Genomic DNA, 138,665 nt, shown 5'->3' with positions numbered 1-138,665 from the left:
CAAATAATTTATCAGCAGGTTGAATCCAACAATGTACTCAGCATATCATGATTTAAGCCAGAAAATCAAGGATGTTTCCACATTAGAAAATATATATTTGTTAACAGATTAAGGGAGGAACACCCATATAAGCACTGTTAATTGATTTTAAAATAAGTATTGCAAAAACATCATATCCCATTCATGAGGCAAATTCTTTACACATCAGGAGGGTCATTCAACAAAAGCTGGCTTTGCTGCATTCACAAACAACCCTAAAGTCTCAGTGGCTCAAAACATCAAAGATTTATTTCTTGTATGTGAGAAGTCTCCTTTGCAGGTTGGCAGGAGTGTCTGCGCCTCATGGTCACTCAAGGATGCAACAGCCACCACCCACGAGGTTGCTGGTCACCATGTCAGAGGGGAAACATGGACATCCAGAGGGTTGAACCGTCCACCCAGTGCCCTATCCTGGAAGGTACACATGCCACCTCCCTTCTCAACCTGTCAGCCAGAGTTGTCACTCAACTACGATGGAGCCAGAAAGTACAATCCTGCCTAGAAATAGAAGGGAATGTCCTTAAATTGGTAATTTTAAAAAAAAGGTTTTTAACCAGCTAACATCATACTTAATGGTGAGAAACTGAATGCCTTCCCCTAAAATTGAGAGCAAGGCAAGGTTGCCTCTCCCAGCATTTCTACTCAGCATCATACTGAAAGTCTTAGTGCAGTAAGACAAAAAACAAACAAACAAACAAACAATAAAAAGGGTGGGGGGGACTTCCTTGGTGGTCCAGTGGTTAAGACTCCACTCTTCCACTGCAGGGGGTGTAGGTTCAATCCCTAGTCAGGGAAACTAAGATCCCACAAGTGGCGTGGCATGGCCAAGGAAGGAAGGAAGGAAGAGAGAGAGAGAGAAAGGAAGAAAGGAAGGAAGGAAGGAAGGAAGGAAGGAAGGAAGGAAGGAAGGAAGGAAGGAAGAGAGAAAGAAAGAAAGAAAGAAAGAAAGAAAGAAAGAAAGAAAGAAAGAAAGAAAGAAAGGAAGGAAGGAAGGAAGGAAGGAAGGAAGGAAGGAAGGAAAGAAAGAAAAAGAAAGAAAGAAAGAAAGAAAGAAAGAAAGAAAGAAAGACAGACAGACAGACGGGCATAAACATTGGAAAGGAAACCTCTAACATGACTGACAAAGCAAAAAAGAGAGAAGACACAAAATCCTAATATCAGGAATGAAAGAGGGGCTGTCACTACAGACCCTACAGACATCAAAAAGATAATAAGGGAATTCTATAAATGACTCTATGCAGTAATTTGACAACTTAGATGAAATGGACCAACTCCTTTTAAAAGTACATACTACCGAGACTCATCCAATATGAGCTAGATAATTTGAATAGCCCTACAAATATTTAAAAAAATTGAATTCCCAGTTTTAGAACTCCCCAAAAGACATTTCCAGGCCTAGATTATTTCACAGAAGAATTGTACCAAATGTTTAAAGAATTACCATGAATGCTACACAATCTCTTGCAGAAAATAGAAGAGTAGGAAGTACTTCCCTTCATTTTATGAAGCTAATATTACAAAATATTATTGGAATTTGGTATACCAAATATTGGTATATTGGCAAAATGGATACCAAAACCATACAACGACTTTAAAAAAAAAAAAGAAAAACTACAGATTAATGTTTTTCATCAATATAGAATCAACAATCCTTAACAAAATATTAGCAAATAGATTTCAGCAATATACAAAAAGAATTATACACTATAACCAAGTAGGTTTTATGCCAGTGATGCAAGAAAAACATTTGACAAAATTTAACAACCACTCATGATTTTTCAAAGACAGAAAAATAGGAATAGAGGGATTTTTTTCAACTTGACAATGGCATGTACTAAAATTTAGAATTAACGTTGCACTTGAGGGAGAATGGTGACCCTTTCATCAGTGATGAATGACAAATGATCGAGAACATGGGAATAGTGTTCCTCTCACCCCTCTTACTCATCTTAGTGCAAGAAGTTCTAGCCATTGCAGTAAGGCAAGAAAAAGCAATAAAAGCCATTCAGACGTGAAAGGAAGAAATAAAAGTACCTCTATCTACAGATGACATGATTGTTTACATAGAAAATCTCAAGGAATCTAAGAACAAAAACAAAAACCTCCTAGAACCAATAAGTGAGTTCACAAGGTGGCAGGATACGAGATAAACATACAAAAATCAATTGCATCTCTACCTACTAGCAATGGACATGTGGACACCAAAATTAAAAATACAGTACCATTTATAATCACTCCAAAAAAAGTGGAGTAGTTGCAGATGTAAATCTAATGAAACGTACAGGATCTGAAGGCTGAAAATGATGCAGTGCTGATAAAAAGAAGTTAAGGAAGGTCTAAATCAATGGAGACACCCTGTTCACGGACTGAAAGATTGAACAAAGATGTCAATTCTCCTCAAACTGGTATGCAGGTTTAATGCAATTCCTATCCAAATCCCAGCAAGCTTTTTTGTAGACACAGACACGATTATGCCAAGATTTACAGGGAAAGGCAAAGGAAATAGAATGCAGAATAGCTAAAATTAAAAGGATAAATGGGAAGAACCAGTCTATTAAATTTCAAATCTCTTATAGCTACAGTAATCAAGACTTTGTGGTATTTGCAGAAGAACCATAAATCATTTGAACAGAGTAGAGAACCCAGAAATAGACCCACACAAATACACCCATTGACCTGCAGTCATCTGGACCAGGGCATCCCTAAAACTATGCTGAAGCCTCCTAATTTGTGTGCAATATATGGCTCACTCAGACCCTGGCATCCTCCCAAGCGCAGTGCCACCTTGGCCGGCCCCTCTGTGTTCAGGCAGGGCTCCCAGCAAACAGTGGCCCCTCCTTGTCTCTCTCCATGGGTCCCTCATAGGAAGGAGCCCTGTTTCTCCAAATCACGGCCCAGCATGTAGCACTTTGGAGATTCTGGACTTTGTTACTGTCCTCTTGCTGCCTAGTTACCAAAACTGCTCCCATAGAAATCTCACAACTTAGCTTCCCGGCCTGCAGGGGATGGGGGGGTGGGCTGTGATGGAGGAACACCCCTCCCACTCCAGAATGCCCATGCCCCGTGAGCCATACTCCTACAGACAACCCTGTAGTACTACTTTTCATGACTCACTGTCTTAAGAACATTGAGGTCTCTTGTGCCTTAAACGCTGCAGCTTCTGAACCCCCCTACACGGGGGGCTGCCTCCTCCCCAAGCTTCAGGGGCTGCAGGGCACTGGGCTCACCAGCGAGTCACTCACCAGGATGGATCCATCCCCAAGGTTTTCGCAATCTCCCTGTCATCCCTATCAAAGAGAACGAGATCAGTGACGTCCTAGAAGCAAGCGGACACCCACAGGACACTGAGATTCACGAGACCGCACTGATGCCTTTGAACCTAAAGACACGTGGCTCCTGAGGGTTTTCTTACTTTGAATCCGGAAGAATTTAAGTCCTATAAACATCTGCCTCAGGAAGGAGGACTCAGGGCTTCCCTGGGGGCGCAGTGGTTAAGCATCCACCTACCAATGCAGGGGACACGGGTTCGAGCCCTGGTCCAGGAAGATCCCACATGCCGCGCAGCAACTGAGCCCTTGTGCCACAACTACTGAGCCTGTGCACCTAGAGCCTGTGCTCTGCAACAAGAGAAGCCACCACACTGAGAAGCCAGTGCACTGCAATGAAGAGTAGCCCCTCACTCGTTGCAGCTAGAGAGAAAGCCCGCGCACAGCAACGAAGACCCAACCCAGCCAAAAATAAATAAATAAATAAATTTATAAAAAAATTTTTTAAAAAGGAGGACTCTCCTGCTTGTCCCCAGGACAGCCGCTCGGTGGCATCCGAGGTCCCTTATTACCTGACTGCACCCTGGGATTAATTGGCCCAAACTGGACAAAAACCTTGGTGGGAATTTCACCCCAGGGATCAATCATCCTGCTATTACCTGTTTTTACCTGAAGACTCAGAGCCCCTCCACCTTTTACAGGTGAATCTGGTTGCATCCTGTGTCAGTCACCTGCCGTGCGGACATGCTCGCTCTCCAGCCCCACATGCACTAGACGTGTCAACCAGCACTTTCTGACCTACTCTCTGACATGTTAGCCTCGTGACGGCCCCAGGTCCGCTGAGGCCAGACGAGCACGGTGACCACCACATGTGAGCGATGCGGGAAGAGCCCAGCTCAGAATCAAGCAGCCGTGCCCGGGCGCCACACCAGCGCCCTCTCCAGGGCCCACACCCAAGACACTCAGCCTCTGGACCCCTCCCAGTGCTGGGGAAGGCCCCGAGGTGGGGAGGGGGCTGTCATCTGAGATCCCAGAGCCCTCCCTGGCTGCCAGGGGGGACACTCCCTCGGCGAGGGGCTCTAGTGACCTCTCTGCGGGCAGGCTGCCGGGAGCTGGTCTCCCTTGGTCCATGGGTGATGGTGGATCTCAGAAAGGCAAGGCTGATGGCACCTGGCCCTCAGACACAGGTGGGCGTGATGATGGTGACAGCCAGCATGCCTGCCCCGTGGGCGTGGCCACCCATCCCAGGGGCTCCCGGGCAAAAGAGGTGGTGGCCGCAGGAAAGGGCGCCCTCAGGATGGACGCCAAGCAGGCCCAGAGCTCAGAGAAGACACACTGGGGCCACTGACTTGTGTGATCAGGGACAGATGGGGCGGGGATGGGGAGGGAGGGAGAGGGAGGGGGTCTGGGGAGCACCCCTGCCCATCCGCACTGGGATGAAAGCCCTTATTCCTCCTGCTTTCCAGATCTAGCTGGTTCCAGCCCGGAGGCCCCCCACCCCTGTGTCCTTCAGAGAGGCCCTTCTGCTTGCGCTGTTTCAGCAGAATTCTTTAAATTTTCAGCTTGTAGATATTTTTCAACTGTTTTTGAAAAGGATTTAAGTCTTGGCTGCCGCTTCCTGTTTAGAGGCCAGCAGAGCACGTCAGAGGCTGAGCCAGATCCCGCAGGCCGGGCACGCACAGGACCAGGCCAACGGCACATGGCCTGACGCCACAAGGGGGCTGAGGAGGGGTGGGTGAGAGGTGCTGGCAGAAAACAGGGACCAACAGGAGCCGGTGTGCTGAGTGCACCCGGGGCATCCACGCCCACCACAGCCCCCAGGGCAGCAGGAGGGGAGGGGGAGGGTGTCCTTGCCTCTCTGGCTGTGGAGGATGGATGGACAGATGCCCCCAGGAGGTGCGCAGGCCCGGAGGGGGCAGCTGGGCCCCAGGGATGAGCGGACACCCCTCCCACAGGCTCCCAGGATGGAGCAATGTGGTCAAACTGCCCCAACAGCCTCAGCGCCAGGCCAAATGACATCCTTTACTCCTATAAACACAGGCTTGTAGCACAGCAGCCGTCATCCCTGTGGGGATGATTCTGGAATTTTCTGGGAGTCTGGCTGGGACAGCTGGGAAGGCAGCAAGTGGTCCCTGGAGGACGGACAAAAAGAAAGGACACTGGCTGCCCTGCCTCTCCTCCCTCTGGGGCCCTGCGGTCATGGCCCTGGAGAGAGGGCCCCTCCTTCAGCTGACCCTCGGCCTGGGCCTGGCTGGGGCCCAGAAGACTCCAGGAGAAGTGCCGGTGTAGCCAGGTTTGACGCCCGGAAGGTAACCTTGCAGCTCAGCCCTGGGACGAGGACGTGGATACAAGTGTCATGTGGAGGTGGCGCTCGGGGCAGTTGGGCAGGAGAGGGGCAGGATAGGAAGGGAGCGGTGTGTCCATCCCCCAGGCGGGAGCAGAGTCCACACTCTCCTGTGCCTCCAGGCAAAGCTGCGGTCCAGCCGCAGAGGCCGGCGCTCAGGCGCCGAGGAGAGGGGCCCCGGGGGCCTGGCCGAGCACTGGCGGTGTCACTGCTGGGACAACAGGAGGGGTCGGCCCTGGGGGTGAGGAGGGGCTCAGAGTTGCTCCTGCCCATCTGACCCCGCCTGCCCCCCACCCATCGCCGTGCTGGGCTGGCGCAGTTCCAAGGCGTCCCTCTCCCTCCCTGGACTCAGCCAGTGCGTGTGGAGCCCATGGTGGACGGTGCCTGGACCAGATACAGGAGAAGCTGAAGGAAGTCTAGGAGAGGGTGAGACGGCGGCGAGGAGGTAGACCACTCCTCCCCAGGCTGGGGCCCACGGGCAGGCACCACTGGGGGTCCGTGACCTTCCCGACAGCACTCGGCGCTGATGCTGGGCCCCAAGAGCCATGTCTGGGGGCTCTGGGGGCTACGTGGCCCCGGACCCTCACCCGCCCCTGTGCCTGCACCCCTGCAGGTGGGGGGATGCTGGCTGACCGTCCAGCTGGCCGCCAGCCACACACACCTGGTTTCCCTGGAAGACCCCCTGAGGCTCGCTCTCCACTCCCTGTGGACCCGGGACAAGGACATGGAGTGCGTCTTGTTCTGGACGTAAGGGTGCTCCCTGCAGCTCTCAGGGCCTCCCAAGGGACGGACCAGTGGTCAGAACCAGAGGAACACGTGGCATGAGCTGGGGGCCCAAGGCCCTGCCCTGTGAGGTCGAAGGCTGAACTTCAGAGCCTCTGAAGCTTTACGAGGAGGGGCCAGCAGGAAGGACACACACAGCTGCCCCCTCCTGGGCTGCCCACACCCTTCCTGCCCCAGAGGCTGGCGAGCCCTGGGTGGGGCTGCACTTCCAGCTCTGGCCGGTCAGTCGGGACGATCACAGGGGCCATGAGCTGTGCCAGTTGCAATGACACACCCACGGCCTGGTCGACAGTCGCGGCACAGGTGCCATGCTGCGGCCCTGGCAGTCCCCGCGTCCGTCGGCACACAGCCCACCCTCTCCCCAGCTGAGAAACTGAAGCCCCCAGGGCAGGGGCACGAGGTGGGGCGCCTAAGGCTTGCTGTATGCTTGGAGCCCAGGTGACTGGGGACAGCCAGGCCCGGGTCCCCCACCCTGAGACCTGAAGCTGCCAGCCAAGAACAGACTGGGTCCAACCCTCTCTGGGAGGCTGGGGGCCCCCAGTTCCTCACTCCGGCCCTCCAGCCCCTCCAGCCCCATCCCGGACCCCGTGAGCCAGCCCCCTCCCCTGGCTGCGTGACCCTCCCAAGCCCAGGGGGCCGAGAGCCTGGGAGGAGGTGGGGACCCCAGTTAGGGGCGCCCCCAATGTCCCCCTGCAGCAGAGCCTGAGCCGGCAGCAGGCTGGGGGCCGGGAGACGGACAGTTAGGAGGATGACCACAGGTAAGGAAGGCCCTTTGTCTGTCCCCAGAGGAGACGGGGTGTGCAAAGGACTAAATGTCAGCGTCCATCCAGCGGGGCTCCGAGGCAGTACCGAGGCTCCTGTGAGTAGCCCAGCCCCTCCGGCCTGGGTCCTGCTGGGGGGCGGGGGAGGGGGGGACGCCCTTGCCCTGGGCTGGCCCTGGGGATGCGGGTGCAGGAAGAGACGTCCTCCCCCGGGGGGCGGGGCGGGGCGGGGGCGGAGGAAGGAGCCGGCCAATCACCTGCCGGGTCCGCACTCCAGGGAGGCCGCTCTGCGCTCCTGCTCTGCGTCAGCACCGAGGACAGCAGCCTTATCCTCCGCGTCCGCTTCCAGGAAGGCAGGGAGGCCACCAGCCTGGGGGCACTGCTGGCTAGGTGCTAGCTGCCCGGTGCGGGTGGGGGCTGTGGGCGCGACATCTTCCACACCCGCTGTCCTGAGCAGGACAGAGCAGCCACGAATGTGGAGGTCACAGAGTCAGGTCGGGCTTAGAAAGTGGAAGTGCCTTGGGGAAAAGATGGGGTCCCGGGGGACAGAGTGGAGGGGGGGAGGCTGTGCCGGGCAGGGGGAACGTGGTCCTGAAGACTGGCCGGGCTTCGGGACTGGGGGACCCTCTGGGGGCCTTGCCCAAGGGGACAGGCCTGACGCACCCTTTCAAGGAGGGCTGCCAGGAGGAGGGGCCACATCTGAGACGAGCCCTGGGTTCCCGGCCCCTGAGCACCAGCCCCTCTCGTTTCAACCAGAAGAATGCCAGGGGACCCCCGGTGCCTGGGGCAGTATCTTGAGTCTGTTTCCAGCTTCCAGCTGCAGGAAGGCCCTGTCTTCCACCTCGATGGTGAGGGCTGCCCTCCAGCCATCTCCCCTGCAACCCCGAGAGCAGGGCCGGGAGGAGCTGGGGAGCCGTCCCCTGCCCCCCCGCAACTAGCAACAGCCACCTTAAAACAAGAGCAACTAAAAACCTGGCCAGCCTCCGCCGGGCGCTCAATACGGTCAGGTTGGTGCCGGATGCCTCACCTGCCAGAGCTCACGAAGCCCCTGTAACACGATGGAGATCGCCGTCTCCATCCTGCGGATGTGGACACCGAGGCTCAGAGTGGTTCATAAACAAGGCCGAGGTCACACATCCAGGAGGAGACAGCGGGATGCGCCGGCCTCTCCCCTGCGCCCTGAGGGCCAGGCCCTGTCCTGGGAGTCCAGAATGCACGTAAAGTGAGTCAGACGTTCTCCGCTCCTGCACGGTTACCCGGAGCCACTGCAGTCCATCCAGTAATTTATTAGAGACAAGGCTGCAGGGAAGAGGGGAGCCTAGAGCAGGGGAGTGCAGCCAGGGAGGCTGCCTGGAGGAGGTTACGGGGAGGCGTGTGGCAGGAGCAGAGGGAGGGGAGGGACAGCCAAGGGGCGGTTGGGGTCTTGGGCTGGGTCATAGCAAGCAGGAGGCCTGGCAGGATGTGCACTGGACGGCAGGAGGCAAGGGGGTGCCCGTGGCCGTGCACCACGTGTGCGATGACGGGTCTTCTTCAGAATGAATGGACAGAGGCCCTAGAACCTGACCTTGTTCTCTTCCCTCCACAGGCCAGCACCCCCCATCCGGATCCCAGGTTGGGACCACCCCCTGAGCTTTTCCTGCCAGACCCCTCCTACCCCACGGTCCTCCCCTCCCTCCCCTCGCCTTGCACCACGGCTCACCCAGTGCCCTCCGAACCCCTCGGCCACCCCAGGAAGCCCGTCCGAGGAGGAGGGTCCGGCCCCTCCCTCGCTGTGGGTCACCAGGTCCTGCCAACCAACAACTACGAGCCCGCAGCCTCTCCCAGCCTGGCCCACGGGCCTGAAACACTCTGGGTGTTGGGAGGGGTGGATGGCCCCCGAGCTCCCACCGTAGCATCACACTCGCACGGATGGAGCCACCGTCGGGGTCCTTCCAGGACGGCGACCCTGGGAGGGGCTGGGCTGGTGCTGCCCTTACTTGCCTGCACCACAGTCCTGCTCTGGGCTCCATGAGCCAATGCAGCCGTCCCTGCCCAGGCCAGAGGGGCTCTGAGTGACCACAGTGCCAGCCCACGCTCCCTAGAAGAGCCAGGTGAACCCAGGCCAGGGCACCTGCATGACAGGTGAGCTGAGACCTGACTCCGCCCCCTCCTCTCCAGGTGCCTACAAGGTGGCACCTGATAGAAGGCCCCCACCTCCCCCAGGGCGAGCCAGGGGCCACCCACCAGCAGGGCTGGCTCTTAGGAAACTGGGTCAGGGCCTCAATGCTTACCATCTGCAAATGCCAGAGACAGGAGTGACCAGATTCTGCCCCGGAAAAGCCCTCAGCAAGAACAAGTCCTCCCAGGAGGTCACACAGACAGCAGTGCAGCTCCCACCATGGCCACCGCATGAGGCCAGCATGATGGCAGTAACTCCACCAGCCACTTGTGCAGACTCTACCTGCCGTTCATGCAAAAGCTGGGGGTGAACACGTGCTCAAAAGCACAGTAGCTTTCCTATGAACCAGCAACCCAATGAGAAAAATAGAAGGAACATGTTAAAGTCACATTTTAAAAAAAAATCCTGACTCTGGGACATTGAAAAAAATGACTTGAATAAATAGATGTGTGATATTCCTGCAAAGTTTTCAACATCATAAATATTTAATAATCTTAAGTTAACCTAAGAGTTCAAGCTATTTAATCAACTTTCCAATGGAATATTTCCCCCAAATTGCAAACCTGAATCTAAAATCCATGTAAAGGAATAAAAGTTTTGAAATATTTTAGAGAGAAGAGTAATGCAAATTGATCTACCATTCTACCATAAATAATATGAAACTACAGTGATTAAAACTGTGTGGCGGACTTCCTAGGTGGCGCAGTGGGTAAGAATCCGCCTGCCAATGCAGGGGACACGGGTTCGATCCCTGCCCCAGGAAGATCCCACATGCCGTGGAGCAACAAAGCCCATGTACCACAACTGTAGAGCCTGTGCTCTAGAGCCCGTGAGCCACAACTATTGAGCCCATGTGCTGCAACTACTAAAGCCCACAGGCCTAGGGCCCGTGCTCCACAACAAGAGAGGCCACTGCAATGAGAAGCCCATGCACCACAATGAAGAGTAGCCCCCACTCTTCGCAACTAGAGAAAGCCCATGTGCAGCAACGAAGACCCAACATAGCCAATAAAATAAATAAATAAATAAATAAATAAACAAGTAAATAAATAAATAAATTTATTTAAAAAAAAACTGTGTGGCAAGAAATCTCTTTCATTTCTATACACTAACAATGAAAGATCAGAAAGAGAAATTAAGGAAACAATCCCATTCACCATTGCAACAAAAAGAATAAAATACCTAGGAATAAACCTAACCAAGGAGGTAAAAAACCTGTACTCAGAAAACTATAAGACACTAATGAAAGAAATCAAAGACGACACAAACAGATGGAGGGACATACCATGTTCCTGGATTGGAAGAATCAACATTGTGAAAATGACCGTACCACCCAAAGCAATTTACAGATTCAACGCAATCCCTACCAAATTACCAATGGCATTTTTCACAGAACTAGAACAAGAAATTTTACAATTTATATGGAAATGCAAAAAATCCCGAATAGCCAAAGCAATCTTGAGAAGGAAAGACGGAATTGGTGGAATCAGGCTTCCTGACTTCAGGCTATGCTACAAGGCTACAGTGATCAAGACAGTATGGTACTGGCACAAAAACAGAAATATAGATCAATGAAACAGGATAGAAAGCCCAGAGATAAACTACAGTCAATTAATCTATGACAAAGGAGCCAAGGATATACATTGGAGAAAAGACGGCCTCTTCAGTAAGTGGTGCTGAGAAAACTGGACAGCTACATGTGAAAGAATGAAATTAGAACACTCCCTAACACCAGACACAAAAATAAACTCCAAATGGATTAAAGACCTAAATGTAAGGCCAGACACTATAAAACTCCTGGAGGAAAACATAGGAAGAACACTCTTCGACGCAAATCACAGCAAGATCTTTTTTGATCCACCCCCTAGAGTAATGGAAATAAAAACAAAAATAAATAAGTGGGACCTAATGAAATTTCAAAGCTTCTGCACAGCAAAGGAAACTATAAGCAAGACAAAAAGAAAACCCTCAGAATGGGAGAAAATATTTGCAAACGAATCAACAAAGGATTAATCTCCAAAATATAGAAACAGTTCATCCAGCTCAATATCAAAAAAACGAGCAACCCAATCCAAAAATGGGCAGAAGACCTAAATAGGCATTTCTCCAAAGAAGACATACAGATGGCCAAGGGGAACATGAAAAGCTGCTCAACATCACTAATTATTAGAGAAATGCAAATCAAAACGACAATAAGGTATCACCTCACACCAGTTAGAATGGGCATCATCAGAAAATCTACCAACAGTAAATGCTGGAGAGGGTGTGGAGAAAAGGGAACCCTCTTGCACTGTTGGTGGGAATGTAAATTGACACAGCCACTATGGAGAACAGTATGGAGGTTCCTTGCAAAACTAAAAATAGAGTTCCCATATGACCCAGCAATCCCACTGCTGGGCATATACCCAGAGAACACGATAATTCAAAAAGACACATGCACTCCAATGTTCATTGCAGCACTGTTTACAATAGCCAGGACATGGAAGCAACCTAAATGTCCATCAACAGATGAATGGATAAAGAAGATGTGGTACATACATACAATGGAATATTACTCAGCTGTAAAAAGGAACGAAACTGGGACATTTGTAGAGACATGGATGGACCTAGAGACTGTCATCCAGAGTGAAGTGAGTCAGAAAGAGAAAAACAAATACCGTATATTAACACATATATGCAGACTATAGAAAAATGGTACAAATCAACCGGTTTGCAAGGCGGAAATAGAGACACAGATGTAGAGAACAAGCACATGGACACCAAGTGGGGAAAGTGGGGAGGGTTGGGGGGGAATGAATTGGGAGATTGGGATACCAAACTGTACACTCTAAATATATGCTATTTATTGTCTGTTAACTGTATCTCAATAAAAGTTCTTAAAAAAAAAAAAACTGTGTGGCATTAGTTCACGGACAGAAAGAAGGATCAGTAAAACTGGATATAAATTCGAGAAATGAACACAGGTAAGTATAATAACTTAATATATTATACAAATGGCCCATCTAAAAAGCATTATTTATTCAACATGTAGTGTGAGAGAAATGGCCAAGATATTTTGAGGAAAAAACGGTTAGATATCTAACTCTGCACATTATCTTAAAATTAATTCCTGATTACTTCTGAATGAAAAGAAACCTTGAAAGTTCTATAATATCTATGACGAGGGCTGAGATGTTCACACTGTGGATACAAACATCAGTAGAATTATGACAGCAAACTTTGGTACTAAGATCACCGTCAACAAAATTGGAATACGAATGACAACTTGAAATTAACATTTTTGGCAAACTTGACAAAAGGTTTACAACAAGTCTATGAATATATATCTCAAAACTCATGGAAAGATGAAAAGAAACACAATGTTAGAAAAACAAGGAGAAGACAGAGATCTATCATTCATACACACACGAATCAAACGGCTGATAGAACTATAGTTTAAAAGAGGGTTCAGGACTTCCCTGGTGGCGCAGTGGTTAAGAATCTGCCCGCCAATGCAGGGGACACGGGTTCAATCCCTGGTCGGGGAAGATCCCACATGCCATGGAGTAACTAAGCCTGTGTGCCACAACTACTGAGCCCGAGTGCCGCAATTACTGAAGCCTGCGCACCTAGAGCCTGTACTCCGCAGCAAGAGAAGCCACAGCAATGAGAGGCCTGCACCCCTCTCACTGCAGTTAGAGAAAGCCCGTGTGCAGCAATAAAGACCCAAAGCAGCCAATAAATAAATAAATTGTAAAAAATAATAATAATAATTAATTAATTAAGAGGGTTCAAAGTCCTAAGAGTTTCAAGAAAAAGATGCTATTTTTGCCTATCAAATTGGCAAAATTAAAACAAAAATTTAACTCAATCAGCACCCACTGTGTAGGGAAGCACAGTTTTGCTAGAAAGGATGGAAATTGGAAAGGCCATTCAGGGGTGACCTCTTTGCTCACGTCTTTTAAACAAAGTTTGTTCTTGGACCTGGAAATTCTAGATATTAACAACTTTACGTTATTAAGGAATTTACAGTGTTTTCATACTCATCCCATGGTATTTTTCAAGGTAGAAGTTTAGAACCATTCTCAGTAAGTCCCCTAGCCGTGTCCATAAATTGTCAGGAAAAAAAATTGGTTTCTGTCTGTTCGTTTGTTTCAGCGCAGTATCTAAATCACACCCTCCTCTCTCCAGGTCTGACCTGGGACGCCTGATACTGATAGTTGTAGAGGTACAGATTGTCACTAATGGAATATCTGTTTCCTCTGTTTTGAAACTTTCATAGTTTTTTAAATCAGGGGCTACTCTGTGACATGTGAAAACAAATGAGTCACTAAAAGTAGCATCATGACTTAGCCAAAGGCTATGACTGAGAAAGGAAATGTAGAGTGAGCTACACCTTGACAAGCGTGTGTTCTTCAGGGAAATCTGTAGGATGAGGGGCGTCACAGGAGGGGGTGGCGGACGTAACACAACGGACGGACACTGGTTCTCGCTCCAGGTCTGATCATCACCTCGTGGGACCCTCAGGCCACCTCAGTTGCCTTGAAGTGACCATCACTGTCCTTACAATTTTAGTGCTCCAATTGCCACGACTTTTGGAACGCTTACTGTATTAGTTTGCCAGGGCCACCACAGCAAAGTGCCACAGACTGGGCGGCCTAAACAACAGAAGCGGACTCCTCCCAGCTCTGTGGGCTGGGAGTCCAAGATCAAGGAGTTGGTACCTCCGGAGGCCTCTCTCATCTGCGTGTAGACGGCCATCTTCTTTGTGTCCTCACTTCATCTTCCCTCCATGTGTGTCTGTGTCCTAATCGCCTCTCTTGCAGGGTTGCTGGTCCTACTGGATGAGGGCCCACCCTGGTGACCTCGTTTGACCTTAATCACCTCATTAAAGCCTTATCTCCAAATGCAGTCACAGTCTGAGGTCCTGGGGGTTAGGACTCCACCTATGAATTTGGGGAGGGGGACAAAATTTACACCATAACACTTAAACTTCTCATGAAAGAAGGTTAAGAAGAGTGCCTTCTTGTGACTTGGGACCCTCCAGCCCTCACATGCACTCTGCAGTCCCTCACTGCCTAGAACAAACCGCTGCTAGCCACATAAGCCCCCATGGGGGACGGCTCCCCATCCCAGCCGCACGGCGCTCGGAGCTGCCCACTTCAAGCCCTTTCAAACTTGCAAAAGAAACGCCACGAAGGGTCGAATCTCCTCCCTGCACTGCAGCTGCCCGAGGACACAGCCCTGCTCTCCACCCCTCACTGCGCCTGGCAGACGTCTGCCTCCACTTCCATGCTCGACCCACGTCTTCTCAAAAAATAAAATAAAATAAAATAAAATAAAATAAAATAAAATAATAAAATAAAATAAAATAAAATAATAAAATAAAATAAAATAAAATAAAATGCCTATAGATTTTTAAAGATGAGCTTGACATCTCTCTTTGTAACAATAAAAAACATGTATTTGATGGCAAATCTTTAGTTCACATACATCCAATCATGTGCTGGACAGGGTGAGACAGGTGAAGTGTTCAAATGCAGCAACGTACACCCCCAGCCTGAGAGGCACAAGAAGCACCCCCATGGACTTGTGAGTGATGAACGTTTCTTTTTTCCTCATATGATCCTTTGCCCTTTGGTGTATATGTGTGTGTGTGTGTGTGTGTGTGTGTGTGTATTTTTTTTTCCTGAACTAAAGTCTTTTTCCATTAAAAAAATTCACTTTATGCCTCCAAAATTATTTCTGGGTTATCTACCAGAAATAATTAGCGTATAGTTATTAACATGTTAGTATATAGATATTAACATCACTGTGTATTAAGCACTAAATAATCATCCTTTTATTCTCTATCCTGCACTGGCCAAGTTGGATGGTCCAGCATTGCAGGGAGAAAACTCTCTTGTTGATGAGCGAGAATGTCTATGTCTCTGAAACCTGGAACCTGCCAAGACATCCCGCGTTCTAAGGAACTGCTGCCAGCGGAGCCTGCTGTCCTGCGAGTCAAAATCTTCTTTTGGCCTGCTGGGCCACCTTGACATACTGAACCTGGGGCGGCGGGTAAAACTCTGCATCCCAGTTGTATTCCGGGGATAAGAGCTTGGCGGGCTTCCGGAGGAAAAAGTATTTGTTGAGGTATTTTTCGTAGGTGCTGTTCAGGCCAAGTCTGAGGTCATGAACGACACCTTTCAGGTACTCCTCCACAAGGCTGAGGAGCTCCAGGGGCGTGCCGCCCACAAACGCACCATCATAATAGAAGTCGCCCTGTCCGAACGGGATGCAAGCTGCTGACTTGGGCCTCCTCTCGTAGGGGAAACTCTCGGGGTTCTTAAAGTACCACCAGCCATGGAGCTGAGCCACAGATGTGCCCAGGACCTCCACCCCGACATGGTTCTGGAAGATCTGGGTGACGGTCATACTGAAGAGGAAGTCGACCTCGCCCTGGATGTCCTGGACAATGTGACTGCCCAAGCTCTTCATGTGCGTGAGGTGGACATCATCCGGCTGGCTGTCCTCCATGACAGTAAACACTTTGAATTGTCGGAGGGGCCCCCACTTGAGCTGGGGCAGCCTGCTGAAGGTGTCCACCATGATGTAGAAGACCACTCTGTAGCCAGTCATAAAGTACTTGTTCGCCGAGCGCAAGAACAGCTCCAGGTACTGATCTGCAAGCCTGAAACACACACATGCAGAGGAAGACGCTCGCTTTCCTAAACGTCATCTGGAGAGCATCACCAAACGCCATCCGCGTGGGAGGCGTCAACCCTGCAGAATTCCCAGGGGGTGAGGGCAGTGGGGTCAGGTCTGCAGTTCAGCTGCAGTGGTCACAGAAGGAGGAGGTCGTGGGCCAGGGAGTCTGAAAGAAGCCTCTAAAGTTTTGGAACAAACTTTGGAAAGAGAGAGGGTGAGAGCTAACCGGACGTTAGTGAAAAGACAGCCAAGTGGTGTTAATGACCCTGCTGAGGAAGGAGAAAATGACCACAGCCCATTTAGCAGAGAACATCCAGAAACAATGGTTACAGGGAATGAGGAGAGGCCCTTTGGAGGAGGGAGGTCCATGGACATTCGTGTGCATTTTTCCAAAATAAAAAACAGCACAGGCTGTCGGCCCCTACCTGCCAGTAGCAAAGACAGCCAAGCCCAGGGTGAGGTTCTTCTTTCTGTAGTGGTTTTCCAGCACCTCTCTACTGAAAGTGCCTTCCCAGACAATAGGAGCCAGCCAGTTTGTGGCTGTTATCACATCAGGGCGTTTTCTGTTGAACAAACAAGAAGCAGGTGAAGCAGGTGCCTTTACAATAACAGCAGCAGAGGTGAAAGACTAGATGATTTCTTGCTAAGATTGGGAACAGGGCAAGAATGTCCACTCTCAGCAACTCTTATCCAACAGAGTAATAGAAGTTGTAGCCACTGCAATAAAGCAAAAAAAGGAAATAAAGGCATCAGACTGGAAGGAAAAAATAATTCTGTCCCTATTTGCAAATGACTTGATTGTCTACATAGAAAATGCTAAGGAATCTACAAATAATCTCCTAGAACTAATAAATGAAGTCAGCAAGGTTCCAGGATACAAGATCAGCACACGTTAAAAAAAAAAGTCTCATTTCTATATACTAACAATGAACATAAAGAAACTGAAATTTAAAACACAATGCTGTTTACAGTTGATCCCAAGAAAATAAAATACTTTGCTGTACCACGGTACCTACTACCATCACTCTCCTGTCCCCTCTCCCTGCAAACTCTGGCAACAACTAATCTACTTTCTGCCTTTGTAGATCTGCCTATCCTGGACATTTCATATAAAGGAATCTTACCAAAGAAGTCAGTTTGTGTCTGACTTCTTTCATTTAGCATGTTTTCAAGGGTTATCTATTTTGTAGCGTGAATCAGTACTTCATTCCTTTTATGGCTGAATAGTATTCCTTGCATAGATTTTGTTTATCCATTAATTGATGGACATTTTAGCTGTTTACACTTTTCAGCATTACAAATAATACTGCTATGGACATTTGTACACAAATGTTTCTGTGAACATGTGTTTTTAATTCTCTTGGGTATATACCTAGAGGTGGAATCTCTGGGTCATGTTATAATTCTCTGGCTACCTTTTGAAGGAACTGCCTTAAAAAGATTTGCACAGCAGCTGCACACATTTACATTCCCACCAGCAGTTTATAAGAGTTCAAATTTCCCCACAGCCTCACAAATATTTTTTGTGATCTAGCTTCCTGATTCTAGTCACCCTAAAATCTTTACACATTATAGAGTAAGACGTGTATTCCACCCCAGTCCCAATGTGCACTTCCCTGACAACTAATGATGTTGAGCCTTTTTTCATGTGCTTATAAGCTATTTGTATACATTCTTTGGAGAAATGTCTATTCAGATCCTTTGCCTGTTTTTTCCCCTGCTATTTGTCTTTGTGTTGCTTAATTGTATGAGTTCTTTATATATTCTGGATACTAGATCCTTATCAGAAACTTAATTTTCAAATATCTCCCCATTCTGTGGGTTGTCTTTTTACCTTCTCGACAGTGTCTTTTGATTCATAAAAGTTTTTAACTTTGATAAAGTCCATTTTACCTATTTTTGTTGCTGTTGCTGTGTTTTTGGTTTACCATGTTGAGAAAGTTCCTTTTCATTCCTAGTTTGTTGGATGTTTATGTTATGAAGGGATTATGTATTTTGTCAAGCAAATTTTCTGCGTATATTGAGATGATCGTGTGGTTTTAAATTTTATTCTATTAATATGGTGTATTACATGATTGATTTGCCTATGTCGAATCAACCTTGCATTCTGGAATAAATCCCACCAGTTTATGGTGTGCAATCCTTGTTGTGTGTTACCAGATTTCATTTTCTAGTATTTTTGTTGAAATTTTTTGCATCTATATCATACAAGATATTGGCCTGTAGCTTTCCTGTGATATCTTTGTCTGACTTTTGGCATCAGGGTAATATTGGTCTCCTAGGATAAATTCTCTTCTAATTTCTGGAAAAGTTTGCAAAGGATTAATATTAATTCTTCTTTAAACATTTGGTAGAACTTACCAATGAAGTCATCTGGTCCTGGTCTCTTCTTCATGGAAAATATTTTATTACTAATTCAATCTCTTTCCATGTTAGAGACCTATTCAAACTTTTCCGTCTTGAGTCTTTCTAGGACTCTGTAAGTGTTTATGTCTTTCAAAGAATTTCTCCATTTCATATGGGTTATCTAACTTGTTAGCATATAATTGCTCATAGTATTCCCTTATAATCATAATTGTTTCTGAACATTGTTGGTAATGTCCCCTCTTTCACTCCTGACATTAGTAATTTGAGTTTTCTCTCCTTTTATTTGGTTATTCTAGTTAGAAGTTTGTCAATTTTGTTGTTGTTTTCAAAGAACCAATTTTGGTTTAATTGATTTTTCTCTATTATTCAATTTTTATTTCATTTACTTAGTCTTTGATTTTTATCATTTTCCTCTGCTTACTTTAGTTTAATTTGTTCTTCATTTTCTATTTCCTTAATGTGTAAAGTTAGGTTGTGAACTTGAGGTCTTTCTCATTTTATTAACATAGGCATTTACAACTATAAATTTTGCAATAAGCACTGCTATTACTGCATCCTGTAAGTTTTGGTATATTGTGTTTTTTATCGCTAATCTCAAGATACTTTATAATTTGCCTTGTTTCCTCTTTGACCCATTGGTTATTTAGGAGTGTGTTATTTAATGTCCACATATCTGTGGATTTCCCAAATTTCTTTTCGTTATTGATTTCTAATTTTATTCCATTTTGGTCAGAGAACAACTTTGCATGATTCAAATCCTTTTGAGTTTATTGAGACTTATTTTATCCATTCCTGGAGAATGTTCCATGTGCACTTGAGAAGAATGAATATCCTTCTATTGTTGGGAGGGATGTTCTACAGACATCTCTTAGGTCTAGTTCACAGTGTTCTCCAAACCTTCCATTTCCTTGTTGATTTTCTGTCTAGTTTCTCTGTCCATGATTGCAAGTTAGGTATTGCGGTCCCCAACTGTTTTTGTTGAATTAATTTCTCTGTTCAGTTCTGTGCATTTTTGCTTCATGTATTTTAGGACTCTGTTGTTAGGTACATATATGTTATTGTTATTTCTTCTTGATAGATTGAACACTTTTATCATTAAAAAATGTCATATTTTGTCCAGAGCAACAATTTTTATCTTTATCTATTTTGCTTGATATTAGTATAGCCACTCCAGCTCTCTTTTGGTTACTGTTTCCACGTTCAATCTTTTTAGCTCAACCTGAACTAGGTTTGTGTGTGGTTTTGAAAATCTAAAGTGTCTTTTGAATCTAAAGTGTCTTTTGTCTTTAGTTGGGTAATGGTTTTTTCATCCATTCTAACAGACTCTGCCTTTTAATTGTTTAATCCATCCGCAAAGTGTAATACCACAGTAACCATTTTGCTGTTTGTTTTCTACATGTCTTATCTCATTTTTGTTCCTCTGGTCTTCTGTCAGTGCCTTCTATTATGTGAAATAGGCATTTTCTACACTACTATTTTAATACACTTCTTTTTTTTACTATATGTTTTAGTTATCTTCTTTGTAGTTGTCTTGGAGATTACAATTATCACCTTAACTTATAACAATGTAGATTAACTAATGCCAACTTAATTTCTGTAGTATACAAAGACTTTGCTCCTATATAGCTCCATTTTCTCTCCTGCCATTTATTCTGTTATTGTAATTCTAATTACATCTGTATACATTTTGTGGCCATTGACACAGATTTATAATTACTGCCTTACGTAGCTGTCTTTTAAATCAGATAGGAGAAGAAGAAAATTACAGACAAAAATACATTTAATTTGTTTTTTAAATTTACCTACTTGAATTATATATTTACTGGTGGTCTGTATTTCTTTATGTGGATTCTAGCGTCCCATTTTTCCATCCTGAAGATTTTCCTTCAGTATTTCCTGTACAGCAATTCTGCAAGTGATAAATTTTCTCAGTTTTTGTCTTTCTGGGAATATTTGAATTCCCTCCTCCTCCTCCTCCTCCTTTCTTCTTCTCCTCTCCCCTCTTTTTTGAAGGATATATTTTTCTGATATAGAATTCTTAGTTGACAGGGTTTTTCTCTTTCAGCATTTAAAATATTTCATCCCACTGCCTCTGGCTTCTATGGAGTCTGACTAAAAATCATCTGTTAATCCTGTTGAATCACTTCTCTTTTGGGGCTTTCAAGAGACTTCCTTTGCTTTTGGTTTTCAATAGTTTGATTATGGTCTATCTAGTTGTGGATCTCTTTGAATTTATCCTACTGGAATTTATTTGTTTATTTATTTATTTATTATTGGAGTAGAGTAGCTTTACAATGTTGTGTTAGTTTTTACTGTATAGCAAAATGAATCAGCTATACCTACACATATATCCCTTCTTTTTTGGATTTCCTTCTCATTTAGGTCACTATCCTACTGGAACTTTTTGAGCGCCTTGGATTATTGATTCTTTCTTCTGCCTGCTCAAATCTACTGTTGATCTCCTCTAGTGAATTTTTTATTTCAGACGTTGCACTTTTTAACTCCAGAATTTCTGTTTGGTTCTTTTTTTTTATTTTATAATTCCTACATCTTTATTGATATTGTCTTTGATAAGACATTGTCCTCATACTTTGGCTTCCTTTAGTTCTTTGAAGATATTTAAAATAGTTGATTTAAATCTTTAGTAAGGGCTTCCCTGCTGGTGCAGTGGTTAAGAATCCTCCTGCCAATGCAGGGGACACGGGTTTGATCCCTGCTCCAGGAAGATCCCACATGCCATGGAGCAACTAAGCCTGTGCACCACAGCTACTGAGCCAGCACTCTAGAGCCCATGAGCCACAACTGTTGAACCTATGTGCTACAACTACTGAAACCTGCATGCCTAGAGTCCATGCTCCGCAACAAGAGAAGCCACTGCAATGAAAAGCCTGCACACTGCAACAAAGAGTAGCCCCTGTTTGCCACAACTAGAGAAAGCCTGCATGCAGCAATGAAGACCCAACACAGCCAATAAATAAATGAATAAATAAATAAATTTTTAAAAATAAAAATAAATAAATCTTTAGTAAGTCAAATGCCTGGGCTTCTTCAGGTAGTGTTTCTATTAAATTGCTTTTTTTCGTGTTTATAGGCCCTGCTGTCTTGTTCATTTGCATGTTTGGTAGTTTTCTGTTGTAAATAAATAACTTAAATAATATGGCAACTCTGTAAATCAGATTTTCCTTAGCTGAGCAGAGATTTCAGTGAACATAGATGACAAATACAGATTTTATAAAAATTAGTTCAGAAAAGTCATTAAACAAACAAAATAAAAAAGAGCAAAAATAAGCCCTGGGGAGGGAGGGAGAATCTCAAGGCCCTTGCAGAGCTGGAGAAAGGCAATCAGACACGGGCAAGTTAAATACCATGAACCTCACTTTTCTTACTGAGAGTCAGCTATTTTTCTTGAGCAAATGCTCCCCAGATTGGTGTAAGCCTTTGGTTAATTTCCAGAGTACTGAATGAGTTCATTGTGGCAATTTTTGCCAGTTTTCTCACTCGTTTTATGGAGTAGAAAATACTCAGAAGTGAGGAGTCCCTCGGTTTTGGTGATATATTTCGAGATACTTTATGCCCACTACACTGGCAGCACCAAACATCAGAAAGCAAGAAGACTTTATTTAAATTGGGGGCGGGGTACCTGCTTTGGACGATGATTTGACACCATCTTCCAGGTTGGACGGCAAATGCCCAGCAGCCCAGCGGCTCCCCTTCCACCCAGGTGAGGCTCTTGCCCACAGAATGGTGTGAGCAGCATTATAACAGCAAAAGCACAGAAAGGATGCAGGTTCCCCTGAGTAGCACAGCTGGGGAATCAGCTGGTGTATTTCCACACTGGATGTTAGACAGCTGCCCAGAACGAGTTACAGCGCCATATTAGGTGACTCTTAGAGAGTGTCATGGGGAAATGTAAGCCCCAGAGATTACGTAAGCGTGGTATCCTCTTTATAAAGTTACAAGCAGCTAAAATTCAAAAATAGACTGTTTTCAGAATACCTGTAGATAAAACTATCTAAAAAGGAAAGCATATCTTAGAGGTGAGGGGCGTGGGGAGGGGGCAGGGTAAAGGAACAGGGAACAACACAAAGCTGACATGAATCACTGAAGGTTACCCTTTTTGCTTCATGAAGATAAGCAAAAGCAAACAAATGAATCAATAATATAAGCAGGTTTTGCATAAACCAAGGAGGACAGTGCGTCACGGATGGTGGGTTATGATTTATCTAATTCAGAGCACCAAGGTCCATTTAGAAAATATACGTTTGAAAAAAGGAATTCATGGAAGGTTAGATACAAATGAATGACAGATATATTAAAACACACTAAAATGCAATGATAACTATAGAAACGTGGATTTAATTGGGATATTCTAACCAGCAGTTTTGCCAAGAATAAAAGATTTCATGATACTTTATCCACTGTAGGTAAGACAGTAAAACGGTACAACTAGTAACAGGAAATTTAGCAACTTGCAGCAAAATGTTAAATGTCTGCCTTCTTTGACCTAATGACTCTCTTTGGGGAATTTACCCCACAGCTAAACTCACAGGACAGAGTAAGAATAGGTGATAGCGATAGCCCCAAACTCTAAACAGTCTAAAACTAAGAAGGAATTGTTAATCATTTGGCTATAATTTGGTGACTGGGAAAAAAGAAAAAACCTAATCACTCCAAATTGTGTTCGCGTGCGCGCATGTGTGTGTGTGTGTTCACGCATGGACACTTTCGTTCTTACCTGGGATTAAACCAGTCTGAGAGTCGAAGTTCTTCTACATGATTATTCCTGGATGTGAAGGGAAAACCAAGTTATTATGAGTAACCCATTGGTTCAACAAATATTTACGGAGCCCTTGAGGCATGCCAGGTGCTATTGGTGCTGGTCCCACAATTGCGAACACACGCCGTGGCCCCCACCCCTGGGGCCCCTGCGGCCGAGAGGCGGCCCTGAAGAGTCCCCAGTGGTTGGTGCCAACGGGAGTGACAGGGCTCAGAGCATATGGCCGAACGTGGCACGTTCAGCCCGGATTTGGGACCGGGGAAGCCACTTGGGGAGAAGACATGTCACCTGAGTCTGGAAGGGAACAGGTGGTCAGGAAAGAGGGGCGGGGGGAGGAGGGGAAGGCAAGAAAGAGCATGTGGCTGGGAGGAAGGATTAAGGAAAACAGATCAGAGAACTGTGTCCGGACAAAATGCAACCTCCCGTTCCCCTTCTGGGTGGTGCCCCATCCCACTGTCTCCAGGTCTGCTGCTCGGCAAAGAGCATCACGTGGGACCTCCAGCCGGCGTCCCGCCTCTTCCTTGATTCACACCCGAGTGCTTGCACTTACACATGGTACACACCAGCTCATGCACTTACACACACATGGTACACACCAGCTAACTGCACTTACACGCACGTGGTACACACAGGCTCCCACACTTACACACACACGCGGTACACATAAGCTAATTGGCACACAACATCCCATGTTCAGTTCACTTCTGAACTGGTAGGCAAGGAAGGCAACAGCAGTTGCCTCTAGGAATGTCAGGCTTTGGTTTTCTGTTCCTCCTGGTTCCGCCACCACGGGAACCTCCAGTTTGCAGAATCTTTATACAACAAAGACTCTTTCAGGCAGAGATGCCTCTCCCAGAGAAGGTCTGCCAGGCAACAGGGGGACCCCACTCAGTGTGAGCTTAAGATGAGCAACAGCTCTCTCCCTGTGAGTGTGTCCCCGGTACCATGGGGGAGTCACGGCTAAAAAGGATTCACTATCAGACATTCAAATGTAACCGAGCATTCTCTACTTTTATTTGCTAAATTTGTCAACCCTCTCAGTAAATGGTTTATTTTTCAGATCAATGGGAAAAAAAAATCACTTATGTTTTGAATTTGAACAAAGACCTATTGCGATTTGAATAACAAAAATTCTGGAATTCAGTTCCATGTATTTACTCTCTTTTTAACCAAACGATGACCAAGCACCTGCTATATGCCTGGCGTTATTTTCAGTTCTGGGGCCCGTGACAAAACCCACGCCACAGATAAGTGTGTGGCCCCTGCATCTTCTCCACTGAGGAGGGGCCATCCCCATTACCCCCAGGAGAGGAGCTCAACCCCTAGTCGTTTCCCGAAGGTAAAAAGACACCGGAAGACACCGGGTTAATTTTTTCTGCCTGATTTTGCATTATTAATTTACTTTCCTTTATTTCTCCTTTTATTCATTTTTTTATTTTATGTTGGAATATAGTTGAGTAACAATGTTGTGTTAGTTTCAGGTGTACAGCAAGGTGATTCAGTTTTACATACATCATCCTTGTACCTACTCTTTTTCAAATTCTTTTCCCATTTAGGTTATTACAGAGTATTGAGCAGAGTTCCCTGTGCTCTACAGTAGGTCTTTTGGTTATCTGTTTTAAATATAGCAGTGGTTACATGTCAGTCCCAAACTCCCAGCCTATACCTCCCCCCACCATAAATTCATTCTCTGAGTCTGAGTCTATTTGTTTTGTAAATATGTTCATTTGTATCATTTTTTATTCCGCATATAAGTGATATCGTATGTATTTGTCTTTCTCTGTCTGACTTACTTCACTTCGTAGGATCAGCTCCAGGTCCATCCATGTTGCTGCAAATGGCTTTACTTCATTCTTGTTTACGGCTGAGTAGTATCCCATGGTGTGTACGTAGCACATCTTCTTTATCCATTCATCTATTGACGGACATTGAGTCCCCTCCTTTTAAAATAAGCTTTATCTTTAGAGCAACGTCACAGGAGAGCTTGTGAAGATGGTCCCTGGACGTGCCCGCACCGGCCCCCACGCCGTTGACCGCCTGGACGTGCGCGGGGCATCTGCTGCCGTTAGTGAAGCGGTGGTGACACGACTATGAACTCAACTCCTTGCTCCCGTCAGCTTTGCTCGGCTCGTCCCGGATGCCCTTCTCCGTTCCAGGAGCCTGTCCAGGACCACGTGATGCACGTCTGCTTGGGCTCCTCCCGGCTGGGAGTTTCTCAGACCACATCACGACCTGTCCCAGCGGATGTGACCTTGACCACCTGGCCGAGGTCGTGTTTTCAGGCTTCTCCACTGTAAAGTGACTGTAATCTTTACAGGGAAATACTAGTGCAGCCCATGCGTTCTACCTGCTGGAGGGGAAATTCTTCACCGATTCCTGGGAATTCTTATGAATGGGAGTGCTGTCTCTTCTCTCACATCTATTTACTTGTTTATTCAGTTGTTTATTTACATCAATGTGGACTCATGGATATCTGTTTTATACTTTGGATTAAAATCCAGTACTACTTTGTTTTCTAGCTCAAATTCTTCCAACTTCATCCCCTGGGAACTCTTTTACTGGCTTCCATGTTCCTTGGATGCACTCCAGGCTCACCCCGTATATTTTTTGTCCCAGTCCTAGAATCAGTCATTTCTCCAGGGAACCCCAGATTGGGTTTTTGCCTTGTTTTGTAGGATAATATTAGAAGCCAAGATGTGGGGCCCGGTGCGCTGGCTGCTCCCAGGGGCTTGTTGCTTCTAGGCCGTCTCAGCAGGGAGAGCGAGGAAACACACATGTGTACCCATACCAACTGCTACAAAGGCACACGTGTAGAAACACTTCCTCGTGTGAGTCTCCGTGCTCCATGAAGCGGAACACAGTGCGGACGGGTGTCTCCAGCTCCAACCATCACCCCTGGATCCACCTCCTGTCCCCCGCTTACCTGTAAACTTTCACTCCACCGGTGAGAAGCGGGCTCCCATGCCCCGCCGTCCACTTACTCAGCTGCTCCATCCCAGGACGCACCCAGGCTGCCTTCAGGTTCGCTACCCTGTGCTCCTGGGGAAACAACGGTATCAACCAGAGACAGTCACGTCGCGGCTCTTTTGCCTTTATTTTTACAGACGCCACTCGTTTCCAACGTGACCTCGCTCAGCACCTTCCTGCACCCTCGGGAGCTTGTTTCAGGCATGTCTGATACAGCTTGATGGTTTTTGTCACGTTCAGCAATCCTTCCTGGGATTCGCTCCACCGCCTAAGGAATCGTTGCCTTTATCAAGGTTAAGATTCACTCTTTGTGCTATAAAACCCTGTGGGTTTTGAAAAAGGCGTAGTGCCACGGGTCCACCACTGCGGTGTCCAAACCGTCCGTGCTCACCTGGCCACCCCTCCGCACCCCCAAACCCCTGGCATCCCCTGATCGCTTTACCGTCTCCACAGTTTTGCCTTTCCCAGAAAGCCACGCGCTTGGAATCATACAGCAGGTAGGCTTTTCACATTGGCTTCTGCCTTGTTTCCCTTACCAGTGTGCACTGACGTTTCCTCCGTATCTTTTCCTGACTCGATAGCTCATTTCTTTCTATTGCTGAATCATATTCCTTTACCTGGATGGACCACAGTTTATTTCCCATTCAGCTACTGTGGGACATCTTTGTTGCTTCCAGATTTTAGCCATTACGAATAAAGCTGCTGTAAAATTCTGTGTGGATTTTTTGTGGACATACCTTTTCAAATCACTTGGATTAACAATACTTAAGAACACCACTGCTGCATCCTTGGAAAGACCATATTTAGCTTTGTAAGAAACCATCACACTGTCTTCCAAAGTGGCCGTACCCTCCAGCCACGCTGATAGGAGTGTGGTGTTATCTCGTTGCTGTTTTAATTTGCAATTATCTAATGACAGATGATGTCAAGCGTCTTTTTAGATGCCTGTTGGTCATCTCTGTGTTCGTGGGTTAGATGTCTGTCCAGATTATGCCCATCTTTCAGTTAAGTTTTCTGTTTCCTTATTGTTGAGGTTTAAGAGTTCTTTTCTTTTTTTGGCTACAAACCTTTTAACAGCTCTGTGTTTTGCGAAGGTTTCATTTTTAAAAACATTCTCTCTCATGATACAACTGCTTTTCAAATAGTACTCGGGAAGGCGTGGAGGAAGGAAGAACTGGCATTTTTCTCTATGAGAAATTGGGCAGGTCACAGACGTGTCCCCGGCTCACACACACTGCCAGAGCAGGTCACTGTCATCTTGTTTGTGTCAGACACAGGATGAAACTTTGGGACAGTTTACAGTTTGTCTGAAAGAGCAAGCAGGTGCTATGACTTCACTTTAATTTTTCTTTGTGACATTAATCACGTAAAATACGTCATCCCTGACCCTCTGTTCTGTTTGTTTGCTCTGCCTTCTCCTCCTGGGACAGGACGGGACGGGACAGGGCGCTCCGTGGGTAGAAGCACATCCTGTTACCACTGCTCCCTCGGAACTTGGGACAGAGCCCAGGGCCCAGACGGGGCTTTATCAATACTTGCTGAACGATTCAAAAATGAAAGATTGAAACTAAGTATACTCTACTAGGTCCCACAGAGAGGGGAGGTAACTTCCGATTGATTTCGAGACTGTTATAACATCTTTGGACAAAACTCGGAGGTTTCGACCAGCTCTGCCAAGCACCGCATGTCGTGATTCATCAGTATTTTCTATTTACCTGAAATAACGCTCAAGCCACACGAGGAAGGAAAGACACAGAATGGATAACAGCACTTTCCTTTTAGAGTTCATCGTCTCCTGGGGGAGAAGAGGAGAGAAGTTGGATTTAAATAGCGAAACGTCACACCTCTGCCGTCTCCTAATGATGGATTTGTGGGCTCGTTTAGAGACACTGGGGCACCGACCTAGGTGTCTCTTCCTGGGATGCTCAGCTCTGGGGAGAGGGCAGGGGAGTCGGGGTCACCTCTGTTCTGCGAGAGTCTCCTGGGGTGCTGGCCGCCGCTTTGGAGACGGAGTGCACAGCCTCAGACACTGCTCCTTATCCTCATTCACAGCCACCTTGACTGCGTGAAAGACACGCGACAGACTGCGCCCTAGAGCAGTGACAACAAGATGAGGTCGTGACGAGGAGGCAGTCTTCCCCCAGAGTCAGCATCATCTTGTGTCCCCTCGCAGAGCTAGTAAGATGCACCACTTGCCCCAAGACTCTGGCAGGCTAAGAACACACGGGCCTTCTCCAAGGCAGAAGCTTGTGAACACGGATTACAATCTGAATGAAAGGCGTCAGGTTCTAACGGGGAACCTCTGGCTCCAGGCTTATGTCCTGAGTTCTACGTGGGATCTCTGCGCACACGTCTGCAGGACTGTGTGCCGAGCAGGATGGAGACTCTGCTGTTTCATTTCCGGCACCCAGTTGGCATACACACGGCCTTCGTTTGCACTGACCAGGTCAGTACCCCCGTGTAGCCGTCGAGCACGTGAAATGTGGCTGGTCTGATCTGAGATGCACTGTGAGTGCACGAAACACCCTGAGCTTTGAAGACAAACATAGAAAGGAAAGAACTTAAGTATCTCATAGATAAATGCATATTGATTACATGGATCTAGTGAGCTAAGTGCAAATACATGACGAAATGTGACCTACCTGTTTCTTTTTACCCCCTCCTAGAACACTGGACACGCCAAAGGCCACTCACGTTGTACTCCCACTGGACCCCTCCACACCGGCCAGGCTTCCCCTGCCCCACAACGCGGCACTGCCTCCCCACAACTTAAATCCAAGGGTATTAGCAGCGCCACATGGGTGGGTACCACAGGGTCTCTCCAGCAATGAGTCTCGGTGACGACACCTCTGAGGCAGGTGCCACGTCTACCGCGGTCACCAAAAACTTCCCCAGTGCCCTTCTGAGGGGGCCCGTCACCTCGGTTGGGGTGACGTAAGAGGTGGCCAAGACAGCCCACGGGGACGGCCGTTTTCCGAGCGTCTGTCTTTAGGTCTTTGTAAAGTCACGGGCCAGACACTGTGGAGGGCTCGCACGGCATTGAGCCTTCTGTGGGCGGTGAGGTCAGCAGACCCTTTGATGATGTAAGCCCTGGAAACTCAAGGTCACAATGACGCCTCTGCTGGCCAAGGCGACAGGACTTTGTCTTGTTTAAAAAATGAAAGGAGGGAGGGAGGGAATACGGGGATATGCGTATAAAAACAGATGATTGAACTTGGTGTACCCCCTCCCAAAAAAAAAAAAAAAAAGACCACATTATCATCAAAAAATAAATAAATAAATAAAATCCCTCCCTCCCAAAAAAAAAAAAAAAAATGAAAGGGCATTTTAAATTCTCCTTTGCTTCTCAAGTCCTCTGTTGTCCCTCCTTGCTTCTCAGGGATGGACGCTTCCTCGCAGGGATGTGTCTTAAGCGGTTTGTTCATGAATATGATGGAGGAGAGCGGACCTGACCCCCCAACAGTGGATTCGCCCCAGGTAAGCAAATACCTTCTTTTGCTTCTCAGGATGTTTTTTAAGTTCTCATCCTTCTGGTTATAGAAATAATATGCTTCATGTTATAAGACCCCATCGGGGTGGGGGTGGGCCGTGTGTGTGTGCACGTGTGTGTTGACGTGTGTGCATTTGAGTGTATGTGTGTCCGTGTCTGTGTCTGTCATTGTTCACGGAGCGCAACGCCAATGGTGGCGTCTCGTTGGGAAGGTGACCCCGGCAGGCACGGAAGGGACCGAGGGGGGTGGGGACAGGCTGTGGCCGCCGGGACAGAGCTGGGCTGAGAGTGCTCCTCTCCTGGCCTCACAGAATCCAGCACATCCCACCAACGCCCTTCAAGCTGGCATTGTCTCAGAGACAGTCACATGGCCCCAGTGTCACCCAGCCCCACCTGCTCTTTCGGTGACATCACAGAAATCCTGACGCCAGAGGCACGTCACAGCCGTCCTGTGAGACAGAGACTGTGACCTTCAAATGCGGGTCCTGGGGAACATCAGTGAGCAAAGAGGGCTTCTGTGAAGAAGCATCTCCCACCCTATCCTCCGGGAATTTCACTCATGGACCAAAGGCATCAGCTCTGTCCTCTCATCCTCCCTGTCCTCCCACTGTCCCCTGTCCTCACAGTGGCCAAGGATGGGGACAAGCTGCTGTTGGCTGACAATCAGGCCAGGGTGAGTGGTGTGACCAAAGAGAACAGGACACGATCAGGGTGGAATGAGCTGCAGGTGGCTGATCTGGGGACCCCGCTGAGCAGGACAGAAGTTGCAGTCAGAGGGGGCTCAGTCCGTCGAAGGACACAGGGACGGCCAGCGGTGGGGTCAGGAAGTGAGTGAGGAGGGGGCCCGTGAAACCCCCACTTGTCATCTTCTGTTTGTCCAGTCCCTGCATCCCCTTGGAGCACAGCCCTCCTGAGACTAGGCGCTTCACTCAATCCCAGCACCTGGACATAGTAGATGCTCAAAAAAAATATTCAATCAATACATAAACTGTGTCTGTTATTTAAAATAGGATTTATTAGCCCATGTCCTGATTTGTCCAGCTCAGCCCCCGCCCTGCACCCCGACCACCAGCCCACGCTGAGCCCGGATGCAGCAGGGGAGTCGGAACCTGCCCACCTCTGCTCAGGACCCCGACCTGCACGCGCGGCTGCCCAGGCACATCAGTGCTCTCAGATCGGAGCACCGAGGCGCAGCCGAGCCGGAAGCGGTAGGAGGGACCCCTCCAAGGGCGCCATCCTCTGCTTCTCATGTCCTGCAGCTCCAAGAGGCCCCAGCGACACTTGCCTCTGTAGCCGGCGGGGCTTCGGGCCAAGACGCCTCCCTGTCCCCACTTCCTTTGCGGCTTCAAACCCAACCGGACCCCCATCTGGGCAGATTCCAGAGCCAACCGTCACTGGGGGAGGACAGTGTGAGAACTGGGGGCGGCCATGGTGGCCGCTTTTGGCCAAGTTCCCAGCAAGCAGTGGCCTGTGTGGAGGACACGGAAGAGCTGGGGCCAGAAACCACAGCGCAGGATGGGGGATAAAGGCGGCGGCCACAGGCCAGGCGCCCACCCGAGGGCATGGCTCTGCTCCTGCTCACCCTGGGGCTGAGCCTGGTCTCCTCCCAGGACTTCAACCCCCGGAGAATCGTGCAGAGAAACTATGACATCTCCAAGGTGGGGCTGAGGTCTGGCCCTTCCCCAGAGGCCTGGCTACGGGGCACCTGCCCTGCCTCCATCTGGGGTCTTTGACCTGTGATAGGATGCTGCTCCTGGAGGGCTATCTGCCTCTCACCCCCTGCTGCCACGGCAGCCTGGGAGGGCAGAGGGGGCCTGGAGGGCAGAGGGGGGCCTGGAGGGCAGAGGGGTCCCTGGGAGGGCAGAGGGGTCCCCGGGAGGGCAGAGGGGTCCCGGGTTGGGAGCCGTGCGCCCAGGGCCTGGCCCCAGGAGGGAGGCCCCCAGAAGTCCAGGACACCCCCTGGGCTCCCGCACCCAGTGCAGCCTCTCCTCCAGATCTCCGGGAGCTGGTTCTCCATTTCCATGGCCGCAGACGACATGAGGCGGATAGAAGAGGCCGGGGATCTGAGGGTCTTCGTGCAGAGGATCGAACGCTTGGAAAACGGTGGCCTGAAGTTCACGTTCCACTTCATGTGAGTGTGGCCCGCAGTCTCCAGAACTGGGGAGGACCCCCGCCCCCGCCCCAGGGCAGACTCTCGGCCCTGCCCCCACCCCTGTGGATCTGCGTCTGACCATCTGGGGGGCTGCATGGGGGCGGGGGGCACCAGGTGGCGGGGTAGCAGAGTGCTGAGGCTGGGGCCGGGGTGCAGGGGACGTGGGGACGAGGGTGGAGGGATGGACGGAGCTAGTCACACCGCTTCCGGGTGGAGTCCCGCTGCGGGCATCACCCCGCTGGTTTCCAGGCTGCATAAGGAGTGCCTGAATGTGGATATGGTCTGTGATAAAACGGACAAGAACGGGGAATACACCGTCACCTGTAAGTGGATGCACGTTCTGCCCTGTCTGACGGCCCCACTCCTAGTGGGCTCCGATTTAGGGGACTACATGGGACTTCTTGATGGCTGACCCCAGAGAGAGGAGTGGGCCTGGCCTATAAGCTCACATTGTGGGGGGGGGGGACCCTGGCCCAGCCTCCTGGGGAGGCGGAAGAGCCAACCTGGGGCTCAGGGAGGCGAGTAGGGGGGTGCCCTCGGGGCCGGCAGGGGTCTCCACCCACCCCTCCACCCACAAGCGTCCATGCCCTTGGCCTCCCGGGGGTGTGGGCACCGGCGGGGTCTGGGGCGTCTCTGAGCAGAGCTTCCGCGCAGACTTGGGAGAGAACAGGCTGCAGATCTTGGAGGCCGACTACCAGCGGTACGTGACCTTCCACCTGCGGAACTTCAGGAATGGGACAGAAACGCAGGTGCTGGCGCTCTATGGTAAGACCGCCACCCGCAGGGCCGGGCAGAGCAGGGCCTCGTCCTGGGGGGTCCGCCACCCCCGAGGTGCCCACGGCCAGGCTTCCCACAGCCCACAGTCGCAGGGCAGGTGTGGACTGGGTCAAGGTGCCTCCTTGGCCCCACCGTGCACCCGCCACTCTGTCCCCTCCCCACCCGGTCCCAAAAGGCAGGGGAGGGACCCTGACCCCTGCTGTTCTGTCCTCAGGACGGTTCTCAGAGCTGAATCCCAGCTTCCTGAACAGATTTGAAGACATCTGCAAATCACTTGGACTTGGCCCAGAAAATATCGTCCACCTCAGCAGCAATGGTAAGCCTCACTGTCTCCACGCCAGCAGCCTGGGCGAGCGAGGAGCTCGAGGGGGCGTCCCCCCAGCCCAGCCTTGGCAGGAGCCCAGGGCTGGGACCCCCTGAGACCCTGTCTGAGAGCCTGGCTGTCTTCCCAGATCCCTGTGTGAAGTACCGGAGGTAGAAGTGCCCACCCAGGCCTTCTGGTGCGTAAGCTCGACTGGGGGGCAGGAGGGCAGCCTGGGCGGCAGAGGAAGCAGATGGACGATGGGGGCAGCTTCTCCAAGCCCACCTCTCACCCTGCCCACATCGTTCTCCTGCCCAAGTAACAGGGAGCCCCCCGGGGTGGTGCGGTCTCAGCAAACGTGCCCTGCAGCCGAGTCTCGGGGCGGCCATAACATTGGACCACAGTCAGGGGACTCCAGACAACAGAGATTTATTTTCTTGCAGTTCTGCGGTCCAGGTGTGGGCAGGGCTGAGCTCCCTCCGGAGGCTCCAGGGGAGGGTCCTTCCTGCCTCTCCCAGCTCTTCGGGCTTGTGGCCGCATCACCCCAGTCTCAGCTCTGTGGTCACACCGCCTCTCCGCTGTGTCCATGTCTCTCCCCTCTGTCTCTTGAGAGGACACCTGTCATTGGCAGAGGGCCCACCAGCTTTATCCGGGTTTATCCAGGACGACTTCCTCTCAGTAGCCTCACTTTAATCCCATCTGCGAAAAATCTTTTTTCCAAATAAAGTCCCGTTCACAGGTTCCAGACGCTGAGATCTGAACGTGGACATATTTGGCGGGGGAGGGGGCACGATCCGCCCCACACAAGCTCCTTCCCCAGCTGTCCTCCCTCCTCGGGAACCAGCCCCGCCCCGGCAAGACCACCCCCTCCTTCCCCAGGGGCTGGCCCTCCAGAGCATCTCATCCGAGAAGCCGGGCCCTCTGGCACCTCTGAGGAGGGTCTGTGAGGTCTGGGGTGGGCGTCCCAAGGTGTCCTACCAGGCTCTGCCCGCCCCGGCTCCCCGCTCAGCTGTCCCTCTGAGACTCACGACCCCTGCCCTACCCCATGTCTTGGTGAACACATGGGGGTTCCCAACAGCTGCAGTCATTTTGTGGGTTAAACGTGATGTTCCCCTGGGCATCCACCCGAGAGACGTGAAGAAGTGTCCACACGAAAACCTCTGCACCGCTCTGTCCACCGTCCCCCGGCCGTGACGGCTCGTGTCCCCCAGCAGGCGAGTGACTGAACAAAGTGTGGTCCAGCCACGTGCCGGACACAGCTCCACGGGAAAGGAGAAAGACATGGGTCTCACGGCTGCATAGGGGGGTTCCCTTTACACAACAATCTCCAAGCAACAAAACTGCAGTGATTTCTGGGGTTAGGGACAGGAGGCGCCGGAGGAAGACGGAGCGGCCTAAAGGCAGCGGGAGGGGTTCTCGTGAGGGTGGAAGGTGCGTATCTGGGCTGCGGTGGACACGGGAGCCTGGCACGAAATACACACTCACGCCCTCGGCACCTGGCACGGGGCATCTGCGCAAGGGCGGGGGGCACCAACGCCAGCACCTGGGAGGGGTGCTGTCCCACGGCCGTGCGCGAGGTCAGCGGGGGGGAGAGTGGACGAAGGGGACCGGGGAGCTCTCTGTGGCTGTCCTCACACCTGCGTGTGAATCTCCAATTCTCCCAAAATAAAAGGTTGAAAAGAGAGAGCGTTTGTCCTTGCTTCTCCGTCGACCGGAAAAATGCTGACAGGCTCCTCCCCTGTCCCACTGGATGGGACGCTTCCCCCCCAGCCCGGCCTCGGGGCTGGGGCCGGGCCCAGCCCCCACCACGCCCACTGCCCCCGCCTCCCAGACCCTCTGCCCCACCCCGCGTTCCCTCCGCCTGCCCCGCCTCCCCTCTGAAGAGGGACGAAACTACCCACGTCTGCCTGCCTGCAGCGCAGCTTGGGAGGGGAGCCACCGGGCAGGGCAAGGGAGCACTCCTGGCCCCCCAGCAGCCCCAGGCTGAGGAGGAGTGGCCCCACCCCTCCCTCCGCAGGTGAGCACAGCCTGAGACCCGCCCCACGGCCGGCTGCCCCGGAAACCTCCTGGATGGGGGCAAGGGCTGGACAGCCCTGGCTGGGGGCAGCAGGACGGGACCGAGGGCCGGCCCCAGAGCCCCAGGGCGTTTCCCTCAGGAACCAACCCCTGCCAGCAGCAGCGTCAGTTCACAGTCACTGAGTCGGGCCGCACCAGGACCAGGGCGCCAGGCTGTGGGCACGGAGAGCTTGGTGTCCCTCCCAAAGGTGCCAGATGCTGAGACAAGAGGCTCCAGCCGGGTGGGCGGCCCCGCACGCTCTCAGGCAGCCTGGCCTCCAGCTCCCTGTCCGGAACCTCGGTCCAGCCTGCTGGGCCATGGCAGGGACACGCAGGAAGCTGCCCACGCAGTGGGGCCTGCCGGTCTGGAAATCTGACATCTGGGGGAACAGGGCTTGGGAGGTGACGGATGACCCTGGACCACGGGAAGCACCGCCCACCCAGAGGAAGGCTCGGAGGCGAGCTGAGCCTGGAGCAGGTGTGTCCAGGCCCCCGGCCATCTGAGCCAGGCTCTGGAGCTCAGCGTGGGGCTGGGGCTGGCCGGCGGGCTACTGCCCATCCCAAACCCAGAGACCCCCCGGTGGACAAGGTAACGGGTGCAGCGGGCAGGAAGCTGGGCCCCATCGTCCAGGGGTCAGAGCACCCGGGTGTATATCTGGAGAAAACTCTAACTCGAGAAGATACACGCACCCCAATGTCCACTGCGGCACTATTCACAATAGCCAGGACATGGAAGCAACCCAGGTGTCCATCGACAGAGGAGTGGATAAAGAAGATGTGGCACATATAGACAGTGGGATATTACTCAGCCATAAGAGAATGAAATAACGCCATTTGCAGCAACATGGATGGACCTGGAGGTGATCACACTAAGTGAAGTCAGCCAGACAGAGAAAGACAAATATCACATGAGCTCTCTTATATGTGGAACCTAAAAAAAAATACAAATAAACTTATTTATAAAATAGAAATAGACTCACAGACATAGAAAACAAACTTACAGTTACCAAAGGGGAAAGTTGGGGGATAAGTTGGGAATTTGGGATGAACAAATGCACATTACTATATACAAAACAGATAAACTACAAGGCCCTGCTGTATAACACAGAGCACTGTACTCAGTACCTTGTAATGACCAATAATGGAAAATAATCTGAAAAAGAACACACACACACACATATATAACTGAATCTCTGTCCTGTACCACCTGAAACATTGTAAATCAACTATACTTCAATTTAAGAAAAAACTAAGTAAGCTGGCTTGGGACAGTAGGTAGACACCCAGTCGCCCCAGAATGCCAGGGTGGGAAGTCTTAAATTTCAGGAACATTCTCAGCGTCTATATTTATTCTACTTGATATGATTAAAAAAGATTTTGTTTTCAGGAGAAAAGGACCTTGGTAACCCCGCCAACCACCCACCCTGTCCCACACGGCCCCTGTCACATTACTGCTCTTCACACCCAGGTGCCCACCCAAAGGCGCCCATTGCCAAGGCAGCCGGGGCCCAAGTCGAGCACCCAGGGTCATCGATGGGGACACCGGCGGCAGTTTTGGAGGCTGGGTCCAGCAGGGACAAGGGCGTCGATGTCCTGAGTTTCCTGGACCTGTGAGCCGGGGTCCCTGGGACCCACCCCACAGAGCGGCGTGAATCATCGCCGGACGGGACTCTGCCAGTCCTTATGCAGGAAGCCCCAGGGCGGGGGCAGCTCTGGAGTCCAGCTAAGCGAAGTGGGTCGGACCGCAGGGCCGGCTGGGGGAGGACAGGAAGGAAGGGCGGCCGCCCTGTCCCCGCCCAGCAGGGCAAGAGGCATCCAGGCATGTGGCCGTCCTCTCTCGCCCCGGGATGCCCCACGGCTTTCCCCTCCAGAAGGTGGCAGCCTCCTCTCTTGGCCTCGGATGGCAGAGGACAGGAGGAGGGCTTTTGTCCAGATACTGACCCGGGCCCAATGGTCCTCCTGGCAGAGCGGGAGCAGGACACAGAGACGCAGGCCCTGCTCGGGGGGTCTGAGGGCAGAGGAGGTGCCAGGGGACCCTTCTCTTCCAGGCACCAAGCCCTGTGGTGGGGGGAGGGGACCAGGAACAGAGGTCAGCCGCCCCCGTGTGCGCGGCTGCCCTCCTGCTTCCACGTCTGTGCTCGGGACATCTCCCAGCAGACCCAGCTGCTGAAAAGGGGGCCGAGGAGAAGGGCCTGGCCGCCGACCCAACAGGCCAACATGCGTGGCTGGCAGAAGCAGGTTCAGGAACCAGGGGCACCGGGGGAGGGGGACAAGGCCCCAAGCCCCGCAGAGCTCGGCAAAGCGGTGGCCAGGTTCTGTCCAGCCAATCAGAGGGGTGGCGAGGGGAGCTCGTGGAGGGGATGGGAGGGGGCTGGGCGAGATCAGCTCACCCAAAGGTCCCCATCCGGTAGCAGCCAGTGTCACCTCTGGGCCTGGCACTGTCCCTGCACGGCCAGCAGACCCTCCCCTGGGGAAGGCCAGCTGCATCTCCACCTGGGCATGCTGTCCGCTGTGTGCCCGCCTGGTGTCGCTTTCAAAGTCATCCTGAGGCTGAAGTTTTTCAGTCGTTTCCAAGAAACATGCCTGGAATCACATCTCCCCCATCCCCAGTGAGCCGGGGGCTCAGGAAGGCCAGGGCCCCCAGGGCATTTCGGGGCTCTTGCAGCCACCAAAACCTGTGCGGCCATAGGACCGGGGCAGCGTGGACGTGACGCAGTGCACGCAAGCGATGGGCCACAGGGCCCAGCGGACCTGCTAAACACGTGGCCGGGTCGTTCGTGGGGGTCAGGGGAAGCCCACGGACGTGGCTGCCACCAGAGACCATAGAGGCCGGCGGGTGCCGCGCGTCTGACCTGAAACTGTCTGCAGAGGGGCTCTGGGGTGCCCACCTGCCCAGCTCCCCGCCCCCAGGAGCTGTCCCCGGTCCCGGGAGCTCAAATCTCTGCCGCCACCCAGCTCTGCCCCGCGCGGGGAGGGCGCGGAGGACCAGGTCGCCAGACGCCAGTTCGAGCGGTAAGGAGGGCGCAGTGCGACTGTAGCTACAGTAGAACTAGATCCCCCCTCGTCCCTCCTCGTGTGATCCTCGGAGGGTCTCTGTACTTGTGTGTGTCCACCCACGAGCGCTGGCGCCTTTGGCCGAGATGCACGTTCTTACACTGGTGGGATCGCTGCGCCCGCCGGCACCGGCGACCGCTGGCTGCCGAGTCTACCTGCGAGGACCACGCAGCTCTGGTTCGTCCTGAGTATTGCCCTGCAGTGCCTGCGGTTTCATCCTACCAAGCCATGCCTTGTCGACCCGTTCCCCCGGGGGTGAACACCGGGGCTGCTCCTGCCTTTCCACCAGCCCAGGGAGCGTGTGTGTGCACCCAGCCCAGTGGCTCTGCCCTCCATACCCCAGAAGCCACCTCCCCACAACCAGGTGTGGCTCAGACCTGACCTCCTGAACGAGAAAGTAGCTCATGGGTCGTCGGTCCTGGCTCCCAGCACGTGGAAACACTGAGACTTCAGCCCCTTTCCCTGCCCTCACCAGGGACGTTTGTGCGCTGGGGCTGCCTGCACCTTCCTCCACTCCGGCACCGGCAGCATGCTGGACCAGACTGCCCACTACCAACTGTGTGAACTTGGCCACAGTTCTGGACTTCTCTGTGCCTCGGTTTCCATGCCAGCAACTGCAGATAACAAAAGCACCTATACCGAAAGGTTGTCATGGGCAGGGATTAGGTTGGTGGATACGTGTGAAGCACCAAAAACACCGCTGACAGGCCATGTGACATCAGTGCTGCTTTGGCATGATTCCTGCTGCTGTGACAGCGGAGCTGTGAGTCACAGGGTGGGTCTGGGTCTGCTCGGCCATCACTGTACTCTGGGCACCCGACAAGGAGTCTGACACACAAACGCCCTAATTAAATAGTCAATCTCGGTGTCTGTGCTCTGAGCCAGGAGCTGGGCAGTGGCCTGTCCTCCCTCACGGTCAGGGGATGGTTGGGGCCGAATGCTCTGAGGCCAAGTCCTGGGAGCTGGCCCTCTGTGCTACTCTTACAGCCAGGCGTGGGAAAGCCAGTGTCTTATCAGCACCGGAAGTACCAGACAGGGCTGGCTTTGGACCATGAGATGGAGGGGACCTTGGTCATGCCCGAGGAAAAGGTCATCCTCTTGGAGGCAAGGAAGGCCCCACCAGCCGAACTCACGGGACCAGAGCCCCAGAGCCCCAGGCCCACCCGTCGCCTCTGTGGTGCCTGCTCCATGAGCTCAACCTGCATCCCTCAAATTCAGCCTCATTAGGAGGTGCTGGGCTCAGAGTTCCAGAGCGAGCACGGCACGGACGGAGCCGGGCATCAGGGCTCCAGGCCCAGGCAAGAGCCCTGGAGTGGTGACCCTGCACGGCCGGGTCGGGGTCGGGGGGCACCGTGATACAGGGAGGCATTAGCCCTGGCCTGTCCACCCACCCACAGAGCCAGTCCCGGGGGCACGGACGGCCTCCTCACCCTCTGTTTCCTTAACACCCAGCCCATCGGGGGCCCTGGAAGGTGACGCGTGGGGGTGGTGAATGGGGGTGGCTGGCCAGTTAGGGCACCGACACTGGCTGAGGCACGGGGCTCACACACGGCAGCCCCAGCCCCTGGAGGGCTAGTGAGCGGACAGGCCTCCCAGGGTCACTCGCAGTCTTACAGGGCCAGGGCCAGGTGGCAGGTGCAGCCAGAGCTGGACTGGAAGGAAAGACAGACAGCCGTGGGGACATGGCCGGGAAGGTCCTTTAGGGTGGGGAGACCACCGACGGCATGTGGGGAGAAGGAGGGTTGGGGTTTAGAGCTCGGGCCGCACCTGTACTAAAACATCCCTCCTCGTTCACCCAGGGTCCCAGCATGCTCCCTGGCAGCCGGGCCTGCGGAGACCAGGGTGAGGGGACGGGCGGCGGGCAGGGCGGCCAGGCTGCTCCCACCTCCCCATCCGCATCCCACTGTCTGCCTGCCCAGGTGCAGGCTCCGGCCCAGGACACACGTGACCAGGAGCTGCCCTGGGGGAACAGCCAGGGGCCCTCACTCAGAGCCTTTCATTCCAACCTGGGTGGAGGAAACGGAGCTCGGCTGATGAGAGGCCTCTGCAAACCGCATGCTCTACAGGCCTGGGACTCCCGCCAAGCACGACCCCACCCGCCCCCTCTGTCCTCAGACGAGCTTTGGCTGCTTTCTGCCCCAGGCAGCCAGGCTCCCTGAGGTGCCGGCATTTTCCAAAGTCAGCGTTTTTGCAGCCTCTTTCTGCCCGCATCACCAAGCCTGAAATGGACGGATGCCTCCTGGCCTTGCTGAGATGTCAGAAAAACAGTTGAGGGGACGGGCCTCAGGGGACAGGTTCCCAGCCACACTGCTCAGACCCCCTTGGCCTGAAATGAGGCTGGGGGTCCCCTGAGAGTGCGTGGACAGCCCAGGGAGCCCTGGCCACTTCCCAGCTGCACAAACACCCCTCCCTGAGATGGGCAGTCCCAGGTGTGCCCCCCGCGCCGTGACTGTCCCCAGACAGACTCACCTGGAGGCACCGGCCCCGGCTGGAGGAGGGCGGTGGGCCGCCTCGGGAGTTCACGGCCTTGCAGCAGGTTCCCCGAGCTCCAGGAGGCCCAGGGTCGGGGGGCTCAGTGAGCGGAGGGGCTCGCCTCGTCGCCGGGGGTCCAGGGCAGGGCCTGGCTCTGGATCCAGCCGCCTGGAAGTGACTCATCCATTCACGGTTCTCAGCCGAGCCCAGAGCTCTCTCACGCGCACACTGCCCCATCCGTTCTTCCCCGCAAAGGCCCCGGGAGAAGACGTTTTACCCCAGGTCCTTTCCGGGGTGCCCTGACACTCCCCGCGGCTTGCCCGGGCCCTCTCAGCCTGGAGGCGGCAGCCCTGGCCCCTCACTCCACCCGAGGCCCAGCCCCTTCGTGTACAAAGCCTAGGCGTCGTGATGACATCACCTGCTCTCCACACTCAGCCCGCGGGGACCCTCCACGTCTCGCGGCTTCCGGCACTGGGCCTGGCAGTGGCTCCAGAACCTCCTCTGTGGTGCAGCCTCCGGGGCTCCCGGTTCCACCTGCGAGGACAGGCCTGCAGCCCCGCCAGGCCCGAGACAGTGGACAGACACGTCTGACCCACCACACGGAGGGAGCAGAGCCAGCCGAGAATCGGGCTGCTACGGGCTCTCGGGAGGAGCAAACAGAATCCAGAATCTGAACCGACCCTCGGGCGTCCAGATACAGCCCCAACCAGCACACACGTAACGGGAGGGAAGTAAAACCCAGATGCCGGCTGCTGCCAGGCCGAGCCAGCTAGCTCTCTAAGCGTGTGCGTTCAGGAGCGGGTTGGGGAAGCATGCCCAAACAGCGAAAACATGGGGCACCTCAGAGATATAAAAACTATATAAGGAACAAGTAGAAATCCCAGACCTCAAATATACATATACAGATAATTTCTACTAGAAAATATTGTATATAAAATATATTACAATATAAAATTTATATAACATCTAAAACTAAAAATTCACCGGATGGCTTAACAGCAGAGTGGAGGTGATGGAAACGTCGATGAACTTGAGGACAGACCTACGGAAATTATCCGATTTAAAAGACAAACAGAAACAGATTTTTAAAAAAATGAATAGCACATCAGCAACCTGTGGGACAGGAATGATATACACTGAATTGCAGTTTCAGGGGGAGAAGGGGGAGACACAGGGACACACACCAAACGACCAGAAAATGTAAAGAAATAATGGACCAAAGAAAAAAATCCCAAACTTGATGAAAGACAGCTTTTGGATTCTAGACACTAGATAAACCCCAAGCAGAGTAAGTACAAAGGAAAGCACTCTTGGGCCCACAGGAAAACCGCTGAAACTCAAAGGCAATGTCACACAGGAAAAACCTGGCATCGCTTGTCCTTGGAAACAACGGAGGACAGAGGAAGAGAAACAGCCCCTGGAAAGTGCAGAAAGGAAAGATAGACCTTGAGCCAGGATCCTACCCCAGGAAGTGTCCTCCAGGAAAGAAGGCCCTGCTACGGAGGGCGTCAGCTCTCCACCCACTCCCACCAGGGCCGGAAGACGGAGTCCAGGAGGCGGGGGGCAGGGGGGCTCCGGAGGCCTCTCTGAAGGCCTTGCTGCCAAATCAGCAGCAAAAAACAGACAATTAAAAACTGGGCAGTGAATGTCAACAGACACTTCACAAGAGAGGGCACACGGATGGCCAATGAGCCCACGGAAAGGTACTCAGCATCCTTAGTCATCAGAGAGGTTGATCGAAGCCAAGGTGTCCTGCCGCTTCACACTCGCCGGAGCAGCTGAAATTAAAGGCTGACTCACCCAGCCTCGGCAAGGATGTGAAAGGAGAATTCTCAAATGTTGTCGGTGGGAACGCAAAATGGTGCAGCCACTTGGGAAACAGTTACGGAAGTTTTTAACATCAGAAGCCCGTCCGCTCAGGACCCGGCAATCCTGCTCCTAAATATTTAATTCAATATTTAGTTATTTCTTTAGTACTGAATATATGTTTAGTATTAAGTACTGAATATTTAGGTTTGGGCCCCTAAACAAAGGACTTCCACAGGCAAGAGCCAAAAGCCAGAAGGAACTCAAATGTCCGCTGACAGCAGGATGACCTGAGGGCCAGCACATGAAGTGCTACCCAGCCAACCACAACCTTGTGGGACCCACAGCAATGTGGATGCCCCATGAAAGCCATCCAAACTGGAGAGGAAGAAGTAAAATTATCTCCGTTTCCAGATGGCATGATTTTATATGTAGAAAAACCTAAAGAGCCCACCAAAAAAAAAAAAAAAAACCCATTAGTACTAATAAATGAATTCAGCAAAGTTGCAGACACAAAGCCAGCATACAAAAATCTGTTGTGTTTCTGTACACCAGCAACAAACAGTTCACAAAGGAAACTATGAAAACAATACCATTTACAATAGCATCAAAAAGAATGAAATACTTAAAAATAAACTTAACCAAGGAGACAGAGACTAGCATACTGAAAACTACAAATCATTGTTGAAAGAAATTAAAGAAGACACAAATAAATGGAGAAACATTCCAGGTTTGTGGGTTGGAAGACAACCTTGTGAAGATGTGAGTACCATCCAAGCCATAAACAGTTCGTTGCAATCCCTATCAAAATCCTAAAGGTGTTTGTTTATTTGTTTTTTGCAGAAATAGAAAAACCCATATTAAAATTCATATGGGTCCCAAGACACAGAAAAGCCCATTTTAAAATTCTTGTGGGATCTTCAGGGAAACCAAATAGCAAAAACAACCTTGGAAAAGAGGGGCAGAGGTAGAAGACTCACATTTCCTGATTTCAAAACCTACTACAAAGTTACAGTAATCCAGACAGTGTGGTACTGGCCTAAAAACAGATGTACAGAACAAGGGAATAGACTAGAGGGACCAAAATTAAACCCTCACTTTTATGGTCAAATGACTTTTGACCAGGGTGCCAAGACCATTCAATGGGGAAGGAACCGTCATTTCAACAGTGTTGGGAAAACTGGATCTCCACACACAAAAGAACAAATGTGGACTCTTACCTTACCTACATACAAAAATTAACTCAAGATGGTTCAAACATAAGAGCTCAAGCTATAAAACTCTTACCATCTTAACCATTTTAACTGCACAGGTCAGAGGCACTAAGCACATTCATGTGCATTGTGTGGTAAAACACAGGGGAAAGCTTCATAACTTTGGACTTGGCCATGATTTCTTGGATATGACACCAAAAGCACAGGCAATAAAAGGAAAAATGAACCCGACTACGCGAAAATTAAAAACTTTTGTGCACTGAGGGACATTATTAAGAGAATGAAAAGGCAACCCACAGAATGGGAGAAAATCTTTGCAAATTCTATATCTGAGAAGCGATTAATATCCAGTGTATATAAAGAACTTCAACTCAATAACAACAAACAATTCAAAAATGGGCAAAGGACTTGAATACACATTTTCCCAAAGGAGACATACAAATGGCCAATAAGTACTGAAAAAGAGGATCAAGATCAGTAATTATTAGGGAAATGAAATCAAAACCATGATGAGATATCAGTTCACACCCATGAGGATGGCTATTATAGAAACAAAAAAAAGTGTTTATGACAATGTGGAGAAAATTAGAACCGTAATTCAAAAACCCGGAATGCAAAATAATGCGGCCAACGTGGAAAACAGTACGGCAGTTTCACAAAAAATTAGACATTACTTGATGCAGCTATTACATATCTGGGTACACCCCCAAAATAACTGAAAGCAGGGACTCAAGCAGGTATCTGTACACCCATGTTCATAGCAGCACTAGTCACAATAACCAAAAGGTTGAGACCACCCAAATGTCCAGGGACAGATATACAGGTGAACAAAATGTGGCATGAAATAGTATTCGTTCATAAAATATTCACCATGGAATATTATTCAGACATGAAAAGGAAGGAATTTCTGACACAGGCTTCAACATGGATGAGCTTAGATACATACATCGCACTCAGTGAAACAAGCCCGTCATAAAAAGACAAATGCTGCAGGACCCACTTATGTGAGGTCCCCAGAGGAGTCAAATCCACAGAGGCAGAAAGTAGATGGCGGGGCCAGGGCTGGGGCGGGGAGGGGCATGAGTGTCTAGTGGGGACAGAGTGTCAGTCTGGGGAGATGAGAAAGTTCTGGAAGGGATGTGGTGATGGTTGCACAACAGTGTGAATCTGCTTGATGCCCCTGAGCTGTGCACTTAAAAGTGGTCACGATGGTGGATTTTATGTTAGCTATGTCGTAGCTCAATAAAAACTTAATTAATTAAAAAAAAGAATGTGGATGCATCTCACAAATGTAAGATTTCCCATAGAATAAGCTAGACACACAAAAAATGCCCTCTGATACTGTCTTTATAAGTTTCAAATACAGATAGAATGAAAATATGAAACCCCATCTCACACGAGAGCCATTTCAACGGCCGCGCTGGGGGAACCCCGGGAGCCGTCTGCATCTTGGGGGCAGGTGTCCCCACGGAAAAGCCAAGCCTTCACTTCCTGGTCTAACGTCCACGGTGTCAGTGGCTCTGCCGCCTGCGGGCTGGCACACACTCACATGCACACCGTCAGCGCACAGCAGCAAGTGTGGGGTGGACCAGCCCCTCCTGCAACGACTCACCAGGGGGAGAGCCACCTGCACACGCAAGACCAGCCGCACAGGTGGACACAGGGTGACACCGGGCAGCCTGGCATCAGCACGCGGGGCAGGAGGAGGTGCAGGACACCTGAGTCTCTCCATCCTGCCAACCTGGAAGGTGGAGGGCTGGGGGAGCCCCAGGGACAGATCACAGGGCCACTGGGCTGGGGGTCTGCAAGGTCACCTAGACTAACATCTGCAGAAGGCCACTGCCAGCCCCAAGATAGGCCAGCCTCCTCCCGGCCACCTATCCCAGGTGTGGCCAACCTCTTCTGACCACCTGTCCCAGGTGTGGCCAGCCTCCTCCCGACCACCTGCCCAGGTGTGGCCCCGCCTCCTCCTGACCACCTATCCTAGGTGTGGCCAACCTCTTCTGACCACCTGCCCCAGGTGTGGCCCCACCTCCTCCTGACCACCTGCTCCAGGTGTGGCCAGCCTCCTCCTGACCACCTGCTCCAAGTGTGGCCAGCCTCCTCCTGACCACCTATCCTAGGTGTGGCCAACCTCTTCTGACCACCTGTCCCAGGTGTGGCCAGCCTCCTCCCGACCACCTGCCCAGGTGTGGCCCCGCCTCCTCCTGACCACCTATCCTAGGTGTGGCCAACCTCTTCTGACCACCTGCCCAGATGTGGCTCCCTAGCTGCTGCAGAGCTGGCTGTGGTATTAAACAGCTACCAGCTGCTCATTATTTTCAGGGCTGCCCTGGCATCCATGGTCTCCATGGAGACTGGAAGGTGGATGAGGTAAGCTGGTCACACTGACATGAGCGCCGGCAGGTGCCTGAGGTCACCTAGGCCCCAGGACAAGGATAAGGACATCGGTCTCCACGCCTGCCACATGGGCGGGCAGGAGCACAGGTGCGCAGCCGAGGTCCCAGGCCAGAGGCCTCAGACAGGTGTGTTCCAGGAAGCGGTCTCCACAACAACAGCTTTTGTTCCTGAAAATTAGCATCTCAGGAACCTTGTGAAAGTGCCAAGGTTCCTGGTGCCCTGGGCCCTGGGTGACATGATTGCTGCAAAGCTCCTGGCTAAGGGGGGATCCTTTCTGGGGGGAGAGGGCTCTTACCATGGGGCCCTTGTTGAGGAGGACACCGAGGACAGACTCAGGCGATCGGGTGTAAGACTCCAGGTCCAGAAGTCGGCTGTGCCCTCCTCTGAGAAGGGAGACACTGTGACACAGCTGTTCGGAACTGATGTTTTAGAAGCACGTTGGCCTTGTCAGAAGACCTGCCTGGGGTGAAAATGGGGACAGAGGTGACCAGCTGAGCCCTGACCACCTGCAGAAACCACCCTGGAGGGGCGGGAGGAGGGCCAGGCCAGTGCCGCAGGTGGGGACTGTGGCCGAGACCTGACCCGCCACCATCATTCCAGGAGTGACCTTGAGTGACCCGCCAAGCCTCGCCCAACATCTGTGAAAACAGGAAAGGCTTCAGCGAGCCCAGCCCAGCACTGCCCCCCGTGGTCCCCCCACTGCCCGCATGCTGGCTCCTGGCCCCTCACACAACACCGCAAACCCGAGCCGCTCCCTGAGGAGGCCTGAACGGGCTCACTGCTGACACCTCGCACGTGGACGGGTGAGTCGGGCTCCCAGCAAAGTCTTCCAACTGCTCCAGCTACCTCCATCGGTGAGCTCTTTGAGCATCCCTCACTCACGCTGGTCCCCACGGGGACTCTGTAATTTGACCAAAGGTAAGAGAGCAGCCCACGACATGGGGGGTGCTGGGCGCCCCGTGTTCACTGGGGCGTGGGTTTGGTGGTCCTCTCCTCCCACCAGACAGCTAGTGAGGTGCCGGGCACTCCCGGGGCCCCAGGCCTGTGGCCAGCGGTGGCGCCCTGCGCGTTGCAGGCTGGACTGTGGTCGGGAGCGTCAGGACCACACACATCGCCCCGCAGCTGCCTGTCTCCCGCCAGGGAGGGCAGCTACCGCCCCAACCCTGCTTTCAGGGTGGATAGTACATTCGGCTCGATGCCACAGTGACTGTGCCAACCAGCAGTGGCTGTGCCCATCCCCGTGGCCCCGTCCTGAAGCCGCGTGGATGCTCTCCGTCGCACCCCTCCCCCCACCCAGCACCTGTGCTGGTCCAGGTGGCTTACCTGGGCTGCCCGGCCCTCCCGCCCCCCATCCTGAGGCCTCTGCCCACATCCCTGGCCGCTCCCCCCAAGGCTGAAGTCTCCGGACCGGGGCCAGGCCAGGCCAGCCCTCCCCCGCACGGAGCCCCACTCAGCAGCCGCTTCCCAGGCGCCGTGAGACCATCCCCTTTGGGCGTCCCCCAAGCAGCCGCTGCAGAAGGATGTGTGACGAAATGCAGCAGCACTGGGGAGGCGCGTCCCATGAAGCTGGAGTAAAGGGGCCTGGCAGCGCTGCTCAGCAACTCCAGAGGGGACGGCGCTCCGACGTGGACACGGCGGAAACCCTCCGCGGCCGCGGAACCCTGGTGCGTGCGCAGAAGACGAAAGTCTCCCGACCCCCACAGCCACTCTGTTCCCAACGCGCTTCCACTGGCCTGGGGCTCCCAGCTCAACAAAGGCCCTCCCATCTGGGCTGGTTGCAGGGGCGGGGTGGGGATGGCGGGAGTCCCAGCTATCCAGCCACCCACGATGCCAGACCCCCAGGCCCTCAGGTCGCCCTCATGCCGGTGGGGGCGGAGGGGCGGGAGACGTGGAGAAAACCTTTGGGGAAACAGTCTTCAATATAGTAATAGCTCCACTGCCTTCTTTCTACGTATTTTGGTACAACACACAAAACATGCAAAATGGTCGTGTGCAGCTCAGAGAATCATCACACGGCCAACCTCGCGTGTTCACCGCCCAGGAGGCCCCACGGGCACAGCTGTGAGTCCCCGTTTCCACGGCTCTAGAGCCACGGCGAGAAGAACCTACCGCTCCTTCGCCTGGTCTTCTGTCGGTGACCCCGCGGCGGCCTCCAGGCCGGGCTCTGTGCACACGCCTCTGTGGGGGGGCACCCAGGGGCCTTGGCGGGCCGTGCACGTGGCTCTCCTGCGTCTTTGGACCAAACGACCCCCCTTCCCCAGAGCACCAGCTCACACGGCCCCACGTCCTCGCCAGCGCTGCTGCGAGCGCGTAACCCAGAGTGGGGTCCGGCTGCTCAGCGCTCTAAAGCCATGCAAGAGACAAGGTTGGTGGAAAGGGAAATTTGCCTTTTTTTGGATGCTGGCAACCGGTAGGGGTGGGGAGGGCAGACGTCTGTCCAAAAACCAACCATCTCCCCTCCGACAATCAGGGGGCAAGAGAGTCTATAGACAGGGGGAGGGGGCCCCATGCAGAAACAGCACAGGCAGCTGGTCATGGTGGTCTGACCAGCGTCATCTTGGTTGTTTAGGTAGTTAATCCTCGGCTCCGGGGTCAGTGTGTTCCCATTTCCTGGAGGCCAGTTCTCAGGATTGTGTCAGCTTACATCACGGCTGCAGCCTGGCCCTCGTGTACTTAACTTCTTCCACCTGGTGGAGTTTCAGTATCTACAAGACAGCTCCCGGGACGCAGCTCAGAATATTATCTATAGCCCTTGAGGAGGAACGAAAGGTCCCTGACTTTGTTTAATGACTAAACTATAATGATTTGGTCTCCTTTGACTGTTTTCTTTGCTTCTGCATTTTCTCACTTCTCTGAATAAACTTATTCTTTGGCTAAAGTTCTTTCACAGACAAAAGGCAGGCTGAGGACGTGGAGGGAAAGGACCATGGGGTCCTGCTCAGTTTCAATTCCTTTTAGCCGTTCAGGGTGGTGGGGGTGGGGTGGTGGACTCACGTTATCACTTTGATTTCTCGGATCACTAACGGGGCTGAAACACGCTCTCCTGGTTTTGGCGTCTCTGTCAAGTGACCGCTGAGGTCTGAAGCCCTTTCCCTAAAGTTGTGCCTTTTTCTTCTTGATTAGCAGCTGCTCTTTATATATTGTGGACAGGAGCCCTTGGCTACATGAGTAATTTATCTCTGCCACCCTGGGGCTGAATTTTTTACCCATTTCATTGTGTCTTGCAGGGAATGGGGCTCTATCCTCCAACAGTGCAGCAACTGGCAACTTCAGCTGGACTCGGCCAAAGGGAGGCCCCCCAGGAAGCAGGATCAAGAGTCTTGGGTACTCACCCCTCATCACCTCTCCCTCAGGCTGCACCTCAGCTATGCTGGGTCCTTCCCGCAGGCCCTGCCTACACCTGCAGCTCAAGTCCACCACTTGCTCCCCGAGGCCCCCAAGTCCCCTGAGCCCAGGGTGGTAGCACCTCCCTTGTGGGTTTCTCCTAACCCTTCCCACGGCTTCTTCAGGAGCCCTCTTCCCAAACGCTCTTCCGTTACCCTCCTGGACACGCTCACTCTTCCTGCCGGGACCTTGACCGCTATCCTGCTATAAGCGTGTCCTGCAACTGCTGCATCATAGGACCACAGACAGGGCTGAGACAGCAGCGTTATCCTCCCAGTTCTGGAGCCAGAGTCCCAAGTCAAGGTGTCCACGGGCGCACTCCCTCCAAAGGATGGAGGAGAGGATGGATCCTGGCCCCATCTGTCCAACCTCCACCTCTGTCGTCCTCACGTCATCTTCCCTCTGCGTGCCTGTGTCCAAAATTCCCCTTTTACAAGGACACCAGTCACATTGGGTCAGGCCCACCCTGTGACCTCACGTTTATGGACTAAATCTGCAAAGACCCTGCCTCCTAATAGGGTCCCAAACGAGGTGCTGAGGTTAGAATTTCAACCTCTGAGGTGGGGCACATCCACCTCTTCACACTGCTGGAATTTATCTCTGTGTTTGACCTAAGGTAAAGGTCAAGCTTCATTCTTATCCTTCCGGGCACCCGGACGACCCCGTACCATGTATGAAAAAGGCAGCCTTTCACCCCATTTCTCTGCAGAGGCATCTTTACCCTCAGAAGGGCCCTGTGCAGACTCGAGGGTCTGTTTCTTGCCCTTCTGGTTCATTTCTTTTTCAGCTTCGCACAGATTACACTCTGGCTTCATCACTAAAGCTTATAATGAGGACAGGGGCCTGAGGCGCAAATCCTACCGAGCAGACCTTCCGGAAAGTCCTGGCTGTATTTAACTCTCGGCATTTTCATACGTCTTGGAATCAGCTTGCAAAGTCCCATAAGACACATACTCTATTGGAATTTTTTAAATAAATTTATCTATTTGTGTATGTATTTAATTTATTTATTTTGTTGGCTGCATTGGGTCTTTGTTGCTGCATGCAGGCTTTCTCTAGTTGCGGCGAGTGGGGGCTACTCTTCCTTGCGGTGCGCGGGCTTCTCATTGTGGTGGCTTCCCTTGTGGAGCACGGGCTCTAGGTGCACAGGCTCGGTAGTTGTGGCGCACGGGCTTCGTTGCTCCGTGGCATGTGGGATCTTCCTGGACCAGGGCTCAAACCCGTGTCCCCTGCATTGGCAGGCGGATTCTTAACCACTGCGCCACCAGGGAAGCCCCACCCTATTGGAATTTTGATTGGGATCCAATTGATCTTAGGGAGAGAACGGACATTTTTATACTGTCGAGGCTTCTAATCGACATACATGGTGTATGAACGCATTTAGTGTATCTTAACCTGTCAGTATTAGCTCATAGTTTTCTGTGCAGAAGACGCGTACAATCTTTTTGTTGGATTTATTCCTAGCGAGTTGATTTTTTTCACTGAATTGTAAATAAAGTCCTCTAAATTTCATTTTCCAAGTGTGCATTGCTCATGTACAGAAACAGTTCATTTTTGTGTATAGATCCTGCGGCCAATCGCCTCTCTAAACTTACTTAATACAAATAAGTTACCTGCAGGTTACCTGGACATCCTCCACACACGGTCATGTCACCTACGACCATCTCAGGTTCATCACTTCCTTGCAAATCCTTCTGCCCTGCCCTTCCCAGAAGCTTCTGATGCTTCCCCAAGAGAGAGGTCAGTTGTCCTGGTGTTTTGTAAACCCCTTAATCAGACTAGGAAGTTCCCTTTAATTTCCAGAGTGGTGTGAGTTTTTACCACGAATAGCTGTTGACTTTTATCCAATACCTTCCCTGCAGCCAGTGCCCTGATCGGGGGATTTTTCTTCCACTCTGTCACCCTGATGGAATCCAGGGACTGATTCACAATCCCTGAATCAACCTTGCATTTCTGGATGGAACCCGACGGGCTGCCGTGCAGCTTTCTTTCCACAGATGGCTGGATGCGTTGTATAATGTTTATCTGGGGGTCTTGAACCTACCTTCGTGGGTGGGTGTGATGTTCAGTTTTTCCTTTCTCGTAATGTCCTTGTCCGGTTTGGATACCAGGGTGTGGCACTGTGACATCAAAGGAGGGACTCTACCCGGGACACAGTCGGCTGCACAAGGGCACAGCTTCAGTCGGGGATGGGAGGAGTGCGATGAAAGACCCCACGTGAGCATCTTCAAGGGGACTTGCAGCCAAGAAATGGGCCAGCAGGCAGCAGGCAGGGACCGTCGTCACTGCCACTTCAAAGACGACACGCCGAGGCTCAGAGAACTGAGGACACAGCCCGGGGGCGGGGTGGGGGAGAGGCTGAGGGGGAAGGGGCTGGCACCTGCATTCGAGCTGCTCTGCTCTGTGCCCCACAGCCCCGGGGCTCTCTGCGCAGCACAAAGGAGTCAGGACTCAGCCAGGTTCCAGCCACCAGCAGGGGAGTCGAGACAGAGGCGCACCCAGGCTCCCGCCCACGGCCCCCCATTCCCGCTCTGCCTGGCTCTGCCCAGATGGCCCATTCCAGGGGAAGCACCCGGCAGTGTGGCCCAAGCCGTGTCACGGAGCCACCCCGATCCCCCAAGCCAGGGACTGTCCAGCTCTGCCACCCCCCAGGGCCACCCACCAAGTCCCAGAGCACCACGACCAAGCCACACAAACTGGATGGCCGTCGGGAGGGAGACCTCCGGGCCGCCCAGGGCCGCCAGCTCAGCAGGCGGCTCTGTGACAGGGTCACCGGTGGGAACACGAGGACCCTGGAAGCCCGCCAGGCCACACCTGCGCTGTTCCTGGAAACAGCGTGCTGGCACCATGGGCAGGCAGGGGGGCTGTGGACAAGGGCAAAGCGGCCATTGTTGGCCGCGGGCTCGACAAATAGAGGGTAATTGTGGTCAACGGGGTGGGGGGGGGCCGGTGACAGCCCGCCACGTGGCCAGGAGCCTCTCCCAGCAGGGGACAAAAGGGCCACCACCACGGGCTCCGGACACCTGTCCGAGGCGCGGCCGGCCTCCTGACTCCGCCCTCCCGACACGGCACGCACCTCCTGCTGCTGGCTGCGGGGCTGGCCCTGCCCGGCTGCCCCCAGGCCCTGCACCGGGGGCCCCAGGACCCCAACTTCAACGAGACTCTGGTAGTCGGCCGCAGGCGTTGAGCCTGGGGGGGTAGGCGGCTGGGGGGGACAGGACCAACCTGCACCAGCGTCCCCCCCACCCCCCACCCCCCACTCCCCAGATCAGTGGCCAGTGGTTCTTGGCGGCGCTGGCCTCCAACACATCGCAGTTCCTGAGGGAGGATGGGGATGCCCCGCTGCTCACCCGCCACATCCGGGTGACCCCCAGGGCCCTGCAGCTCCGCCTGCACAGGAGGTAAGTCTGCGGCAGGTGCAGGTGCGGGGGGGCGGCAGCCCAGGGGAGCCCCACACCCTGCACCCCACCCCTCACGGCCCGCTTCCCGGGCTCAGAGGTGATGTGGGGCGGGGGGCTCACGGCCCGAGACGGACATGAGTGTCCGAGGTCCAGTGTGGCCGAGCCCCCCCAGCCGGTCCCACCGCGGGGCTCCACGGAGAATGCCGAGCCTTGCCTGCCAGGCGCCGGGTTCCAAGGGGACCTGTCACCCCTCCCAGGGTAAATGGTGCGTGTGTCCCGGTCACGATGACGGTAAATAAAACGAACAGGACATTTCCGTACCTGCCGGAAAGTAAGTGTAGACGCGCGGCGTCCAGCCTGGGGGCACGGGGCGGAGCGTGGCCACGACCAGCTGCCAGGACGCCCACCCCGGGATGGTGGCCCTGGGCCAGACGCTGTCTGCCGCAGTGGGAAGCGCTGGCGGAAGCGTCTGGGAAGGGCGTGAGGCCCACACCCGGTCCTGCCCAGCCTGGGGCCCGGCTGGTCCTCAGGAGCAAGCCGCCAGCCCTGTGAAAGGACCCGCGGGGTGCCAGGCCCAGTGCCGGTCCCGCCTCCCACCCCAGCCCCCGGGGTCACAGATGCCGACCAGAGCAGGGTCTTCCTGGAGAAAGCAGACCCCGAGAACTACATCCTGCTCTGCAACCACCGCGCAGACCGTGAGGAGGAGGCGGTGGTGGCGAGCCTCCTCTGTCAGCGCCCGAGCCCCCGCCCGCCGGTGCCCACCCGGGGACCAACCCCCACCCCTGCAGGGGCAGGGCCAGCCCCTCTCCCCCACCCCCTGCAGGGACACCCAGCGCCCGGTGGGTGCCAGTCCCCAGGGAGGACACGGGGCCACAGCCTGCAGGACACAGGATGGGCCCCGGCCACCTCGAGGCCGTTTGGAGCCAGACTCCCTCCGACGTTCCTGGGCCCCCAGCTCTTTATCCCCACGTGGAGTAAACAAAGGAATAAATGCGGGGGCAGCGATGCCCAGGACCCAGCGGAGAGGCCGCCCCCCCTCCCCCCGCTCCCGGGGAACGCTGGTCGGCTCCTCTCCGAGCCGGCCTGGGGCCACCTGGGCATGGCCCTCCCAGCTGGGTCACGGCAGCTCCTGTCCCCACAACCTCACTCACTCCCCGAAAGGGCAGCCTCCCGGCCCCCAGAACCCCGCTGCCCACTGTCCCAAATGACCTGCAAGAGAGTCAGCCCCGTCACTCTGTCCCCAGGCCGGACCCCCGAGGCGAGACGTTCATCAACGACCGCAGACAACGCGGGATCCGCGGGACCAGCGCCGTCAACGTGGCCCGCACGGTGGGTGCCCGCCCCCCCCCAGCCTCGGGGGCCGGAGGGCACGGCCCAGACCCCCACTCAGCCCGCCCACGCCCCTCTCCCCACGGATCGCTGCCTCCGCGCCCGACGATAGGGAGGCCGCGGGCCCAGGTGGGTGACCTCTGACCCTGAGGGGGCTGCAGCGGGGGCGGGGGCGGGGGGGGCCCGAGGTAGGGGAGCCCGTCGGGCCGACACGGGCTGACACGGGCAGGGCCAGCCGGGGGCCGAGGGGCCTAGGGACACACGGGGTGGGTCTGTAGGTGGACGGCAGCGGAGAGCAGAAGGCGGGGGCCCAGGGCCCGGCACGCGCTGCCTGTGACGAGCCCCTCCCCGTCACCGCCTCTGTCGCTCAACAGACACCCCCAGGCCCTGACCCAGGGGAGGGCCGGGGGCGGTGGCGGCAGCCGGCCCGCTGGCTCTGAAGACCGCGCCCCCACTCCTCCCGCGGATCCGCCCCGGCCGTCCCCCACCCCCACCCGAGCCGGCCGCGCCCCCTCCTTCTCACAGGGGTGTCTCCCAGGCACCAAAGGACCCGAAGATCTCGGTCCACCCAAGGAGCCCTCCAGCCGCCCCCACCCCCCAGGAGCAGCCTCCGCCCTCCCGGAGGCCTGGCCCGCTGCGTCCCGTAGAGGATTGCCCTGGGCCCAGGGTCTCTGCGGGCTTCAGCCCGAACACGAGCCTGGCTGGTGACGGCACGGCGGCCGGGAGCTGCCCACTGACGCCCCATCCCAGGCCAAGGCCCCTGGGGCCGGGGGGTGGGGACACTCCTGGTGAGACCCTCACGTCCACGGGGTTTGGAGAAGCCGCTAGGGGTTCAGCAGGACACCCTTCAGAGCGCAAGGCTGGGAGACGGTGCGGGGAGGGGCGAGGCCGGGCCCCACAGCCACCCTGGTGACCCCGGGCTCGGGGCCTCGGGCAGTGACAGTCCCAGGGCTCGCTCCGTGGTGGCGACCGCAGAGAGGTCTCGGGGCAGAGCTGCAGCTTAGGCCCCTCTGGCCACACCCCGGTCTCCCCTGAACGACAGCGGCTGAGGCCCTGGGGGTGGGCGCCGTCGCTGGGCAGGCAGCAGGGGACGTGTCTTAGCCTCCCCTGAGCCCCCCTCCGAAGCACACGGTGCCCAGCCAGGGCTCCCACCCCAGGCCAGGGCCCAGGAGGCCCGCCTGAGCCCCCACCGGCCAGGCCCCCCTCCCCGGGACCTCAGCCCCAGGGAAGCTCCCTGCCCCACAGCGGGTGAGCCCCTTTGCCCCCCAAGGGCTAAACCCACTCCCGCCCCAGGCCAGGGGGCTCACTCTGGTGGCCAAGGGTCCCCCGAGGCCATCCCTCGGGCCAGGCTCGGCCGTGCGGCACCAAGGCCTGCATCAGCCCAGGACGAAGGGGTGCTGGCTGCAGCGTCCTTCAGTCAGGAGGGACAAGGCTCCCAGCCCCAGGACCCACCCCCAGGCCACCCCCAGGGCAGCTCTGACCCCACCCTCTCTGCCTGGCCCCCCGGGGGCTACCCCAGGCGAACCCCCCGCCTCCTCCTCCACCAGAAGCCGGAGTCCCCTGCATGTCCGCTTCTCATGCCCCCCGCACGCCCTCATCCTTGGGCAGCACTGACCCCCCGGTCCACCCCACGGTCGTCCTGGGTCCCAACTGTCCGGGTCATGGTCCGGGGGTCTCCTCGCCCACTCCCACTTCACCTCAGCACCGCAGCCCAGCTCCGCCCCGCAGAATGGCCAAGGGCGTTCTCCAGGGTCCAAGGCTTACTCTCCTTGCTGAAGGGTCTGCATCCTGGTGGCCACCGTGCCATTGTCCAGCCTCCAATGTCCATCCCAAACCCAGAAATAAGGCGCTTTCGGGACAGTCCCTGAACAGTCCCCCCAGGCTCGGGACGGGCTGGGGGACAAGGACTCACGGAGGAAAGACGCCCTCCGAGGGCCCACCCGGAGAAACCCCAGCACCGGGAAACAAAGCCACCCCAGGCCGCCCAGGCAGCTTCATGGCCACCGAGGTCAGCCTGGGGACAGGCCCTGAAGCTTCTGAGCAAGGCGTCCCCTCCACCTGCCACCCCACCCTTCACCGACAGCTTTCTCTTTCGGGTTAAAATCCCAAGCACGGACTGTAACCAACCTCCACGCTTACCAGGATAAAATCCAGCTTCTAAGAGGCGGGACGTGACTGTGTTCTGCCCTGAGGAGGGCATCCACCCACTCAGCTAAACCATCTGCTCTGGCTCCAGGAGGCAAATGCACAACCCCGGACGTCAGCTTGACCCGATTAGCAGAGGGATGGGGGGACGTCACGTTATCCAGAAGCTTCTCGACCACCGTCCCTCAGAGGCAGGGACACCCGTATCCCTGGGGCTCAGGGAGGACCCAGAACCCACGTTCCTTAGAACCAGCACCACCAAGGGCACCCCCTGCGGGCAGGGCTGGCCGGGCCCTGGACACCCCGGGCACCCACTCTGGCCTCGCTGGGCACTCCCTCCTGCAGCGTCCAGGCCCCGTCAACGGCAGGGGCTTCCAAGCACACGGGAGCCCGGCCCGCCGTGCCACGGCTCTGCACACGCCGCCCCCCAGCCCCTCAGCAGCAGGTAGGCCGCTGACCCACTCGTCCACGAGAGGACACTGAGGGCGCCAGGGCCTCCCCGGGCGGCTGCCTCAGCAGGGTCAGCGGCTCCAAGGGCACCAGCTGCCTGCGTCGAGGGGCTGGGGGCCGCCTGCAGGTCCCAGAGGGGCCGGGACGGCTGGACGGGGCAGGAGAGGGGAGGGGACCACCTCTGTCTGCACCCCTTCCCACCGCCAGCCCCGAAGCCCGTTTCTGCCAAGACCCCCCTCAGGATCAGGACTCACACCCCCAGGGCCTCCCTAGACCCCCCGTCTCCATCACGTGGCTAAACGTCCCTCACCCTGTCCACCAGCACTAGGCGAGAGGAGTGTCCTCTTCTCTGGAAGAGTCAAAAAGATTCCAGAAGGTTCTGGAAAGAGGAGGACAGGGAGGGACTCGTGGCGGGCCCTGGAGGGTGACCAGACATGGCACCCACGGGTGACACCCGCTCCCAGCCACAGGGTGAGCTGCAGCAGTGACCCCTGCACAGAAGGGCCAGACCAGGGCCCGCATCCTCCCCAGTGTCAGGTACCGCCCTGAAGAAAATGAAGCCAGGTGGGCCTGGGCATGGCTGCCCTAGGGGACCACGTCATGCCATGGGCACCTCGCTGTGCCCAGGTGACAGGCTGTGGCACCTGCTGAGGGATGAAGGGGGCGTCCTAGGTGTCAAGGGACCAAAGGCTGGCCCAGAGAAAGACTGAGCCTGTTTCTGGCTCTTTCAGGCTACAGAGTCCAGCTTCCAGGGCAGGCGGGGCCTGTCCTCTGCCCAGGTGTCGCGGTGGTGAGGGGAAGCACACGTGGTGGGGGGACAGTGGGGCCAGGCGGCCTGGGTGAGGGTCTCGGGAGCGCTAAGGCCTGAGGCGAGAGTACCAATTCTCTCGCTCAGTGGGCACCTGCGTGGGAGATGGACAGGATGGGCCTGTCCCTGCCAAGAGGAAGTCACAGCCGGGCGGTCGGCAAGAGGCCCTGGGACCGTGCCCTCCTCCCCAACAGCAGAGCCCTCCAGACCCTGGAGGACGAGCCGTCCCCAGCCCCTCCTGGGGGGGCAGGTTGGCCCTTGGCTGCACCAGGCTCCAGGGCAGGACCTTTGACCAGAGACCAGTGGGTAGTGACCCACAGTGGCCACGACGTTCAAGGAGCAAGATGGGGAGCAGGGAGGGCAAGGGGGCAGGGCAGGGGGGATGGGGGTGGGGTGGGGGAAGAGAAGGGCAGGGCTCGGCGGAGGGTGGACCAAGGGTGCTGGACAGAGTAGCTGAGCACCGCCCAGCCTGGCCAGCGGACCGTCACCAAGGCCCAGCCACAGACCCTGTCTGGCCACGATGTCTGGAGCTGAGGGGTGGGTGGACCTGGGAGAGGGTGCGGCCTGCGGGTGTCTGGGTCCCGCTGGGCAAGCAGAGCCCGCTGTGTCCTACTTCCAGGCAAACGAGAGCCCCGGGGGCAGGGCGGGGAGCAGGTCACCTTGAGAGCTGGGAGGGTTGTGCTAAAGCCCCCACTCCCCAAAATAAGCCTGTCATCACCCGTGCACTGGCTCTCTAAACCCGCCCCAAACACGCAACTGCAGCTACAAGAGCTGCGATTTGGTTCAAAAAGGGCCAGAGCAGCAGAGGCGGCGCGAGGAAAGCTGTTCCCTGAACCCCCGCCCCCTTCCGCCCCAGCAGCCGCGACAGCCCAGCGGCCCCCAGGCCCGGGCGGCAGGCCTTTCCTCTCGCCACCTTGCAGGGGGGTCGGCTTTCCCTCCACTGCCCCCAGCAGCGAGGGAGGTCAGGCCCCAGCCAGCCGGCCCAGGCGGGGGTCTGAAGCGGCACCCTGTCTGATACAGCAGCTTGGCGTGCACAGCCCTGGGGCCCACAGCTCGGCACCCGGGACTCTGGGGCGGAGGCAGGGCTGACCGCGGCCGTCCCAGCCGCTCTCCTCCCACGACAGGGCAGGCGCTGCTGTCGACCGCTGCTCTGGCCCCACAAGCCAGCCCCAGCCCCAGCTTCAGGCACCCCCTCCACGGGCTCGAGACAGCACACATGAGCCCTGCCGGCCACCTCCTGTCCCACACCGTCTAAGAGTGCAGGTGCGGAGTCTAAGGCTCAGGGTGGGTCCATCCATCCCCTCGGGGCCTCAGTTCGGGCTTCTGAACAAGCTGAGCGCCAGCCTCCCTGCCAAGGAGCTGTGGTGAGGATGCCCAGGGCTCAGACAGGGCTCTCCCAGGTGCGGTTCGGAGCTCAGCGTCTCCAAAAATGGACGAGCAGGGGCCAGGGTGAGCCCCCGGCCAGTCTGGGTCGGAGATCGGCACCCCCTTCACTGTGGCTGAAAGGTGCTGGGACTCAGACAGTCACCCTGCCACACCAGGGACGCTTGGGGCACTCCTCACAGGAACCCTGCACCTCCCCGATTGGGGGGGGGGGGGCCTGCCACAGCTGGGGGTCCAGATGGTAAAGCTAGGTGGCCTCTGCCCCAGGCCCCCTACCGGCCCTGCGCGGGGAGCACAGAGGCCCCACCTCAAAGGCAGAGGCCATTGCTTTCCACGCGCCCCTTGGTCTGGAGAGAGACCTCCCTGAGGGACCTCTCAGGGGCCCCTCAGACCAGCCTCACAGGCGCAGCGAGCTGGGTCCCAGACCCTCTTCTCAGGGAGCAGACCCAGGACACAGAACTCTCAGCCCGTGGACCCCTCCCTCCCCAGGCCCAGGGCCAGGTTATTTAGGGCTCCCACAGGCTGGTAACATCAGAGAAACAAGACCCCAGGCTGGCGCCTGCACCCTGAGCGGAAGCAGCACCACCTGCCCAGTGAATCGCATTAATTACACAAACGCTACACAAGTTTCGCTTCCTCCGGGAAAATCGCTTTCCCTCTTTAATATTCAGCCTCCGCTCCCCAAGGCCCCACCAGCCTCGCTGGAATTAGAGCACAGCTGCAGCCCACACCCAAAATACACTGCCCGAGTGTGCCGCACAAGCTGCTGCGAAGGCCCCATGCCCTGCAGCCCGGCACGACCCGGCCCTCAGGAGGCAAAGAAGTCGGGGAAGATGCTGTCCACCTCTTCCCGCAGGGCCGAGCTGGGGCAGCTCGCATCCAAGCCCCACGGCTCCAGGGGCCCGTCTGGGGGATCCTGGGAGCCGGGCTCAGGGTCTCCCAGGAAGCCCGGCTCGGCCCTGTCCAGCAGGCTGCTCCCGGCGGAGACCCGAGACAGGGCACTGCTGCCTCTGCCCTCCAGGGACCCTGGAAGCAAAGGGGACACATCAGCAGGGCAGGCAGGTACTCCAGGGCGTGCAGGAGGCCCCCCTCCGCCCATCTGACCCCCAACCAGGAAGCCCGCTGCTCACGCTTGAGACAGGAACGGAGAGGGCCCCTGAGCGGGCAGGTGCGCCCACTCCTGCTGGCCCTCCGTGAGACCCTGGAGGGCCAGAACCAGGAGGGTGCTCCCCCCACACACCGATCCCTGCAGAGACGAGACTCACCGCACGTCCAGACTCCTTTGTGGGGACGAGGTCTCTCGGGAAGAGGCTCTGAAGCCGCCTCACAGCCACACGCAAGCAGCCCCGCCACGCGTGCACTCCCACTCACGCTCACGAGCAACCCCACACACGCACATCACCTGTCACTCCCGCCAGTGGTCCCCAAAACCGCCAGCAGAGAAGGAAGCAGGAGCTCAGAGGCAGACACCTTGGTGCCACACAGCAAGCTAGGCACGGTCCCACGTCCCCAGCAGTCCCAGCCTCCGCCACAGGATCAACCCAGGGCCCCAAGCCTGTCCCGGGTCAGCGGGGAGTGTCCCCCACTCACCCAGCCACCAGTCGGGACCAGCAGTCAACAGAAAGGATGTCCCGTCTTCTATGTCACAATCCAACACAGACCTGGATGGGGCAAGAAGACGGCCACCCTGAATCGTCCCGGGGCCCTGTACCTGGAGAGAAGCGCGTGGGCCCTGAAAGGCAGCTCTGGCGTCGCAGCCAGACGGGGTGCTCCCTCCCAGCCGGACCCTGAGCCCGCCCGCCTGCCTTCCCGGAACCCGCCCAGCCCAGCCCGCTGCCGGCTCCTCTCCACCCCGGCAGCGCCCGGCCCACGCCCCAGCTGGCGGAGCTCACGAAACACAAACTCATTTAGCATCAGCCCAAACAGACGACAATTACAGAGACAACAGTGCTTCCAAAAACACCCGTGAGAAAGACACACGACAGAGTCTGACAATTGCAGGCCTGGGCCGGTGGCCACCAGGATGCGCGTGAGGGCCGGACACGTCCCAGGCAGCGGGTCCAGGCAGCACTCGGGCGGTGCCGGGGAGAGGCGAGTGGCGGCTGCCGCACACGCCACGAGGACACCCACCTGGCTTCCGGCGCTGTGGGCCTCTCGGCGCCCTGAGCTGGGGGCCCCTCCTGGCCCAGGCAGCTCTGAGGCTCCTCGCTCACCAGCGGGGAGGGCGGCTGCTGCGGGCGGGGAGGCCACAGCAGGGGCGGCCCCAGGGCCTTGGAGGGACTCGGGCCTGGAGAGCCGGGGACCGGGCTGGGCGGCTCTAGGAGGGAAGCGAGGCGTGGGTCAGCCTTCCCCGCCTGGAGAGCGGCCCTCCCCTGAAGATCTCAGCCCCTGCCCACGGCGTCCGGCACGGGAACACGTGAGGGTCAGGAGCAAGAAACCGACAGGTAACCAGGAGAAGTAAACACCCAGAGGTAAGGCACCTGACACCTGGGGCCAGGGAAGCTTCCTGGAGGAGGCGCCCACTCGGCCTCAGGTCAACCACGTGGGGCTCAGACCTGGGGCCCCTCATGCTACCAGCTCCCCCTCCGTCTCCATGACTCCTGACCACGGGCTCCACCCTCAGACTCCCCCCCCCCGCCATGGACCCCTGCATCCTCACACCCTGAGCGTAAGTCCTGACCTTCCTTGCGGGCCCAGCTCTGCCGCCAGCCCTGACGACGGCAAGACCCCTCCCCGCCTTGACGGGCACACTGGGGGAGGCGGACAGCACAGCCTCGCCTCCCCAGCACTCAAGGACTGGCAGCCATGGTCCAAGGCGGGGGTCCAGCATGAGGGGGATGCAGCCATCAGGCTGCCGTGTGGGCCTGGCTGAGAGCAGCATGAGGGGAGGACAAGGACCCACTCACGCTCACCGGGCAGGGCCGGCAGCCCATCCAGCACCTCGGCCACTCCCGACAGGGCCTCGCCCTCGTCCACACCCGCAGCCACACAGCTCGGCAGGGCCTGCTGCCTGAACGGAGCAAAGACAAAAAGAGAGACCTATGGGTGCCCTGCACGCACCACCCCCATGGGTGCCCTGACCCCACAGGGACACTAACACGGTCACACTGGACGTTCCAGTGCTGGGGTCCAGGGCACCTGCTGAGGTCTGACTCGTCAGGGCCACCTGCAAGACGTCCTTCTGCCACGCCTCCTTGGAGGGAGCAACAACCTAAAGCAGAAATAAACAACAAAAAAAAGTAACAGACGGTCAACTTGAGAACCCTCAAGAATAGCAAGACCTGGGGGAGGGAGGCTGAAGGCCACGGCCACCCAGGGACCCCACAGCAATGGGACTTTTACCCGTGCCGGCCTTGGCACCATGGGCAGGAGTACAAGGGACAGAAGTGGAGGCCACAGCTCGGCCCCGGAGCTCCTGGAGGTGCGATGCACCAACGCAAGAGTGCCTGCGAAAATGCAGCAGCCCTGGAGGGGCGGGGCGGGGGGCCCAGGAAAGCCAGGCAGCCCGGGGCCTCCGAGCTACCCGGGGCAGGGCTGCAGATGCCCACGGCTCCCCTGCAGAGGGCTGACCAAGCGGCCACAGGACTACTCACGGTGCACTGCTCCCCGCTGGGCACCAGGGCACCGGCCAGCTGCAGGAACTGCACCGACATCTCCAGGATGGAGGCCATGTCCTCCCGCCGGCCATCAAACTGGGGCAGCAGGGCCCGCAGGCGCTCACAGCTCAAGGAGATCCGCCTCCTGCCTCCAGGGGAGTGAGCACCCTCCGTGGGGCAGCCTGGCTTCGGCCAGGAGGAAACACGGCAGCCACCGGAATGCCCTGAGCCCTTCGGGGGTCTTATCAGAACACGGGCTGATCTGGGGCCCTGGACCCCAGCTGCAGGCCATCTAGGTGTTTACCGTGGGCCACAGCCAAGCCTGGACCATCACTGCCTGGGCGTGTCCATCCCAAACGTACAACCTCCAGGTGCCCAGGGCTTCAGGTCAAACAAAGGGCTGCAGTGATGGCCCCTAGGACCTCCACCCCCAAACACGTGGGCTGTATTTACCCCAGGGACGTGCCAAGTGTCCCCTTACCAGGCAAACACCACGAGCCTGTCCCAGCTGCCTGAAGCCGGGTCGCCGGCACGAACCTGACCTCCTGTGCCCCCGCCCCCACCGCGCGGCCCCGCACCTGCGCTCCCTCTCGCTGAGCACGTTCCGCGGGAGGCGGGAGCCCGGACCCTCCTCCACCGCTGCGGCCTTGGCCTGGCCCGAGTCCCGGCCAGGGTCCCCGCAGCAGGACTGGGTGCCAGACGAGAAATCACCGCTGCCGAGAAAAGACAAGAGCACCGAGCTCTGTGACCCCAGAAAACGCCCCTGGAGCCCAGAGGTGTTGATGCGCGTCCTGGGGGGTGGGCACAGGACAGGGCCTGGGTCGCCCAGGCACACGGCTCTGGGCCCTACTTCTTGGCCCCCCTCCCTCCTTCTCTGCAAGGGCCGGGGGTCGGGAGTCCGCCCCAGGTGGGCCATGCGGGGTGGAGACGGGGGCTCAGTCCATTCGAATCGGACAGACACCACGAGCACGCCAGGGCGGGGGCGTTCCAGCTGATCCGCTCCGGCGCCCCCCCCAGTTCTCACCTGCACCCCCCGGAGCCGGGGGCTTGGGAAAGCCAAGCGTCGGGCTCGGGACCCCCGGACGCCATGAGCGCACGCAGCTGCGAGAGACTGCAAAGAGACCCCCACGTGCGCCCCCCGCGGCCCGCGCGCCCCGCCCCCTCACGTGCGCTCTGCCGGCCCCACGTGCCTCCCTCCCAGGCAGCCCCTGGCCCGCCCCCCGGCCGCGTGCCCCGCACCCCCCACGGCGCCCCGCCCCCACGTGCCCCGCCCCACGCCCGTGGGCAGGAAGCTCCTCTGCGGGGGAAGCTACCAAAAAGGGGCGCGCGGGGTAGGTGCCAGCCCAGTTCCCGCTCGAGTGGGGTCTCCCCACACCTACCCGCTGCGGGTGCCCCCGGGTGCCAGCCCCGAGCTGGGCACTGCCCTCCAGGATCTCACGACTGGGGTGGGGGCAAGTAGATGACTCCACTGTGGAGGGACGGGCAGGAGGGGTCCTCAGGGTGAGGTGGTTTTCGGGACCGAGCTGGGCAGCGGCCCAAGCAAGCACCAACAGGAGCCCCGGCGTTCCCGGGCCTGGTGGGCAGGTAGGACCCCCTCTGCGGCAGGAGAAGTTGGTCTTGCCTGGGAGCAGAGGTGCGGGAGCTACGGGTTTAGAAGGAGAAGGTCTCAGGATCAGGGTGGCCCGCGGGAGCCGATGGGGCCCAGGTAGGGGAGCGAAGAACTACGGGACTCCGGCTGGTTAAGATGGGCAGAGGGGACCCCCCTGCCTCTGAGGGCCTGCAGGTCCAAGGTTCACGTGTGCCCATCCGCCAGGTCACATCCTCTTCCGGGGGATGCTCGGGCGTTAGCGAGTGCCACCGCCCCTCCAGGAGCCATGAGACGTCCAGTGGCCTCCCAGCCCTGCCTCCGGAGCCCAGCTCCCGGGCTTGCCTGAAGGCTTGCCGGCCTCCGTGGCTCTCCACCCCTGCCCTCTCGCTGCCCCCTGCCTGCCCCAGGCCAGGCCCTTCACCCTCGGGCCTCAGCCCCGCCTCTGCCCAGACACAGGTCCTCGCTCCTGCTCTTCCTTCCCCCCGACCCCAGCTCAGGCCTTACTTCATGAAGCCCCGCCTCCAGCAGGTGCGGAGCGGATGCTCCCAGAGAACCTCACTCTGCCGGCTACAGATGGTGAGTGCCCGTGGCTCCAGGCCTGTGTGCAACTGCCCGAGTCTCCCGGCGCCGGCCCAGTGCTGGTCGTGCAGCCCACCCAGTCTTCGTTAGAGGAGTGATGGGAGGGAGGGGGAAGGGGAAAGTGGAGACCACTCCTCTTTCAAGGAGGTAGACCTCTGGGAGGGGAGGGTGCTAAGGCTTTATTTCAGTAGGGAGGGCCCCAGAGGACGCAGTGGGCGTGGGGGGCAGTTGCTGGAGGAGTTCACAGCGAGGGGAGCCCAGAGAGAGCTGAAGCAGGTGTCCCTGCAGTGGCCGGCGTCGGCCCCAGGTGCTCGGCCTGGGACGGGGCCCGGGGACAGAGCTGAGCCCCTGCGCCGGGGGAGCAGGAAACCTGTCTCTAACCGAGGAGGGGCTCAGGGCTGCTGGCCAGGCGGGCGTCCAGGGTGGGCTTTGGGCGGCGGGAGCACCCAGAGGTGGGTGAAGGGCAGCCGTGGGAGGTCCCGCACGTGAGGGCTTGGGCCCATCTCAGGGCTCTGCTTGCCTCCGCATCCCGAAGGCGGCGTGGAGGAGGGGCCAGCCCGCCCAGGCCGGGCGCAGGTCAGCAGCTGGAGGACTGGCGGGGGCAGTAACTTTGGGCACATGCAGGAGAGGAGGCAGAAGCCTCGAGGCCGTGGCCTGGGATTCAGGGAGAGCTGGGCAGGGGACAGAAGTCGTATCGCCATCAAGGGTGATGCTGTGAGGATGGGTGGCCCTGAGGTTAGGTGGGGGGAAAGGAGGCCAGGGCCCATGTGCCAGGCCAACACTCCCAACCAGAGAGGGGCTCCGGGGCCCCTGCTGTCCAGTCATGCCCAGCCCACCGCCCGGCTTGCGTGTTGAGGCCAGGAAGGGCTGGGGCGGCCAGTTCTGCCAGTACGTATGGGCCGGTGTTCACTGGAGGTGTGAGGAGAAGCCAAGCTCCTTGCCCTGGGAGGGTCCCCGGTGCCCAGGAGAGGGCAGTGCCAGAGCAGACCCCTTAGAGCACATTGGCCGTGTGTCCCGGGGCACAGCAGGGGGCCCCTCTGCCCGGCTGCCTTGCTGGAGCAGGTGGGCCGGAAGCTGGCCCTGCCTGCTCCTGGCTGAGACGGGATGGACGGGCCAGTGTTCTGGGACTTGGCTCTTCCGTGGCCGAGTGGGGCCACATTTTGGTTTTGCTGAAGCTCTCAGGAATGTTACCAGGCTTGCCACAGTTTTCTGTCACTAACAACATGCCAGTCATCTCCTTGAGCAGCCAGCAGGGCACCTCCAAGGGGCCTGCAAGATAGACACACGCTGGCAGGAGTCCTGGGGGAGGGCAGAGGCCTGCTGGGGGCCAGGGGTGGGTGGGACCCCTGCAGCAGCACCCTCCTCTCAGGAGGAAGCAGGGAAAGCACCAAGATGGTAGGCGGCTGATGAGCTGGTGGGGGTGAAAGCTGCACTCCTTCTGGGGACTTCGGGGCTCCCCCCCCACCAAAAAAAAAGAAGCATGCGTTCAGCTTGCTGCTTTCTGGAAGTAAGCAGGGTGGGGCTTCAAGAGCCGCCGCAGGTGTCAGGACCACAAAGTACATGCCATGCACCCTCCTAGTCAGCCGGCCCGGCTCTGCCATGGTGGCCCCTGCCCTGACCACCCCACCTGGGGAGGGGAGGGGGAGGCGGGGTGGGTGCCCCAGGCCTTGAGACAAGCTGCGCGGAGGGCGCTGGCTCGGCTCCCCCGCCGCCGTCCGGCGCCGCAGCCCCTCGCCCTTCCGTCTCTGTGTGCCCCTCGGTCTCTGGGTGTGGCTCCGCGGGGGGCGGGCGGGCGGCCTGCAGCCACCCCCGCCCCCGGGGGTCCGACGCCCTTCCCTCTCCGGGCCGGCGGCGCCCCGGGTGTGCCGCGAGGACGGACGGCGGCGTCTGCGTGGTCCCTGCGGGCGCGGCGCCTTGGGGGGGCGGGGGCGGGGCGGCTGCTGTCCGGCTGCCCCTCCCCCGCGGCTCGGAGCCGGGCAGGACCGCTCGGCGCGGGCGCCCTCGCAGACGCTCGCCCTTCCGACAGGAAGCCCCAGAGGCCCCCCAGCCCCCTCGGAGCCCTCCCACCGTGCAGCCCTCCCTCCGGGGGGTCGGAGGGCTCTGAGGGCTTTCGAGCCTTCGAAGAGCCCCGGTCCTGTTTCTCGGGAGTAGGGGGGCGCCGAGCGTCGCGACGCGGGCGGGGCCCCGGCGCCATCCCCGGCGCGGCCGGCAGGGGGCGCGCGCGGGCGCCGGAGCGCCGCTGGCCCCGGCTCGCGCCCCGCCCCCGCCCCCGCCCCGCGGTCAGAGGAGCGAGTTCAGGGCACGCGGGGAGACGTCGCCGGGCGCGCCCGCCTCCCGTGGGCCTTGGCCCCGAGGCGCGGCCGCCGCCAGCCCGATGGCGTTCCCGGACCGGGCGCGCAGCCCGGAGCGCGTTCACGGGGGGGCGCGCGGCGGGGGCCACGCCAACCGGACCTTCGTGTTCGACGACGGCCGATGCGGCGCCAGGTACGGTGTGCGGTGCCCCCCCCCCCACCACGCGGAGGGACCCCGGTGGGGGCTCGTGCGGCCCCCAGGGCCCCGCATCCCCGAATCCCCTCTTCCCAGGCCTGCCTCCCCCTCCCAACCCAGGACCGTGGGGAACGGGGGGTGCCCCTCAGGACCCGGTCGCAGTGAGGGGGGCACTTACTCAAACGGCCAGCAGGTGCCCAGACGGGTGTCTGCAGACCTTGCGGGCAGGAAGCTGGGGGGCCTTACATGCCAGAGGGGCCAGGTGCCGTGCTGGCCTCCCAGCCCCCTCTCTGGTCAAGCCTGGGGGAGGAGCCCATCGGGTGGCCATGCTGTGCCCAGCAAGACACGGGGGCCAGGGTTCCCCAGGGAGAAGCTGGTTTTCAAGGGCAGCTCCTCCTAGGAAGAGGCTTGTTTGGGGTGTGGGGTGCAGGTGGGCTGTCAGATGAAGGGCAGGAGTCCTGGGTTCTAGTCGCTTGGTGATTTCAGGCTGGTCACTTCTCTTTCAGGGTTCCTCTGTCCATCTGTGTGAGGAGAGGGTCAGCTGACAGGGGCTTCCAGGTGGCCTGGGAGCTGACTTTCCCTGGGCAGTGTCCCGTGATGTCACCCCGCTCCTGCCCGCCCAGGTGACTGGCACAGAGGGTGTAGTACTGGTGGGGGTCTCAGGAATGGCAGAGTGGTGACCATCCCAGCGGGGGTTTGCCCCAGGGCCCCATCCTGGGGCCCTCTCCCCACCCCACCAGCGCCAGAGGACAGGCACACAGGTCTGCCCCTCACCCTGTGCCAGGAGCCAGACTCCAGGTCGCCCACAGCCGCTGCCCTGTGCCACCCTCCCCAGCTGGGCAGAACCCTGGCCTCTGGGTCCCGCTTGGTCAGCTGTTCTAAAGCCAGAGAAGATGTGGATGCCTGGGTTCAAGGGCAAGTGCTACAGCTGTTTCCTTGTGGGACTCCGTTTCTCCACTTGTCAGGCGGGTGGATGAGTAAACGGTCTTTGAGGGCCGTTTCTGGTGAGGGACCAGGAGGGGAACCTTCCGGGCACACATCCAGGGTCAGGGTGGTCCTGCTGCAGAGACAGCACTGGCCTGGCACCTGTGGAGTGAGAGGCAGCTGCTCTGAGAGCAGCCCACATAGGTGGTGTCCTTGGGAAGTGGACTTAACCCCATGAAGTGGGCACAGCCTGGACCTCCCTCAGGCCACCCTGAGGGGCCAACCAGTTGACATCCCTCAGGTACAGAGTAAGTGACCCAAGAGGGGTCTTGTGACCTGGTCTGGCTGCTCCTCTGCCCGTCTCCCTGCTCAAACAGGGATCATCCACCTTTCTGGTGACCTATGTCCATGTTCTCCCGTCCTGCTTGACTGCCTGCTCCAGACGAGGTGGGGGCCCCGTGTCCTCAGGTATGGGCCAGGTGGGCTCAGTCCCTCAGATGCCTCCATCTCCGCTGGGACAGTGCTCCTGCCCTCCGGTCGGAGCTGGCCTCTGTCCTTGCAGAGGTTTGCTCTCACGTTGCAGGCACACCTGGAGTGGCTGCCAGGGCCCAGGCGTGTCAGGCAGGCTCGGTGGGGACCTCCTCTGGGAAGGTCAAGCTGGGTGAAGATCCCCTCCAGAGCAGGGGAGCCTGGGTGAGGGGAAACCTGGCTGGGTTGTGGTGGGGCGGCTGAGGCCAAGGCTGGCAGCTCAGTGGGGCGGGCTTTAGCTCAGAGAAAGAAAACCCCTCGTAGGCGAGTGAGGGTCCAGGTGGGGGAGTTCCAAGAGGTGGGTTCCTGCACCAGGCTTCACAGCAGGGTTAGGCCTGGAGACCAGAGTCCTAGCTTTGCACCTTCCCAGACCTCGGGTGGGTCTGTGTCCTTAAAGGTGCTGTTAGCCATTGTGCTGGGGCTGTGGGCAGAGTGGGGGTGGTGTCTGCCCCAGTCCAGCCCACACCTTCGGCCCTGCCCTGTCCCGATGGGAGCTGCCCCCAGGCTGTGAGGCCAAGCAGTGGGGGTCCCAGGAGGACTCCTGGTTCTCGGGCTGCAGGAGTCCTTGCTCTGGGGCCTGGTTCCCTGTCTGGACACCATGCCTCCCCCTGTGCTATAGGGTTCCAGACCCCGGCCACCCCCTTTGGTCACTGGGCTCTGTCCTGCTGGCCCTGCTCCTTCCCCAGGTTCAGATGCCTCTGCCCTGGAGGAGACGACTGTTGTGGGGGCGGGAGGGGCTGGGGAGTCCTCAGCTGCCTCCGAGCTCCCAGTGCCCGCCTCCTGCCCAGTGGCCTTCCCATTGGAACCTCCAGGTCCCCCAACAGCCCTGCCTACCCAGGGCCAGCATGGGACCCTCTGGGCCCTGATGGTGAAGGGTGCAGATCCAGGGCTGGCATCCCGCCAGGGTGCATGTCTGGCTGGAGGTCCCGGCCAGCCCTCCAGGCCCATATTAGGGAGCAGTGCCTGCGGGGCAGCAGGAAGTGGCCTGGGCTCCATGGGAAAAGGGTCACGGAGCCTCAGGCACAGCCCAGTCCTGTCCGGCAGGAGGGATAGCTCCCCGCTCTAGGGGCTGGAGGGACCTCGGGGGTCTCCCTCTGGCCGGGGGTGGCTGTGGCTGCAGCTCGGGAGGACAGAGGTGAGTGAGGAGGGGATGGGGGGGGGGGGTACCCGCTCGGAGCTCTGCTCGTGTCCGGGTGTGGGCCCATGGGGTCACCTGTGTCCTCACGCCGGGCTCTGCCCACTGTTTGCACAGGTGTCCCAGCCTGTCCGCGTGTCTGACTGACTCTGAGTTACCTGGCAGGACCCTGGCGCGGCAGGGCTCGTACGGTGTCAGCACAGCTGCCCCCTTCTCGGAGGGTTTCGGGACTGAGTCGTGAGCTCTCCCCTGAGGCGTCTCCTTCCATCCTCGGGATGTGGGGTTTGCAGGCTGTGCCCAGGTGCGTGGAGCCCCGAGGCGGGGGCTGACCCGGGAGCCACGTCTGATGATACGGGCGATTTTAAAGGAGTCGTGGGAACTTTCCAGGCTGTGTGCACGGACGGGCCACCCACGTTCACCAAAACCTTTTCCTCCTACGGAACTTGGGGATGGGGAGGCTTGGCCTGTAGCCGAGGCCTGTTTAAACCATCTGCAGAGGATGAGGCAGGGTCAGTGGGGCAGCTCCTGGCTGGGGTTCCTGGAAAGGCCTTTCCCAAGAGGTCTGCTGTGCGGTTTGGACTTCCCACGGGGGGTGTGTTCGGGGGTCCCTGTGCAGTCTCTCTGACTGTGGCCAGCTTGTTCTGCGTGGGGCCGTGAGGCCCGGAGGCCACCCTGCAGCGCCAACCTTGCGGGCCTGGACTGCTGCCTTGCACGTTGACGATGATATGACCAGAAAGCCCCCTCTTGCCACTGGGATGGGCCCCACCTGAGCCTTCAGCGATCTCTGCAGAGACCCTGGCTGCTGGGCCAGAGGCCACTGCTGGACGCCTCGTGGCAGCTGTCTGATGTTGGGAAGAGCTCAGAATCTTAAATCAGGGGCCGAGGCCCCAGGTGCCAGGCGAGCACATCTGGCAGACATGGGAGCCCCTGGGGTGTTAGGGGAGAGGTGAGCCTGGAGGAGTTGGCAGATGTCAGAGGATGAAGGACAGGGAAGCCAGCCAGGGAGATGGGTTCTCTGGGACATAAGGCTCTAGGAGAGGGATCTGCCGGGTACAAGGTGTGGGCAGAATGTCCCCACCTGGGCCTCAGCTTCCAGACGAGGCCCAGAGCGCCCCTGCAGGCCATGCCAGCCCTTGGAGGCTGAGCAGGGAGGTGGTGGTGCCTCCCGCAGCTGTGGGAACAGGGGGCACAGGGCAGCTTCCAGCCTCCAGGTGCGCCCCCCCTGCAGCTCAAGCCAGGCATCCCCAGGCACCTCCCAGTGGCCACCATACATCCAGCAAGGGGTGGGAACCCAGGGGGTGAGTGCTGGGCCTGCGATCTGAACGTGGACTCGCTGCCTGGCCCTGAGGGGCCTGGGCACGCTGCCTCCCGCTCGGGGAGCGTGCCGCAGACAACTCTCCCCAGAGGCAGGCCCAAGCTCAGCTGGACGGCCGGGCGCGATGGGAACGTCTGCCTCCCTTGCGTCCTGGGAGCGGGCCCGCGTCTTGGGGAAGGCCAGGGGTGGTGATGGCTGTGCTCGAGGCCACCATGTCCGCACAGCTACCCGGCCCCTCCTCCGCGTCCTGTGGGCTTGCTTCCTCCCAGGGGCAGCCGCTGTGAAGTGTCTCCGGCTTGAATCCGGCTCAGCGACATGTTCTGAGCTTTCGCTCTGGGTTTGATACGCCGCCTCGGAGATGGCGGTAAGCGGCCGTCCACGGCGTTAATTCAAAGCCCCCTCACCTAGGGAGAGGGTGGACATTCCCCAGAGACGCACCCCACCAGCCGCTGGGCAGCTTGAGCAGCTCTGGCTTTTTCATTATGGTGCGAAGGAAGCACTTAGCTTTCCTGTCGTGGTCAGCAGAGAGGTTCAGTGGCTTTCTGCTCGCCCAGGCACCAAGCCCAGCGCGTGACTGACTGCCCCCCTCCCCCCCGGAGATACTGCGACGTCTGTGGGGCACTGGGCAGGAGCGTGTGCAGGTACACACGTGTGTGCACGTGCATGCACTTTGTGCGTACACACGTGCCCACATGCACTCAGGTCCGTGCACACCCACACACGTGCTCACGTCCCCTGTCCCTCTGTCAATCGTGGCACTCTGGTTTCCTTGGAAGTTTTGAACCAAGTGTGAGCTGCTGAAGAATGCCTTTCGGGAGAGGGACTGTGTCCCTGAGCCAGAGGGAGTGTCACTCAGTCACCGTCCGGGTCCGCTTGAGCATTGTCAGCAGTTTGGACTCCTTTATAAAGCAGCCCTTGGGGGAGAAGGGACGTTTTCCCAGGACGTCCTATGCCCCTCCCCCCAGAGGCCCGCCCAGGACTGGGCACAGGACAAGGGCTGGGGCTCAGCCTGCTGATGGGTGGCAGAGGCAGGTGGTCCCTGCCCGTCTCACGCCCAGCAACTCGAGGCTCCCTCCGTTCGTCTCCTGGTTCAGCACCGAGGACGAGGTGCAGCCCTCAGCCCCCATCCCCCTCAAGCTGTCACCGTGGGGGGGGGACAGCCTGCACAGCTGCTGTGAGCCAGACACCCAGGGAAAGCCCTGTCTCGCGGGGGTCCTCTCAGCGCCGATTGCGGTTCGTTTTCAACCTACATGGGGTCCTTTGAAACGGCCGTTCTTCGTTTGTAGAGACGTGTCCGCTCAGCTGCGGGCTTGTGGATGTGGAGCCGTGTGGCAGGTCCCGCGCGACAGACGTCCAGGCCGTCCGTGGCGTCATCATGAGGCGGGGATGGGGGTCTGTGCCCAGCACCCTCGGCACAGGTGCGGGTGTCCTGGGTGGAGGCTCGTGGTCCGAGCCCCCCCCCCCCCACGTGGTACTCATTGGGCGGCCCCCTAACGGCAAGGGAGTCAGGAAGCCCTTCACGTGTGTGTCAGTTGCAGTTTTTGGTTGTTTTCTCCTGGGAGCTTTTTGCCGCTCATCCGTCGTTTGCCTCCTTCTGCCCGTCTGTCTGTCCTGCGTGACTTGCGGGCATCCTTGCACGGACTTCATTCTTTTTGCTGTTCTTCCCTTTCGTCAGCGTGTCTTTAAACAGAAGTGTCTTGTTCCCACGTGGAAGCATCTGTAAGTCTGTTCCGCTAAACAGAAGGCCTCTCAACCCCAAGTGTTGTTGCACTGCGTTCTCTTCCAGGCCTCTCCTCGGTTTGGGGCTGTGAGCTGGGGTCTTTCTTTAGCGGATGGGAGACCCACGGCCAGATGGCATAGCCGCTGAGAGTAGCTGGGCTCCGGCGCGGGCCCCGCCCAGGTGGCTGAGTTACGTCAGTTCTCCGGGCCTCCAATTCCCCATCAGCAACGTGGAGGGACCACAAGGGGGTCGTGAGCGTTCCACGAGCGGCCTGAGGACAGTCCAGCTGCTCTCATTCCAGTGCCAGCACCAGATCACTGGTGTCCCTCCCAGGGCCTCCTGTCTCTCGTCCCGAGTCCCCTGCTGTGTGCTCTCTCGTGCCAAGCCCTGGACATCCCTTTGCCGCGGCCATAAATTAGCCCCGACAGCTGGCAAGGCCCGCCCCTTCTCTGCTTCTCTCTCACACCCGTCCTGGCAGGTCTTGCGGAATTATTCTTCAGTGTGAAGCTTGGAAACAGCTCGCCAGGTTCCGAGGAGCGTGTGTGCGTCGACGGGAGCTGCTCCGCTTTGCCCCTTCGTCTGGAGCAGGGGCTGTTGAGCGCCGGGAGCGGCCGATGGCATGGCACGAGCGGCGCTGGTCCCTGAGTCTGCGCGGCTGCCGCGGGCGGGCCCCCCCCCCCACAAGCTGTTGCCGCGCCTGTTGCTCCTACCCTGGGTGTGTGCAGTGCTCACGGGCTTGGCAGTCTCCTTAGATGTTCTCGTTTGTTCTCATGGGTTTCAGTTGATTCTCTTGGGTTTTCTAGGCAAATGGCGATGCCGCTGCAGACAGGGAGAGGCCCATCTCTTCCTTCTCTTACACTTTGCTTCGTCTCGGTGGGAGTCCAGGACGCCCATCGTGGCGGGCAGACTTGTGTTCCCACCTGGAGCAGGAACACCTCCAGGATTCCGCCATTGCCTGGATTTCTTTGGTGGTTGTTAATCAAGTTAAGAACGTCTCCCTCTGTATCAAATGCGTTAACAGATTTGGGGTCTTCACGCGTCCTTTTTCTGTGTCTGCTCGCAAGGTCATGTGGACTTTCTCCTTTAACTTCTTTGTGTAGCGAAGGACATCGTGCTCTTTTTTAGGTAAATCCTACCTGGTGTTGCCGGTACGGTGTTGCAGTGCACTTCAGGATTCCCCTCCCTAACAGTTTACTTGGGATTTTTGCACTCACAGTCTTCATGGAGATGGCCTCATATATACATTAGTGTTGTCTGCAGCTGCCAGCTTGGGAACATAAGCAAAGTCGCTTCCATTTCTTTCTGTGCTTTGGAACGGTTTGACTCACGAGGCAGAACTTGTGCTACCACCGGGGCCTGGTGCCTTTGGTGGGAGAAGCAGGTTGGTGACCACTTTACCCTCCTCAGTCATGCTTGACTCCTTAACCACCAAGGGGGACAGATGTGGGAGGGAAGGGAAGCAGAAGTCCTGGCTTTCAGAGGGTCCCCCTTGGCCGCCTGCACGCGGTGCAGCGGGTGGCAAACAGGACGGCTCTACATCCAGCGCACCTGGCTTCCCCACCCCCACCACGTGGGCCTCTTCTAGGCTGCCTGCGCCCAGAGGTCATCACCTCCCACCGGCAGGACGGGGAGTGCTGGCCGGTGTGGGGCTCTGAGGCATCTGTGCCACACGCTGCAGTCACGGTGCCTGGCACGCGGCTGGCACGCGATGCCACGGCCCAGGCGCTCCTTCCTGTGGGGCCAGAGGGTCAGGGCATGCGAGCACACGTGCACCACGCTGGGGGGAGCTTCCCGCCATGTGTGCCGGGTGCGGCTTCCTTTCCCCGCTGTGGCCTCCCCAGCTGGACCCCCTAGATCAGCTTCCCGAGTCTGAGCTCCCCAAGGGGCCTCCGGCTGAACTGGGGAGGCCGTGACGGGGAGCTCGCCATCCCAGAACTTGACGCTTGGCCAAACGGCTGGCTCACCAGCCCCAAATTAACAACTGACGTGGATCATGCACTCGCGCACCAGGTACCGCATTCAGCACCTTAAACGCATCGTCTCGTTACATCTTTACCATCACCTCGTGGAGGTGGAAGGCGTCAGGGTGTTCATTTACAGATGAGGAAACTGAGGCTCAGAGAGGTCAAGGGACTTCCCTGGGGCTACCCAGCGTGTACTAATGGGGCAGGACTGAACCCCACTGGGTCATCAGGACCCTCGGTGGCTCCCTGGGCCTGGCGACTGTACGCAGAAGGATCCTGAGAGCCCCCAAGGCCTTGCCTGGGGGAGGGGGCACTGCTCTGCCCTGGCCTGGGGTGGGGGGTTGCGGTGAGTCCCACAGATGAAGTTCCACGCCTCGTCCTGAGGGCGAGCTGGGGCCGGGAAGATGGACGGCTTCCTTACGCCACCGAAGCAGTTCTTCCGTGTGGCCATCACACAGAACTGAAAGGGTAATGGATGTGGTTTGGGGGTCCCAGTCTTCCTCCCGACCCCCTCGGGTCACGCAGGGAGGAGGGAGTGGGAAAAGGAGAGGAGGAGGCCGAGGTGGACCCCCTGTGTCTGGGCGGCCTGGCCAGAGCTGTGCTTTCACCCCACCTGGACCATCTCAGCTCGGGACCCCCCCACTCCTGTGTGCCCCAAAGCACTCAATGACACAAGCCTTTGGGCTTGGGGAGAGGCCTCAGCCCGCCCCCTGGACACGGGCAGCAGCTGCTTAGCCACGTCCCTCCTACAAGGGGCACCGTTCCAGGAGACCCGGGGCCCTGGCCCTCCGCCAGCACAACAAGCACTCAGGCTTTCGGCTCTGCGGGGGCCACATGGCAGGGTGCCGGGAGGCCTGCGGGGCGTCCGCTCCCCGCCCTGTGCTCACTCCAGTGTCCGGCGTCCCATCACTGCTGCCAGGGGTGGGGAGGGGGCCAGCCTTCCCTGACGCCCTCCCCAGGCCACATCGCGGGGCAGGGGCCTGGCCCTCCGACGCCTGGAGCACGTCCCTCCCCGCCCACTGTGTCCCCCTGAAGCAAACAGAGGCCCTGCGTCCTGCCACATCCAGGCCTTGAGGCCAGGAGAGAAAAATCAAAGCAGGTCAGAGTGGGGAGGGGGTCAGAGGCAGCTCTGCCCGGGGAGCCGGCGGTGTCTTGGGGTTCTGCCTGCCACGGAAAGAGGCTTTTGGCAAGAAAGGGCCAAAAGCAGGAAGATGCAGCTCCCCGTCTCCGGCCACGTGGCCCCCGCCTGCCCGCAGCTCCCCATGGCCTGCCGGCTTGTGACTAAGGGAAAGCACGCAGCCACGCTGATGCAATTAGGAAAATGTTATTTTTCAGAGGCTGCCAGATCCTTGGGGTTGACCCCATGACCCGGGAGATCAGCATGCAGGCGCATTGGGCCTGCACGGCCACGTGCAGCCTCAGCTGGGGACGGCCTGTGAGCAGCTCCCGACAGCTGTGGGGTGGGGGGCTAACGCCTGCCGCTCGTCCGGGGGTCGGGAGGCATGGGCCAGGTGGGGGCTCAGGGAAGATGTCTGCCCTTCCCGGCTTGAGGAGGGAGAGGAGGGGTCTGTAGTGCCCGCCCGCCTGCCCACATGGACCTCGTGCTCCAGGTGAGTGGTCCTGGGCTCCCAGCCTCTGGCACAGCCTGCCCGAGACTTTTCAGTGCAGGCGCGAGTGTGGTCTGCAGACCCCTGCATCTGCCCAGAGGCTGAGCCAGGCTCCTCTGCCCTCCATCTCCTGTCCCTTGAGGGGACAGGCCTGACAGGAGGGAGAACACCCCCGCCCCCCGTTTGTCTGCCCTCCCTCCTGCAGTGGCTTAGGGCCCAGGCCATTCCCAGGTCCACCACAGCTGATGGGCTGTGGCCCTCAGAAAAGCAGGTGAGGGCTGAGCCCAGTGTAGGGGCTGCAGGCAGATGTCATAATTCCGGCCTCCCCACCGGCATCGCACCACGTGCTGAGGGGCAGCACCAAGGGGTGGCCCGGAGCTGGCCTAAGCTGGGAGGCTGTGTGGCTGCCAGAGGACCCGGAGCCCCGGGGTCTGACCGGACTCCCACCTGCACGGATGGCAGAGGCCCCCGCCCTGCCCATCTGCGCCGTGGAGATGGGAACCCCCGCGGCGTCAGTTAACAGTGGGCACTGCTCTGCGGCTTCCCGCCCCTCTGCGCTGTGGTGAGGCTTGAGGGCTGGCGAGCCTCTGATGTGGAGAGCAGAGAGGGCCTGCTGTGATGTCCGGAGGGCTCTGGGGGCTGCTGCCCTGAGGCGGGGAGCCTGGAGCCTTGGTGTGTGAGGGTAACCGCAGCCAGAACTCACCAGGACGGGGGGGATGGGGGCAGGAAAGGGGCAGGAGCCCCGGAAGACACATGTTGGGGCCCCGGCGGGCTGCAGACCACCAAGGACCCTGCTAGTTTACCTGGTCTGACCCCATCCCCGTGCTCTGCCACTGCCGGGCGATTGGGACAGGGGTCTCTGTGGCCCCAGAGGGATCCTGGCCTCCCCTGCTGACACCCCCTCGCAGCCTCTGACCCGACCTGAGCTGCTTGGCCCCAGGGAGGCCGCAGATGAGGGCGTCTTCTTAAGCCTCCTTGTCACTTCGCTTTCCCCAGCTCGGCAGCCTGAGGGTCTGAGAGGGGCTCTTTGGGGGCAGCGAGGTGTTCCGGACCCTGAAGGCTGAGCGACCAGCTGCGGCAACGCCTTTGGGGGGGGGGGGCGCTGGGGGGGAGCTCCCGTGGCCCTGGTGGGAGTGCCTGCCCCTGGTGCTGGCGGTGGCCAGGCTCCCCCGCGTCCCGGAGGTGCTCTGCGTGGAGGGGGCCGAGCAGCCAGGCGGGCGCGGTGGGCACCGTGCGGGGCCGGGCTGAGGGGGCGCTGGCGTGTGCCCGCAGGCTGCCCGGCGCCGGGGACGGCGCGCCCCTGGACACCGCCGGCCGCACGATGAGCGCCCTGGACTCGGAGGTGATGCCCTTGCCGCCGCGGTACCGCTTCCGGGACCTGCTGCTGGGCGACCCGTCCTTCCAGAACGACGACAGGTAGGGCGGGGGCGGGGCGGCGCGGAGCTGTCCGCGGTGCTGAGTCCGGGGCGCCCGCGGCCCGCGCCCTTCGACTCTCCCGGCGTCCGGACCCGACAAGTTTGGGGGGTGGCGGTGGGAGAGGTGGGGAGCATTTTCCCGGGAGCAGCCTGGAGGGTGGGAGGGGATGCGCTGTGCTGGGGAGTCGCCCCAGAGGCCGATCCCCCGGGCCGGCCTCCCCGGGTCTGCCCGCAGCCCCCGCCCCGCGGGCAGCGCTGCTGATCTGGGGTACAAGCCGGCCCGGCAGCGCTCCGTGGCGGAGCCCCGCAGGCCGGCTGAGGGCTGGCGTCCTCAAGACGCTGGCTGTGGTCCTTGATTATTAATTAAGGGATGGCGTCCTTGAAGCTCACGCTGTGGTCACTCACCGAGGATGGCAGTGTCCCCTCACCTCAAATTCTCCTGGGGGGCAGAAAGCAAAAAAAACTTGAGCCTTTCAGCAAAATGAGTCCTCGGAAATAATTCATGTGCTGAGGGGGCTGGCAGGAAGCTGGGAGAAATGTTGCTTTTCTCTGCCTTTTCCCCAAATAGCTGTCTCAGTAAACACCCAGCACTTAAGCTTTGTCAGCCTCAGGGGAAGTGATTTTATGCCTGCAAGGATTCTCGCTGGAGCCCGTGGGACTTCGACCCCAAACCACATCCCCTGCAGCATGCTGGGGGCGGCAGCCCTGGTATCTGCGCACCTCCCTCCCCACGCAGCGCTGAACTGGACTCGTTACCCTGCCGTTGCCCTGATGGTGCAGTTATTCACGTTAGCACGCAGAGTCCACGAGGTTGAAAAGTGTCGGGACACAGGTTGGCCTCTCAAAATAATCCACGGCTGGAGCTGCGGCCGGGAAGGACGCTGTACTCGTGAATGAGGCCGGTGTGTAAGGGCTGTGTCCGAGACGTGTGGAAAGTGCGTTTAAAATCTGCTCTGCCTGCTGGAAGCAGAATATCCTTCCAGACTTCATATAGCAACCAGTTGCATTCTCTAGGTAGAGTTGGGAGGAGAGATGCAACCCAAGGTCTTCACCCACTTAGAACCAAGGCTGCAAGTCCACAGAGGGGCAGATTAAGGTCACGGAGTTTTTTTTATATTGTTGCACTGAGTGCTGAGGTAGTAGATAAACCCACCCGAGAACACATGCCCAGGTGAAGAGTTTATTTAGCTCCCTGCGTGGGCAGAGGCGGAGGAGGGCAGGGCGGCGGCTTCCCTAAGCCACACATGAGCTTAGCACCTTCCCAAGTCAGCACCAGCCCCTCACTGCCCGCTCTGCTGGGACTTGGTTCATTCTCCAAATCAGCAGCCCCGGAGGGTCTTGTTCAGTGTCGGGCAAGAAACGGCATCCGTCTTCCCGGGTGGGCCCGGGGCCTCCAAGCGCTCCAGAGATGCCGGGGACTGCAGCCGATGGAATTGCAGTGACACATCCCTCAGGTTTCAGGAGTGGGTGGCAGGTCCTTACCGTCAGCCTAGGGTGGCGTGTGTCTGGCTGGAGGGGACTGTCCCTGTCCCCTGGGAAGTGGGGAGCTGGCACTGAATCCTCTGCTGTGTTCTGGACCTATGGCCTGGGGTTTTTTATTGCGGTAAAGTATATAAAACGTAAAGTGTAAAGTGACGTTTGGTACATTTACATCGTCACCGCTGTGTAGTTCCAGAGCATCCCATCAGCCCAGGAGGAAACCTTGTACCCATGAGCAGTCACTGCCCCCGGCTCCTGCCAACCCCCCAGTCTCTGCTCTGCTCGACCTTGTTTTCAGGAGGCAAATCTCCTGTGTGCTGGGCCCAGGGACCTCGTGCTTGTGTGCTCGTGGCGTTCAGAGATGGTGTGTGTGTGTGTGTCTGTGTGTGTGTCTGTGTGTGTGTCTGTGGTCCCAGGGCGGGCATGGAGACCCTGCGCTGTTGTCTGCAGGACTGGCCGGCCCTGGGGGATGTCAGTGAGGAGGAGGGAGGCTCGGCCCCTGCCAGGCTGTTCGGGGAAGGACCCCTTTCTCACCCCCGAGAGGAAGTACAGGGTCTGGGTGGAGGTGACTGGCCCTCGGGACAGGGAGGGGGGCTGCTGGTCCGCATGCCTCCAGCCAGGTTCCAGGCAGTCCTGCCCCTGTTCCCCCAGGGGGGCTGAAGGGGGGCCTTGGAGGCACGGTGCTGGCCGTACGGGGCACCAGCCTTGGGGGGCAGGGGCGTGAGCGCAGCTCAGGAAGCCCCATCAGAAGAGTTTCTCTGCTCTGAAACCTTCTTCGCCGACAGGCGGCTCCCGGCCTTGCCTCCCGTGAATCCCCCGTGCTCACGGGCTGTGCTCCCCGCTCTCAGGGGGCAGGCAGTGCCAGAAACCAGGTGGGGCTTCCTGGGGTCCTGAGATCACCTGAGCCCCCAGCTCTAAGGCCACGCGTGCGGAGGCCCCTCCTGTCTCCCGGCCCCCTCTCCCCCGGGTGCCTATGGGCCCTGCCCACCACGACCGGTCCCCAGAGTGGAGGACGGGGGAGCACTGACAGCCGGCCTGCCAGGGCCCCCGCACGTGTGTGGAGAGGCGGTAAGGATGTGTCCGTGGGCGGAGGGAAGGGAGCGGGTGCTGGGTCTGAGAGGGTGTTGGGCGGCCGGAGGACCCGAGAGTCTTGAGGCCGAGAAGGCCAGCCTGCCCCACCGGCAGGGCTGTGGGTGCTGGGGGCTCAGGCCCGCGTCCGTGTGCTCCAGGGACAGCCCCGGAGAGCCCGGGGGTGGCCCTGGGGGGGTCCCAGGGCTGCAGGAGGATGGGCCGATGGGCTGGACGAGCCGGCACGGCAGAGGGGTCTTCGTGGGTCCGGGGGGCCGGGCTGAGCTTGCCCTCCCTCTGCCCCGCGGGGGTGGGGGCGCAGGGCAGTGCACCGCGGGCTGAGTGCGGGGCTCCCCCCCGGCCCCCAGCGAGCTCCTGGGTCCCTGCTGCCTGGGTTCCGCGCCAGCCGGCTCACTCGCCCCGGGGCAGCGCCGCTGCCCGACTCCTGGCCGCGTGGGTGGGCGGGCAGCGCTGCGGGCTTCCTGTTCTCCAGGAGGACAGAGCCACAGCCGCCCGTCACCGCAATGACAGTCACCTCACACACCAGCACCGTGGCCTTGAGGGGCCGGGGGCTCGCCCACGTGGGCGAGGGAGGCTGCTGGCTGGCCTCTCCCGGGGGGGCAGCCCAGGAGGCGGACAGAGCCAGGACTGGGACACCTTCCGGGGGCAGCCAGGGTCCCAGGGGACCCTCACCACTGCCTGCCGCCGGGTCTCAGGGCTTCTGGGGAGCGGGGCTCTCGGCAGAAGAGCACCTGGACCCTCCTGGCCTGGGGCTTGGGGCTTCCTGCCCTGTCGCAGGTCAGCTCACTGCCCCTTCACCCCAGGAGCCAAGGGGCAGCCCCGGGAGCCCCGACCTTGTCCGCAGTGGACCCTCCAGTGTGCCTGGCACCCCTGGTCCTGGGGGCCGGGCTCGGGGGTGTGAGGGCCTCCTGCGCGGCCCAGGGGCTGCAGGCCTGGCCAGGCGGCGAGCCCCCCACGCCTGTTCCTCCTCCCGCAGGGATCCGATGACAGCCCGGCCCAGAGAGGGGGGCTGTGAGGAGAGCGGGGAGGGCCTTGCAGACGGGGCCTTGGTCATTCCTGGTGTCCCTCCCCCTCCTGGTCTGTAACGCGGACACGAGGCTGCACCCCCCTCCAGCTCGGGAAGGTGCTGCGTGGGGGGCAGGGGACCCTCTACGCGCTGAGGTGCGGGCGACACGGGCTGTGACCCCACAGGCTCGTCTCCCGCGAGGGGCAGAGTCAGAGAAGGCTGGGTGGGCAGAGCCACAGGTGAGAAGGGGCCGGCCAGCTCCCCCACCCCCGCGGGCCTGGGACCAGCTGCTCTCCACAGCTGCCTGTCCGGCCAGGACCCGGCGCGCCGTGGGAGGTGATGTCAGGGCCCGTGCCCTCCTCGCTCCCAGCATCTGGTGGAGGACGGGCAGAGGGTGTGCGCCTCTCAGGGGCTCCGGGGCGGCGCCGGCTTGCCGCAGGGAGGCCGGAAGGCCAGGCCTCCAGGGGTCAGAACACTGCCCAGAGGGCCCGGTTCTGTGTTTCCCTAACCCTCCGACAACAGAGGATGGAGCTTGACCGTTTCTGCGGAGTTGAGCAACCCTCTGTGTTGTTTCACACAACAAGCCGAGAGGCGGGGAGACAGACCCGTGCTGCAGGAGGCCGGGGGCGGGGGGGCCTTGAGGGCAGACCCCCGCCCCACCCTGCAGGAGCCACTGTTGGCAGCCGCGGCCCCCGGGGCGGACCCTGCACCCCTGGGCTGGGCGCAGGGAGGGGCATGCGGGGCTCAGAGAGGTGGGGTCTCTGCGGGAGGGGTGCCCGCCACCCCTCCCCCTCGGCTGAGCCGACGTGGATCAGGCTGCCCCAGGCTCCGGTTCCTCCGGGTGGTTGGGGGAGAAAGCCAGGCCCCTCCTGTGGGGAGCAAGGCCAGCCAGGCTACGTGCAGGGGAGTCAAGGTGGGGCCGGGGGTCCCAAGGAACGCCCGCCCTTAGAGCCCTCACCTGCAGTTGCTAAAACCCAACAGTTTCCGCGCTGGGCTGGGGAGGGCCACCGGCCCTGGGCGTGACGGCACGGGGAGGGTCAGAAACATCCCCAGGAGGTGACGTGCTTTGGGCTCATGCGGGCCCGCGCCCCTCAGGGCCCCGCCTGGCTCTGCCCCCCAGGTCCTGGCCACCCTGCCTGCCGTGCCCTCCTCCCCCCGCTCCCTCCCCCGTCCCCTGCCCCCGCGCCATCCTGCCTCCATCCCACACGGACTCAGCCCCACCCCCCATGGCTTCTGACACGCTTCTCCTGGGCGCCCCACCCCCGCCTTGGCTCTCTGAAGCCCCCCCCACCAGGACAGTTAGCCAGGTGTCGGGCCTGGGCCAGCCCCACGCTCCCCAAAGTCACACAGCCCAGCGTTTCTGCAGGAGGGCATGAGCGGCTTTGGGAGGGGTTGGGGGCACCACACCTGTCCTTCGGGGGGGCTCTGGGGACCCTGGGGTGTTCCCTGCCCTGAGGGCCTGGACAGGACCCCACTGGACCCCAGCTTCCCCAGGAGAGATGCAAGTGTTGGGCGTGGCCAGGGCTTTGAAACGGGCTCTGGTGAGGCCGAGGACCCCCCTCAAGCACGTCGCATCCCAGACCCCACGAGGTCCATCTGCGAGTCCCGGGGTCTTTGGGCCTGGATGACCCCTAAGGCCCTTGTGCGCGGGCCTGTGTCAGACCCGGCGGCCTCTCTGGGTGGTGCACTCCCCAGGGACTCTCGGGAGCAGGCCCTGTGTTTAGGACACCAGGGGGACAGGGCGGACTCTGCCCAGGAGGCCCGGGGCGCGGGGCCCGGGAGCTCACAGCTGTGCACGCGGCCGCCCCCAGCACCGCTGCTGGAGTTAATTCAGCCCGGTGTCCCGAGAGAGCCGCCAGGTCCGGACAGGAGGCGTGAGCCCCGCCCTGGGGCTCCCTGGAGATCATGGGGGTAGCCTAGGAGCGGGCGACAGGATTCAGAGGGCAGGGATGCTGTTGCCTGCTGGCTAGTGTAGAGCCCAGGACCTTCCTGAAGACCAGAGAGGGCAAGCACTTGCAGGGGTCTCTCAGCTGGAGGGGGGTGTTCAGGGAGGAGGGGGGTGCCGTGGGGGGCGATGTTGACCTCTAAGTGTCCGTGACGCCTGTGCAGCCTCCCCCCCGCCCCCACCGGCGCCAGGTCCCCGGGATGGAGGGTTGGGGGCACCGAGAGAAGGAGGAGGAGGGAGTCGTGGCCGGGCCTGACCCGGGGGTGAGGGAAGCGGGACGGGGTGAGGCTGGGGACAGGGAGACACATGGGCTGAGAGTGGGGGCTGGTGCTGTTTTAGGGGCAGTGGAGGCCAGGGAAGGGGGCAGGGAGCTGCTGGGGGCTGAGCGCAGGCAGGCGAGGCCGGGGTGAGGACCAGGGCCTGGGGACCCCACCGTCACCGTGGGTCTGAGCCTCTTGGCCCACCCAGGCCTTGCATGTGCGGATCACACGAACCGATGGGACGCAGGAGGGTGTTATCACAGTGGAGGGTGGTCCCCCCTGTGCCAACCAGGCTGAAGCAGGCTGGCTTTGGAACAGGCCCAGCCCCCAACCCCCCACCCCCCGCGGGGGCCCCCGGGTTCTTCCTGCGCAGGGCTGAGCGCAAGCCCCTGGGGTTACGTTTACATTCCCTGGGCCCTCCTTCTGCTCACCCACAGTCAGGATGGGGCCAGGTGGGATCCCAGCCCCGCCCTGGCCTTCTTGCCCCACCCGGGCAAGTGTCCATTGCAAACCTGAAGGCCTCAGAGGACACAGCCAGCCTGGAAGATGTCTGTGGCCCAGGCTGGTGGGGCCAGGCAGATCTGGGGTCCCCTACCCCCTTCAGCTCCATGCACAGTGACGGGACAGTGCTGGGGGTGGGAGGGGGCCAGACCCCTCCCCTCCTCCCCCCCACAGCCCCTGCCCAGGCCAGAGCAGCCCCCTGGGTACTCAGGCCCAAGGTTCCTCCCTGTCTAAGTTGGGCACCCCTGGGGCACTGCTGCTGCCCTCACACCAGTCTCTCCAGTGGGCCCCCAACACTCCCAACTTCCTCCCTCACCCAAGCCTGAAATTCCTGTGCCACCTCAACGCCCACGGTCCTTCACCACCTCCCGGGATCGGCCCACGTCCTCCTCCCGCTGCGTGCCTTCCTGGCTTCCCCTCCATCTCTGCAGTTTCTGGTTTTAAACCATCAACAGAACAGTGGTGAGGGCACTGGGCGCATGGACACCGGGAGCTGACCCTGGGTGCTGCCGGCTACTCCCTCGGTGTCCCTGTGTCTCTCTGGGACCCACTGTTCCTCTGCGTGATTGGGTCAGGGAAAGGCCTGGCGGCTTCCACAAGCTCCTCTCCTGCTCTGCTCTGCTCTCCTGAGTATAAGCCATGTTCTTCTTTAGCTGGTGGTTTTCCTTCATCAATGGGAGCTGGCTTTACGCCCTGAGACATAGTTCTTAGTGAGAAAGCAGGAGAACACGCTCAGCCCTTCCCCTTTAATGACCAGTTTTCAAAGTGTGTTGGAGCAACCTCAAAAGATGGCAGCTGAGGGTGCTTCTTCTGGACTCTTTTTTTCTGGGTTTCGTGTACTGACCGATAGAGGTACATAGGTTCACCATGTGTGATGGACTGAGCAGTGCCCCCGCAAAGATGTCCACCTCCTAATGCCTGTGACCTGCGAGTGTCTTAGGTGACAAGAGGGGCTTTGTGGGTGTATTGAAGTTGAGGATCTTGAGATGGGAAGAGAGTCCTAGATCATCTGGGTGGACCTCATGGGATCACAGCGCTTTTTGAAGAGGGAGGCAGGAGGGCCTGAGTCAGAGAGGGAGATGTGAGGACAAAGCAGGGGCTATGTGAGGAAGGGGCCGGAGACAGGGAATGCAGGTGCCTCTAGAAGCTGGAAAAGGCAGGGAAGCTGTCTCCCCAGAGTCTCAGGAAGGACCCAGCCCTGCCCACATGTAGGTTTTAGGACTCTGAACTCCGGAACTGTAAGAGAATAAATTTGTGTTCTTTTAAGCCACTTTATTTGCAGTAACTTATTATAGAAGCAATAGGAGGCCCATACACCACATCTTCACGTTCATCTCTTCCAACGCTCAATTGTCCCTTCCTGGGCTAGTGGGAGCCCTTCCAGCTGGGTTTTGCACTCTTCTTTCTTTTTTTCCAGTTTTTAAAAATGATGTGAAGGGACTCCCCTGGTGGCCCAGTGGTTAAGAATCTGCCTGCCAGTGCAGGGGATGCGGGTTCCAGCCCTGGGCCAGGAAGATCCCACATACCACGGAGCAGCGAAGCCCGTGCGCCACAACTGTTGAGCCTGCACTTTAGAGCCCATGAGCCACAACTATTGAGTCCATGTGCCACAACTACGGAAGCCCCCGTGCCTAGAGCCCGTGCTCCACAACAAGCAAAGCCACCACGGTGAGGAGCCCACACACCACAGTGAAGAGTAGCCCCCACTCGCAGCAACTAGAGAAAGCTCATGTGCAGCAACGAAGACCCAACGTGGCCAGTAAATAAATAAATAAATAAATTTATTAAAAAATCAAAAAAAATGGTGTGAAAATACATGACATAAAATTCACCATCTTAATCATTTTTGAGTGTACAGTTGAGTGGTATTCGTATATTTTTAAATTTTTTATCAAAGTATGGTTGATTTACAATATTATGTTAGTTTCAGATGTGCAACATAGTGATGCAAAATGTTTATAGATTACAGTTATTTATAGTTATTATGAAACAAGTTATGAAATATTGGCTATATTCCATCCTATGCAATATGTCCTTGTAATTTATTTTTTTTACATTTATTCCTAGGTATTTTATTCTTTTAGGTGCTATTGTGGGTTTTTTGGTTTTGCTGTTTCGGCGTTTGTTTCTTTACTTTGGCTGCATCAGGTCTTAGTTGCAGCACGCGGGATCTTCACTGAGACCTGCGGGCTTCTCTCTGGTTGTGGCATTTGGGTTTTTCTGTCTGTAGTTGTAGCGCTCAGGTTCCAGAGTGTGTGGGCTCTGTAGTTTGTGGCACGTGGGCTCTCTTGTTGAGGCGCGTGAGCTCAGTAGTTGTAGCGCACAGGCTTAGTTGCCCTGCAGTGTGTGGGATCTTAGTTCCCTGACCAGGGATTAAACCCACGTCCCCTGCGTTGGAAGGTGGATTCTTTACCACCGGACCACCAGGGAAGTCCCTGTAGCTTATTAATTTTATACATAGTGGTTTATACCTCTTAATCCTCTACCTATTTTGCTCCTCTCCCCTCCCCTCTCCCCACTGGTAACCACTAGTTTGTTCTCTAGATCTTGTGAGTCTGTTTCTGTTTTGTTATATGCATTCGTTTGTTTTATTTTTAGATTCTACATCTAAGTGATAACATACAGTATTTGTCTTTCTTTTTCTGAATTACGTCATTAAGCATAACACCCTCCAGGACCATCCATGTTGTTGCAAATGGCAAATTTTGATTTTTTAGGGCTGAATAGTATTCCATTCTGTATAAACACACATCTTCTTTATCTGTTCATTTGTTGATGGACACTTAGGTTGGTTCCATATCTTGGCAATTGTAAATAATGCTGCTATGAACATTGGGGTGCATGTATCTTTTCGAATTAGTGTTTTCCAGGTTTTTTTGGATATATGCCCAGGAGTGGGATTGCTGGATCATATGGTAGCTCTATTTTCAGCTTCTTGAGGAAGCTCCATACTGTTTTCCACAGTGGCTGCACCAGTTTACATCCCACCAACAGTGTACTTTTATCCACATCCTCACCAACATTTGTTATTTGTGGTCTTTTTATATGATAGCCGTTGTGACAGGTGTGAGGTATACCTCACTGTGGTTTTGATTTGCATTTCCCTGATGATTGGTGATGCTGAGCTTTTCATATACCTGTTGGCCATCTGTATGCCTTCTTTGGAAGAATGTCTATTCAGGTCTTCTGCCCATTTTTTTTTTTTTTGCATGTTATATATTTTTTTAGATTTATTTATTTTATTGGCTGTGTTGGTTACTGTGCACGGGCTTTCTCTAGTTGTGGCAAAGTGGGGGCTGCTCTTCATTGTGGCACGCGGGCTCCTCATTGTGGTGGCCTCTCTTGTTGCAGAGTATGGGCTCTAGGTGTATGGCCTTCAGTAGTTGTGGCATGAGGGCTCAATAGTTGTGGTGCACGGGTTTAGTTGCTCCGCGGCAAGTGGGATCTTCCTGGGACAGGTGAATTCCCAACCACTGCGCCAACCTGGGAAGTCCCTGCCCATTCTTTAATCCAGTTGTTTTTTTGTTATTGAGTAGTAAGAGCTATTTATATACTTTGAATATTAACCCCTTATCGGTCATATCATTTGCAAATATGTTCTCCCATTCGGTAAGTTGTCTTTTCGTTTTGTCAATGGTTTCCTTTGCTGTGCAAAAGCTTTTAGTTCAGTTAGGTCTCATTTGCTTATTTTTGTTTATGTTTACTTTGCCTTGGGAGACAGATCCAAAAATATATTGTTGTGACATGTCGAAGAGTGTTCTGCCTATGTTTTCTTTCAAGTTTTATGTTTTCAGGTCTTACAGTTAGGTCTTTAATCCATTTTGAGTTTATTTTTGCATATGGTGTTAGAGAATGTCCTAATTTCATTCTTTTACATGTAGCTGCCCAGTTTATCCAGCACCACCTATTAAAGAGACTTTTTCTCCATTGTATATTCTTGCACCCTTTGTCATAGACTAACTGACCATAAGTGTGTGGATTTATTTCCGGGTTCTCTAATGTGTTCCATTGACCTATATTTCTGTTTTTGTGCCACTACCATACTGTTTTGATTACTGTAGCTTTGTAGTATAGTCTGAAGTCAGGGAGCCTGATACCTCCAGCTCTGTTCTTCTTTCTCAAGATGCTTTGGCCAATCTGGATCTTTTGTGTTTCCATACAAATTTTAGAATTATTTGTTCTAGTTCTGTGAAAAATGCCACTGGTATTTTGATAGGGATTTCATTGAATCTGTAGATTGCTTGGGTAGTATGGTCATTTTAACAATATTAATTTTTCTAATCCATGAACATGATATATCTTTCCATCTGTGTCATCTTCAATTTCTTTCATCAGTATCTTACAGTTTTCTGAGTACAGGTCTTTTACTTCCTTAGTTAGATTTATTCCTAGATATTTTATTATTTTGATATGATGATAAATAGGATGTTTTTACTTCTTTTTCTGATAGTTTGTTGTTAGTGTATAGAAATGCAACAGATTTATGTGTATTAACTTTGTATCCTCCAACATTACTGAATTCATTGGTGAGCTCTGGTAGTTTTTTGGTGGCATCTTTAGGATTTTCTATGAATAGTATCAAGTCACCTGCAAACAGTGACAGTTTTACTTCTTCCTTTCCAATATGGATTTCTTTTTCTTGTCTGAGTGCTATGGCTGGGTCTCCCAATACTATGTTGAATACAAGCAGCAAGAGTGGACATCCTTGTCTTGTTCCTGATCTTAGAGGAAATGCTTTCACCTTGTCACCATAACTACAATGTTAACTGTGGGCTTATCAGATAAGGCATTTATTATGTTGAAGTATGTTCCCTCTGAACCCACTTTGTTGAGAGTTTTTGTTATAAAAGGGTGTTGAATTTTGTCAAAAAGCTTTTTCTGCATCTATTGAGATGGTCATATGATTCTTATTTTTCAATTTGTTAATGTGGTGTATCGCATTGATTGATTTGTGGACATTGAACCACCCTTGCATCCCTGGGATAAATCCCACTTGATCATGGTGTATGATCTTTTTAATGTATTGTTGAATTTGCTTTGCTAATATTTTGTTGAGTATTTTTGCATCTATGTTCATTGGTGATATTAACATATAATTTTCTTTTTTTGTGATATCTTTGTCTGGTTTTTGTATCAGGGTGAAGCTGGCCTCATAGAATGAGTCTGGAATCATTTCTTCCTCTGCAATTTTCTAGAATAGTTTGAGAAGGGTAAGGTTTAAGTCTTCTCTAACTGTTTGGTAGAATTCACCTGTGAAGCCATCTGGTCCTGGACTTTTGTTTGTGGGAGGTTTTTTTACTGATTCAATTTCATTACTGGTAATTGGTCTGTTTATATTTTCTGTTTCTTCCTGGTTCAGTCTTGGGAGATTGTACATTTATAGAAATTTGTCCATTTCTTCTAGGTTGTCCATTTTATTGGCATATATTGTAGTCATCTCTTATAATCCTTTGTGTTTCTGTGGTATCAGCTGTAACTTCTTTTTCATTTCTAATTTTATTGATTTGGATCCTCTCTCTTTTTTTCTTGGTGAGTTAGCTAAAGGTTATTTATTTTCTTTACCTTTTCAAAGAACCAGCCCTTAGTTTCAGTGATCTTTTCTATTGATTTTTTATTCTCTGTTTCATTTAATTTCTGCTCTGATCTGTATGGTTTCTTATGGTTTCTTTCTTTCTATTAACTTTGGGTTTTGTTTTTTCTCCTTTTTCTAGTTCCTTTAGGTGTAAAGTTAGGTTGTTTATTTGAGATTTTTTTTTTCATTTCCTGACATAGGCTTGTATTGCTATAAATTTCCCTCTTAGAACTGCTTTTGCTGCATCCCATAGATTTTGGGTCATTGTTTTCATTTTCATTTGTCTCCAGGTATCTTTTTATTTTCTTCTTTAATTTCTTCAGTGATCCATTGGTTGTTCAGTAGCACATTGTTTAGTCTCCATATGTTCGTGGTTTTTGCAGTTTTTTCCTTGCAGGTGATTTCTAGTTTTATAGTGTTGTGATCAGAAATGATGCTCAATATGATTTCAATTTTCTTAAATTTACTGACACTTGTTTTGTGGCCTAGCATGTCATCTAACCTGGAGAACGTTCCATACGCACTTGAAAAGAATGTGTATTCTGCTGCTTTTGGATGAAACATACTATATATATATCTATTAAGTCCACCTAATCTAATATGTCATTTAAGGCCAGTGTTTCCTTATTGATGTTCTATCTGGATGGTCTATCCATTGATGTAAGTGGGGTGTTAAAGTCCCCTATTATTATTGTGTTACTGTCAGTTTCTCCCTTTATGGCTGTTAATATTTGTTTTGTGTATTTAGGTGCTCCTATGTTGAGTGCTTATACAAGGATGAGTCAAAAATTGTCCACACTCTGGCGGTAGAATTTAGTTTAATTAACTTTTAGAAAAGACAAATAACATCATTTTTCAACATAATCTCCTTGCTTTTCAATACAGTCTGCCCATCTGTCAACAAGCTTTCGTATTCCCTCATTAAAAAGTGTTTTGGGGGGGGAGTCAAGGAAGGGAGGGAATACGGGGATATGTGTATAAAAACAGATGATTGAACCTGGTGTACCCCCAAAAAATAAAAAATAAAAGTGTTTTAGGCTGAGCTGCGAGCCACAAATACACTGTTGTCTTCACTTCTTCATCAGAAATGATTCTTCATCCTCATAGGGCTGCTTTCAGGGGACCAAACAGGTGAAAGTCCAAAGGAGCAAGATCAGGACTATAGGTGACCTTCTTCATAACAAAACACTTTCTCCATACTGCGCCCAAAGTCTTCAGTAAATAATGGCAGCAGGTACACCCTCAGACCACAAAAAACGAATCACTGCACACTGCTCTTCTTCCATGCAAATCACAAGTGGGGCATCCATTTTTGCTCACACCATAGTTACAAATGAACTGATGTAACACATTCACACCTGCACAACAGTAACTGGGGAGACAGTAGCCTTGAATGGAAAGTACTGATAAGACAGTGCAGCCAACAGAAGTTTTACTATAACCAGAGCATGGATAATTTTTGACTCACCCTCATGTATTTACAGCTGTTATATATTCTTCGGTATTGATCCTTTGATCATTATGTAATGTCCTTCTTTGCCTCTTGTTACAGTCTTTGTTTTTAAGTACACTAAGCATATTCTTAATGTGCAACCATCACCACCATCCATCTCTTTCATCTTCCCAAACTGAAACTCTGTCCCCATTAAACACTCACTCCCCATCCCCTCCCCCAGCCCCCGAAGCCAGCTTGCTCTACTCTTTGCTTGATTTGCTTTATCTGTCTTATTGCCTGAAGAATTCTTTCTTTATCCCTTAAGATTAATGGAATCGATGTCTGGGTGTGGTGCATCCCATACCTTATTTTCCTGGAACTCATTGTGTAGTTCTTTCATCATTATATTTCTCAGTACTATCTAAATATGTTTTAAATACTTAAAACAGGCTGGGGCCTCTACCCAGGGCACAAGCAGTTCTTTGGGTGAGCGTCCCCACAGCTCTCAGATCCTGGACACCCTGCTCTGCATCTGCTTCTGTGCCAGCAGGGCCGTCCCTCTGTCAGTAACTCCATTTTCAGTCCTGTCTCTTCTGGTTTCAGTTCATTAGTGATGCCGTGTGGCTTAGTGTTTGGACTCTCAGTTTGTCACCAGAATTCCACGATCTCCCTTTTTTTCCTCATTCTGTTGAGATACCAATGTATCTCATCTTTGAGCTTGTCCCTGTCCAGTGGGTTTAGTGCTTGAAGCCTGTGTAGGGAATTCCTTCTGCTCCAGGTCATGTTTTATTGTTGGCTGGGTACTTTGCCTTATGACATCCATCCTCTCTTTATTGCCCTTTTTTTCTTCTCTCTCTCCCTTCCTTTCTTCCTTCTTTTTAAAAAATACATGTATCTGAATTGTGATAAAAATATACCAGAACTTACCATCTCAACCACTTCAAGTGCACAGCTCAGTGGCTTTAAGCACGTTCATATTGTTGTGTAACCATCACCACATCCGTCTCCAGATCTTTCTCATCTTCCCAAACTGAAGCTCTGTCCCCATGAAGCACTAACTCCCCTCCCCTCCCCCAGCTGCTGGCCCCACCATCTCCTTTCTGTCTCTGTGGATCTGACTATCCCAGGTCCCTCGGATAAGTGGATCCTCTAGGATTTGTCCTTTTGCGACTGGCTTATTTCACTCAGCACAGTGCCTTCAAGGTTCATCCATGTTGTCGCCTGTGTCAGGATTTCCTTCCTTTTTAAGGTGGGATAACATTCCACTGCATCCGCTGTGGTTGCCTTGTCTACTTTGAGAATGTCCAAAACAGGTCTGGGAAGCCTCCACCATCTGCTCCTCCGTCTGCCCCACCTCAGGAGTCACCCCCACCCCTTTCCTCACCCCTGAGGGAATCCCTCCCCCCATCCAGTCCTCCAGGAAACCAGCTAGTGCCACCTTCAAACACACCTTGGCTTCCACCTGGGTCCCCATCCCCCCATCCCCCAACCCTGCCCCATCCCACCCAGCCAGCAGTCCCCACACGCAGAATGACACAGGGCTGCTGTGCCGCTAGAATGAAGCCCTTTGGAAGAAGATGTATGTACTTGAGCAAGGAGTGGTCATACTTTCTGTCTGTCCCCTACCCCCCCCCACCCCGCCCCACCACACAGACATGGGGCCTGAGGCTGTCCGAGCCCCGTGGGAGCGAGCAGTGCTGGGACTCCTCAGGGCCTGGGGCCTGCTCTCCCTGCCTCGCCTCACTTGGGAGCATCCAGCCTGCCCACTGGGCACTCCTCACAGTGCCCTGGGGATGCAGAGCCTCAGGCCACTGGTCCCTGCAGGAGGGGTGTCTGTTCTCCCCACACAGGAGAACACTGCTAGACTTTGGATGATAAACGTGGACCACTGTTCTCAAAATAAATCAAACCTCACATACATGATGCAGCAGCCAGTTGGAAGACCTCCCCAGCCCAGTCCTGGACGCAACCACCACACATCAGCCTGTATTTGTCAGTAGTCCCACCACACAAAATGTTGGACATCCTGCCCTTGTCACTTGATCTGACCCTGGACCTCTCACCGCAGGGACCTGCCAACCCACGGTACTCTCAAAGCCCAGAACGGGAGACACAGCGCTTAGGGTGGACGGGCCAGACAGGCTGAGCCTTCCCCCGCATCTGTGCCCTTACAGACGGCGCTCTACAAGCATCCTGAGATGGGCTGCCGCCCGTGGCCGTTGCTCAGGAAATCAAGTGCTGGTCTCCTTGTGGAAGCCGAGAGCCGCGGGGGACCCTCTTGCAGCTCCCTGGGGCACACCAGTGTGCATCCGTGACGCTCATAATAGACGCACACCTGGTGTATTGTGCGTGTTACCGACCAGGGTTCTCGGCCTCCTTAATCAATGGAAATTGATCAGAGGCCAGATCAGAAATTCAGGCAAGGCTTTATTGGGGCCCCTGCTGCAGCAGTGGGGAGCGAGAACAAGTAACAGGTTTCCTTGCTAGCTGCTCCCTGAGGGGGTAGGCTGGTTCCTTATATGGGGTGAGGGTAGGGGTGGCTCAGGTGGTTTGCCCACCCCTTTGGTGGTGTTGGTGCGGGGGGCACACAACACTTTTGCTCCTGATCCCTGCTTGTGCTCCCCGCTCTTCAGAAGTGGCAGTTGGGGTTTTGGTCTCTTCGTATCTTGTCCATAATTTGCACCAACTGTGCTTGCAAGCAGTTGTTTTTAGTCCCCATAAGTTTCTTTGAATTTTGTTGCTGGAGGAGACGTTTGTCTAGGCGCAAGCACTGCAGCAAGGGGTCCCAGGTCCCAGCCTGTCTCACGTGGACACACATGCAGAGGGGCATCAGCGTGGCCCCGCGGACGGTGCTGCCTGTGCCGCCTGCTGCCCGTGCCCGCGGTCCCGCTGGCCTTGTTTTACAGGCATCACTGCGTGTCTTGCTCACGAGCAGGCCCGGGGCACGTCCAGCCCTCACTCTGCAGCCGCTCTGTGTCACTCACTGCACAGGAAGAGCAGGGAACGGCTGACACCCCTCGCCCCCTCTCCCCAGGGCAGACAGGGGCCTCCCCGTGCTTGGCCAGCACAAACACCTCCTTCCTCTGTGGCAGATACGGGACGGGGCACGGCAGGCGGCTGACCTGCATGTATGAGTGTTTGCTGAGACCACGGAATGGCTTTATCCTGACAAGGCAACGTCTGGGGAGGGGCCAGGCCAGGGGCTGGGGGTGCCTTTCTCCCAAAGGCCTTCTGTAAGCGCCGGGCCCTGGTGGTTTGCTGGGTCACAGTGAGGTGAAGAAATAGAGGCCGGCCGGCCAGCCAGGCTGGAGCCTCGGGTCTGGCGTCAGGGTGTGGCCGTGTCGGGAGGGCCTGCAGCCCCCGGCAGCCAGCCGGGCTCCAGGGCAGCCAGCCCACAGCCTGGGTCCTTGCAGTGCCAACACCTACCGGCCATCACCGGGCGAGCCACCTCTCCTCCCCAGCCTCGGGCCTGCCTCGTCTGTGAAAATGGAAGGAATTGGGCAGAAAAGCCACATACTGTGGCAACAGGGAGAGGAGGCTCTGTCAGCTGGTCCTGGTGGGGAGGCGGCGCTCCACTCCTTCCTGTCTGGTCTCCTGGGGAAGCCACTTCCTCCCTCAGCGCCTCGGTTTCCCCACTTTGCAAACGGACAGAAATCTGCACACTTCCTCAAGCTGTCCGTATGCAGTGAGGGGATCCGGGTCCACCCGCGGAGGGCAACCGGAGCGGGCCGGGCTCCAGAAGTAGCTCCCTCATCCACGTCTGGGATCTCATGCCCGGCGCCGAGCGCAGCCTGGCATGCGAGCACCGGTAAATGAGTGCCCCGTGGACTCCCCGAGAGCTTTGGGGGGAAGCAAGTGGGCGGCCACTGCGTGCCCGCGGGAGGGAGGACAGACAGCGATGTCCCGCCTGAGCGAAGGGCTGGACCCACCCAACCTGGGCGGCAGGGCTGGGGGCCGGAAGGCGCGCGGGGCTCTGGGCGGGCCCGCTGGAGCCCCACCTGGGTCCCCAGGCCCCTCAGGCCGGCTCCCCTCTCCAGCAGCCCCGCCTGCGGTGGTGACCCGCCAGGAGCCACCAGCTGTCACCGCGCTACTATGCCTCCCCTCCCCCCGGCGCCGCGACCGCCAGCCTGCCTATGACTACCGCGTCCCTTGTGAGGCAGCCCCTCCCGGCCCGGGGCGCCGAGACCCCTCGGCCGTGGGGCGTCCGCCGCGCACCGGCCCTCGGGGGTGGGGTGGCGGGGGGCCGAGCCCGGGCGCCCCCCGGCTGCCCAGCCCCCCTCGGCCGTTCCACTGCGGCGGCGGCGCGGGGAGCGCGGGGCGGCGCGCGGAGATGGTAGCGCCCGCTCCGCCCCCGCCGCCGCCGTGCGCCCCGCGCGCCCCGCGCTCCGCGCTCCGGCAGGATGGCGCGGGCCAAGCTGCCGCGCTCGCCGTCCGAAGGCAAGGCGGGCCCGGGGGGCGCCCCGGCCGGCGCCTCGGGCCCCGAGGAGCCGCACGGGCTCAGCCCGCTGCTGCCGGCCCGCGGCGGGGGCTCCGTGGGCAGCGACGTGGGCCAGAGGTAGGGGCGGGGGCGCGGGGCGCCGCCGGGAGGGGCTTTGCATCGCGCCGCTTGCATCCCGCGCGGGCTCGCTCGGCGGCACCTGCCGCGTTGCCTGCAGCCCCGGGAAGGGAGGGACGGCCGAGGTCTCCCCTGGGGACCTCCAGCCCAAGCGCCACGGCCGCTCTCTGTGTCTCCAGCCCGCCTCGGGGCGCCTGTGGGACCCCTGCTCCCTCCTGCTCTGAGAGGCTGAGCACAGAGGCCCTGCAGGGAAGACCGGAGGGGGTGACAGGAAGTGGGGACCTGGGCGCTGTGCCCGGTGGCTTGGTGACCACTGCCTGAGCCCTTTGCCGCCGGAGGCCACACTCATGTTGGTTCCAGCAGCCACTTGGGGCAGCCAGGGCCGGCATCTGTGTCCCGCTTCAAAGGTGAGCCGCGGGAGGCCCGGGGAGGCTGCAGAGCAGATGGGAGCTGGGGTGCACCGGGCTCAGGCTCCCTGGGGCTGGTGCCTGGAGCCAGTGGCAGCGGAGGTGCAGGAGGCTAGCTCCCCGGCCGGGCAGGGCCAGTGCCGACCCCTGTGCGGCCCCTCCTTGAGCACGGGTGCAGCACGACACCCCCATTTCACGGATGAGGACACTGAGTCTGCAGCACTCATACTTAGCCAGCCCCTTCCCTGTGCCAGGAGCCCTCTAGATGCTGCGGGGGAAACGGAGATGAATCAGACCCACCCTGCTGTGGGCACACGTCGTGGGCACGGAAATCTGTGCCTGGTAGAGAGGGAGGTACAGGCTGGGCCGGGGCAAGGAGAGGGGGTCTTCCTGGGGCGCTGGCCCTTCACGGGAGAGCACAGGGAACTGGGCAGGGCCTTCCAGGCAGAGGGGGCAGCCAGGGCCAAAGCTTGGGGTGCGGGGGGTGCTGTGCTCTGTCAGGGCTGGGGTGAGGGGTTGGCAGACTCAGCCTGGCAGATGGCAGACCAGGGGTGCCTGGAGAGCCTCCCCCCACCCCTCCCGCTGGCCTCAAGCCCTCTGGGCCCCTCCCCACCTTCAAACCCCATTTCCTGCTCCTTGACACGCCCCTGGGGGCAGCTGCCCAGTGGTCATTCCCATTTGCCAGAGGAGACTGCTAAGGCTGGAGGTTAAGTGCCTCTAACAGGCACTCCTGGTGGCCTCAAGTAGCTAACGGACAGCCCCTGGGCAGGAGGGAGGCAAGTGCCGGCCAAAGCCCTGGAGACCAGATTCCTCTCTCCTCCATTCTCTTCCTGGAGGCTGTGGGGGGCAGTGAGTCCAGAGGCTCTTGTTACTGGCAGCCTGGCTCCTGCAAATGATTGGCTCCCCACTGTCCCTGTTCCTGCAGGGGCACCAGGATGGCAGGTCCTGTCCAGGCTGCTCTGAACCCGCCGTGCAGCTTGGGAGCTGCGGGGGCAGCGCCACCTCCTCCAAGAAGCCCTCCCCCCACTCCCACCCCTGCCGCCCCGCAGTCCCAGGCTGAGCCTTCACAGGAGCAGCCTCGCTCGGCCCCCTTGCAGCCCCTGAGGTGCAAGGTCCGCATCAGCCTCTTTGTGTAGAGTAAAGGGGGCACCTGCCCCTGCACAGCTGGCCCGACAGCACCAGGGGCTGGTGCCCGCGGCTTCCTCTCCCCCAGCATTAGGTGCACGCTGTGGGGTTTGCTCTGGACGGGAGCACTGGGCAACCGTGGCAGATTCTGGAGCAGAGGAGAACTTGCAGACTTGTTCCTTAGGAACTGGAGTCTGATAGACATTCCAGGAAGACCGGAGCAGGCAGGTGGGTGCCCTCTGCCAGAAGGAGCCAGTGCTGTAGCTCCTGCAGCGGCCCCGTCCTGCGTGCACCTTCTGGAGTCCGCCAGGGACAGGGCTCGCTGGTCCATGAGGCCTCGGGCCTCCCCAGGGCGGCCCGGAGCCTCCTGGAGGCCTCGCCATTGCTGGGGAGGTGGCGAGGCAGAGGGAGGGGTCTCCCCTGCCCCCAAGGGACTGAGCCACAGGGAGGTGCCTGCTCCCAGCACCCTGCCCAGAGTGCCCCCCACCTGCCCCTGCAGTACTGTCCCCCATCTCCTGGACGCTCTGGGGGCAGGGGTTAGAAAGCATGACCTGGGGGAGAGGGTGGTGGGACCGTCACTTGAGAGCTTTCAAGCTAAAGAGCCGGTGAGGGAGAGGCTGGCCGTGTAGTGAGCTCTCAGAGGGTCAGGCCTGGGCTAGGGCCCCTTCGTGCCCCCGGCCACCCTGGGGCTGAGTGGCCTTGCCCCGTGGGTGCTGCCATGTAGCCTCACACCTGCCTGGGGGCCCCAGCGCAGCCCCCCACCTGCTGCCGAGTCTTCAGGAGCCCAGCCTCGGGTCAGGGCTAGGGAAGGGGAAGCTGGCCTGCATGGACGGGGGCTCAAGTTCAGGGGCCCCGCTGGTGGCGGGGGCGGGGGGTTGCTTTCAGCCCTGGCCTTGGAGACACAAGTCCTTGGGCCCGAACAGCTGTGTGAGGGAGGAGGGGCCCCAGGAGCCAGAAAGGGGTGGGGGTGCTGAGGCCCAGCGCTGCCTCCCCGGGGCCATCAGGAGAGCAGGGCAGGGCATGTGCTGGCTCCGGGGGACCCCCTTGCAGAGGACACGGTGGGGGGCATCCCCGGGAGACCACGCTGGTGGGGACAGAGCTACTGGGAGGTGTAGGCAGCAGGCTTCCAGGCACAGCTTAGGTCCCAGGCAGGTGCCAGGTGCGCTGACCTGGAAGGAAGAAGGAGGTGGGGGGGGGCTCAGGTGGGGCTGGAGAGGAAGGGCCTGGTGACTCAGCAGCCCCCGCCCCCATGGGTTGGGTTCTGCCCCAGGTGAGGGGCTTACTGGTGTATTGTTGGAGGGGACATGGGGGTAGCCTGGAAGGCGTGGTGGGGGCCCTGGGGAGGAGGGGTGGGCTGCGAAAGGATGTAGGAGGTGGAATCCTGGGGTCTCAGAGTTGTGGGATGTCATGCGGGAACGGGGAGAGCACGCCCTGTGGACAGCTGGGTTTGGGACACCTAGAGGCGTGGCCGGAAGAGAACTCGGGGAGGCAGAGCCCAGGCATGGGTGTAGGTAGGGCCCGTGGGCAAGGGGAGGGAGGGGAGGCCAGAGGCCAGAGGCCAGGACAGGCTCAGAGGCCCGCCAGAGGCTGCTCGCAGAGGTCAAGGGGGCTCCAGAGCAGAAAGCGGGGAAGAGGGTCCCTGGGGAGGGGAGGCGCGGGAGGGCCTGGCGAGGAGCAGAGGCTGCCCGGGGTTGAGGCCTGTGAGCTGGGCCTTGGGGCTGTCCGTCCGCGCCTCCCCCAGGAGTAGTTTCGGGGGCGGGGCTCACCAACCCTGGACTCTCACAGGAGGGGACATCCAAGGAGGGGGCTCGCTCAGAGCTGGGCTGCTGGGAAGGTTTGGGGAGAAAGGGGGAGTTCCAGCCTAGACGTCTCTGTGCAAAGGCGCAGAGGCGGGGTGAGGCCTTGGGGCGTGGGGGTGGAGTCGGGGGTGGGGCCTGGGCGGGGCCAGCACAGGTGGGGCGGGGCCCGGGCGCGGCTTGACGTCAGCAGGAGCCCCGGGTGGCCGCTGGGGGCCGCCCGTACACCCAGGACCCTGACTCAGGGCAGCCCCTCTGAGCCTGGCTGCCCACCAAGGATGGGCCTGGGGGGTCAGGGCCCACCTCTGCGTGCGGGGCCCTGGGGGCTTCTGTGGATTGTGGGGGCTGCCGACGGCCGGGGAGCAAGGGCTGCAGGAAACCCCGGCTTGGCCAGCCCAAGACCAGCTGTGCACTTTGCCCTTGGGGCCCAGCCCGCCCTCCCTGCCCCCCCCACCCCACCCCGCCTTGTGTGCCCCAAGCCCAGCGTGGAGCCGCCTCATCTCCCCACCCCTGGCGGCTCCAGCGCGGCCCTGCTCTCCTGCTGTTCTTGCCAGGACTCAGCCTCCCCCTCCCCCGCCCCAAGTCCCCCAGCCTGGTATCCCACTGGGGCCCCCTCCTCCCCTGCAGACACGCACCTCCACGTGGCCCCCCACCTCCAGGAACCCGGCCACCTCTCCTGTCCTCTCCTGCCAGCGCCCCTCACCCGCTCTCAGCAAGTTCCTGGTCCGCTGTGACACTGACAGGCTATGGCCCTGCCAGGCCCCTGCCACCCTGGGTGCAGCTGTCGCCCGACTCAGCACTCGGGGCAGCGCCCAGGCCAGAGGTGCCCTGAGCCACGTAAACACACAGAATCTGCCAGAAGCTCCCCGTGACCCCAGGCCCGGTTACGCCCAGGTTTCCCCTGCTCTCTGCAGCGCCCGGCCCCCCCCCCCCACAGCCGCCAAGACCTTGCCTGGGCACCAGGAGCTGTAGGCTGGGGGCCCCACCCAGAGGGCCCTGCACAGGCAGGCAGGCAAGTGTCAGTGATCCCACCCCTGCGGGCTGGCTCCCTCCTCCCTGCCTGTGGCCTTGGGAAGGCAGTGGTCCTCTCTGAACCTTGGATTCCTCTTCTGTAAAATGTTTGCTTTAAGGATTGAAAGAGAGGCTCTGTGACGTCCTCTGCGGAGAAGCTGGCCCCAGACGGGTGCATCACCCACAAAGAGCAGACCCTCTGTGCCCCCCACCCTACCCAGCCCCCACACAGGCCAGTCCCAGCACTCCCACCAGCTCCCTCCCAGTCTCCCTCCCAGATCAGCACGCCCACCTTGGTGTCACCTGGCTGCGGCCAGTCTGGGGGAACCGTAGGCCAGGCCACCCAAAGGGCAGCAGGTGTGTGTTGCTGGCCCAGCAGAGGGGGTGCCCCTGGGGGGTCCCTGAGAAGCATCAGCCTGTCTCGTCACCAGGAAGCCGAGGGCCAGGGTGAGGGGGTGCCGTGGCCCGTAGAGGGCAGGGCAGCCGAGGAGAGGTTGTCCAGCCGGTGGCCCTGTGTGGGGGCCGCCCTTGCTGCCATCCGTTTCCTGGGTGTCGCGGGGGGGCTGACCGTGCTCCTTCCTGGACGCTGGGGTCGCCAGGGCCCGAGGCAGGCTCGGCGCAGAGCAGGGCGGTGAGCGCCGCCAGACCTGCCGTCCTGCGACTCGCTTGGCCGCGGGCGGGTGCCCGTCCTGTGCGCGGTCTCCCAGGTCTGGCGGTCACCCCACCCCGCTGGATGAGGGGGGAGCATGTGCCGGCACTGCTTCTCGGGCGCTGCAGGGGCCAGGCCCCGTCGGGGGCTGTGCGCACGGGCGTGTCCTTGCTTCCCTCGGACCCTGCCCCGCTCCTCCCTGTGTGTCCGTGCCACGCCTGGTCCGGGAGTCCAGGCCCTCCATCTGTCCATCCGTCCGCCGTCCACGTTGATGTGTCCACTCCGTTCCGTCCCCAGGCCTCACGTGGAAGATTTCAGCCTGGACTCCTCTCTGTCTCAGTAAGTGCTGGGCGCCCAGGTGCCCTCCCAGCCCCTGGCAGACCCTGGGGGAGGGCGGCTCAGGCCGTGCCAGCCCCGGGGGGGAGGGTCTGCTCCACCAGCACCATCTGCCCTGAAGCTGGGTGGGAGCGGGCACACGGCCGGTGCTGCTGGGCCTTGGGTGGGGCTGAGGTTGGGGACACGTCGGCGTGTGGCTCCCGGGGAGGAATCTGGGAGGAGGAAATGGGGGCGTCCGGAGGGGGTACCCCACGGTGCTGACTGTAGCCCTCCAAAGGGGACGGGGACCCCTGCCATGGTGCCTGTGTGGGGACAGGCATGCTGGGGACGCTGGCGTCAGCCCACTGCGGCCGCCTGTGCGCGGCCAGGCCCCAGGCTCCTGGCTGGGCTGCCCCACCGTGAGCCCCGCCAGGCTTCCCCTGGCTGCAGTTAGGGTGTAGGTCCAGCAGAGAGCACGCGGAGGTTGGGGGACCCAAGGCCCCCCGGCAGCCCTGTCGGGCGCACCCCTGGGAGAGAGCCCCCAGCTGCTGACACGCCTGGCGTCCGGTGTGGCTCCAGGTGGGGCCTGATTACCACCAGTTTCGCGAAGGAATGCCGTCACAGCGGCCAGCACCGCGCACGCGGCGCGTCTCCAGGTTGCCTGCCGCCACCCGAGGCGCGGGCATCATCGCTACCCCGGCAGGAGCCTGGGGGCTGGCGACGGGGCCGGCCCTGGGCCTTGGCCTCCCAGCAGGGGCACGGTTGTAACGGGAGCAGGGAAGGCACCTCCGCCAGCTCCCCGGGAGCGGGCCTGAGACCGTGGGAGGAAATGGACGGTTGCAGCCGCCCGAGGGGCCGAGGCAGGGGTCCTGCGGCCCCAGGGTCGCGTTGTCACAGGCAGAGCAAACATCCCTGGGCCCTTGGAGGCCCGAGGAGGCTCGCCGGGGCCCCTGACCCAGCCAAGGGGCCGGTAAAGGACCCTCTTGGACGGGGCTGGCCCAGGACAGCGCCGTCCGGTGGTTCGAGGGTTCCCTTGGAGCTCTGGCTCTCCTCGGGGTCCCTCGGAGGGATGACGGGCAGAAGGAGGGCCGCAGGCCGACCTGGGACGGCGGGCGGCCTGTGCCCAGCTGTGCAGTGGGAGGAGCGACAGGAGAGCCCTGCCCCCCCCGACGCCCCCACGGGGCCGTCTGCAGCTGGGACTGGGTGTGGTCGGGGCAAAGCAGCCCCGTCCCCACCCGTCAGCCTCAGGGCCCTGCCGCCCAGTCCTCTGTGCCTCCAAACCCAGACCAGCCCAGCTCCTTGCCTGCCCGCCCCGGACCTACCACTGCCCGGGAAGCGAGGCGGCCACCTGTCTGTCCTTGTCCGGGCCCCTGGGTGGGTCACAGGCTCTGCCCGTTCTCAGAATAGCCAGCCTCGGGGTTGGCAGTTGGGCCCGGGCCCTGCTCTTCCTTCTTGCCCGCGGCTCTGGGGCCTCCTGCGTGGAGCTCCTGGGCACCTGCTGGAGAGGCACCAGCGCGCAGCAGCAGACCAGGAAGGCTGGTCCTCGGCCCCATGTGAGTGCACGGCTGTCGCGGCCGGGCGGGTGGGCCTGCCCGCGGCCGTGTGCCTGGGGTCTGGCCACCCTCCCGCCGGGACTGGCCGCCTGGCCCTGGGCTTGCAGCTTCCCGGCACACGCCATCTGTGCCGGTGCCGCCTGCCAGGAATCCCTGGAAGGCCACTCCCCAGCCTTCCGGCCAGCCTGCCGGTCAGCAGTGAGAGCTGCGCCCCCGTCCTCCACCTGCCCTCGCCTGGCAGGTCCCGTCCTGGGGTGGGGTGGGTGCGGCCCAAGCTGCTTTGCTGTGGCACGAGGGGCCCCCTCAGGTCCACCCCAGTGTGGACAAGACCCTGCACAACAGCCGCGGGCCTGGGCACACCCGGGGCCGGGGGGCGGGGGAGCGGGGCAGAGCTGCCTGCTGGGACCTGATCCCTACAGCCTGCGAAGTCAGGAGACCCAGGCCCCATGGGGAGCCCAGAGGTCCATCTCCTCTGACCCTCTGGGTGACCTGAGCCAGTGTCTAACCCGGGTGGGCCTCCGTGTCCACACATGTAGGGACGGGGCTGGCGGGAGCCCTCCGGGAGGCCCTGTGACTGGGCTTGGGGACCTGGTCCCTGTCCTCCCCAGCCTGAGAGCTGCTCACTCCATGATGGACAGAGCAGATGGGGGCTGAGGACTGCCCCGGGACGGGGCGTGGGTTTGGCCTGTCCAGTCCTCAGGGCTCGTGGCCTAACCCCAGGGGGTACCCCAGGGGCGGTCTGAGCCCAGGGCTCCTGGAAGCCTCGGGGCCCCGTGACCAGGCCTGCCCAGTGCTGTAGACCTTCCTGCGCCCCGGGCAGCAGGCAGCCATGGCACCTCTGGGCACCCGGGCCTCTCGGCTGTGTTTTCCAGGCCATTGCCCTGTGAGCTCTCAGCCGGCTCCTGACTCCCGGGCCCCCGCCCAGGCCTCCCCTGCTCCCCAGAGCAGCTGCCTGTGCGCTTGGTCACCGGCCCCGCCATGGGGCCGCCACGGGGCCTCAGGCCACAGCTGGTGGGCATCAGCCACGTGCCACCTGCAGCCACACACGTGGGTTTATGGCGCGTCTTCTCTGGGTGATGCGGGTGATAGGTGGGGGCCAAAGTCAGACACAGAGCAAGAGCAGCCCCGATCGCTGGCACCGCTAGCTGGTGGGTGCCAGGGCTCGAGCCAAAGGCGTGGCCCGTCTCTCACTGAACCCTCCCTCTGAAAAACAGCGTTTAGCCAGACGTCCCCGGGGAGGACCCGAGACACAGAGAGGACCATTTTCATTTCTCCATGGTTGCAGCAGCCCTGCCAGGCCCCCTCAGGACGCCCATGGCCGGCAGTTCCTGTCACTGCCCGGTCCGCAGGTGCGGCGGCCACGGCTCAGACAGGTGGGGCCAGGCAGGGGAGGGGCAGGGCTCTGCCAGGCCAGACGGCCCGAGACCCCGGGGCCGGCGCTTCCTCCAGGAGCTTGCTGAGCCAAGCCACAGCGCGTGAAGAATTAACACTGCAGACGGCTCGGTGATTTCCCCAGCGCCCCGGCTTGACCTCCGGGGGCGGAGTCTCCGCCGGGCTCCCCCCGCCGCCCCTTTCTCTCCTCCCAGGCGGAGAGCACCTGGTGGGGGGAGCCATCCAGATGGGTTTCCACCTGTGCCCGGGCGAGGGGACGGATGGGTGACGCGGGTTCCACGTCCAAGGTGTGACGAGTCCTGGTCGGCAGTCCAGCCCCCAGGCCTGGACGGGGACTTCCAGGGGGAAGTGGGCCGCAGGCAGCGGCGGCAAATGTGAGAGGCATGTGGGTGGGCGGGGGGTGCGCAGGGGGCACGTCCCCGGGAGGCTGAGGGGGAAGGAGGGAGACGGCCACCAGCCACCTGGGCGGAGCTGGGCCTCGCTGGCCAGATGAGGGCCCGTGGGGGTGCCCGAGTGGAGGGGCACGAGGGGTGAGGACCCCTCCTTGAGGCTTTGCGGTGTGGGGCCGGGGGGGGGGGGGTCCCTTGGGACACATGGGCACCGCTGGGCGGCGTCTGGCCCGGGCCCAGCCCGGCTTGTCTGAGCCCCTCCTGCAGAGAGAATGCATTTGACCAGCTCCCCAAAGGGACCCTCGGGAGCCCCCCCGACCCGGCTCCGGGCAGCACCTACAGAGGAGGCTGGGGTTCACGTCCAGTGGGTGCGCTGGGGTAAAGTAGGGTGTGTTGGCGTGTAGTGTAGAGTGGGGTGCAGTGGGGCACACGGACGTGTACTGGAGCACAGTGGGGGTCCCGGGGTACAGTGTGCACTGACAGGCGCTGGGGGCCGTGTAGGCTGGGTGCGCGGGGGTGCAGCAGGGCGCACAGGGATGCATTGGGGTACGGTGAGGGGTGCGCTGGGGTGTGCTGGGGTGGTGTGGGCCCTTCCCCGTCACCGTGGGGTGCACAGAGGTGAACTAGAGTGCCGCGCGGTGTGCGGCGTGCGGCAGGGTGTGCTGAGGTGCGGTGTACCGTGAGGAGCGTTGCGGACAGTGGGTGTGCTGACGTACCGTTTGCAGCGGGGTATCTTGGGGTGCAGTGGGGTACACTGACCCCTGGCTCTGGGCTTGCTCCGCCCTGGTCTGCAGGAGGCCTGTGCCGCTGTCCTGCTGACTGCCGGCACCAGCACCTGAGAGCGGGGAAGGGCCGCCACCCCCGGCTCCTCCCCCTCGGCCCTTCCTGAGCCCTGTGACCAGTGGGGGCCGCTGTGGTCCGACCGGGGCCCCCAGCCTGACGAAGGTCAGGGAGGTGCTGGGGCTCCGCCCAAGGCCCCTCCCTCGGGGCCCCACCGGGGCAGGCCCCAACGGCGGCTGCCGGCACATCAAGTCTGTATCACACCCTTGGCCTTGAACAGGCTTTGGGGAGCGATGAATATTTTAAACACTTCTTGGAGACGTTGGGGCAGCCAGCCCCAGGCAGAGCAGCGAGCGCCGTTAAACTTTCGAGGTGACCGCGGCATTAATTTCTGCACTGACGGGACCTGGAGCCTGTTCAGAGCAGAGCATGTTCACGGCCCCGCCCACCCCCCCACGCTGGTGGACGACGACAGGGAGGTGGGGGTGGGGAGCAGGGACGTGGGCCAGCGTGCGCCCCACCTCTTCCTGTGGACCACCGTCCTGCATCCCATCTGCTCAGCCGCTGCCTTCTCCATGCCGCCCTCTGGGATCCCTCTGGGTAGCATGACTCTGCCTTCAGGGTGCTCAGTCCCTCTGCCTCCTGTGTCACGACCTTCACGCAGCGCTGTGGGTGAGCAGCTGCCTCCCCTGGACGGTCTTGCCCCACCCCCACAACATCCCCGAGGGTGGCGGGGCCGCCTCCTCCTGACATCTGGGTAAGGGGAGGCACAGGGCATGGCATCTGGACCAGGCCCTTCCGGCCAAAAGCCTCGCCCCAAACCCCGGGCCCCGGGCTGCTGGTGCTTCTGTCTGGTCTGGGGGTGAGGGGCGGCCACAGCGATGCCCGCGGGCTGCTTGTGGGGTGCTGAGACCGGCCTTCTGATGGGGTGGATGCAGCCTGGAGCGGAGGCCGTGTCGGGCATGGCAGGTACCAACCCAGAGCCAGGCAGCCCAGCCCCGGGGCTTCGCGAGGGAGGCAGTGCTAGACCGTTCCCACCGCGGGAGCCTGGCTGCAGGGTCGTCATCCTGCCTGCTGTGGACGCTGGAGCGTTCCTTTTGGTGGAACATTAAGCCCTCGCCTGGCCAGCATGCTGACCACATTGGCTCCCGGCCAATGTGAGCCCCCGGGCCCCACGTCACCTTGGGTGACCAGACAGTCCTTCTCCCCGCCCCCCGCCCCCCCACTGTCTCATTCAGCAGGCAACTCCCGTCAGTGCGTGTGGTCTGTTCCCAGGATTCTGGGAACTCGGGCAGGGGCCAGGGAAATCTGGGGACTGTCCAGGGAATGGCCTCGGCGGCGGGGGGTGCCTACTGCCAGCCTGTCCGCCCCGACCGCCCCGCGGGCTGCCGCAAGCCTCCAAGGCACAGCCACCAGGGGCCTCCAGACCAGGCACGTGATCGTCAGCTTCTGGAACATTCTATACAAATGATATGGTCTATTTTGAGCCACGGGCCACACAGGTGACATGTAACCCTGGTGGCTGCCACGACAGCCCAGGCTGGGGGCTGTGAGCATGTGTTTCTGGAGGGCCCTAGGCGCTGAGAAGGTGGCGGCCGGCCGGCAGGTCTGCTGGGGACGTGGGGACCCAGGGCCTCCTGTCCACGGTGGCGGCACTGGCCCCGGCCCCAGCAGCAGGAGGGCCGGCGGTGTGGGGGACTTTGGGCTGGAGCCCCCGCTGGCCCTGGGCCCACACCTTGCTGCCCCCCAGGGTGCAGGTGGAGTTCTACGTCAACGAGAACACCTTCAAGGAGAGGCTAAAGCTGTTCTTCATCAAAAACCAAAGATCCAGTGAGTGGGGCCTGCGGGGAGGGGCAGAGGGGCTGCGTCGGTGGGGGGCCGGGGCGGTGGGAGTGCCACGCATCTCCACGCCACACCACCTTCCGTGGCGGGAGGTGGAGGGACCCCGTGAGGACCTGCCCCTCCGTGTAGCCCCCCCCCCCCCCCCCCCCCCCCCCACTGCAGGCTCCCTCCACCCTCCTTCCCAGCAGGAACTTGGCCACCTGGGATGCAGGATGTGGTGCGGAGGTGGTACCCGTGGGTCCTGGTCCGTCAATCTGTCGGTCGCTCCCTCAAAGCCCCCCCTCCGCCCCAGGTCCGCCACGGGGGCCAACAGCTCTGGGAACTCTGCCCCACGTCAGTGAGGCCGGGTGGGGCGGAGCCTCCCGGAGGCCGGCCCAGCAGAACCCCGCCAGTTCAGAGCCACCCCGTCAGTGCGGGCGGGGCAGCCCGGTGGGGAGGCCCAGGTACAGAGGGAGGAGTGCGGGCGGGGACCCCAGCCGGTCCAGGAGCCCTGACCCCCAGCCCGCCCCCCCGCAGGCCTGAGGATCCGGCTGTTCAACTTCTCCCTGAAGCTGCTGACCTGCCTGCTGTACATGGTCCGCGTCCTGCTGGACGACCCGGCCCTGGGGATCGGATGGTGGGTGACCTGCGGGCCCAGGGTGGCGCCTTCCTGTGGGCCCGCTGCTGTTAGGCCAGTGGGGTCCGCACAGGGGTCCGTGCCCCGTGCCCCATGCCCAGGGCCTTGGGGAGCCCTTCCTTCCCCCACGGGACCCCACCTAGCATCCTCCCCCACGGAGTTGTGGCCGGGATGCCACCCTCAGGCTCCCGCTGACCAGCTGGCTCAGCACGGGTAAAAGGGCGTCCTTGCTGTGGACAGTGTCTGTTCGCAGCTGCTCCCGGACTTGGACAGACCTCTCCTTGAGGGTATGGGATGCCCCCTCCCTGCCCACCCAGTGGTGCGTGGGGGTCTCAGCGAGGGGCTCTGGCTCCCTCAGCCCCTGCTGGGCAGGCAGGGGTACCAGGCCTCGGTGAGGGCAGGATGTGAGCCCTGTGGGGTCTCTGCCCCTTTCTTGGGGCTCCACCCGGTTCCACCTGCCCCTCCCGGCCCCATGGCCTCTCCTTCACTTACACGGAACGTGTGCCACGTGGCTTCCCAGCAGAGCCATGGAAACACCTGCCGCGCCTCCGGCCTGCGGTGCCCAAGGGCCCACAGCTGGCGGAGAGCCGGGTGTGTGGGGGGTGCGTCCTGTGCGAGGGTGCTGCCCTGCGCTCCCACGCACGAGGCTGGGGGGCAGCACAGCGTTCACCCCTGAAGCTGGCGGGGCCTTCTCTCTGTGCCCGTGTCTGGCACGGCTCGGTGACATCTGGGGTGGCACTTCTCACCACCACGCTGGTCCCAGTGGACACTGAGCCGGGTCCACGCAGGGCTGGGCTCGTCTGCAGTTGGCTCTCTGGACCCCCTTGTACCTGGATGTGGGGTTCTGGAAGGCTCTGGAACGGTCCTCTCTCTCCCGTTTCCCTCTTTTGCTCTTTCTGGGGGTTTCCCCAGAGCTTTTCACTTCTACTCTCATGTTTACTTTCTGAGAATTCTTCATCTCCAAGTGTCAGTCCACCTGCAGGCACCGTGCTGTCAGCATCACTAGGGTTTGTCTGAAACCCTCTCCTTTCTTACATTTTCCTCTTCTGCTCAGTCTCTGCTCCCCTGGGCTCATGGTGAGGGGACTTTCTCAAACGTCCAGCTGCTCACACTAAGGGCCCTGCAGTCAGGGTGTGTGGTCTGTCACCACCGTCCTCTGGATCTGCCCGGCTCCTCAGAGCTGATCCTTCCCCTCTTCCCTGGAGGGTGAGGCCTGGCCGCTGGGCTCCTGCCGGCTGAGGTGGGAAGGAGGCAAGGGTGAAAGTTCGCTGTGCAAGCTTGGGGCGGGTTCCCCAGGCCAGACTCTCCCCATTCCTGAGAAACGGACCTCCTGTCTCCATCCCAAGTGTGGGAGGGCAGATCCCACCATAGTGGTTTGAGCAGAAAAACCAGGGCTCTAACTGACTCTCAAAGCACTTTCCTGAGTTCATCCCACCTTCTTCCACTCCCAGAGGCATCTGGGGCACCTGGCTTTACATCCCCATAGGGACTGGCTCTGTTGTATTCATTGCAGAGCACCTGGCACGTGATGGGTGGGTGGGAGAGCGAATGGGTGGATGAGGGGGCTGTTAGATGCATGGGTAGGACGCATGGATTGATGGATGGGTGGTTGGGTGAGTGGATGGATGGATGGATGGGAAGAAGGAAGGAAGGAAGGAAGGAAGGAAGGAAGGCAGGCAGGCTCAGTGGATGGATGGATGAATGGATGGATGGATGGATGGATGGACGGACGGACGGACGGATAGTTGGGTGAGTGGATGGATGGATGGATGGATGGATGGATGGATGGATGGATGGGTGAGTGGATGGTTGGATGGATGCGTGGATGGATGGGAGGGTGGGTGGGAGGATGGATGGGTGGGTGGGTGGATTGGTGGGTGGGTGGATGGATGGATGGATGGATGGATGGATGGAAGGAAGGCTGGGTGGATGTGTGGATGGATGGATGGATGAGTGGATGGATGGATGAGTGGATGGATGGATGGATGGATGGATGAGTGGATGGTTGGATGGATGCATGGATGGATGGATGGGAGGCTGGGTGAGTGGATGGATGGATGGATGGAAGGAAGGCTGGGTGGATGCGTGGATGGATGAGTGGATGGAAGGATGGATGGATGGGAGGGTGGGTGGATAGAAGGATGGATGGATGGGTGGGTGGGTGGGTGGATTGGTGGGTGGATGGATGGATGGATGGATGGATGGAAGGAAGGCTGGGTGGATGCGTGGATGGATGGATGGATGAGTGGATGGATGGATGAGTGGATGGATGGATGGATGGATGGATGCGTGGATGGATGGATGGGAGGGTGGGTGGATGGAAGGATGGATGGATGGGTGGGTGGGTGGATGGAAGGATGGATGGATGGATGGATGCATGGGTGGGTGGGTGGATGGGGGGGTGGCCAGCAACTTCTATGGGTATTGAGTTTGCAACAGGCTCAGGCCCAGGAGGCAATGGGTCAGTTATGAAGAAAGGAAGAGGGAGCCGCCTGTCACCGTGGCGCTCTGTGAGAGTGAGGTCCTGTTTGCCAGTGATCCTGGCTTTGGTTATAATCTGGGGCAGAACTAGCACGTCCGCCACGCCCCTGCCACCTTCCCAGTGGCAGGCATCTAGGTGGCTTAGGGAGGCTTGTCCTCAGCAGTGCCTTAGGGACGTGCCCCTTGGAGTTGGCACCACGGGGCAGGAGCTTGGCTTTCTCTCTGTGTCTCACATGCATTGTCCAGCCTCGTTTTGGCAGCGCTGGCCTCCAGGAGGCCCTGAGTGCTCCACGGTCCACCTCTAGCCACACACAGCTCTTCCCTGGCAGCCTGCAGGCAGCCCGGGTGGATCCCCAGCTGCCTCCTGGGCTCCCCTCTTGTGTTCTCCTCACCTGGCCTGCCCCTCCTCCTCTGGCCTGCCCCTCCTCCTGCCCCTCCTCCCCCTCCTCGGTTATAGACCCTCCGGGCAGCCTCTGCGCCGTGGGAGCAGGCTGCCTTATCCCCTAGTGTTAGAATACAGATGCCCATCTGAGCCAGTGGCAACCCTGGGAAGGGTCGGTCCGTTCAGGGGCGGTGCCGGGAGGGGCCGGGCCCGGCCAGCTCTGTCTCTCCACAGCTGGGGCTGCCCGAAGCAGAATTACACCTTCAATGAGTCATCCTCCGAGATCAATTGGTGAGTTTGCCTCCCAGCTCCCGCTCAGAGTCGTTGATGGGGTGGGGTGGACAGAGGGTGACACTGCCTGGCCCCGCAGGACAGATGCCCAGCCTCAGCCGGTGAGCCTCCTGGGATCCTGGGGCCCTGGCCAAGCAGTGGGCAGCGCTGGGGTGACCCCACGGAGTGCAGCCCCTGAGGCCCCAGGAGCAACCGAAGAGTGACAGCAGGTGTTACCACGAGCAGGCTTGGCCCAGCCCCCTGCCGTGGTGCTCTCGCAGCCCTGCGAGTGGGAGGAGAGACGCAGGGAGGGCCTGTCCGAGGATCAGTCGCTGCCTCTGCAGTTCATGTCCCTTCACCCAGAGAAAGCAGGCACCACAGTCAGGCAGCGGGAGGTGACCCCCAAGCAGCAGGGCTGCCGGGTCCAGAGGTTAGGACGTGTCCAAGGGCCTCGGCCGCCTCCTCGGTGGAGGCTTCTCCCTTCCAGCCTCCCAAAACCCAGAGCCCCGCCTCGGCCTTCTTCTTGCACCCACGCCCCTCCCCCGCACCCCCGCCCAGAGCCATCCTGATCCTTCGAAGCGGCAAGACCCGATTCGCCCAGCCCGGGCCACCCTTCCCAGCTTCCCAGCTGCTCCCCCTGCGGCCCGGCCGCCCTGTGCTGGGAGGCACAGGGGGTTGGGGCAGATGGGACACCCAGCCCTGGAAGCCCCTCCTTTTCGGGTCTGCAACTTTGAGTTGGGGGCAGGGCAGCTTCTGAGCCCCGCCGACTCCCACCCACGCAGCCCCGAGGGCCTGGGTTCTGCAGAGTCTCTGTCCTTCTGCCCAACACCCGCACTGCAGGGGGGGCCCTGGCGCCTCACAGGAGACCACGGGGCTCAGGGCCTTGGCCATCTGGAGCCTGGCTCTGTCTGGGGAGGGTGGGCAGGGCCAGCGCTGAGCTCAGCCACCCAGCCCTTCCTGCTCGTCTCACCCCAACCTTTGTCCAGAGGCTGCGTCTGGGCAGGGACACGCCCCCACGTCACTCCCCTCACGGCAGCCCTGCCGGCTCATGGGCGAGAACCTGAGGTTGGGAAACCCGAGTGTGGATGGCCGGCAACACCGCCCCACCCCCCCACCCGCAGGGACAGGCACAGGAGCCCGTCCTGGGGAGCCCGGATGAGAACAGGAGGCCACCTGGGCCGGGTGGGGCCTCCGAGCCTGCAGCCTGTCCCCGGGGCAGCCCGCTTAGGCCCTGGCCTCACAGCCACCTCCTGGGGGCCTCCCTTGCTGGGGAGCCCCCCTTCCCCCCTGCTCTCGACCCCCCCACCCCGAGAGGGCAAGGCTGCTGCCCTCTGTGAGGTGGGCTCACCTCCGTCTCTCCCCAGGGCCCCCATCCTGTGGGTGGAGAGGAAGATGGCTCTGTGGGCCATTCAGGTGAGTGGCGGGGGGTGGGGGGGGCGCGCGGGTGTGGCTCCAGGTGGGCCTGCCTCCCCCCGCCCCACTCAGAGGCTCCGGCCCCTCCCACGCCAGGTCACCGTGGCCATAATCAGCTTCCTGGAGACCATGCTCCTCATTTACCTCAGCTACAAAGTGAGTGCCCCGCCCCGGCCCCGCCCCTGCCCCGCCCCCCCGGGCCCCTGCTCCTTCCTCCTTCTCCCCAGCCCCACCCCCGTGCCCACCCCCGTGGCCCCGCCCACCCCCCACTCGGAAGCCCACCCCTTGGCCCCGCAGGGCAACATCTGGGAGCAGATCTTCCGCGTGTGCTTCGTCCTGGAGATGATCAGCACGCTGCCTTTCATCATCACGGTAGGTGAGCCGCCGGCGGGGGGCGGGGGGCGGGGCGGGCCGCCAAGGCCCCCGTCCCTGACCCGTCTCCTCCGCAGATATTCTGGCCGCCGCTGCGGAACCTGTTCATCCCTGTGTTTCTGAACTGCTGGCTGGCCAAGCACGCCCTGGAGAACATGATCGTAAGCGAGGGCCAGGCCCCCACCCCGCCCATGCCCCGCCCCTCCCGCCTCGCCTCTGCCCCCTCCCCCCACCGCCCTGGCCCGCCAGAGAGCTGGCCAGCTTCCCTTGGCGCGCAGAAGGCCAGGCTGACAAGCGGACACACGTCTGTCACCAGAGATGCCGTCACGCCTCCTTCCTGACCAGCCGGAGTCCCAGCCCTGATGCCCGGGGAGGGTCACCCGGCCTGCCCCTGACCCTGGAATCGTGGCTGAGGGAGAAAAAGGGTGACAGTGCAAGTGAGGGCGGGCGGGGCCGTGAGACCAGGGCCACCGGCAGACCCTGTGCTGAGGTCTGAGCAAGGCCCGTGTCGGCAGGCAGCGCAGACCCAGGGCGCCCCCCACCCCCACCCCCGGCCCAGGCTCCCTTGGCAACCCCATCCCGGCTGCTGAGTGAGGTGACAGTGCTGAGGTCGCGGCCTCTGGCCTGTGCCCAGGGGTGGGGCTGCCCCTGACGGCGCCACTTCCCGCAGAACGACTTCCACCGCGCCATCCTGCGCACGCAGTCGGCCATGTTCAACCAGGTCCTCCTCCTCTTCTGCACCCTGCTGTGCCTGGTCTTCACGGGGTGAGTCCCCGCCAGGTGGCCGCGCAGCCCGCCTCAGGCCAGGGCCAGGCTCTCGTGGCCAAGAGGCCGGGAGGGGCCTCGGGGTGCTGGGTGGCGGCCCGGACAGGGGCAGGAGGCGGCTCGGAGCCCCCGTCCCAGACCAGAGCTGCCCGAGTCTGGTTCCTCTGGGGCCCGGGAGACAGCATGGAGGGGGACCCTGGCTCCTGGCCGGGTGGGGACCCTGGGCTCGAGGGCCAGCTGAGAATAAGGTCTGGGAGCAGCCGGGGGGCCTGGAGCGGAGAGCCCGCCACCCCTGCGTGTGCCCGTGCCCCAGGCGAGGACACGGACAGGTCCCAAGGCCCTGTGCCTCCTACCTCCCGCCCCCACGCACCTCACACACACAGACCTTAGCGGAGCAGGATGGGGCGTCCACAGGGCAGGCAACTCCAGGGTCATTCAGCCTGCCCCTCCCCACGGCCAGCGCGCCCACCCTGGGAGGGTCCCTGAGCACGGCTGTGGGCTGCCCCACGGCGTGTGCTGTGGGCCCCCCAGACCCTGCCATCGGCACCTCCCAGTCTGGGGACGGGACGTGGGGCCACGGGTGTGGGAAGGAGGACTGTCCAGCTCTTGCCGGGCAGGGGCTGCATGCGCCCCGTGCCGTCTGACCTCCAGGGTGAGGACAAGCTCCGAGGCGGGTGGCAGGAAGGGGCTCACGGCCCAGGTGGCCACGCCCACCCTGAACCCACAGGGCGCTGCCTCCGCGCTCCCGGCCAGTTTCCCAGGGGCCTCCAAAGAGCTGCGGGCGGGAAAGGAAGGCCCGGAGGACATGCGGGTGGGCCGGCTCCACAGGCCGGGGTTGGGAAGCGCCAAGCTGGGCTCGGGCGCAGGCTGGGGGGCCGTGTCGGGGCCGCGGGAGCCGGGGTGGCTGACGCCCACCACCCCCCAACCCGGTGCCAGGACCTGCGGCATCCAGCACCTGGAGCGCGCGGGCGACAACCTGTCCCTCCTGACGTCCTTCTACTTCTGCATTGTCACCTTCTCCACCGTGGGCTACGGAGACGTGACACCGAAGATCTGGCCGTCGCAGCTGCTGGTGGTCATCATGATCTGCGTGGCCCTCGTGGTCCTCCCGCTGCAGGTGAGCCCCGCCCACGGGGGCACAGAGCAGGGGGGCCACGCCGGGATCCCGACAGGGCCGGGGGGCGGGGGGACACCGCTCCACGGGGGCGTGCCGGGGCCTCCCGGGGGTCTGTAACTCGTGAGGCCCGCAGCCGTCAGGACAGTGAGGGTGGCGTTCTCAGACAGCCCCCCAGGACCTGTGCAGTGCGGAGTGGGAGGGGCTGCCGGGGTCTCCCCCAGGCTGGGCGTCAGGCGCCCTCAGCCGGTGCAGCAGCGGCTGTTGGGACCACGTGTCAGCTGTCAGCAAGGCCAGTCTGGCCGGCTGCGCCACCGCGGGGGCGGTGTGGGACCCCACCGGTGTTTACTTAGGAAAGGTAGAGGCCTGGAGCGGGGGGCCAGCGGTTGCAAGCCCCACCCCCCCAACCCTTCAGAGGGCAGGGAAAGGCCCAGGGGGAGATCAGGACGGATTGGGGGACGTCACACCCCACAGTGGACACTCAGGATTTGGAGGGACAGGGACGGGGCAGGGGAGGCACCTAACTGTGGCTGTAACGGGGGCCCAAAGCTCACAGCCAGGAAGTGTGGGCCAAGGTGGACGGCACCCCCAGACGGCAGCCCCAAACCCTTGACGTGGGCTCAGAACCACAGTTCTCAAAGTGTTCCTTCCACGCCAGGAGTCTGGGTCCCTAATTCTGTGGCTGAGAATCTCCTAAGACATGTCCAGCTTTCTCCAAAACGTGTCTCAGGTGCTGATGGAGACCTGAAGGCCTCATGGTTACCGGGATGTCCAGAGTGTACACTTTGGCATCCACTAAGTGGTCGCTTGGCCGCCTGGGGCGGGGAGCTGGGCCTGCCGCGGCTCTCACCACCCCACACACTGCTGGACCGACCACTGCGCCCCCACCTGACCCCTTACGTGACCTGCGCCGCAGACACCCGCGGTCTTCTGAGACCTGGTTAGGACGCGGCTCCATCCTCGCCCTGCCTCCTCCGGCCTCCACTCTCCGTGCCCGGCACGTGCTGCCAACCGCGCGCCCTGGCTCTGTGCTGTCGCAACTCCCGGAGCCCCCGGCCACCTGGCGCTCACACAATCTTACCTGCAGTTTGAGGAGCTCGTCTACCTGTGGATGGAGCGGCAGAAGTCGGGGGGCAACTACAGCCGCCACCGGGCCCAGACGGAGAAGCACGTGATCCTCTGCGTCAGCTCCCTCAAGATCGACCTGCTCATGGACTTTCTGAATGAGTTCTACGCCACCCGCGGCTGCAGGTGAGGCCCCGCCCACGGCCCGGCCCCCAAGTGCGGGCGAGACCCCGCCCCCAGGTGCGGGTGAGGCCCCGCCCACGGCCCCACCCCCGGCTGCGGACCCGGGCCCAGGATCCCCTGAGCCGTCGCGGCCTGGGTTTCCCTGCCCGCGCGGCCGAGCCCGGCGGTCTCCCACACGGGGAAGGGTCTGTGGGGTCCTGCCTTTCCCTCCTGCCAGATACGCCGTCGCAGAGAAAGGCTGGGCGTTCTGAGAGGCGACGGGTGTGAAAGCACCAGGAAGGCGGGTGGGCGGGGGCCGGTGAGCTTGCCGGGGGCTGACCCCATCCTGCCCGCAGGACTATTACGTGGTCATCCTGTGCCCCACCGAGATGGACATCCAGGTTCGCAGGGTCCTGCAGATCCCCCTGTGGTCCCAGCGGGTCATCTACCTCCAGGGCTCCGCGCTCAAGGACCAGGACCTCATGCGGGCCAAGTGAGCGCCGGCGGGGGTGAGGGTGCGGTCCTGCGCCGGCCTGAGCGGCGGCCCTGACGGCGGCCCGGCCAGGGAGAGGCCATCAGGCGGGCAGCAGCGCCCCCTCTGTGCCCGCCGCCCGCCCAGGCGAGCCAGGCCCCCCGCTGCCCCCTGCGGAGCCGGCCCGGCAAGCCCCCCAGCCTCCTCTCCCACATGCCCGGACGTTTGTCTGGTTGGCGGTGGGGGGTGGGGGCGGGCAGCCTGAGGCTGTGGGCGGGTCTTCTCCTAAAGACAAGGTGACAGGGTGACTTGAGGTAAGGAGGCTGAGTTGTGAAGGGAACTTTCCAGAATCTGCTGAAGCGCATCCTCAGACACCCCAGAGACGCCCCCATCCGCCAGGATTTTATCCAGAGCCTGACGCAACCTTTGTGGTGAAGTGCGGGCTGTATGGAGACCGACAGGGCAGGAGACCCAGCACCCGGGTCCCCAACCCAGGGTCCCCCACCCACCCACCCCCTGAGCCCTGGGCCCCGGGCCCCACAGGCTCACCTGGGAATCAAGGCCCCGGACGGGGACAAGTTGGGGTGCAGGGTGATGGGGTGGGAGGCGCCTGTGCCCCTGCCCTGGGGTGTGCACGGTTCCTCGGCCACCCTTTCTGCAGCCAGAGGCTCTGGGGGACATGAGGGGAGCGGAACTGGTCATCCCCAGACCTCCGGCAGCCTGTCCCAGGAGGAGACAGGCCAGTGGGCGGGGTCCGGCACCTGTCACCAAGTATGCCCCCCCTTCTGGGCCGCAGCCCCCTCCCCGGGTTGGTGGGAGCCCATCCTCAGCCCATCCAGGGCTGGTCAGAGTGAGGCGGGGTCTCGATAAGGCCCACGCCTTCCCCTAACGGCCGAGGCGGGAGCACCCCGGGTGGTCCTGGTGGTGTTCAGCTCTGGTGCTTCGCAGGATGGACAATGGGGAGGCCTGCTTCATCCTCAGCAGCCGAAATGAGGTGGACCGCACCGCGGCGGTGAGTGCCTCCCGCTGCCTCCCACCTCCTGCCCACAGGCCAGCGCGGGCGGGGGTGGGGCGCCTGGGGGCAGAGCCCCTCCCCCAGCCTGCTGCTGCCCGTCAGCACTGACCGCGGCCTCCCCGCCCCAGGACCACCAGACCATCCTGCGCGCCTGGGCCGTGAAGGACTTTGCCCCCAACTGTCCCCTCTACGTCCAGATTCTCAAACCTGAGAACAAGTTTCACGTCAAGTTTGCAGGTACATTTGACCCGGGGCGGGGGGGGGGGGGGGCGGCACCTGTGTGCCCACAGGTAAGCGTGCCGGGGGTGGGGGTGGGGGGTGGAGGCAGAGCCCGCGCAGGTTCTGCCCCTGCGGGTCAGCGCGGGCGGGGGAGGGGCGGGAGCACCGTCTGACGCGCATCTGGGGGCCAGGCGCGCAGACCCGTGCTGGACACTTGGGGGACAGGTGAACGCCCCCCCCCCCCCAAGCCCTGGAGCTCTCAGCCAAGCCGGGAGACAAGCACAGAGAGCCAGGGGAATGAACAGGCTCCCAGGGGTGGGGCGCAGCAGAGGAGGGAGGGACTCTAGGGGGGCAAGGGGGCGTCTGCCGGGGGCACCGTGACCCCGCCCCTGCCGCCCGCAGAGCACGTGGTGTGTGAGGAGGAGTGCAAGTACGCCATGCTGGCCCTGAACTGCATCTGTCCGGCCACCTCCACCCTCATCACCCTGCTGGTGCACACGTCCCGCGGCCAGTGAGTGCCTGCCCCCCGGACGGCCACCGCCACGGCACCCGCAGTGCGCTGCCAGGGAGACGGGGGTCGGGGGGGGCAAGGGGGCAAGGAGACCTGTGATGGGAGGGGGTGAGGCCCGGGGAAGCGGCGAGGATGCCGCGGAGGGTGACCACCGGGCACCCAGCTGAGGGAGCAGGGGGTGCCCCGCCAAGCGAGGGGTCGGGGCTGGGGGCGGCCTGGGGCTGCTGGGACTGCAGGCGGGGCCCACCGTCGAGCAGAGGGCCGTGGGGAGGGGGCGGGAGAGCCCAGGGTTGTAGGCACAGTGCTGGGGCCGGCGGGCTTGGCTTGTGGGAGAAGGCGCCTTTGGTGTTCGGCGCGTGGGCTGGGGTCCCAGGCAGAGCCCAAGGCGAGGGGCTGCCCTGGCACAGAGGAGGGGTGCCGTCTTCTCTCCGGGAAGACCAGGCTGGGGTGTGGGGGCCCCAGCGGGTGGCCTTGGCTCCTTGCGGGGCCTGGGCAGGCCTAGGAGAGGGACCGGGCGGGGCGGAGGACGTGGCCCAGGGCTCCCGGGAGGACCCACAGGCCACAGAGGCCAGTCTTGACTCTGAAACATTTTGACACCCCCTACAAATCAGCCAATTATGTTTACAGCTTTTTAAAACTGGCCCAGGGACCTATCAGGCCACCCGGATCTAGTCTCAGCCACGCGGGGCGGGGTCAGGGTCAGGGGTCACGTTGGCAGAAGCCACACGTGGGGGGCCCCGCAGGCCGGCTGGGCGGGGGCCGCCGCGGGGGTGACCTCCCGCCCCCCCCGCGCCCCAGGGAAGGCCAGGACTCGCCGGAGCAGTGGCAGCGCATGTACGGACGCTGCTCGGGCAACGAGGTCTACCACGTGCGCATGGGGGACAGCAAGTTCTTCCGCGAGTACGAGGGCAAGAGCTTCACCTACGCCGCCTTCCACGCGCACAAGAAGTACGGCCGCCTGGGTCCCGCCGCGGGGAGGAGTGCTGGGCGGGGCTTCGGGGCCGCGATGGGCCGGGTGGGCGGGGCCTCGGGGTGGACCTCGCGCCCGCGCGGCCTTGAGACCCCCCCACCCGGCGGCGCTCCCGGAGGCTGCCCTCGGTGGGTCTTCGGGTCGCGTGGGACGGGGTCCCGACACCCACGAGGGGAGGCCTGCAGCGCCCATCGGCCCCCGAGGAGCCCAGGAGGGGCAGCTTTGGGCCCCGTCGAGCCCCCGCCCGGTCCCCCAGGTACGGCGTGTGCCTCATCGGCCTGAAGCGGGAGGAGAACAAGAGTATCCTGCTGAACCCGGGGCCGCGGCACATCCTGGCCGCCTCCGACACCTGCTTCTACATCAACATCACCAAGGAGGAGAACTCGGCCTTCATCTTCAAGCGGGAGGAAAAGCAGAAGAAGAAGGGCTTCGCGGGGCAGGGGCTGTACGAGGGGGCGCCCCGCCTGCCGGTGCACAGCGTCATCGCCTCCATGGGTGAGGCCGCGTCCAGCTCCCTGCAGGGCGGGCGGGCGGGCGGCCACCCAGAGGCGCAGGGCCTCGGGCCTGCAGCGTAACCCCAGGCGAGGCCCGTCTCTCTGGGCCTCCGTTTGCACAGCTGTCCTGTGGGGACACCCTGCCTTCCTGGGGGGACCTCTGTCGGCAAGCGTGTCCGCGTGTCTGCCCGGGTGGGACCGCCTGCGTCGAGGGTCGCTGGGAGCCTCTGTCCACCTCTGCCCTGGGAACCCCCGCCCCCAGGACAGGCCAGGGAGGGGCTGCCAGCCAAGTTCAGCCACTCTGTTCCAGGGACAGTGGCCATGGACCTCCAGAACACAGAGTGTCGGCCGGCACAGAGCGGCGGGGGCGGCGGGGCCAGCAAGCTGGCGCTCCCCACGGAGAATGGCTCGGGCAGCCGGCGGCCCAGCATCGCGCCCGTGCTGGAGGTGGCTGACAGTTCCACCCTGCTGCCCTGCGACCTGCTGAGTGACCAGTCAGAGGACGAGATGACGCCGTCGGACGATGAGGGGCCGTCCGTGGTGGAGTGAGTGACCCCAGGGGTGGGGGGAGGATAGATGCTTTCGATAGGAGGGGGGAGGTGCAGCACGTGAGTGCCCGGTGCCCAGGAAGAGGCGGGCCAGCAGCGCTGGTCCTGGGCCTCGCCCCATGCTCTGAAAGAGGCTTCTCCAGAGACTTTGTTTGGCAAGTGCAATCTTCTGGGGACCCAGCTTGTGGACAGGAAAGCAGTGCCCGCCCTCACCTCTCCTCCTCCCCCATTGCACCCTGGGCAGACAGGCCTCAGGGCCACAGCCCGCTCGGCAGGGGTGGCTGGCCTCTGAGCCTGGCCTGCAGAGGTCACGGACAGGGGAGCCCTGGGCAAGGTGCTGTCCAGGCCGGGAGGCCACTGGCACATCCCGAGCTATCGTGCTGCCCTGGGTTTGGGCCCAGGTCTCCCTCTGCGATTAGGAGATGGACGAGACGCTAGTGTCCCCGAGGCTCGGCCACTTGGTCTCACCCAGGACAGACAGGCGGTACCTGAGCCCAGCACCACGGCCAGCTGCTGGCCTGCACGGCCTGTTCCTCCCAGCTGGGCTGTCCCGGCGGCCACTCTGCCCCTGGGGTAGAGTAAACAGGCTTTACAGACAGGCTGCCAGGGACCAGCTCTGAGATCAAGGGGGCCCGCAGGGCTCCTGCACACCTGGGGCAGGTGGTGGGCTGGCCTCCGTTGCCATGTCCCTTAAGCCCATGGGAGGCAGAGCAGAAGGCCCGCCCCTCTCCAGGCTGCCGGGGGGCCAACCCCCAGCAGGGTGACCACCCGTGCGTGCGTGCTGGGCCCCGTGGGGATGGCGAGGGGCAGCCTGTGGGGAGGCCAGCCCAGCCCAGGGGAGCCAGTGGAGCAGGGGCCACGGGCCGGCGCCTGCCCCGTCGCTGGGGGGCTGGGGTCCCCAGGGGGCGACGGGCCGTCAGAGCCCCTTAAGGTTCTTCCGTGGGTTCCAGGCCTGTTGTAAGCTGTGTGTACGTGTGTGTGTTGCATGGAATCTCACCCAGACCCCGGGGGAATAGACAGCAGTCCTGGGCACAGCCTTCCTTCCCACCCCACCCTGGGCTGGCGGGGCTGACAGTGGGGGTCCTGGGGCTTCCTGGGGGGGGTGGGCAGGGGTGTGCAGCCCAGTCGGGTCTGCGGGGGTCTGGCACCCCCGTGTGGCCGCCCGGGGCGTGAGGGCCGTGCTGAGGGTCCTGTCTACCCCCAGGTACGTGAAGGGCTACCCCCCCAACTCGCCCTACATCGGCAGCTCCCCCACTCTGTGCCACCTCCTGCCCGTGAAAGCCCCCTTCTGCTGCCTGCGGCTGGACAAGGTAGGTCACAGCGAAGTCGGGGTAGCGGCAAGGACGTGCCGGGGACGTCCTGGACACGTGTCCCCTCTCCCCGACGGCTGTATCTGGCGTGGGAGCACGTCTCTCCCTCCAGCATCCGCGTGCATTTCCTGACGCGAGGGCGCCCTCTCATAACCACAGTCCACCTGCCCTGGTTGCCCCAGAGCCCTCGCTGCCCTCTCCAGCCAGAGCCGGTCCGGATCCTGCCATGTGTCTCCCTCCATCCGCACGGTCCCCACCCCCACCCCATCCAGGGCCTCTGGGCCTCCGTGTTTGGGGTTTGGTGTAGTGTCCCTGAAGGGGGGGGACACGGGGCCACCCAGAGGCGCTGCGTCCTCCTGGAGGCCTGCCTGTGATGCTGCCTTAGAGCGCGTGGTACGGGTGCCTCGCCCACCCGGTCTCTCTTTGCAGTGAGGATGTCACATGGGGGGCGAGGCCTGGGGAGCAGGTACATAAGCCGCGCTTCACCGAGCTCCCCCGACGCGTTTCCACTCCCCTCCGTGCCTGTGTCAGCTGTCCCCCTTCCTCAGCCACTGTGTACCCCAGCGTGGACGCACTTTCACTCAGAGGGTGAGCCCACTGGTCGTTACGGCTACGTCGGCACTCTGTACGGATCACGCTGGCTTTGACACACATACTTTTGCTGGTGGGCCCTCAGGCCAGATTCCCAGTCCTTCCGATGTGTCCCCTCGTCTTTGAACACGTCCATGCCTTTGAACCCGTGGTCCCCCCTGCCCCCCGATCTTGTTCCTGCCCCACTCTAGTCCTGGAAGCAGCCACTCCTCAAGAAACCTGATTCCTTGTAGTGCAAACTGTGCTTAGGGAGAAGATCTGGGCACCTGATGTGCTCACCGCTGCTCTGTATCTGAGCCTCTCAGCGCAGAGAGCTAGAAAGTGTGCGTACACACACACACACACACACACACACACACACACACACACACACACACACACACACACACACACACACACACGCACAGCTCGCCCATCCACGTCTACATCTGCTGAGACCGTGGCCCCCGGCCGCGGGCCCAGCTCCGTGTGGCAGGCTGCTGGCCTGTGGCCCTGTGAGGCCAGGTGGTTGGCGACCAGGTACCATGTGGCCACGGACTTCACCGCAGCGCCGCCCCCCCCCCCCCCCCCCCACACCGCGCCGCCGTCCCCGAGGGCCGCGGCCAGCAGTGGTCGATCCCGGCGTCCCGCCGCAGGGCTGCAAGCACAACAGTTACGAGGACGCCAAGGCCTACGGCTTCAAGAACAAGCTGATCATCGTGTCGGCGGAGACGGCGGGCAACGGGCTGTACAACTTCCTCGTGCCGCTCCGGGCCTACTACCGGCCCCGCAGGGAGCTCAACCCTGTCGTGCTGCTGCTGGATAACAAGTGAGGCGCAGCGGGTGCCCCAAACCTTCGGGAGGGAGGGCTTCTCCTCGCCCTCCTGGGCCCCCACGACTGTCAGCCCCTCCCCGGGGGCCTACCCCCAGCACCTCTACCCGCAGAGGCCCGGCGGTCCAGAGCCTGGGGTCCAGCCTCGGCTGTCCTGCCCCCGGAGGCCTCGGCTTCCCCTCGGGTACAATAAAGAGCAGGCCCGCTGGCCTCTAAAGGCGCCTGGGTCCCCCACGCTGCGGTCCTGGGGCCCCCGCTCGCCCAGCTCAGGGCCGGGCTGGGCGTGGGGGCGGGCGGCAGAGCGGGGGGCGGGGGCGCCTCCAGGACCTGCTGTCCCCACAGGCCCGACCACCACTTCCTGGAGGCCATCTGTTGCTTTCCCATGGTCTACTACATGGAGGGCTCCGTGGACAAGTAAGGCACCTCTCGGCAGGGGGGCCCCTGCCCGCAACCCTCCTCCCCTCCGCGGGCGCCCAGGGCAGGGGGCACCAAGGGCGTCTCCCCGCAGCCTGGACAGCCTGCTGCGCTGCGGCATCGTCTACGCCGACAACCTGGTGGTGGTGGACAAGGAGAGCACCATGAGCGCCGAGGAGGACTACATGGCGGACGCCAAGACCATCGTCAACGTGCAGACCATGTTCCGGTGAGCAGCCCGGCCGTGCCCGCCCCCCGCCCCCGAGCCCCGCCCCCCAGCCGTGACCTAGGACCCGCCCCGAGCCCCCGCCCCACGGCCGTGACCAGACACCCACCCTGAGACCCGCCCCACAGCCGTGACCGGGCACCCTCCCTGAGTCCCCCACTGCCAAATCAAGAGACCCTCCCGAGCCCCCACCCCACGGCCGTGACCGCCACCCGCCCCGAGCCCCCACCCCACGGCCGTGACCACCACACACACACACCCCCCCCCCCCCCCCAGGCTCTTCCCCAGCCTCAGCATCACCACGGAGCTCACCCACCCGTCCAACATGCGATTCATGCAGTTTCGCGCCAAGGACAGCTACTCTCTGGCTCTTTCCAAACTGGAAAAGGTGAGCAGCCCCACCAACCGCCAAGCTCAGGGCTGCAGCGCCTGCACCAGAGCCTGGAGGCAGTGGGCGACAGGGGCCGCGGGAGGCCTGGGCACCCACCCTCCCTCCTCTGGCCGGGGGGCTCCGCGGCGCGGGCTGGGCCCCAGCGTAATGCTCGTGCGTGTGTAGCCCGGAGACGTCAGGGGCTTCGGCCAGGAGCGGACATCGCCCCCTAAGGCACGGTCCGGCCCGGCCTTGTGTGGGGCCCAGGCTGCCCCTCTCGCCAGAAATGAGTAACCCAGGTGACATGACCCCCGACACCACACCCAAGCCTGAACCGTGTCCATTCCATCAGCTGCCCGGTGGGGACGTGCTCATCCCAGTACAGACGGGGCTGGGGATCAGAGAGGGGGGCGACTTGGCCCGGGTCACACAGCAGCGCAGAGGCAGAGCTGCAGTCAGCTTTCTGCTTCTCGGGCTTCATGAAGGGCGTCTGCTGGGCTCAGGTGTGGAGCCTGGGGCACGGGGACCTGCCAGGGCCTGATAATGCCACCCTGGCACATTTGTGGACCCCCGCCCCTCCCCAGCCCCCTGCCCGGGTCAGTGCAGCACGGCCCTCCACCGAGGGGTACGGCCGCGCTCAGGCTTCCCTGGGTGAGACCAGGAAGCAGGTGGGCCGCCACAGAGACAGCCACACCTTCGGGAGCAGTGACCATTCCCTGTGACCTGGGCTCGGGTCCTTGTCAGGGCAGCTTGCACCTGCGTGGCTGACCCCATGCCACACCAGGGAGGACCCCCGAGTGGCCACCCGCCCAGGCTGGTCCTGGCCACCAACAGCAGACAGAGCGCCAGCCTGGGAGTTCCATCCACCTTGAACCTGGACGGACAACAGAAGTGCGTTCTACGGGAGGCCCGTGGCAGCCCTGGAGCTCCATGGATGGCAGCGGGGGCCTCAGTCAGCAGCCGGGGAGCTCAGGCCATCCTGCCCCCCGAGGAGGCTTGGCCTGCACCCCACACAACAGCCCACTGGGCCCCACCAAGCGCCCCCTCGCAGCAGCCCATGAGCTGAGCCTCCACCCGCTCGCGGCTAGGACTGTGGGCGTTGACGGCAGCCTTGGCAGCCCCAGCGGACTGTGTCCAGGTGCTCAGGCCAGTCTGACCCAAGCATGGGCAGGGATGACCAGCACAGAAGCGGGGTCAAGGCTGACATCCTGGCGCTGGTCCTCACTTGCCACCTTCCCCCAAGCAAACCCAGTTCCCACGGGCCTCGTGCCCCCACCTGTTTGGGAGGTGGGCTTAAAGTAGTTCAGTCAGCAAACATGCAGCAAACGTCCTCCCGCTCGCCTTTCTTCCCACGGCAGACATCACAAATCCACCTCCTACTCCCTCCTCTGTGGCAGGCATCACCAGTCGATCGTGCCTTCGCCTGCAGCATGGCCTCCAGGGGCAGGGGCAGCCCACTCCCCGCCTCGAGGGTTCACAATGGGGAACCCGGGCCTGTGGTTTGTGACCTGGAGAGAAGTCGGGAAGTGAGCACGTGTGACCGCAGGAGGCTGCAGCCCTGAGCTCCTGCTGCTGACATGAGCTGAGGCCCACGTGGGGCAGGGCCAGGCCTGTGTGTCACAATGAAGAGTAGCCCCTCCTCGCCACAACTAGAGAGAAAACCGTGTGCAACAACGAAGACCCAACGCAGCCAAAAAAAAAAGTTACCCAAATTGCAGCATCCAGTACACCCAGGCGTAGCACACGGAGGATTCGCTGAGGATGCGGAGGGAAGACGGGATCGCACTGTATGTACGACCTGGATGAGACGGGTCCTGTTTAATGAGTAGAATCTGAAGGAACGTTGGAAATGTTTCTGGCATTCAGATCAGCTTCCGAGAGGTTGCCCAGGCACTGGGGACTGCTTCAGGCTCGGAGGGCGGCGTCCGCGTCTCCCTGGAGGTTGTTCTCAGGAAGACCTCCCAGGGGCTGGCCTGTCTCCCCACCCACCCCCCACTCCATCTCAGGATCCAGGCTCCTGGTGGCATCATCGTTCCAGCAGCCTCAGCACCTGTGACAGTGACGTCGGCCGGAAGCCCGTTGGGACTGGCTACTCCTCAGCGGGGCCCGCGCTGCCCGTCCAGTCCTGCCCTTGCTTCCCTCGGGCCACGTGGTTCTCAGAAGGGCTTGTCCATGTGTGTTCCTGTGTCTCGCTGTCACCTCCATGGCCGCTACAGAGCACATGGTGTGAAACCGGGACCCTTGTTCAGAAAGCGGGAAAGTCCTGTGAAGCCACTGAAACATCGAGCCTCTTCCTTCCTCTGCAATCTCCCCAGACACATTCTGGTTCTTTTCTTCTCAAACCGTTCGTGCTCTGAGTAAAGGGAAACTGACAATTTAATGATGTGGGGAATCTCCATTTGTCCTCTTAACATGCGACGTGAGCTCTAAATGCCACTGTGGGAGGATGCGGCCTGGAGTCATCGAGCCACACGGCTCTGATTCTGTGGCTCATACATGATTTGTTCTTTCCAGAACAGCAAAACACGGCTCAAAACTGATGCTCTGTGGACTTCCCTGGTGGCATAGTTGTTAAGAATCCACCTGCCAATGCAGGGGACACGGGTTCAATCCTTGGTCTGGAAAGATCCCACATGCCGCGGAGCAACTAAGCCCATGCGCCACAACGACTGAGCCTGTGCTCTAGACCCTGCGAGCCACAACTACTGAGCCCACGTGCCACAACTACTGAAGCCCATGCGCCTAGAGCCCGTGCTCCAGCAAGAGAAGCCACCACAATGAGGAGCCCGCGCACTGCAACAAAGAGTAGCTTCTGCTCGCCACAACTAGAGGAAGCCCGTGCACAGCATCGAAGACCCAACACAGCCAATAAATTTAAAAACCTGATGCCGTTTCCCTCCTGGACACCCACGTGCCTCCAGCACACCCTCGGGCTCCCTGCTGGTGGGGAGGGACAGAGGCGAGGCCTCCCGCCCAGGCACCTGTCTGCCCTGCCGTCCAAGTTTGCAGCGCGGAGCTGCTGAGGCAGGAAGCAGCCCCAGGGAGAAGGGCCTGGGTGGTCCATGTGTCCCACCTTCTGTCTGTTTGAAGCATGTTCTGGTCCAGCAGGAAGGACGGCCTCCCGGGCTCAGAGCCACCCCTCAGCTGTAGACCTTCCTTGTGCAGTGGGGACAACACCCCCAAGAAGCCCACGTCCTAACCCCAGAACCGGCACAGAGTAGGAGCACAGGGTCCGTGGAGGATTCTGAGATGGAGGTGGCCCTGGTTCTGCCAGGGGCCCACGGCCTCACCAGGGTCCTTGCAAGAGGGAGGCCGTGAAGGTGGAGGAAGGGGCCAGGGGCGTGGTCAGCTTCTAGAAGCTGGGGAAGGCAGAGGAAGGGTTCTCCCCTGGGGGCTGCCGGCGGGAGTGCAGCCCCTGAAATCTGTTCAGACTTGCAGCAAACGTCCAGAACCGGGAGAGAGTGAACCTGTGTGGTTCTGAGCTGCGGGGTCTGTGGTAGTTTGTTCCACAGCCGCAGGAAACCACACGGCGGGTCTAAGGAACCCGCCAGGAGCCTCGGGACGCCAGGCACACGGGAGGCGGGAGCCGCGACACACATCTCTGCTCAGGCGCACGCCCCCCCGTTCCCTCAGCCTCACGTACAGGACACGCGCTCTGGGATAAGATTGCCTCGAGGGTTAGGAATGCCAGGGTGCCAGCGCCAGGGCGTTACACCGAGCACGGGCCCGTTTCTTCCCAGCGGAGCCCCGAATCCTCACCCCCGACTCTGGCCCCCGTGTATCTGGGGGGACGCGGAGCTGGGTGCTTGGCGTGCGGTCGGCCGGTGTGTGTTCACACCCCCCCACACACGGTGCACACACGCTGTGCACGCGGGTGCCCCTGGGCTCCCCACCCCCTGTGCGGCTGCAGCCACGGGCACGCGCCAGTCTGAGCCCCTGTCCTGCAGAGGGAGCGGGAGAACGGCTCCAACCTGGCCTTCATGTTCCGCCTGCCCTTCGCCGCCGGCCGCGTCTTCAGCATCAGCATGCTGGACACGCTGCTCTATCAGGTCAGCGCGGGGCGGGGCCGGGGGGCGTCCAGTCCCAGTGCCGGGCCACGCGCCTCCCCCTGGGGCGTCGGCCGGGACTAGGGGGCTCTGGGCCCCGTCCCTGCCCGGGAGCAGCAGGGGTTCACCCCTGAGTGGCCCCATCCTTTCCTCCCTGGAGGGCACTGGCCTGGGGGGCAGCTCCCAGCAGGCTGTGGGTTTCTGATCCCTTCTGACCTAGTGCACGCGGCCGAGCGGGCTGCCACGGCTGGGGGAGGCCGCCCGGTTCTGTCTGCGGGGCACACCGTGCGCGGGAGGCGGTGGGCGTTCGGCGGGCGTGTCCGGGGCCCCAGCGCCCAGCCTCACGGCGGCTCCCCCCGCAGTCCTTCGTGAAGGACTACATGATCCCCATCACCAGGCTGCTGCTGGGCCTGGACACCACGCCCGGCTCCGGCTACCTCTGCGCCGTAAGTCCCCCGGGCTGGGTGGGCCCTGCTGGGGGTGCCGGCTCCTCCACGAGGCCGGCCCAGCCCAGGCTCCCGCGTTCCAGATGAAGGTCACGGAGGACGACCTGTGGATCCGCACGTACGGCCGCCTGTTCCAGAAGCTGTGCTCCTCCAGCGCCGAGATCCCCATCGGGATCTACAGGACCGAGTGCCACGTCTTCTCCTCCTCGGAGGTGCGCGGGGGCTCCCTGAGGCGGTCCTGTTTCTCTGTGACTCGGGCCACCCCATGTCTCGTTTGGGCACCTGGGCCTTTGCTGTCGGGCTCTTTTGGGGTCAGGTCCACGTGCCCCCCCACGTGGGCATCCCTTGGGTGGTTGTGACCCCCCCATGGGGGAGGGGAGGCTTGAGAGCACCGTGGGGCCCTTTGCCACCTGCCAGAACCGCAGAGGGCAGCCTGCCCACAGGGCCTGAGTCCACCCGGGCTCAGGCAGCCTGGGGGTCGGGGCAGGAGGCCCGCAGGTGTCCAGGCTGCCCTGCTCTCCTTTGCAGCCGCACGACCTCAGGGCTCAGGTGAGCGGTCCCTTTCCCTTAACACACGTGAGTCCTGCCTGAGCCCAGCCCCACCCCGGGCCTGGGAGGGGCGCAGGGCCCCGTCCTCTGGGTAACGGGTCAGGGAGCAAGGCCCCAGGATGACCGGCCAAGCTGCAGCTCAGAGAGGGCCCCTGGCATCACCCCACCCGTACAGATGGGGAAACTGAGGCCTGGGGTGGGAAGCCCAGGCTCCCCCAGCCCCCATGCCATCTGGCCATCATGCCAGGGAACCCGTCCTGGCGGGTACCCCTTCCTCCCCACTGTCTGTCCCAACCTCCACACCCCCAGAGCCCCACACACCCACTGAGCCACGCAAGGCCCTGGCGCTTCCCAGCCCACCAGGTGCCCCGCCCCCACTCTCTCCTGCTCCCCAAGGTAAGGAAACTGAGTCACAGAGAGGAGGTCTCCCCATCCCCACCACTCCCTGGCAAAGTCAGGACATGCAGGGCCCAGAGAGGTTGAGGAAGGTGCCCTCTCTCACCAGCAAATCAGGGACAGAACTGGAGCCAGGGCTGCTGAGCGGGCGGTTTGGGGCTCCGGCCCGGCACCCCCTCCCCGTCCTGGGAGGAAGGCACTGGCGGCGTCCCTGGGCTGGGGTCCTCCCCGGGACTGTGACTGCCCTCTTCCTCCCTGTCACCCCGGCTGCCCCGTGGGTCACCCGTCCTCTGCCCGGCGCCCCTCCCGACCCTGTCCGCGTGCCCCCCCCGGCCCCTGGATCCCCCTCCCCTCCAGGGCCCTCACCCCTCCTCCCCGGCCAGTCCCAGGTCTCGGTGAGCGTGGAGGACGGCGAGGACACACGGGAGGCCAGGGGGCCCTGGGGCGCGCGGGCAGGCGCGGGCAGCGGCGGCACCCTCGGCCGGCACACGGTGGGTGGCGACCCGGCCGAGCACCCGCTCCTGCGGCGCCAGAGCCTGCCGTGGGCGCGGAGGCTGAGCCGCAAGGGCGCCCGGCACCCGGGAAAGGCGGCCGAGTGGGTGAGCCAGCAGCGGCCCGGCCTGTGCCAGCGCTCCGAGCGCCAGGAGCTCTCCGAGCTGGTCAAGAACCGCATGAAGCACCTGGGGCTGCCCACCACCAGCTACGGTAAGAGGCAGGGCCGTCTGGCCGGCTGCCGTCCCGGCCCCCGTGTCGGGGGTGGGGGCAGGCTCCCCAGAACCGGCGCCGAGCCCCTGAGGAAGGGCTCATCTCTCCGCTCTGGGGCCTCAGTTTCCCCATCTGTAGAATGAAGGCCGGGGCCGGCCGAGCCCGGCAGGCAGCTCTCCTGGAGGCGGCGGCTGGGGGTGGGGAGGGCCGGGTCGGGCTCCCTGGAAGCCAAGGGCACGGGCCTCGGCTGGGGGCAGGTTGGCCACTTCCAGCCGGCCCTGCTGGGTCAGGAACGCCAGGGCCCGCTGTGCTCCCGTGAGGACAGGAGCAGGGCCGTGGCAGCGAGGCCCCAGAGCCCCCGGCCACCCTCCCCTTGCCCTCCCAGCACCGGGAGCACGGGTCGGGGGTAGAGGCAGGTCAGGAGGCACCGGCCAAATGGCCCAGCGCCGAGACACCCCTCCTGGCCCACGGGGGCCCCACCATCGCTCCCCGGGCACAGCCGTCGCATCCCTGCGACTTCAGGGCGACGCCCCCGGGGCGTGTGTCTTCATCAGCAGATTTCCCCCATAGCTCGTTTTTGGGGGAGGTTTGTGACTTGACCGTGGAGGGCCTGGGGTGCCCTGGCTGGGCCGGAGGGGAGAAGCCCGCCCCTCCCTCACTCCGGAGATGCTGCCTCTGTGGATGGGGCCGGAAAGGGCCCAAGAGCCCCCACCCCCACCCCCCGCCGCTGCCTGGCCTGATCCCCCGTAGGCTGGGTGCGGGCTCTGGCCTCCACTGGGTTCCGTCTCGGGGACTCTGCCATCTTCCAGGCCTGGCTCTGTCCCTGGGCTCCCACTCTCCCCACCCTGCCGCCTGCTGCTCACCTCCTGCGTCAGGGGCCCGTGAGCCCCCCTCCAAGTGGGATCTGGAAGCTCGGGCTTCAGTCGGGAGCTGCCCAAGGGTCACTCGGGCCTGGCCGTCTGCGGGGTCCGAGGGGGATGGCCGCCCACGAGGGCCGCCCAGCCCCTCCCGGCCACACCCCAGCCGCACGCGTTACCTTGGCTCCCTCTCGGTGTCCCTTTTCCGGGGCTGCTGTCACCCCCCTTCCGGGTGGCGCGCTGACGGCTGAGGCTCCGAGTGGGGTGTCCGTGTTCACGGCAGACGGAGCCTCCAGCCCGGCTGAGCCCCGGAGCGAGCACCCGGCCCTCTGCACCCCCCCGGGCCTCTGCGACCCCGCCCGACCCAACAGCGCTTGGCAGACGAGGAGCAGCTTCCGTTCAGGGACAGACGGGCCTCCGGCCATGCAGCCCCCCACCCGCCCCCGCCGTGCCGCCGCCTCCGCCGCCTGCCTGCTGACCTCAGTCTCTCTCTCTGTCTCTGTCTGTCCCTCTTCCTGTGTGTTCCGTAGAGGATGTAGCAAACTTAACAGCCAGTGATGTCATGAATCGGGTAAACCTGGGATATTTGCAAGGTAATTCTGCTCTGGCGGCCGGAGTCTGGCAGAGGGGGCAGGCCAGCCCTTCACCAACGGCCCGCCTGGTGGCCTCCCGCCCCCGCCAGGCAGGCAGACAGGACGAGACACGAGAGAGGATCCCTGCAGGCAGGGCCCCACCGCAGGGACCTTAACTTTCCTCCTCCGTCTGCTGACGTCAGGACGGACCCCAGCACCCCAGTCCTCCTGCCCCATTTGTCGTCAAAGATAAGCCCTGCCCTGCGCGCACAGGCGGCCATCGGCCTGCAGCTGGCCCCTGGGAGCCCACCTAGCTCTCAGAAAGCACCCAAACGGAGGGTCCAGGACAGGGTGCCCGTGCCCCCTGCGTGGTGGAGCACGTGAGGCCTGGGCTGGCACCGGGGGCCTTGGGGTTTGCTGCGCCCTGAGCCTTCGGGGGCCACCCAAGCCAGGTGGACGGTTGGCCTCCACGCCCCAGCTGGGGCTTCAACTGGCTGGGGTGGGGGGGTCTCTCTTCCGTTGAGGCAAAGCCTGTTTATACCCCGTTCTCATCTGGGGGCTCCGGTGCTATGTGGACCCGCTATTTCTTCCAAGAAGACACCCCACAGCCCCCAGACCTGTCCCCAGATCCCAACAGAGGTCGGAGCAGAGTCCAGGCCCCAGGCCTCACTGCTGGGACCCCTTCCTTCCCTGGGGGCCCCTCACGCCGCAGGGGGAGCTCGGAGCCCACGAGCCGAGGCCCCCTAGGGTTAGGGGTGACCCCGAGCGGACGGGCCTCCTGAGCTCAAGGGGTGCTGGGTGGCCAGGGCAGACCCAGGCCCAGGAGCGAGACGCTCCAGGGCTCGCAGCCTGAGGCGCTGCCGGGCGCCGGCCCCAAGGAGGCAGAGCCCCAGCATCCCCCGGGTCCCTGTGCATGTGCTCGTCCTGCACCCCACGACCCCGTTCACGGGAGACACCCCCCCACCGGCCCGCACGCGTCTGAGCCTGGGGCTGCCGTGATCGTACGACCGGGGTGGCTGCGTGGCCCCTCCCTGCGCCCGGCTGCACCCCTGCTTCCCGCCAAGGCTCCCAGGCAGGGTGGCCGCACCCACAGGGCCACGGGCTGGTGTCTGCTGCGCCCCACCCCGCCGGGTGTGGACGTGGAGAGGCGCCGGGCGTGAAAGCAGAGCAGAGGCTGACCCTGAGGGGCCGCAGGGTGGGCCCCCGGCTGGAGACAGAGGAGGGAGGACACACCCCCATCCCCGACACGCAGACAGACCCCCTTGCTCACAGCTTCCTTTGCGGAAGGTGCTACAGTTACCCCCAGTGCACAGAGGACAGCGAGGCTGGGGTCGGGCGGGGGCTCCGGAGGAGCGTGTGTGGACGCCCAGGGCCGGGCCGGAAGCCTGGTCTGCAGGGTTAGGGAGGCGGGCCCCCACAGGGGCCTGGGATACCAGCTGGGGGTGCGGGGGGGGGGGGTAGAGCGGCACTGCCCTTGGTCATCGGCCAGGAGTGCCATCGCCAGCGCCCTGCCCCCACCAGAGCACAGCAGGCACAGGGAGGCCGGCCCATCCTGGGGAGGCCTCGTGACTGACGGGGCACGCCCGGCCCCACGCGCTCCAGGCGGGCCCCACGCCATCCCCCCCACACACCGCTCTGCCCCGCGCCCCTGGACACACACAGCTGGGCCGGGCTGGGAAGCCCGGGGTCCACCCACCCCCAGGGGGCAGCAGGGGCCGGGCCGCGGGGCCGGGGGGAGGGCCCAGCGAGGCAGGCGGGGCTCCCCCTCTCCCCGGCCACACAGAGGGGCCCGGTCCGGCACCAGCCCCGGCATCTCCCCGTCCCAACCGCACGCCTGTCTCTGGGGAGCCACCCTGAGGGCGGTGGGCGGGGGGGCGGGGTCCCCAAGAGCCTTCAGGAGCCGCCCCCCTCCTGAAACGGGCAGCTGCCAGCATGAGCCACCCCACGCGTGACCCCACGCCGTGGGAGGGGCGGGGGGGCCAGGGCATCCCCTTCCGGGGCACGGACACGAGGCCGGCACCAGGCAACGGCCGTCAGCCCCCCAGTCCCAGCCCGTGTCCCCCCCCCCCCCGCCTGTCCTCCAGAAGCATGTCGTGTGCTCTGCCTGCCGCCGTGGGGGTCCTGACGGCACCACCAGGTCCGGCCCTGAGCTCACCAGTTCAGACCAGCGGGCCGAGCCCCCCACCCGCGGGGAGAATCCTGTCCCTCGGTGGCCTCGCTGCACCCTCCCAAGGGGAGGGGCCGGCGCAGAGAGCAAGGGCTGGGAGGAGCTGGGGCAGAGGCCGCCCAGGGCCGAACCCCCCCGGAGGGCCATCCCCTGGTCGTCCAGTCCTGGGTCACGAGGTGCCTTTACACATCTCCAGATGGGTAAACGGAGGCCACCAGCCGTTTGTCTCCTGCCGGTGAGCTCAGGGTCGATGCCGGACAGTGGCCGACCCTGTCCCTGTATCTGGCCGGAGAGACAGCTGTGAGGGGACCGGGGTATCTCCGGAACCCATTCACACCCCTGCAGGTCGCATGCCATGGCCACCCTGTGAGCTGGACACCCGGCTTTCCCCTGACGGGCAGCAGCCTGGCCCCGTGTGCGCCCAAGGGGCCCCCCCGGGAGGGTGAGCTGGGTGGACTCTGGGCTGGTGCCGCGGGAGCAGGTCTTGGGAAACGGAGGACAAGTTCAAAGTGGAGGGCTGAGGAGGGGATGGGGTGGCCTGTGTGGGGCGGGGGTGCGTGTATGCGGGCGTGTAGGTGTGTGGCTGTGTGCCAGTGTGCACGCGTGGAGGTGTGCACGGGTGTGCTCCTGGTTCAGGGTCACCGCGTCCTCAGATGCTGGAGACTCAGCTGAGCGGGCTGCCGGCGGCGGGGCGCCAGCACCTGCTGCCCCCGTGGCTGCCCCGGCCCGTGCAGCGTGGGGCCCGAGGCCGGTGTCGTTCAAGGACCGGCCCCAGCTGGGTTCACCAGGACGAGGGCGCAGGCAGGACGGCTGAAAGGCCGGGAGGATTCTGCAGCTGGACCGGGGCCGCCAGCTCCCCGGGGCCCTCAGAGCAGGGAGCGGGGTGGGGTGCTGAGTGGTGACCACCCGCCGGGCCTGTCTCCTTCACAGATGAGATGAATGACCACCAGAACACCCTCTCCTACGTGCTCATCAACCCGCCGCCCGACACGCGACTGGAGCCCAACGACATCGTGTAAGTACCGTGTCCCCAGGCAAGCGTGGACACGGGCGTCCGGCCCGGCCTGCTGGGCAGCGGGTGACATCGGGGTCCTCCCGCCCTGCCCGCAGGTATCTCATCCGTTCCGACCCCCTGGCCCATGTGGCCAGCAGCTCCCAGAGCCGAAAGAACAGCTGCAGCCACAAGCTGGCCTCCTGCAACCCCGAGACACGGGATGAGACGCAGCTCTGAGCGCCTCACGGGCGGAGCCCTCCGGGCCACCTGGCCCGCCGAGCCGCACGACGCATGATGTCGGGGCCCTGCCGCCCCACCGCCCGGCCCAGAGCTGCTCCCGGGCCCGGCCGCTGAGGGCCGAGGCCGCCCCGGGCACCGCCGGATGCCGGCAAGAAGCCTTTTTTAACCTGTTTTCACAAATCTATACAATCCCTGTCCCTTTGCACAAACGCACCGCAACTCGTGACCAGGTCTGGCCGTGGTGGAGGCCAGGAGCCCGGCTGGACCGCAGGGGGCAGGACGGGGCGGGCAGAGGCCCGGCCGGGGGCTCGCACCGGGGCAGGAGGGCCACGCTGCACCCCTGGACTCACCACCCGTTTTCACGGCCACAGGCTGGTGTCAACTCATGCGTCTTGCCACAGGGCGGTGGGCCGCCCTTCTCGGCCCTGCAGGTCCCGTGTTCTCCATTGAGTAGCAAATGTAAAGCAAGGTTTCCAGCTTGGCCGCGGCCCTGGCCGCGACGGGGCGGGCTCTGGAGAGGCGCCAGCAGCCTGGGGGGTGCGGGAGGCGGGCCTGCTGCGAGACCCCCACAGGGGCCCTGTGACCCACCCACCGGGGCTCCCGCAGCCCCGGACTTTGTGGAAAAGAATCAGACGACAGCCTTATCCTCTATTTTTACGCTGAACTTTTGTAGCTGTGCCGTCTGATGTCATTTTAACACCAGATCTGAAGCACAATTCAGCCGCTGGGCTCCTGGCCCGCCTCTGCGAGGGAGATTTTTCCTTATGAGAGAGGGACTCTGGGTGCCACCACGGCCCCCGTGTGACGGCTTCCGACAGGTCTTGCACGCTCGCTTGGCGCCGGAAACGGCTGCTGAGCGGATGCATCCTGCACACGAGGGTCGCCTATAAGGCACCCTCCGCGGCTTCAGGCTCCGGGCCCGAGGCTGTCCCGGCTGCCCGAGGGTTCTTTAGAAACACGTGCTCTGGTCCCCAGCCCACTGAGCCCACCGGGAAGCCCCCACCCCAAGGAAACGCTGCTGACCTCGGCCCTCCACAAAGCAGGACGCAAGTCAGGTGGCAGGCGGCGGGGGTCCAGGAGGACTCCCTGGTGAGGGGCCCAGCTCTGGAGGCCAGCCGTGCTCCACGAGGGGTGCCAGCACAGAGGCACCCGTGTTTGTTTTGGGGTGGGGGCTCTCGGCCCTATGGAGGGTACCCCGAGAGGCTGGCAGGGGGAGGACCCACACAGCCCCCCGTGTGGGGGCGGCTCGGGACAGCACAGCTGCTGGAGGGGCCCGCCCCGCGGGAGGGATGTGAACCAAGGCCGGGCTCTCTTCTGTGTGTGCTGGCCACACGTCCAGCTCATCCCGCCCCCACGCTGGCCACCCGGGGCCCTCCCTCCCACCCAGAGAGTGTCTACAAGCCCGGAGGGCGGGTGGGGGGGCGGTGCTGGGGTGGTGCAGGCTGTGGGTGCTCAGGAAGGGTGGCTGATCGGCGTGGGGAGAGCTTGGGGCCCCTGACGGAGTGACAGGCCGTCAATGTGGGCTAGGGTGGGGGGCCAGGGCCCGTCCCAGCGTCCTGCCACCCCTCCTGGCACCCACGCTCCAGCTCCCCGAGGGGAGGGGACGCCTGCAGGAGCGGAGCCAGAGGGACCCTGCTTGGCTGCTGGACCAGGGGCTCCACCCAGGTGGGGCTGCAGCCCCAGAACCCCACACGGGGAAGATGGCGTCCGACAGGGATCCTTGGGAGTTGCCTGACTTGCGTTTGGGGCGCGTGGGATGGGCAGTGAGGCGTAGGGCTCACCTCCAGAGCGGGCGGACACACACCCACTGCTGGGTGCAGACAGGGGCTCCAGCAGAGGCTGGAGATCTCAATCCACCCAGGCGCCCTGACCAGGCGCACAGAGGCCACTGCGCAATGTTTTGCCCAGTTTTCAAACATAAAAAATTTTTTAGAGAAAAACATCGTTTTTTTATTCCCACTGAAAACTGGTCAAAATGATATCACTAGCGACGTGCTGGCCATTCCGACTTGTTACATGCACAGGGCCGGTGAACACCCCGCTGGCCCCGGGCGGAGCGTGTAAGCGTGTACGGGCGCACGTGCAGCAGGTGTGCCTGGGCACCCAAGCTCGGGGCGACCACCCAGAGCCTCAGAGAAGGGCGGCTGGCGGCGGGGAGAAAGGAGCCGGCATCACAGAAAACACTTACTAAAGCCAGAGAAGGCAGCAAACGGAAGAGAGAACAAAAGACAGGGTGCGCCCAGCACAGGCGGGGGCAGGGCGGACACCAACCCCCGCCCCCACCCCACGTCCACCCGTCCACAGACAGCCCCGCGGAGCGTGCAGGAGGGGGCCCCGCCTCGGGGACGACAGCTGGCCCATCCCGTGCCTCCCATGTGGAGAACCAGGAGGCCGGCAGCCCCACGACACTCTTGGACCTCATCTTAGCCCAGGTCCACACCTGACGGCCTCAGAGGTGCCTTTTCCTTTTGGGGGCACAAGTTCGGGTCCGGACCCTCGGCATCTGTGCACCCTGATGGGGTGGGGGTGTCTCGGAAGACGCGCAGGATGTTCCTGTGAGATCGGCGAGCTACGGCTTCCTGCAGGCCGCGCAGCGCTGTGTCCTGAGGTCCGTCAGGAGTGCAGGCTGGATGCACGCTGAGGTCTGCCGTCCAGGACCTCAGCCCTTCCGCCCACCCTGCAGGCAGCCCTGCCCACCTGGGCCTCCGGGGACGGGGCCTGGGGGAGCACCCCCAGCATTCCAGGCCCCCAAGGGCGGCCGGCTGCCCAGAGCCACCTTTCGACCTCAGTGATGTCAGCGGGAGCGTGGGGGGCCCGGCAGAGTGGTCTCGGGGGCCTCGGGGATGCCCAGGGCAGGACCTTCAGGAGGGACTGTCCAAGACAGCCTGCAGCACATCCCACGGCCCTGGTCACAGAGTGCGGAGCTGGGAGCGACCACCAGGTCCCCTGTGCCCTCGGCACTGCCGCCCTCACCACACAGGCGAGCCCACACCCTCTGCAGCCCTCCTGCAGCAGAGGGGCCTCCTGCACCACCCCGCGCCCGGCACACCCCTGCAGGTTCTGAGAGGCCCACCGGACCTTCCTTTCCCCGGGAGACACCCCTCCTGGCGGCCCTGCCTCCACTAGGGACACAACGGTGCCTGTCAGAGCCCAGCAGGCCTGAGGCCCTGCCCGCTGGCTTCTCTCCCAGGGCCTGCACTAAGATGCAGAAGGTGTAGACTGTCCTTCAGGGCGGGGCCGGGTTAGGATCCTACCCTGGTACCTGGGCAGCCTGGCAGGGCTGGGCAGCCAAGAGGAGGTTCAGGGGCGCGGTTTGCTCTGGGCGTGAGGTGTGAGCGTGTGGCAAGGGGGGGCCGTGCAGGGAGCCCGCGTCCTGCCCTCAGGGCCTCACCGTGGCCCTCTAAGCCCCCTGCCTGGGGCTGGCTGCCAGGGACTTGGACAAAAGGTGCAGTGCCATGCCCGGGGGCTGAGACCTGCCCTCCCGCCATCCCTAGGTGGGGCTGGGGCTCTGAGGCTGCAGGCTGTACCCGGTCCCACAGTGGGCCCTGCTCCTCCACCAGGGAGGGGACCCTCAGGCCTAAGTCTCATCCTTTAGAAGACGGTGGGGTGGGGGGCAAGGGGTACAAGACAGGTTTTGGATAGAGAAAGCATCTCTACCCAGGACTATTCCACACCAGCCCCACAAATTCTAGGTGGCTGAGGCCCAAGTGAACATGGGCGCACACACTCCAGCCCTGCTCACCTCCAGGGAGACCACCTGGCCCTGCAGACCCCTTCTCTGGCTGGGACCCCCATCAGCTCAGAGTGGCTCCTCATCGGGGGGAGGGTCCCAGAAGGTCTTCAGGGAATCTAGCCCCCAGGCAGGGGTCCTCGAAGACACAGCACCACGCCTCCCGGGTCTCTCTGGGGTTGTGCTGGGGAGGACGTCTCGCCCAGGCTGCCTTCCTGCTGCCCGCACCGTCCCAGGGACCCGGGCCACAGCCCCCGGGTGGTGGGGGCTCCAGACGCGCTCTGGGCATCTGCCGCAGCCCCTCCTCCTGCCCCTCTCGGGGCCACCCCTTCAGGCCAGCCGCTCCCGGCGTCCAGACGAAAGGGCCGTGGGGAGCCCACTGCCCACGCTGGCTCTGAGGCAACCCCTGTGGCTGGTTCCCGGCTGCCCTGCTGCTCAGGTGGGCTCATGGATCCTCCAAGGGGAACCCCTCCCCCAGGGCCTCCCCCAAGAGCTGGTGCTGAGCCTGGGCCCTCGGTGGGAGGGAGCCAGGAACCCCGTCTTAAGAAGCTCTGCTTATCACAACATCAAAAAGAGTGGAGAAGTGCTGAATGGGGAAAACAGTGACTGGGCAGAAGGTAAGATAAACATCTTTCAAAACTTAGCTTCTGTGAAGTAACTA

General features: G+C 60.1%; 3 protein-coding genes across 3 annotated transcripts; 2 read left to right on the top strand and 1 right to left on the bottom strand.

Annotated features, from left to right (window-relative positions):
• The first annotated feature begins 5,504 nt into the window (after window positions 1-5,504).
• On the top strand, window positions 5,505-14,083 carry LOC130843930 (uncharacterized). The gene is given in 7 exon segments (XM_057719859.1): window positions 5,505-5,598; window positions 5,772-5,890; window positions 6,263-6,396; window positions 7,219-7,291; window positions 7,471-7,583; window positions 7,950-8,041; window positions 13,947-14,083. Coding segments are annotated over 7 exon segments (762 nt in total).
• A 1,250-nt stretch (window positions 14,084-15,333) lies between these two features.
• Window positions 15,334-30,988, bottom strand: GLT6D1 (glycosyltransferase 6 domain containing 1). The gene is made up of 5 exons (XM_057719858.1): window positions 30,739-30,988; window positions 28,093-28,192; window positions 23,123-23,170; window positions 16,446-16,583; window positions 15,334-16,003 (listed from the first exon to the last, which is right to left on the bottom strand). The coding sequence occupies exons 1-5, from the start codon at window positions 30,986-30,988 to the stop codon at window positions 15,334-15,336; spliced, it is 1,206 nt and encodes a 401-aa protein (XP_057575841.1).
• A 35,901-nt stretch (window positions 30,989-66,889) lies between these two features.
• Window positions 66,890-134,271, top strand: KCNT1 (potassium sodium-activated channel subfamily T member 1). The gene is given in 32 exon segments (XM_057722732.1): window positions 66,890-66,999; window positions 77,468-77,611; window positions 106,620-106,699; window positions 107,228-107,327; window positions 110,425-110,481; window positions 111,825-111,873; window positions 111,970-112,029; window positions 112,171-112,245; window positions 112,323-112,406; window positions 112,916-113,010; window positions 113,947-114,127; window positions 115,212-115,356; window positions 115,359-115,375; window positions 115,708-115,844; window positions 116,772-116,835; window positions 116,967-117,075; window positions 117,460-117,568; window positions 118,367-118,516; window positions 118,795-119,033; window positions 119,343-119,577; window positions 120,785-120,890; window positions 122,117-122,289; window positions 122,635-122,706; window positions 122,801-122,935; window positions 123,209-123,320; window positions 127,250-127,351; window positions 127,711-127,794; window positions 127,878-128,006; window positions 128,323-128,343; window positions 129,123-129,444; window positions 133,971-134,055; window positions 134,151-134,271. Coding segments are annotated over 32 exon segments (3,702 nt in total).
• The last annotated feature ends 4,394 nt before the right edge of the window (window positions 134,272-138,665 follow it).

This window comes from Hippopotamus amphibius, chromosome 2 (genome assembly GCF_030028045.1).
Source record: "Hippopotamus amphibius kiboko isolate mHipAmp2 chromosome 2, mHipAmp2.hap2, whole genome shotgun sequence".
Classification (NCBI taxonomy): domain Eukaryota; kingdom Metazoa; phylum Chordata; class Mammalia; order Artiodactyla; family Hippopotamidae; genus Hippopotamus; species Hippopotamus amphibius.
Note: the sequence above shows the minus strand (reverse complement) of the source record. Positions and strands in the feature narration are given on the sequence as shown.

What these genes read in the sequence shown, in the direction of transcription:
- GLT6D1 (XM_057719858.1), bottom strand. Translation starts at nt 30,988, where the DNA reads ATGGGGGTCCGGTTGGGTTTGAAGCCGCAAAGGAAGTGGGGACAGGGA. An exon ending in GGTCGGGGTCCTGAGCAGAG is followed by an intron (nt 28,193 to 30,738) that starts GTGGGCAGGTTC and finishes TCTTTCACGCAG; the next exon opens with TCAAGGTGGCTGTGAATGAG. An exon ending in GAGACTCTCGCAGAACAGAG is followed by an intron (nt 23,171 to 28,092) that starts GTGACCCCGACT and finishes CTTCACATCCAG; the next exon opens with GAATAATCATGTAGAAGAAC.